The sequence below is a fragment of the Geotrypetes seraphini genome, chromosome 11 (assembly GCF_902459505.1).
Source record: "Geotrypetes seraphini chromosome 11, aGeoSer1.1, whole genome shotgun sequence".
In the NCBI taxonomy this organism is placed as follows: domain Eukaryota; kingdom Metazoa; phylum Chordata; class Amphibia; order Gymnophiona; family Dermophiidae; genus Geotrypetes; species Geotrypetes seraphini.
This window is the reverse complement of record NC_047094.1, coordinates 109,735,857-109,880,035: the sequence shown is the minus strand read 5'-3', so window position 1 is coordinate 109,880,035 and position 144,179 is coordinate 109,735,857. Positions and strand designations below refer to the sequence as shown.

Genomic DNA, 144,179 nt, shown 5'->3' with positions numbered 1-144,179 from the left:
GAATGTGTGAACCGAGGACCAGGTGGCAGCCTTACAAATTTCCTCGATTGGTGTTGATCTGAGGAATGCTACTGAGGCTGCCATTGCTCTGACCTTATGGGCTGTGACCTTACAAGGAAGTGATAATCCAGCCTGGGCATAGCAGAAAGAGATACAAGCCGCCATCCAATTAGAGATGGTGCGCTTTGATACGGGTCTTCCCAACTTATTAGGGTCGAAGGAGACAAAAATGTGTGGCTTGGTGCGATCCAGGTAGAAAGCCAAAGCACGTTTACAGTCTAGAGTGTGAAGGGCCGATTCTCCGTGGTGAGAATGGGGCTTAGGGAAGAATACTGGAAGTACAATGGATTGGTTGAGATGAAATTCGGAGACCACCTTAGGCAGGAATTTCGGGTGAGTGCGGAGGACCACCTTGTCATGATGGAATACTGTGAATGGTGGATCCGCCATCAATGCCTGGAGTTCGCTGACTCTGCGAGCGGACGTAAGGGCTACAAGGAAAAGCACTTTCCAGGTGAGATACTTAAGAGGGGCCCTGTTGAGTGGTTCAAACGGGGGCTTCATGAGACGGGAAAGGACTACATTGAGGTCCCAAACTACTGGGGGTGGTTTGAGAGGAGGGTTAACATGGAAGAGTCCTTTCATAAATCTGGCGACCACCGGATGGGCCGAGAGGGGTTTCCCTTGTAGGGGCTGGTGGAACGACGCAATAGCGCTCAGGTGGACTCGTATGGATGTAGACTTGAGCCCAGATTGAGATAGGTGTAGGAGATAGTCCAGCACGGAGGATAAGGAAGCTCGCTGAGGTTCCTTTGATTTAGAAACACACCATGAGGAGAATCTAGTCCATTTCTGGGAGTAGCATTGTCGAGTGGTGGGCTTCCTGGAAGCTTCCAAGACCTCCCTCACTTCTTGTGAGAATTGGTGAGGGGTTACGTTGAGAGGAACCAAGCTGTCAGGTGGAGAGACTGCAGGTTGGGATGAAGCAGTGATCCTTGATGTTGAGTAAGTAGTGAAGGAAACACTGGAAGTGGTACTGGTTCCCTGCTGCTGAGTTGAAGTAGGAGGGAGAACCAAGGTTGTCTGGGCCACCGAGGAGCTATTAGAATCATGGTGGCCTGTTCGAGTTTCAGCTTGACCAGAGTCTTCTGGATCAGCGGGAATGGTGGGAACGCATATAGAAATCGTTTCCCCCAGTTCAGTAGAAAAGCATCTGCCTCGAGGCGATGAGGAGTGTAGATCCTGGAGCAAAACTGAGGCAGTTTGGAGTTGTGGGGAGCCGCAAAGAGGTCTATCTGAGGCGTCCCCCACTGTGTGAAGATTTGGTGAAGGGGGCTGGAATGGAGAGTCCATTCGTGCGGTTGTAGTAGACGACTTAGTTTGTCTGCTAAGACGTTGTTCTCCCCCTGAATGTAGACAGCTCTGAGGAAGGCGTTGTGGCGCACCGCCCAGTCCCAGACTCGTAGAGCTTCCTGGAAAAGGAGGGCCGAGCCCGTGCCTCCCTGCTTGTTGATATAATACATGGCGGCCTGATTGTCTGTGCGAATGAGGATCACCATGTCGTGAAGTAGGTGTTGGAAAGCTTGGAGCGCATTGAAGATGGCTCTGAGCTCCAGTAGATTGATTTGGTGTAGTCTTTCCGCACTGGTCCAGAATCCTTGGGTGCGGAGACCATCCAGGTGGGCCCCCCCTGCATAATTCGACGAATCGGTTGTGAGAACTTTCTGATGGGGGGGAGAGTGCAACAGCAAACCTCTGGATAGATTCGAAGAGGTCATCCACCAAAGTAGAGACTGCCGAAGAGCAGGTGTGACTAAGATGTGTTTGGATAGTGGATCGGACGTCTGATTCCACTGTGATGCCAGGGTCCACTGGGGGATCCTGAGATGGAGTCTGGCAAAGGGTGTCACATGTACTGTGGAGGCCATATGGCCCAGGAGCACCATCAGTTGTCTCGCCGGTAGGGTTTGGCGAGTAGACACCGACTGGCAGAGATGAAGAAGAGACTCCATGCGTTGCAGAGGCAGGAATGCTCGGAGTCGAGTGGTGTCCAGGACCGCTCCGATGAAGGGGAGGGACTGGGTGGGTTGTAGATGAGACTTGGAAAAGTTGATCTCGAAGCCCAAACTCTGGAGGAAGTAGGCTGTAGCCAAGACCGCCGAAGTGACCTCTGGGGCTGACGGGGCCTTGATGAGCCAGTCGTCGAGGTATGGGAACACCTGTAGACCCCTGTCTCGGAGTGCCGCGGCCACTACCACCAGGCACTTTGTGAAGACTCTGGGGGACGAAGAGAGGCCGAATGGTAGCACTCGATACTGTAGGTGCAGATTTCCCACCCGAAATCTGAGGAACTTTCGGGAGGCCGGGTGAATGGGGATGTGAGTGTAGGCCTCCTTGAGATCCAGGGAGCATAACCAGTCGTTCTGCTCGAGGAGGGGGTATAGAGAAGCCAAAGTCAACATGCGAAACTTCTCTTTGATCAGAAACTTGTTGAGGGCCCGAAGGTCTAAAATGGGTCGCAGGTCGCCCGTTTTCTTCGGGACGAGGAAGTACCGGGAGTAGAACCCTCGGTTCAATTGGTCTGACGGGACCGGCTCGACAGCTCGAAGCTGAAGTAAGGTTTGGACTTCCTGAAGAAGAAGGGCGGTCTGTGTCGAGCTTGAAGGATACTCTCTTGGAGGATGGTCCGGGGGGACCCGATGGAATTGAAGAGAGTATCCTTCTCTTATGATGGTAAGGACCCATAGGTCCGTGGTTATGGCCTCCCATCGATGGTAAAAAAGATGGAGGCGGCCCCCTATGGGAGAGGCTGAGTGCAGAACGGTGTCGGTTATGCTCCCAGGAGGGGAGTCAAAAGGGCTGGGGAGCCTTAGGTGCAGCCGGTGGCTGAGGTTTTTGCTGAGACTTCTGGGGAGGTTGTCTCTTCGCAGGTTGTCTCGCAGCAGGCGTTTGTCTGGGCATGTAACGCCGCTGGTAAATCAGGGGTGGCCTGGAAGGTCGAGACTGTTGAGGTTTGGGTTTGGGCCGCAGGATGGATTGAAAAGATTTTTCGTGATCCGACAGCTTCTTGGTAACAGTTTCGATAGACTCATCGAACAGGTCAGCTCCCGCACATGGTATGTTGGCGAGTCTGTCCTGGAGGTTGGGATCCATATCGATTGTACGGAGCCATGCCAGGCGACGCATGGCTACCGCGCTTGCGGCAGCACGTGCCGAGAGTTCGAATGCATCGAAGGAGGATTGCATCAGCTGGAGGCGTAATTGGGAGAGGGAGGCTACCACTTCCTCGAACTCGAATCGAGCTTGGGTGTCTATGAATGGAGTGAACTTGCGGAGCACCGGCAAGAAGAACTCCAGATAGGAAGAGAAAAAGAAATTGTAGTTCAGCACCCGTGACGCCATCATGGAGTTTTGATAGAATTTTCTACCAAATTTGTCCATCGTTCTCCCCTCTCGGCCCGGCGGTACAGAGGCGTAGACCTGAGAGGGATGAGAGCGTTTAAGAGAGGACTCGACCAGTAGGGATTGGTGGGAGAGTTGAGGGCCCTCAAACCCTTTATGGTGCACGATGCGGTATCGAGCATCGAGTTTGCTGGGAATCGCCGGTATGGAGTACGGTGTTTCGAAACACTGCATGAAGGTCTGATCCAGCAATTTATGCAGGGGGAGCCGAAGCGACTCCGTTGGAGGGTTAGGTAAATGCATGGTGTCCAGATACTCTTTGGAGTATCGGGAGCCCGTGTCAAGGGTCACATCCAGGTCATCCGCCATTTGTCGGAGGAATGATGAGAAAGACAATTGATCCGCCAGCGTCGGTCTGTGGGACGGGCTGGAGGAGGAAGAGGCCTCCGGGTCCATGGACATCGGGGAGTGGCAAGGAGAATCGGGTACGGGTGTCTCCTCGTACTCCGGTCCCTCCGGAGGGGACACCTCTGATGAGGAGTATCCCATACGTTGCAGTTTTTTCTGCGGTGACACCTCCGAATGGCGTGAAGAGTGCCAGGATGAGTGTCTTGATCGGTGCCCGTCTCGGTGGCGGGACGGGGATCGGGATCGTCTGTGCATCGCATGGTCTCCCGAGGCCCCCAAGTGGTGGATAGGGCTGGAAGCGGTGGATCGCAACTGGGGTTGCGATGCGGATTCTTGCGATGCTACCCAAGTCTGGTAAGGAGTACGGAAGAACTCTTCCTGACTATGCCCAGGGCTTTGAGTATCGATCGGAGGTCTGGTCCCATGTTGGCGCGGAGGCGTAATGGGCTCTAATGGCGGCATATCGGTAAGCGAGGCTTGCCGCATGGGCATCGCCGCCCTCCCCCGTTCGTCCTCGTCGGTTTTCGAGGTCGAACGGCGTGGAGGAGGGGGAGGGGGCGGACCGCCCCTTTGGACCGGTACCGGGAGGTCACCCTGTATGGCAGCGATGAGCCCGGGTCCGATGGTCTGCATGAGCTCAACGAATTGAGCTTCCAGCATGGACCGTAGCGAAGCCGATAAGGAGGGATCCGCACCGAAAGGGGGTCCTCCTGCACGGTCATCGCGCTCCTTCGAGGTCGAGTGCTTCTGCTTAGTAGCTTTCGGCACTTTGATGACCACTGGTGGCACTGTGGAAGGAAGAGGTACCTGAACCGAGGAGACCGGGGCAGGCACCGACGTCGAGCTCGTGGATGGTGTCGGGATGAACGATGCCGGTTTCACCACACTCGATGCAGGAGGGGTCGATACCGGTTTCACCCGAACCGGGGAGGTATCAGATGAAGTGGAGGCTGAGGGATCCTTAGCTGCGTCCATCTTGAACATCGATTCCCACAATAGGCAACGCCGTTTGAATGAGCGTGCCGTAAGGGTAGAGCAAGGCCTGCACGATTTCGGAATGTGGTCAGGGCCCAAACACTGCAAACAGCGCCGGTGAGGGTCCGTGAGTGAAATCGCGCGTTGGCACTTGCTGCACTTTTTAAACCCGGTGATTGGCCGGGACATAGGCCGGAAAATCTCCGCCGCGAGGTCGAAGCCAGTGGGCCTGAGCCACGTGGCCGGCCCGTTCGACCCGCCGGAGGAAATAATCTTCTTTTTTTTTTTTTTTTTTTTTACTGAAAAAGAAAAGTACTGTTAACTGTAATTAAAATAAAGCGAAAACGCGGACAAGGAAGGCAAATTTAACTGAATTCAGCTAGCGCATGATGAAGTTGAATTTCTCAGCTCCGCGGAAAGAAAAGAACTGAGGAGACACACCCGGACCTCCGGGCGGGAAGGCACCGGCGCATGCGCGGTGCGGGCATCTAGAAACTTTTAAGTTTCTACAAGCAACACGTGCTTGTGAGACGTCCGTACCGGGGCTCTGTCTGATGACATCACCCACTAGTGAGAATACCTGCCTGCTTGTCCTGGGATAAATATTCATTGTGGATCTCCTGAAAACCTGACCTGTCTGTGGCTCTCGAGGACCGGCATTGCCTACCCCTGAGCTAGATGGATCGTTTATCTGACCCAGTATAGCTGCTCTTAGGCCTTCAGTCCTCATTGGTAAAAACATAGGGGCTGAGTGTTCAACTGGTAAAATCCTTTTTTGAGTGTAGATTAGCCTGTGTTGAAAAAACTGCACTGGTTACCTATACCAGTGGTTCCCAACCCTGTCCTGGAGGAACACCAGGCCAATTGGGTTTTCAGGCTAGCCCTAATGAATATGCATGAAGCAAATTTGCATGCCTATCACTTCCATCATATGCAAATCTCTCTCATGCATATTCATTAGGGCTAGCCTGAAAACCCGATTGGCCTGGTGTTCCTCCAGGACAGGGTTGGGAATCACTGACCTATACAACAAAGATGCAATTTAAGATTCTTGCAATTATCCATCAGACATTGTACCATTTTTCTCCAAAGGTATCACAGGAATTCTTTGAAATTTATAAACCGAGAAGAGACCTTAGATCTGAAAATGGGATGAAATTAAGGGCTGCTTATATAAAGGTGCGCTAGCGGTTTTAGCGTGCACTACATCAGAATGGCCACCCGGATGGTCTCGGGACTCAAGGATCTCCCGTACGAAGAACGGCTAGACAAATTACAGCTATACTCGCTCGAGGAGCGCAGAGAGAGGGGGGACATGATCGAGACGTTCAAGTATCTCACGGGCCGCATCGAGGCGGAGGAAGATATCTTTTTTTTCAAGGGTTCCGCGGCAACAAGGGGGCATCCGTGGAAAATCAGGGGCGGGAAACTACGAGGTGACACCAGGAAATTCTTTTTCACTGAAAGGGTGGTTGATCGCTGGAATAGTCTTCCACTTCAGGTGATTGAGGCCAGCAGCGTGCCTGATTTTAAGGCCAAATGGGATAGACATGTGGGATCTATTCACAGAGAAAGGTAGGGGAGGGTCATTGGGGTGGGCAGACTGGATGGGCCGTGGTCCTTATCTGTCGTCTATTTCTATGTTTCTACATTGCCCCATGTGCTACACGCTAACGCCTCCATAGAGCTGGCGTTAGTATTTTCCATGTAGCGCGGGGTTAGCGCGCGGGGCAATGTAGCATGCGCTAAAAATGCTAGCGCACTTTCGTAAAAGGAGCCCTAAGTTTGGAGGGCAGGATGTTTATTACGCTGGCTGGAATGCCCTGTCTGGTATCCTACAATTCTGTACTGGGAGGATTAATTCTAAGAAAATGCTGAAAACGCAATTATTTGTTAATGCTTTCCTATGCTAATGCTTATTACATTAAAAAATATCATCTTCAGAATATTCTGACAGGAATGTATGATTCAATGCCTTTTTGCACTTCTAAATTGTTTAACTTTGATTTGTTCTTGCCAGTATAGGATGATTGATTTTTAGTCATCTGCCATGGAATGGATCATTTGATCTAATGCCTTGTTCCTTCCTCAACTGTTGAAATCTGATCTGATATGTCTCTATTTTATGGGGGAGGGGGGTGTTAAGGGAACTGCCCAGTTACTCCTGAGTGGAGTAGAATGGGTACAAGTGGATTGATTTTTCACTGCGTCAAAAATTACAAAGACTAGGGGGCACTCGATGAAGTTACAGGAAAATACTCTTAAAACCAATAAGAGGAAATTTTTTTCACTGAGAGAATAGTTAAGCTCTGGATGTGGTAAGAGTTTAAGAAAGGTTTGGACAAGATCCTGGAGGAAAAGTCCTAGTCTGTTACAGTGGCGTACCAAGGGAGAGGGGGGGGGCAGTCCGCCCCGGGTGCACAGCCGGCCGGATCCGGAGCCTCCCGCGCTGCTTCAAACCGCACTTCAGCGCGGCTGCCCTACTTAGGCAGCCGCGCTGAAGTGAAAAAGGTCCCGCGATGACTGGGAAGAGGTAAGTGACGTCGGGGCGAGGGGGGGAGACCGGCAGCTGCAGTCAGCGTGGGATCTTGCTGCAACTAACTGCGTCTGCCGGCCCAGCCCCCTCCGATGTCACTTACCTCTTCCATCGGAGCAGAAGCAGTCATCGCGGGACCTTTGGGATGGAGAAAGAAAGGAGGTCAGGGTGGCATGAAAGGATGTAGAGGGTGACAAAGGGGGGTCAGGGTGCTATGGAAACATGGTGAAGGGTGACAAAGGGATGTCAGGGTTATATGGAATCACGCTGAAGGGTGACAAAGGGGGGTTAGGGTGCTATGGAAACATGGTGAAGGGTGACAAAAGGGGGTCAGGGTGCTATGGAAATGATGGTAAAGGATGACAAAGGGGGGTCTCAGGATGCTATGGAAACATGGTAAAGGGTGACAAAGGGGAGTCAGGGTGCTATGGAAACATTGTGAAGGGTGACAAAGGGGGGTCAGGGTGATATGAAATCATGCTGAAGGGTGACAAAGGGGGGTCAGGGTGATATGGAATCATGAAGGGTGACAAAGGGGGTCAGGGTGGTATGGATGCGTGGTGGAGGGAGAGAAAGGGGCAGATGCTGAAGGAATTGCAGGGAAAGAGACATAAAGGGGAACGATACTGCATGGAATTGGGTTGTAGGGAGCGAAAGGGGGCAGATGCTGATGGAAGTGGGAGAAAAGAGGGAGAAGGGGCAGATGATGGAACTGGGGAGAGAGAAGAGGGCAGATGATGGAAGGAGAGGGGAAGAGAGAGAAGGGGCAGATGATGGAAGTGGAGAGGAGAGAGAAGAGGGCAGATGATGGAAGTGGGGGGAGAGAGAAGGGGCAGATGATGGAAATGGAGAGGAGAGAGAAGAGGGCAGATGATGGAAGTGGGGGGAAAGAGAGAAGGGGCAGATGATGGAAGTGGGGAGAGAGAAGAGGGCAGATGATGGAAGGAGGGGATAAATAAAAGGAGGGCACATGATGGGGGAATAGGATTGAGTTAGGGAGAAACTGGAGGAGGTGAGGGAAAGAGGTGGCGAGCTGTAGGTAGACAGTAAAAAAGGAAATTGAGAGAGGGTAGTAAGAACGTAATCTAGATGGATGCAGAAAATAAATTGAAAAGTAAAATGAGGGAAGAAAGGGATTACAGAAGAGAGGTGTGGGAGAGGGAAGGAGAAGAAAGAGATGCCAGACCAATGGGGGCAAAAGGAGAGATGGAAGGGGGAGGCATACAGTTTCCGGAAGGAGCATTGAAGGAGAGAAGATGCCATATAGGGGCAGAGAGATGGCAGACAGTGGATGGAAGGAAGAGAGTAACAAGAAGATGAGGAAAGCAGAAACCAGAGAAGACAAAAGTAAAAAAAAAATTTCTATTTATTTATTGCTTTAGGAGACATGTGTCACTGTTTCTGTGGTGTTGCATTGTATGCAGAGTCCAGCTTCTTGTTGGTTCAATTTAACCTTTGTCTATGTATTTCTATTTTATCCCCCCTTTTACAAAACTGTGGAGCGTTTTTTAATGCCAGCCATGGTGGTAGCAGCTCTGATGCCCAGAATTCTATGAGCTAAAATCCACACTACAGTTTTGTAAAAGGGGGAGGGGTTAGTTTGTGATTACATATTCCATACTAGGCAAAGGTGTGTTCGAAAGACATGGTTTTCTGTTAGGATTGACGGTGTAGGATTGATCTGTACTAGTCTGGCTTGTTTAGTTTTACAATGGGTGTATTGATGTTGTACTGTTCACTGCATATGTAAGATGCTGCCTTTTCCTAGGTACTCATGTGTGATGTGTGGATTGTTACTAAAAATCATGTTTTTCATACAGATGGGGCGGGGGGTACCAAAAAATGATGGGTCCCGGGTGTCACATATGCTAGGTACGCCACTGGTCTGTTATTGAGAAAGATATGGGGGAAGCAACTGCTTGCCCTGGATCGGTAGCATGGAATGTTGCTAATCTTTGGGGTTCTAGAATTTTGCCATCCTTTGAGATTCGGGAATGTTGCTACTCTTTGGGTTTTGGCCAGCTAGTGACCTGGTTTGGCCACTTTGTGAACGGGCTACTGGGCTTGATGGACCATTGGTCTGACCCAGTAAGGCTATCCTTATGTTCTTATGTACATCTATGCTATATGTATAGAAATTGCAGGGAGTACAAGATATTATGTATGTGATATGTAAACCGCATAGTTGTATGTGGTATATAAATTTTTAAATAAATGAAATAATGGCAATTTTCATTAATTGTAGCCAGAGCTGTACTTGCTGTTCCTTGCAGCTTGCAACCCCTCTATGCTTTGCTCCATTTTGGAAGAACATTTAGTTTTGCTTTGATTTCAACCTTGTCCAAGTTGATGGTCTAACATCTGTGGACTTTAAAAGAAACTTGATATTTCAGTCAGTGAGAGATTAAAGGCACCTCCGCTCTTTTGAGGCAATTTTTCTGTCTTGTAACCTGGGAATAACAAGTTCTAGTTGGTTCTTAACCGAAACTTCATAACATGGACACCAGTATAAAATGTGTGCTTTCAATGATTGGTGAAACTACAGAGGCCTGTGCCATGTTGATGTCGGAAGACTTGATTCTATATTTGATATGAGATATGAAGGATTTTGTTTTGCTGATTCATAAGTTCCTCAAATGTATAATAATTTTGAAGTTTTTCAGACCAATGATTGAATTTCAATATTAGAAGCATTAAAGTTAATACTCAATGTTGCTTCTAATTATTTCTCAGAGGTCATTTCTTCCCGTACAAGAGATCTATATATATAAAATCGGAGGTATGTATGTGTGTATGTATGTATGTGTGTGTGTGTGTATGTGTATGTGCCGCGATCACGCAAAAACGGCTTGACCGATTTGAACGAAACTTGGTATGCAGATCCCTCACTACCTGGGGTGATATGTTCTGGGGGTCTCGCGGCCCACCTGCACACGTGGGCGGAGCTACAAACAGAACATCAGATTTCACCCATTCATGTCAATGGAAAAAATGTAAAAAGCTGCCATTCTCACAGTAATTCAAAAACGGCTTGACCGATTTGAACGAACCTTGCTATGCAGATCCCTCACTACCTGGTGTGATATGTTCTGGGGGTCTCACGGCCCACCTGCACATGTGGGCGGAGCTACAAACAGAACATCAGATTTCACCCATTCATGTCAATGGAAAAAATGTAAAAAGCTGCCATTCTCACATTAATTCAAAAACGGCTTGACCGATTTGAACGAACCTTGGTATGCAGATCCCTCACTACCTGGGGTGATATGTTCTGGGGGTCTCGCGGCCCATCTGCACACGTGGGCGGAGCTAAAAACAGAAAATCAGATTTCACCCATTCATGTCAATGGAAAAAATGTAAACAGCTGCCATTCTCACAGTAAATCAAAAACGGCTTGACCGATTTGAACGAAACTTGGTATGCAGATCCCTCACTACCTGGGGTGATATGTTCTGGGGGTCTCTTCACCCAAAAATTTATATGTTCTTGCTCCTGAAGGTGAAACTAAAATTGTTGTTTATGATCAAGTTTTGTGTTTGTTGTATTGTATTCATTTTGTCAAATATTTCACATTATATTTTGAATATTGTACTTTTTATAAAGCTGTAAAAAAATAATTTCATTCACCACTATAAAGTATCTTTATTTGAATCCATTTACAGTGTCATTGCTATAATTAAATACCCGTGCAACGCCGGGGCATCAGCTAGTTTGTTATAAAACGTATGGATTGTGGCTTGTATTTGGGTCGTAACTCTTATTACAGTGCCATTCTAGTTTCATTGCTACCAATTATCCCATAATGTTTTCAACTCCGAAAACCAGTTTTGGAGGAGCAATAAATGGTTGGAAGGAGGACAGTGATCTTTAATAGATTATAATTATAATGCTATAGTTTCAAGTTTAATAAAAATTTGATTTGATCGCAAAATCTTAGTTCAATGCGATTTACAAGAACTAGTAAAATTGGGGTAAAAAAAGAAAAAAACATATTGCTCAAAGCAGACAATTAAGACTACTGTGGACCGGACAAACACAAGAAGGAAAAAATAAAAAAAAAGGATTAAATACAATTTATAAAGCAAATCAAAAAGGGCAAGGTATGAAACAAAAGGATGAGGGAAAGGTTACCCGCTCAATTTTTGCTTAACCTTCTACTATTACTCAAACGAGCATCCTGAAAATATAAAGTATGCATAACTCAGTTAAAAGCATCTTTTAAAAGCCAGCTTTTCAGGAGACTTTTTAAACTTACCAAGTAATTTTTCTTCCCTTATATTAATTGGAAGCGAATTCCAGATTTGGGGGGCCGTGATGGAGAAGATCGTGTCTCTCCTAGAATAAATGACTCTTAATGAAGGGACTAGGAGGAGCAATTTCTCTTCGATCTTAAAGATTTTGTAGGAATATAACAGATGAATATTAAAAACAACCTTTGTTGTCTGGTAATTATTCTGTTAATGGAGTAAGAGTGACACCCTGTGGACATTTGGTGTATTTCCTATGGCACATTCTCAAGGAACTTACTGAAATACAACTTTTAACGTTATTTTTTGTTATGTTTTAATTAAAGTTATTATTTGTATAGCATTACCAGGTGTATGCAGCATGTTATAGATGCATATAATGGATACTCCCTCCCTGATATATTACAGAGTAAAAGACAGAATAAATGTAGCCTTTTCAAAATCTTTTTACTTTTATCTTTCCAGGAAAAAAAATGATAAGGAACCTCAGGCAGGCAAGTTTCAATCTGCTTGTCCTGGGACAAGCACTGTACTTGCTTCTGCTTTGTGTCAGTTTGAAAAGCAGTCTTGGGCTTGCCCCATTGCATGCCTGGAAATGCAGGCCTGTTCTTTTTTGGGTAATGAGAACTACAGCTCCATGCATGCAACATAGAACACTGGTTTCTACTAAAGCATAATAGCAAGTAAGATAGTGCTTTTAAAGTACTGTATTTGAAAAGTGTAATATATTTCCCAAAGAAATATATTACACTTACATGAATTAAAAATGTATTTAATGTCTCACACAAACCAATGATAATTGAGGATATTGTATGAGGTAATTAAATGAGAGAACTGATGTGCCAATAGTCCACTACTACTGTTTATCATTTCTATAGCGCTGAAAAGAATATGCAGCACTGTACATTTTAACATTCAAATAGATGGTTCCTGCTCAGAAGAGCTTACAATCTGATTTGGACGGACAGACAGGACATCTCAGGGTTGGGGAGTTTCTAGCAGAAGGAATGATACAATGGGTAAAGGTATCTGATGGTGAGTGAGAGTTAAGAGTTGATAGCAGCTTAAAGAAAAAGTGGGCTTTTAGCTTGGATTTGAATACTGCTAGAGATGGAGCATGATATATTGACTCTGGCAGCTTGTTCAGGCATATGGTGTGACAAGAAAGAGTCTGGAGTTGGCACTGGAGGAGAAGTCCAATTAATTCAAGGAACACCGCTGTGAAGGACAGCAGAGAACTAGTTACAAATAGTCCCTCGGGGACTAGGGCATACATTTGCAGCCGATGTGAGGAGCTGGACAGCCTGAAACTGCAAGTTCGGCTATTGGAGGGAACTGTGATGGAACTCGAAGAACTCCTTGCCAGGAAGGAAGAAAACTGCATGCAGGAGAAGTTGCTAGGGGAGCCCGAAACCAGCGAAGGGATCGTGGAATTAGAAAGATTCATCGAGGAAGCCCACCAGCAACACGTAGAGATCCCAGGACTGGAAAGCTGTACCCAGGATACCCAGAAAGATGGACTGGAAGAGAGGAGAGAAGACACACAAGCTAACACAGAAAAAACCAAAGATGAGGTAGGAGATATCCGCACACCAGAAGGAAGAGAGACATCACAGGAAGACGTCCCCCCATCTGAAGAGACGAAAACAATTTCAAGAGTAGCACTGGAAGAAGAAGACTGGCCCTATACCGAAGACGTGGACTTACGACCCCCAAGAAACCCCCGAATAAAGAAGATGGGGATCATCGTAGGAGACTCCATTATACGTCACGTGGACAGCCACACCGCAGGAGGAAGAGAGGACAGAATCGTCACCTGTCTGCCTGGAGCAAGAGTGAAGGATGTGGCCAACAGGATCTCCAGGATCATAGACAGTGCAGGGGGAGAGGATACTGCTGTGCTCATCCACGTGGGAACAAATGATGTAAGCGGACGGAAGTATGACAGGGAAGAGATGAAGGGCCAGCTCCGCTCACTTGGAAGACAGCTGAAGATCAGGGAGGTGAAGGTGGCCTTCTCCGAGATCCTCCCAGTACCAAGAGCGGATGGAAAGAGACAAGGGGAATTGCAAGCTATTAACGCCTGGATGAGACGATGGTGTGAAGAAGAAGGCTTCGACTTCGTGCGCAACTGGACGGCGTTCTGGGGGAAAAGCAAGTACTATAGAAAGGACGGACTACACCTCAACAAGGAAGGAGCGAGAGTATTGGCAGGCAACTTGAAGAGGGCCATCGAGAAGGCTTTAAACTAATAAATAGGGGAAAGCCGACAGTCGACCACCAGTCGATGGCACGGACGACAGGATGCCCCGATGTAGGAACAATGGGCTACTACTCATACACAGGAGAGGACGATCTCACAGCAAATAAGGAAGACAAGGCAGAAAGGGACAACTCAGACATAGGAGAGGAAGACCGCACAACAAACAAGGGAAACAACACTGCAGCGGTTAAGGATACCGTGAAAGTAACAGTAAGGACAGCAAAGAGTAGAAAGTCCATAAAAGTAACTCGAAGAGAACTCAAATGTATGTATACGAATGCTAGAAGTCTAGGAAACAAAATGGGGGAACTAGAGACAATAGCAAGAAATGATAAGTTGGAAATCATTGGCATAACAGAAACATGGTGGAATGAAGAAAACAAATGGGACACAGTACTTCAGGGATACAAACTATATAGAAGAGATCGAGTAGGGCAGAAAGGTGGAGGTATTGCCCTATATGTGCAGGAAGGAGTAGAATCTGTTGAAGTGGCTACGATGGAAACGAAAGAGAAGCTAGAGTCCCTCTGGGTCAAGATTCCTGGACAAAACAGTGCAGCCACGAAAATTGGCCTTTTTTATCGTCCCCCGGGACAGGCGGATGAAACTGACTTAGAAATGATAGAGGAAATCAAACGAGAATGCAAGACGGGCAATGTAATAATATTGGGAGACTTCAATTTCCCGAGGATAGACTGGAAACTAGGAACCTCCAACTGCGGCAAGGAGGCCAAGTTCCTGGAGGCGCTAGGGGATTGCTTCCTGGAACAAATGGTGAAAGAGCCGACAAGAGGCAACGTCACCCTGGACTTGGTGCTAAATGGCCTCACGGGACCGACAAAAGAAGTAGAAGTTACGGTACCGCTGGGGACGAGCGATCACAATGTGATCATCTTTAAGCTTGACATCGGGAATAGAAAAAGTGCCAAAACCTTAACCAAAACCTTTAACTTTAAAAAGGGCAAATACGATCGCATGAGAGCCATGGTGAAACAACGACTCAAGAAAAAGGTGGATAAAATTGAAACAGTAGACCAGGCATGGTCCCTACTGAAAAGTACTATCACAGAAGCACAAAACCTACACATTCCGAGGATCTCCAAGGAAGGGAGAACAAAAGGTAAGGGAGAACCGGCATGGCTTACCAGACAGGTGAAGGAAGCCATAAAAGAAAAGAAGGACTCTTTCAAAAAATGGAAACACATCAAAACGACCGAAGCATGGAAAAAACATAAAGACGAACAGAAGAAATGTCACAAGGCGGTGAGGGATGCCAAAAAGGACTATGAAGAAAAAATAGCGCAAGAGGCCAAGAACTTCAAGCCCTTCTTTAGATACGTGAAAGGGAAAAAACCCGCAAAAGAGGCGGTGGGACCCCTGGACGACCAGGGAAGAAAAGGGTACATTAAGGAAGATAAACAAATTGCGGACAAACTAAATTCCTTCTTTGCGTCTGTCTTTACGGAGGAGGATACTGCAAAAATACCAGAGGCAATGAAAGTGTTTAATGGAGTAATGGAAGACAGCCTCACCACAGTTGAAGTGGAGTTGGACCAGATATACTACCAGATCGACAAACTTAAAAGTGACAAATCCCCTGGACCGGATGGAATTCATCCGAGAGTCTTAAAAGAATTGAAGATTGAAATCGGAGAGTTATTGCAAAAACTCACCAATCTGACAATCAGAACTGGACAGATACCAGATGACTGGAAGATAGCGAATGTCACGCCAATTTTCAAAAAAGGATCGAGAGGAGAACCGGGCAACTACAGACCAGTGAGCCTTACGTCTGTCCCTGGAAAGATGGTTGAAGCACTGATCAAGGATAGCATAGTCCGGCACTTAGATACACACGACTTGCTGAAACCCAGTCAACATGGGTTCAGGAAAGGGAAATCATGTTTAACGAATTTGCTTCAATTTTTTGAGACCGTGAACAAGCAAATTGATAGTGGAATGCCGGTGGACATAATTTATTTGGACTTCCAGAAAGCATTCGACAAAGTTCCGCATGAAAGACTTCTCAGGAAACTACAAAGCCATGGAATAGAGGGAGATATACAAAGGTGGATAGGCAAATGGCTGGAAAACAGGAAGCAGAGAGTGGGCATAAATGGGAAGTTCTCAGACTGGGAGAAAGTGACTAGTGGTGTGCCCCAGGGCTCGGTACTTGGGCCGATTCTATTTAATATATATATCAATGACCTGGAAGGCGGAATATCCAGTGAGATCATTAAGTTTGCAGACGACACAAAGCTATGCCGGGAAATCAGATCGCAGGAAGATAGCGAGGAACTCCAGAGCGACTTGTATCAGCTAGAGAAATGGGCAGAGCAATGGCAGATGAAGTTCAACGTGGAGAAATGCAAAGTAATGCATTTAGGTAGTAAGAATAAGGAACACGAGTATAGAATGTCAGGAGCAACTCTGGGTAAGAGCGAACAAGAAAAGGACCTGGGTGTACTGATAGATAGGACCCTGAAGCCGTCGGCACAATGTGCGGCAGCGGCAAAGAAAGCAAACAGAATGTTGGGCATGATAAAGAAAGGAATCACGAGTAGATCGGAGAAAGTCATAATGCCGCTTTATAGAGCAATGGTCAGACCACACTTGGAATACTGTGTACAACATTGGTCTCCCAACCTAAAGAAGGATATAAAACTGCTGGAGAGGGTGCAGAGACGAGCAACGAAACTAATAAGAGGTATGGAGAAATTGGAATACGAGGAACGACTCAAGAAACTAGGATTGTTCTCCCTTGAGAAGAGGAGGCTGCGAGGGGATATGATAGAGACGTTCAAAATACTGAAAGACATCGATAAAATAGAGCAGAAAAACAAATTATTTACATTGTCCAATGTGACACGGACAAGAGGACATGGTTTGAAACTAAGGGGTGACAAGTCCAGGACAAATGTCAGGAAGTTCTGCTTTACGCAGCGAGTGGTGGACGCATGGAATGCTCTTCCACAGGAGGTTATTAAGGAATCCACTGTGCTAGGATTCAAAGGCAAATTAGATGCACATCTCCTTATGAGAGGCATAGAGGGATATGGGTGATTAGAACAATCAGGTGTATACCTGACTGGGCCTCCGCGTGTGCGGATCGCCGGACTCGATGGACCATGGGTCTGATCCGGAGATGGCAATTCTTATGTTCTTATGTGTTAAGTGTTATATTGTGTATCAGCCTATCTGATATATTAATGTGTGATGTTCTGTACACCAGATAAGCGTAGTCTACAATCTCTGTTACATGTCCTTGGTGTAGGCCAACCCCTTCACTGCTGCCAATCTACTTCTCAGTCCAGCCATTGGTTGTGGGGCAAATTTTTTTATGTAGTTATTATTCTCAAGTGCACTCCACCTAACACCTCTTTCCTAAAGTTTCACCCACTTCACTGGTCATTTTAGAAAGGTTACTACTACTTAACATTTCTATAGTGCTAAAAGGCGTATGCAGTGCTGCACTTTGGGCTACTTTCACTAAGCAAATCGATCATGTACTGATAGGTTTGCAACCCCTTAACGAGCAAATTTCCCTCCGGCCTGATTCACTTACCTCTCCTGTGATCCGCTTCAAATCCGTGCATGCAAATGAGGAGAAACGCATGCAAATTGGACAGTGACCCGATTCACAACACAAAATTTCTCATCGGACAGGGCTTGCTGATCAACGGAAGAAGCGACTGCTGGGGAGCAGTCGAAAACGTCCTTCCGACTCTCCTGTTCCATTGAAGCCCTGCTCTCTGCCCTGTCGGCGCCGATCTCCTGCAGCCCTGATCTGCCTGCCCTGGCTCTCGGGGTCCTGCACCCCTGGGCTTGCCTGCCCTGAATGCCTGCCTGACATGTCTTCTCTGTTCCCCCTGGCTCTGCCGCCTTCCCTCCAGTGCGAGCCCGCAGGTTTAAAGCGGGGCTGCACGCCCCAGTGCAGCCCCACTTTAAACCCACGGGCTCGCACTGAAGGGAAAGAGGGAAGAGGCTGCCACAGCCGCATGTAACAGCACTGCCCCGAACACGTCTGCCCCGACAGTAACAGCACTGCCCCGACTGCCTGTTCAAGCCCATGGGTTTAACCCGAAGTAGAAACATAGAAACATAGAAAGATGACGGCAGAAAAGGGCCAAGGCCCATCAAGTCTGCCCACTATAGACCCTCCCCTTAAGATTAGCTAGTGTTTTGCCCTGACCCTCTTAGGGATCCCACATGGGCGTCCCATTTATTCTTAAAATCTGGCACACTGCTGGCCTCGATCACCTGCACTGGAAGCCCGTTCCACCGATCAATCACTCGCTCCGTGAAGAAATACTTCCTGGTGTCGCCGTGAAATTTTCCGCCCCTGAGTTTGAGCGGGTGCCCTCTTGTGGTTGAGGGGCCTCTAAGAAGGAAGATGTTATCTTCCACTTCTATACGTCCGGTGACGTATTTAAACGTCTCAATCATGTCTCCCCTCTCCCTGCGCTCCTCTAGAGTGTAGAGCTGCAAATTGTCTAGTCTTGCTTTGTACGGGAGACCTTTAAGCCCTGAGACCATTCTGGTGGCCATTCTTTGGACCGACTCGACCCAGGGGCTGAAAAAGTTTAAAGTTAAAAAAAAAAAAAAAAAGTCGTGGCTATGACAGGTCTGCACATGTGCACTGATCGCGCATGCGCAAGCCGTGCAGGCAGATGGGGGAGTTCCTCCGATCGCCCCCATCTGCATATTTTTGTTTTCTGAATTGGTCGGACCTGCCCGGATCTGGCAGGTTAGTGAATCCTGGCCATTGAGAGCATAGATAGATTGTGAGCCCACCGGGACAGATAGGGAAAATGCTTGAGTACCTGATTGTAAAACCGCTTAGATAACCTTGATAGGCGGTATATAAACACCTAAGAAACTTGAAACATAACATGATATGTAGTGGATAGTCCTGAGAGCCCTGGTTCCCTGCAGTTTCGCTGTATTTAAGTTCCACCTGCCTTAATTAATCCCAATGGGACAAGGTGGTGACTATAGCCAGAAGGATGCTAGACAGCATCGAGAGAGGCATAACCTGGAGAAGACGGAAGGTGTTAATGACGTATCCAAGGGCCTCCCCCTACTCCCCCAACAGACACAAACAGTTTTGGAGGCTGTATCTTACGAAGGACATATGAACATAAAGACTTGAAGTGGTTCAGAGGAAAGCAACAAAAACTGTATGGGGTTTGTTCAAAAAGATATATCGGAAGAGACTTGAATACCTGAATATGTATATCCTACAGGAAAGCAGGGATAGGGGAGATATGGTAAAGATGTTGAAATACTTGACTAGCATTAATATACAACAAATCTTTTATAGGGAAGAGGTAGAACTAGAAGACATGGATTGAGGTTTCAGGGAGGAAGATTTGGAAATAGCAACAAGAAATACTTTTCCACCGGCAGAACAGTGGATGCTGGTGGTGGAGACAGAAATGGTGACGGAATTCCAAATCGTCTGGGATAAACACAAGAGGATCCTTGTATAGAAAGAGAATGGAACTGGAAGAAAACTAAGCAATGCTCAAGATGGCACTCCAGTTTTGGGGAAGTAAGGCCTGTGCTGGGTAGACTTTTACAAGAGCAGAACCGGAGGGGCTGGCGTGGGCTTGAATGGCAACTCTAGGAGTTGGGAAGTAAGGACATACTGAATGGCCTTACATGAGCTATGTCTTGAAAATGGCAAAGATGAATCAGGAATCAAGTATGTGTATTTTATATCACATTCATATCAGATGATAAAGAGTATAGTATTGTATATCAGTGGGGGAGAGTGTGACATTTGAAGTTATGAAAACTTAGGGGCCCATGTACTATGCTGCATTAAGCAGCTAGTGTGGGGTTCAACCACACACCTCCGTCCCCTGTACTTGTAGAAAGGCAGCCTAACGCAGGACTTGGGTGATCTGGATATGACATTGGTAGGTGAAGCCGTGGTCACCTCCTATGCTGTCAAGCACTGCAGGTAACCTGATGGCTGTGCATTACCTGACTGCCCTGTGTGGTAAATGCAATGGGAATGGCTTTGGCAGTTCAAGATTTATTAAAAATGTGATTACTCGCCTATTAACATTCTAGGAGATTTACAATACAATTAAATTGAGGGGATCAAAACTAAAATAATTAACAAGAACCAGAACACGGAACAAGATCCACTGACAAACAGAAAACAAGAGAGTGGAGGGTGAGATACAATAATTTTAGAAAAGAAGACATCTAAGGATTATACAAAAGAGTAGGGGGAAGTTAGTTGAGAGCTGCCTTTTCATAGATTGTAAAAGAGTCCTGAATTATGGATTAAAAGCGTCTCTGTAAAGGAAGCTTTTTAATGCTCCTTTAAATTTGGCAATATTTGATTCTTCCCTTAGATAGGAGGGCAGAGAGTTCAACGCAGTGGGCATTGCAGGATTAAATGACTTGCCCAGGATCACAAGGAGCTTTACAGTAATCCTGCCACACTTAGTAAAAGGGTCTCATACTTTGTGTCTTTAGGCAAGTCACTTACACTCTCCACTGCTGCAGGCACCTTGTATAGTAGCTTGTACGAAGGGCCGCTGAAAAGCTTTCAGCCCAATTAACAAAGTTGGTGTAGTCTCTACCTATTTATTTATTCATTCAATTTTCTATACTGTTCTCCCAGACGAGCTCAGAACGGTTTACATGAATCAATTCAGGTATTCAAGCATTTTTCCCTGTCTGTTCCAGTAGGCTCACTATCTAATATACCTGGGTATTGGAAGGGGGGGGGGGACCAAGTGACCTGTCCAAGGTCACAAGAAGCAGCGCATGTCAGAACCCACAACCTCAGGGTGCCAAGGCTGCCGTTCCAACCCCTGTGCCATATATATGACAAGTATGATATGGTTAGCCTAGTATTACAAAGCATGGGTAACAGAATGACACGACTTGGTAAAAATGGTATGGCAAGCATGCATGATTAAACATAGCATAGAAGACATGGCATAGCAAACCCCATGAAGAGCTATACCCTTAGACCAACGATTTTCCACTTTATTTGTTCTGGGTGTTTCTGACTGAATGAAAAAAGTGGAAAATCGCTGGACTAAGGGTACAGCCCCAACTTTATTGGTTGGGCTGAGAACTTTTCAGTGGCCTCTCGTAAGCCCACGAGGGCAGGAAAGCAACTTGTACACCGGCCTGTAACTCTCTGTGAGCTTGATTTTTGAAAAGGCACATGTAAATTCGAAATCCATATATTTTTTATTTTTCGCAAACGGGGGCAGAGCTGTGGGTACTCCTCTGAAGATGCACCACTGGCTGCACCTCTCTTCTAGAGAGTTGTGAGGGGACAGAAATCCCACCCGTCCCCGCCCGGATCCTCTCCGTCCCCACCTGTCCCTGCCAGGATCCTCTCCGTTCCCATCTGTCCCCATCAGGATCCTGTCCATCCCCATAAAAAGCAGCAATTACTTCTGATAGGATCATCAATTCCACAGTTTCTTTTGTGTTTGCGCTGCTGTTTTCCTTGTGGAATCTCTTTGGTGGAACCCTTTTTTTGTTTTCTGTTCAGGTAATTAACTTATAAACCCCCTCTTTTACTAAGGCTGACGTGTCCATTATATTATATGGACAAATCCTTCCAAAGCCTTCCATCCCCGTGGGAGTCCCGTGGGCTAGAAGGGGGTCCCCGTGGGAGTCCCGTGGGCTAGAGGGGGGACCCCGTGGGAGTCCCGTGGGTTGGGGGGATTCCCACGGGATTCCCGCAATCCCCGTTCCCGTGCAGACCTCTACTCTCTTCCCTCAGACCTGGGAAATCTGAGATCCCTTCACTGGCTTCCTGTCTACTGGAGGATCCAATTAATTGTGCAACTGTAATTTTTCAAAATCCTATATAATATTTTTTCTCCTTAGGTTCCTGTTTCATTTAATTCACAAGAAATCCCTAATTCTAGGAGCTCTCAGAAATATAAACTTGGCTTTCCCACTGTTAAAGGAACAAAAACTATGGCCAATTTTTGTCGATCATTTTCTTTTTTTATTTGTAAAAGTTTGGAATGACCTTCCTTCTAAAATTAGAGTTCTCTCTCATCTACCCACTTTTCGTAAAGCATTGAACACACATTTATTTCAGAAATTTACTAATGAACTTTCTTTTTCAAGTAATCATAAAAGATAAAATTTTGGCCTAAAAGATTTAGGGCTCCTTTAATGAAGGTGCGTTAGGGCCTTAACGCGCAGAATAGCGCACACTAGCCGCTAGTGCCTCCTCTTGAGCAGGCGGTAGTTTTTCGGCTAGCACGCTCTAATCCAGTGTGTACCGCTAAAAACGCTAGCGCACCTTCGAAAAAGGAGCCCCTCGTTTCTGCTCTAATCTCCTGTATAATTTTATTAATATTTTATTAATCCGAGTCGAGCCCTCCTGTTGGGATAAATCGGTATATAAAATCAAATATTAGATTAGATTGATTACTAATGCAGTTTCCATTTCAATAACAGATTTAAGAAAGCAACTTCATTTTACCGTTGCAATTAAAAGATGTGAACAGCATTCACAGTGGCTCTGTGGGAACGACCGGGCCGTAGCCAACAGGGAATGACAGAGCTGAATGCAACGGGGGAAACAGAGGATGATGGAAGATGTTGCTTTGTGGATGCTGCCAGATGATGCAGTACGTTGGTTCATAGAGCTGCCATCCATAACTGCTCCAGTTTGGCAATGATGCTGTCACAAACAGAAAGACCTGTGCCTGGTTGCACAGATACAATACGTGAGCTTGTGCAAAAGAAAATGTTTCCTGACAGAAGAATGGATGGACCTTTTATTCACAATAAAATTGGGCATCTCTGCTCACTTTAGCTAATTAGTTGTTTTGGTTGTTGCCTGTAGAGTCCGCAGGCATGTTTTCAGTTTCCCTGGAAACAGATTTTAGAATATACTGACATACTATTTTCTGGTAATTTAGTCTTTTTTAAAAAAAAAAAATTGCAACGGTGTGCTTTGGGGGATCGTCACAATCTCACCCTGCAACTTGTACTTGGCTGTTTCTCAATAAATCCTTAAGCCCAGTGGTTCCCAACCCTGTCCTGGGGGGCCACCAGCCAGTCGGGTTTTCTTGATATCCCTAATGAATATGCATGAGAGAGATTTGCATACCCATCACTTCCATTATATGCAAATCTTTCATAGAATTCAGAAAGGTGATTGTGTTTTTCCCTGGGGATTCATGAACTTCACTTGGAAATAACAGAATGCAATCTGATTTTAAAAGAATCCATTTGCCTTCTGTGCAACAGAAGTGTTTAAACTTTAAAGTTCATCAAATTGCCTGATTATTTTTGACATTCTATACTGTAGTAATCAAAGCAGAAGCCAAGCCCTATAAAGAAGAATGATTTCTAATTAGATTGCACCCCGATATGTATATGTGGCCATCATGCTGTTATAAAACATTGTGGTGAGTTTATTAATTTATGGCACTGCTGTGTGGCTATTTCTGCAAACCGACTGAATTTTTCTCCCATTTGAAACAGCAATAAGTCTTTTAGAAGCACAGCGAAAGTGTGTGGCTGTAGGTGCCAGAACGCCATATGTTGTGTACAGCTGGTAGACTTTCAGCAGAGATGACTAAGAGACGTTTCTTAGTGATGGAGGGGCTGCAGTGCTGGTTGTACTGTAAGTTGCTACATGTTTTTGACTGGGTTACTGCAGCAGGTACTGTCTGGAAAAGCGGTTGATTAGGAAGCCAGATGCTTGGATGACAGTCATTCTGGTACTGATAACTAGTTAACATTTTAAAGTATGCAAGCAGCCTCCTTACTGAGGGTTTTAACCTTTTATTATATATATATATATGTATTTATATATATATATATATATATATATATACTTTCAGCCACTAGGATTTTATCAGCACCAACACCTCTGCCTAAAACCTTCTAACCTGGCCTCCAGGCTCTTACGAAATCAGGATACAACATCCAGACTTTTCTTGAATTCTTGAAGGGCTTCAAGAATTCTATGCCCTAAGTCGTGTGCATCAAATTCCGATGTCCCAGGGGACTTAAAATAAAGATATCAGTATCAAATGACATCTGCTGGGGTGCTATCTGTTACCCTATTAACATCTCCATAATCAGATAGGTGGAATTCCATCTTTTGCCAACATACTGAACAAGCTGGTGCACTAAACATAGAAACATGACGGCAGATAAAGACCAAATGGCCCATCTAGTCTGCCCATCCGCAGTAACCATTATCTCTTTCTCTCTCTCTGAGAGATTCCACATGCCTACCCCAGACCCTCTTGAATTCAGACACAGTCTCTGTCTCCACCACCTCTGCCGGGAAACTGTTCCAGGCATCTACCACCCTTTCTGTAAAAAAGTATTTCCTTAGATTACGCCGGAGCCTATCACCTCTTAACTTCATCCTATGCTCTCTCATTGCAGTTTCCTTTCAAATGAAAGAGACTCGACTCATGCACATTTACATTACGTAGGTATTTAAACATGTCTATCATATCTCCCCTCTCCGGCCTTTCCTCCAAAGTATACAGATTGAGATCTTTAAGTCTGTCCCCATACACTCTATGATGAAGACCACATACCATTTTAGTAGCCTTCCTCTGGATCGACTCCATCCTTTTTATATCTTTTTGACGGTGTGACCTCCAGAATTGTACACAATATTCTAAATGAGGTCTCACCAAAGTCTTATACACAGAGGCATCAGTACCTTCATCTAGTCCCTGCTGCTTTCTGCTTCTCAAGCAACTCATGTGCACCCTTCATAATCTGATGGAAATATCCCAATATTTTTCTGCACTTGCCATTCAGCAGTTTCAGGATCGAACTGTCACTTCCCATACTTCCAGACCTAGGGAGCCTCTTGAGGAGTGGCCTAGAGCAGTGTTTCTCAGCTTGGTCCTAAAGTAAACCCTTGCCAGTGAGGTTTTCAGGATGTGCCCAATGAATAGGCATGAAAGAAATTTGCATATAATGGAGTCAGTGTATGCAAATCAGGTTTATTGCATATTCATTGTGGATATCTTGAAAACCTGACTGGCAAGGGGGGGTGGGGGGGGTACTCCAGGACCGAGTTGAGAAACACTGCACTAGCGGTTACAGAAATTACCTTAGCACCCTTCCCACTGCAGCTCCTTGTTGTAATGGCCAAATCACTTGTTTTCTCTGGGTGGTTTCAGGTTTATTGTCACTTCCAACAAATATTTCTAGGGAGGAAAGCTGCTCTGTGTTCACAATGATTTCTTTGGCTCATGTGTTCCATTTTTTTTTTTCTTCTATATTTTAACAGTAATTTGGACTAGCTTGCTGCAGCTTTCTTGTGCTTCGTTGCTAACCAACTGCAACTTACACATCTAGCTGCGGGGGAGCATCAGAAACAGGATCCAAATTGACTGAATGTGGGTGGGTTATAGGGATTCTTAGCTTTTAACTCACCTTCATGAAGATTTGTCAGCAATAAACTCGGGATTTGCTCTGCAGGTCTCCCTGTAAGGCACTGAGTTTCAAACGTCTGGGCAGAAATGGCAACCAATACCCATTACTTCTTTTGCCCTTGTGAAAATGCCAGGGTATTTACATTAATAAAGTGATCTATGCTCTGGAATAAACCTTATACACATTAGAGAATGACACGGGGACCGTTTACCGCGGTAAACCACGGGTCACCGCAGTAAATCCGCAGGAATGGAGACATTTGCAACTGGTTTACCACAGGAATGGGGAAAAGACCTTTCACCGCCCCGCGGGAATGGGGACAAGACCTTTTACCACTCTGTGGGAGCAATGAAAAGTCTTACTCCTGTGGTAAAAAAATTGCACCCATGTCAGACTTGGCATCTTCTCCCCAGCTCCTCTTGCGCCTATTTTACCTTCAGGAGCCAGCCATGCCACGATGAAAACAGAAGGAACCTAAAACCAAAGCCTGAGACCAATAAAATTACCAGACAACAAAAAGAAAAAAAATAAATTTATTCTATATTTTGGGTTTCGAATATTTCCAATTTGAAATATGTATCCTGCTAGAGCTGGTATTAGACATAACTGGTGACTGCAAAGTCCAGGCTGTGCTTCTTTAGCTTCCAGCTGGCTTAGGGCTCTCTCTCTGACCAGGGGGCAGTTGCCCTAATTGCACTCCCCTAACATTATTCTTGCCATATGTGACTAAAGTATTTTGTTAGCTTGATTTTTCTATGTAACATTCTGTAGTAATTTGGTTTAGTTTTCACAATAGTGAAGGGGATATTTGTGAAAAGGAGGGGAGATGGGTTTTGTTGAACCTTGCTCTGTTTTATTTGTGTTTATAAAATGACAATTGTCAGAGGAGAAGCTTCTGCCCACACGCAACTGCAGGACGGCACAGGCAGGCTTTGCCAGCATCAGTTTCTTTTCTAAAGCGCCGTAAATGTAAGGGGGAGGGAGGGAGATAGATTTGGCTGGAGGTAGAGGGAAGGGGCTGCATGCGCGATCGGTGACCGCTACCTTCCCTCCCTTAAGTTTCTTTACACTGCGAAAGTAAGGGGGAGGGAGGGAAATTCTCAGGCTGCTGAAGGGCGGTGAGGTGGCGAGAGGGAAGGGTGGATGCTGCAGGGATGGGGCAGTGAAGGGACAGCGGGACGGTGAAGGGGATGGTGGTGCAGTGATGGGGACAGATTTTTCCCCATGTCATTCTCTAATACACATATCCCCCTTAATCTGCATTAGGGCAAGCAGGGAAACTTCCCCTAAGACTGTGAACTTTCCTACAAGGGAATGTTAGGGTTCGCATCTGCAGAGGCCCACCAGATGCGGCCCCGAAGAGACAAGGTTTTGAAAACCCGAACAAACTGCCAGGTTTTGAAAATCCATTCGGACACTTGGACAGACCTTTAAAAATAAGACATGTCCGGGTAAATCCGGACATCTGGTAACCCTAGATGGTGGGATATTTCTTGGGAGGACCTTAGTGACCCCGAAGGTGTGTGAAGGGAGGTCCTGGTCTTCAAGTACATTGGGCCATTTCTTTTAGGGCCTTGAAGATCAGACATAAGAGTTTAAAATTTAGACCTGTATTGTGCTGATAGTCAATGAAGTTTTTGCAAAACTGGTTTGCTTACAACCTATTAGTCTTGTTGCGGCATTTTGAATCAATTGGAACTGGTGCAGACCCTTTGTAGTCAGACTAGTTACCAGCAGTCCGGATTTCCCCGTATATGTCCTCCTTTTGAGGACATGTCCAGGGCACTTTGGCCGGGTTTTGTAAAGCCTTCCTTTGTGCAGTAGAGCATCTGCGCATGTGCAGATACGCCGCGATGATGTCAGTGCGACGCATCCGCACATGTCCTGCCTGGGGGCAGCGGGGGTCAGGGCTGGGATGGGACCGGGTTTAGGTGTCCGGATTTTCCAGATGGAAAATCTGGTAACCCTAAGTCAGCATTACAGTAATCCAGTTGGGATGTTATCATGGTATGCCCAACTGAGACAAGACTTGTCTTCCCAATGCAAGGCGAGGGGCAGCATGGTTGTCACAAATGACAGCAGCCGTTCGTGAAGGTTGTTTGGATTTGGGGGATCAGAGTAAATACTGACTCTAGCTGTATTGCAAGGTTTCCGACTTGTGATTTGAGGGGACGTTTGTATTTCCCAAAAGAGATTGTACCCACTTGTGTTAGGGACCCATAGAAGCTGTTTATTTGGGTTCAGGCAAAGTTTATTGTTTTTAGCCCGTTCTTGAACTGATGGACAGGTAGTCACTTTGGATTCAGGCCCACCCAGTAGCAGCACACCTCGAATGCAGCTTGTGTGGATCCCCTAAGCCCCATCATGTAAAAACTCCCCAAACCTCTCCCTCCCGCATACCCTTAAAGAGCTGATCTTCACTGGCAGCGAGCAGTGACTGATACACTCTGCTCATGTTGGCCCCACAGCCTTCCTCCTGATGCAACTGCCTGTTTCTGCACAGGTGGAGCACATCAAAAGAAAGGCTGTGGAATCGGCACGAGCAGTGTATATTAGTCACACTGCTTGCTGCCAGCGAATATCTGCTCCTTAAAGTTATGCAGCAGCAGCAGTAGTGTGTGTGTGTGTGTGGGGGGGGGGGGGGGGGAGAATGAGCTTGAGAGATAGGATTGCCTGTGGGGCAAAGTTCTGCTCACCCAACTTGGGTCCAGGCCCATCCAAAATTGGATGTCTGGATACCCTCCTGCTGTGCATGTAGGGCTGCTAAATATTTGGCCATGCCCCCTTTTGGGCTGCACACGAGACCCTTTGGGTGCTCAGTTCATAGACTAGTGCATGGGCAGATACACACAATAAGTCCAAATTAGCACCAATTAATTCCAATAACTGGTGTTAATTGGCTGTCGATTAATAGGCATCGCTTTGATCAGCAACGCTCAACTTTACACAGTATCTTGTTTTGCTCATTTTGCAATCTTTAACTTGTGGTTTAAAGCAGTACCGTAACCCACAAGAAGGTCTTTTACGACCGAAACACGGCCCGTCTCTGGTCTATACCACAAACATTTTTACTGTGTTTTGTATTGTGTTTCATTTTTGGTTTTTAGTCTGCACCTTGTTCAAATAAAGATTTCATCAAGATCATCAATTCCACAGCTCCTTTGTTTTAACTAATTAATGACAAATTTGTGTGATTTATACAGAAGCTGGAGAGGTAAGAGGAACCATGTTCCATCCATTTTAGGAGTTTTATCAAACTCACGACAACAGTATAATTTGTCAAAAATCCTTATTTTTCCCTCTTTTCCAACTCAGTGGCTCAGCTTCTTAGTATTACTTACTACCATGCAGGTCTCAAATCTACTTCCTGGGTTAGGACATTCATTCCTCAGACCAGCTGAGGCTAGTGAGGTTGTAAAGGCAGCGAGAGACTCTTGTCATTGCGCAGGGATGATGTCTACATGGGCAGAATGAAGACTCATGATTGTAAGATTCCACAGGGATGTCAAACCATGATCACCCAGTGGAACATGGATATTTTAGATGGGAGATGGTGAGGGAACCATAAAATAGTAGAGAAGAGACTCAGGTAGGTTGCATGGGACAGCTGTGAAAGTCACAGATCAAGGAAAGAATTTGGGATTCATCCTGGATTCTAAATTGACTTTTCAGTCATAGATTCAGTATTTGATTCAGAATTCATTTTTTAAATTTCATTAACTGAGCAAATAGAAATCATCGATCTCAATGTGTGATTTTCAAAATGTTCTGCAAACCCTAATTCTGGGTTGCCTGGATTACTGTAACATCATATATTTAGGTTTGTCCTCCTCTAGTCTTCAATCGTTGCAGGTTGTCCAAAATTCAGCTGTACGTTTGTTATGTGGTTTGATGAAAATGAAGTATGTATCATCTTATTATAGGAACAAAAATATATAATGGAAGGACCCTATATTAAACGCTCAAAGAGTGTTCACCAGCAAAAAACAATCAGAAATAGTCAATAGGTGATAATAAATAAATAAATAAATTCAGTATGGGCCTAAATATGCAATATTGATAACCTTTCCTGGCCCCGGACAAAAGTTCATAGGTGACCAGCACCAGGTTTTAGAAAAAAACCGAAATAAGCTTTGCCGCATACATCATTTGTCTCTTGTTTAATTTAAATGCATGGTGAAAAACCCTGAGATGAAAATATAGGGGCAAAAAGCAACTCAAAAAGCCCCACCCCTCAAAAGGATATCAGTTAATTAAAATAAAGTGCAAAGTGCAAAAAATATAAAAAATAAATGTTTGCTTTTTTTCTATTTTTCAAAAATCTATGTGAGTCCGTCTCAAATCACAGTTCAATCCATTCGTGTTCATGAATCATATATATACACACATCACAATTGATGTCCCCATTCATAAGATTGAAATGGAGAGGAAAAGTCACAGGTCACAATTGATATCTTAACTAAATCTAAACGAGTAGTTGTCTCGGCTCTCCTCGTAAAAAGGGTTTTCTTAGTTAGTAGAGAGCTCCAGATTCATTAGAAGGGCTTTCTTAGTTGATAGAAAGCTCCCGATTAAGGCAAAGTGATGTCAAACTTCGCCTTTATCTGGGACTCTGGTTCTCAGCCCAGTGCTCTAATCATTAAGCTACTCATCTACTATGCATGGATATTTATGACATAAATGTTGCTATACTGCCACAATGTCATCTGTGTCCCTTGTTTTGCCCCTTTCATAGTTTGGGCATTTCCAATTTCAAAAATGGACACTCGTATGAAGCAAGACATGGCGAGAATATTGTATAAATTTGGTTGTAGCTGCTTTAAGTCTCTGCCTGGTCTCGTACCTAGTTATCTTCTCGATCATTTTGAATTTGTTAATAGAATATGCCCTAAATGGGATGTGTTTATAAATGATTCTTTAATAGGCTTCTATCATATCAGGCCGGTGTATAGGATAAACATCTTGGTAGTTTTATGTTAACTCTAACATCCTATTTTTAATTTAGAAAATTGTTAAAAACACACTTGTTTGATAAATTTTTTAACTAGGGAGTGTAATTCACTGTGAATGTACAGTATCATTTCATATTGTCAACCTCAATAGTAGTTGTGGTATACATGTGTACAGTGGCGGTCCCAGTCATTCGTGGTATTTTCCAACCGCAAAGGGGAAGCAGCAGAGGGCAGCTGGAGCGCCGGTGAGTGAAGGAAACCACTCGCGGTTTGCTCCAACCGCCTCTTCCTGTACTAAAGTCGGGCCTCACCAATCAGGAGCTGCTTTGACACGGAGCTCCTGATTGGTGAGGCCTGACTTTAGTACAGGAAGAGGTGGTCAGAGCATACCGTGAGTGATTTCCTTCACTCGCCGGTGCTCCAGCTGCCGTCTCCTGCCTCCCCAGATGAAAAAAACGTATTCACGGTTTTTCAATATTTGCGGGGGTTCCATTTGTTATGACAACCATTTCTTGTGTATTTTACAACAAGCTGTATGGCAGCAAATCCTGTTCTAATACTAGCCCCAGCAGCACTGTATTGACCTTGATATATTCATTCTGAGTTGGATGTTCTACAATGCTGTTCAAAATGTCTTAAAAAAAAAAAGAGAAGATCAAGCAGGTGTTTTATCCTAAAAGCAGAACACACACACACTTCCATCTATAAAGAAAGAAGTTAGAAAGATGCAGTAAAAGGAAGATTTGATTTGCCACAGGAGTCACCAACCTGCAGTATCTCAGGTCAAATGAACACCACAGCTTGTGACTCACCTTGCTAGCGATGTTACTCCATGGGCCTCAAAACAGTATGTAACTATTCCAAACAATAGGAATCAAATTTCAATAAATCCTATACATTCAGAATCTCTTTATTTTTTATAGTATAGGATACACTTCAATAAACATTTTATTTTAGATTTCTATGCACAACCTTATGTTTGTAAACATATGAAGTGTTCAGTACCATTCCCACTACTTGCAAGCCACTGCTAGTTGTTACTGGGGACTAGTGCTGCCTGATTCAAGAAAAAAAAAAATTAAATTCAATGCAGCCTATTGAATCGATTTTTCGATTCGATTTTCCTGCCGAATTGGATGTTTTTTTTAAACATCTTGGTGGGTTTATTTTATAGCCTCTTCATCCCCTTTGCCCTTTCCTACCCACACTGGTGCTGTGGTGTAAACAAAATAAACAAACAAAAAAGACCTTTCCTCTCTCTTTTAAATCCTAGCTCATGTTCGTGGTCTAACACCACCTCTGGCAGGATACACAATTCAAATCTGACATAGAAGAAAAAATTATTTTTTCTACCTTTTGTTGTCTGGTCATTATTCAAATCATTTTGGTCTCAGGCTCTGGTTATCTTTGATAACTTGCTTGCCAGGGTCTCCTGCCCATTTGTCGTTTTCTTCTTTCTTGGAGCTAACCATCCATCTTCCATCTCTGTCCTCCCCTTCCTTTTCCCTTCCCCGGAGGTCTAGCATCTTAACCTTTTTTTCGTCTCCATCCCCAGATCCACCTTTTCTCAACTACCCTTTCATCCAGCATCTCTCCCTCCTTCCCCACCACCCCAGGGTCCACCATCTCTCCCTTTCTCTTCCCAACTACCCTCCTATCCAGTATCTCTATCCCCCCCTCCACACCATCCCGTGTCCAACTTCTCTCCCTTCCTGTTCCTTCCCTCCCTAAATCCCATTGTCCACCATCTCTCTCCCTCGCCTGTTTTTAGACCCATTATTTCTTCCCCCCCAGTCTGGCATATGCACGTCTCTTTAACCCCACCCCTTTCCCTCCTCCGAAGGCCTGCACCACCACTACCCCTGTGTTCCCCCCCTGGCCTCCCGTCTTATTTAATTCCAGCAGTGGAGCAACCTGCAGAGAGGATTGCCGGTGTGTTAGCGATCCTTGCAGGCTGCCATTGGCCTCTGGAGCCGTCTTCCCTCTGCCGCGGTCCCACCCCTCCTCTGACATCAGAGGCAGGATCGCGGCAGAGGAAACAACAGCTCTGGAGACCAATGGCAGCCTGCAAGGATCACTAAAGCACTGGTGATCCTCTCTGTAGACTGCTCTGCTGCTGGAATTAAGTAAATGGATGCGCAAGAGGCCAGGGGGGAAGCCGGACACTACAGCACTTCCCGACTGACCCTCCCACCTCCCCTTCTAAAGCAGGAGCGGCTGGCCAGAAAGAGGCAGTGCTGCCGCTCCTGCTTTAAGGGGTGAGGGGGAGGGTCAATCATTGAATCAGGAGGCAGATTCTTTTGTTTTTAAATCGATTCATCCCGAAGTGAATCAGTGAATCTGGCAGCACTACTGGGGATTATCATGACACTTCCAAGTTCCCTTACCACCACATAAACAGTGAGCATAACATTTGACCAGGGCAATGCACTTATCTGCTTAGTTGAAGGTACTATAGCACCCAGTCGAACTTCTAAGATCTTGCATTATTTTTCAGCGGCTCTGCAGGTGGACAAATTTGTGTGAAGCACTCTGTGTTACTTGTGTGATAAGCTTGCTGCTTTAAACCCCAAGATCTAAGAAGTTCGGCTGGGGTACTGTAGTACCTGCAACTAAGAAAATAAGTGAATTGCCCTGGTCAAATGTTATGCTCACTGTTTATGTGGGGGCAAGGGGAGTTGGAAGTGTCATGACGGTCCTCAGTAATAACTAGCAGTGGCTCGCATGCAGTGGGAATGGTACTGAACACTTCATATGTTTAAAAACATAAGGCTGCGCATAGAAATCAAAAATAATGTTTATAGAAATATATCCTATATTCAAAACATTATGGCCATATGCTCCCTGCTGCATCAAAAGTGGTCATTACAGTTGCTTCTCCCCCCCCACCAACTAGCCCCCTGGAGCCTACCTATACATTTTAACCATGAAGATCTAAGCAGGTCCTTGGACAAGAGTGATTGCAGTTGCTTACCTCTGTCAGCACCTTCAAACAATATGATTCCTCTAACAGCAGGCCTGCGAGACTACTGCTAGGAGCACCATTAGAGAATGACACAGTGACAAAATTAATCACCGTTCCCATCCCCGCGGATAACCACGAGAAACCATCTTCATGTCATTCTTTAAGGAGAGAGGGAAGAATAAGAGTATGAATGGCCACAACCACTGACCCGCAAGCTTTGCTTTGAAGAATGCAGGTGTAGAAGGACTGAGGTTGAAACAGACACTACAGAATGACATTCTCTGGTATCCAGAGCAGATATTGTGATGTCATAATGCCTCATTCCACCAGTGCCTAAGAGCCAACCTCATCAGTGATGTCACAATGGCTTCATTATCCTATACTTGGCTCCCGTAAGAATCAGAGTATGAATGGCCACAACCACTGACCCACAAGCTTTGCTTTGAAGAATGCTGGTGTAGAAGGACTGAGGTTGAAATAGACACTAAAAAATGACATGGGATTATTTCCTGCGGTTATCTGCGGGGACAGGAACGGTGATGAATTTTGTCACCGTATCATTCTTGCACCATATTGGTTGAAGGAGCTGGCAAGGGCAGGAATGACTAGGGATCATTCCTGCCTAGGGACCTACTACTAGATAATCATGAACATGTGTAGCTAGGCCCAGAAGGGAGGTTTCTTTTGGGGGCTGGAGTGATGATTTGAGGGAGGGGGGAGACAACTCTAATGGCCATAAGATAGGGTCTGGGACAGGGATGGGCAACTCCGGTCCTCGAGGGCCAGAATCAAGTCAGGCTTTCCCCAATGAATATGCATTGAAAGCAGTGCAAATAGATCTCATGCATATTCACTGGGGAAATCCTGAAAACCCGACTGGATTCTAGCCCTCGAGTTGCTTACCTCTGGTCTGGGAGCATCAGGCCTCAACTTCAAGATCTGATGCTCCACAAGAGTAAAATAACCCCAGGTTTTTGCTGGCATTATTTATCCAACTGTAAAGCTGTATTATGGCATTTACATAGCAATGAGGTGTTTTCCATGCATTTGCATGTTTTGTATCTCATTACTATTTACTCCACAGTGACTTGCTCAGCAATGTATTATGGTAATTTAGTGCTCTTTAACATATGTTAAGGGGCACGACACGTAATGCAGGTTACCACCATAACTTCATAACTCCCCTCAAACTAAACTAAACTTTAAGTTTGTATATCGCATCATCTCCACAATCGTAGAGCTCGGCACGGTTTACATGAACTGGTATAAAGAAGGAACTCCAAAGTAAGGGTTACAGGAATTTAGTATAAAGATGAAATACCATAGAGGGAGGAAGTATTACATTTTTGAGAATAGCCAAGATGTTTTCGGAATAGTTGGAGGGAGCCCAGATTCCGAAGTGGGGTAGTAAGGTTATTCCAAAGCTCTATGATTCTGAAGGAGGGGGATGTCCCTAGTTTTCCTGCATGGGATACGCCTTTTAACGAGGGGAAGGATAGTTTGAATTTTTGGGTGGATCTGGTGGTATCAGGATTCGAGGAATTCCAAGATAGTGGAATTAGGGGAGGAAGGATGCCGTGTAAGATCTTAAAAGTTAGGTTGGCGCATTTAAAGTGAACCCCGGAGATTACTGGAAGCTAGTGAAGTTTGGACAAAAGCAGGGAGACATGGTCAAATTTACTTTTTGAGAAGATTAGCTTAGCTGTGGTGTTCTGAATTCGCTGAAGTCTTTGAAGGCTTTTCTTGGTTAGACTTACATATATGGAGTTACAATAGTCTAATCTGGAAAGGATGATGGATTGTACAAGGACAGCAAAATGTTGTCAATGACTGAATATAGCAGTGTATCGCAAACTGTGTACTGTGAGATGCTGGCACGTCCTGTAAGCAATGAGCTGGAGCCAGTGTCTCTTCTCCTCTCCTTCTCCAGCACCCCCCCCCTCCCCGGCGGTAATTGGAGGATCAGGGCCGCAGCTGGAGGGCATCCACATGTGTGGACATTGATGTGATGATATCACACATGTACGTGACATCATTGCATTGACATATGCGCATTTCTGGATGCCCTCCAGCTGTGACCCTATGTTTAATGTGCTGCAGCTTCAAAAAGTTCACGGCACACTGGAATATAGTGTAAGTACTGTGTATACTTTCTGCAAACAAAAAGCAAAACATGGAAAATGTTATCACAAATATTTGGTGTTTCTAGTTTGCCAGAGACACTCTTTAGAAAAATGAGGACTGCATTTAACATTTATTTTCTTGGAAAGCATTCTTTATTTTTAGAATATATATATATATATATATATATATGTATATATACATCTATGTATATATCTCGTAGGAATTGTAAATGCTCAAATATGATCAAGATCTCTTGATGGAAATCAGATACACAATGTCTGCATTTTAAAAGTGTGTATTATATATATTTATATATGCATATATAATTTTACTGTCTCAGTCACAGCACTCATACAACAAGGTACACACACTAAAAATAAAAATAAAAAAAGAGAAGGTGTGGTGTCACTCGCAAGTTATCACATTTTGTACTACAGTGTTCCATGGCAAATATGTACATAGGACCTCTTCGTAAAACAAAACATTAGGCCCTTTAACGTTCACTGTACAAATTACGTGGCATCACATTTTACATGTTATTAGTTAAGTTAGTGTACTGCTGCAAGTGGCAACATGGAAAGGACATGGTCACCAGCATATGTAGAAAACGGACACACAATTTCAGAAAAACTAAATGAAATAAAAATAAACACCAACCTAGAACCACCATACAGACTTTTAATAAAATGTTCCTTTTGGCTTTATATACAGATCATGTATCTACATGTGTTCCAGTATAATAAGCAGCCCCATTTATCACTCTTGATCACTCCAAAAAGGCAAGTCTACCCAAAATCTGTGCAGTTGTCAAAGTTTTATATTTCCTTAAGATACTGGACATTTTGTTCAATGGACATAATAGAGCAGTGTTGTTAAAATAAACCCAGATGCTTAATTTTATTATGAAGCCTATGATCTTTTGTGGTTGTTCTGATATTATATAAAAAAAACTGGGGCTATTCTTTCTTTGTACAAATGTAGATCATAACACACACTTAACTGATAAGCTTGGTTTCTTTTTCATATTTCACAATTACAAATATAAAGGCCAGCTCTAGTGGTGAACTATTGGCCTCCAAAAGTTTCAATTAAAACATGCTCAGCATGTGACAAAGTGCAAAGCTAAATCACCCACTTCTGTACATTTTAGAGAAAAGCATGGCTCAGTTTCTAAATGTTATTTAACATATTGATTTCCAAAAGGGCATGCTATTACGTAGGCCTCACTTCTTTTAAAGGAAATGAAACAGTTACAGTGCCAGTTCCACCATACTAAAACTCAAAAATTGCCAAACAGCATTCCAAATTGCCCTATCTGAAAATAACAATGTGTTCACACACACGTAGGAATTTAAAAATATTTTTAAAAATATACTTATATTTTAGGAGTAAAGTGAAATAGGTCCTCGAAGAGTTCCCTCTCCAGCAGCTTGTGAAGTCCATGATGGCGTTAACACCACAGTGCCTTGGAGGGACACAAAGATATAGCTGTCTTGAAGTGCATCATTAATCAAAAAAATAAAATACTTTTAATAAAAGAGATTTACTTTTAAGGCTAGGTTTAAAGCATTTGATCACCTGGCATCTTGAAAGTATAAGGTTGCTTCTAGATCAATATACGAGGGTCATTTCATAAATAATGCACACTTTTTTAAATTTACATGTTTTATTTATTTATTTTTTTAAGTATTTCTTTACAATCCTTCAATATAGTCTCCCTGCATTGCAATGACTGAGTCCCAATGTCTGGGAAGCTTCATTATTCCATCCAAGACACCATTTTAATTCAGTTGCCAAATGGCTCGGGTACCAGCGGAAGAAAGCTCTTCCAAAGATGCAAAACGATGTCCATGCATAGGTTGTTTCAACTTTGGAAAAAGGTCAAAGTCTGGTGGTCTCATGTCTGGACTGTAGGGAGCATGAGGTAACACCTCCCAGCTATATTCGTGTAGGTTTTTCAATGACATTCCTTATGTATGGGCGAGCATTGTCATGAAGAATGAGTGGCCCAGCCAAGAACAACTGAGGTTGAGTTTTATGCATTTTTCTGCGCATTTTTTGCAAAAATCACGATAATACACTGCTGTGACACTTCTTCCACATGGAACTTTGTCTGTGATTATGATGCCTTCATATAAGCAAAATCATCATTTGACTTTTGATTGAGCTCGTCTAAATTTTTTTGGCTGTGGGGAAGATGGAGCTCTCCACTCGTCATTGAAAAACTACACGAATATGGCTAGGAGGCGTTATCTCATGCTCCCTACAGTCCAGACATGAGTCCGTCAAACTTTGACCTTTTTCCAAAGTTGAAACAACCTATGCATGGACATCGTTTTGCATCTTTGGAAGAGCTTTCTTTCTCCAGTACCCAAGCCATTTGGCAACTGAACTAAAATGGTGTCTTGGATGGAATAATGAAGCTTCCCAGACATTGGGACTCAGTCATTGCAATGCAAGGAGACTATATTGAAGGATTGTGAAGAAATACTTAAAAAAAACAAACAAACATGTAAATTAAAAAAAGTGTGCATTATTTATGAAATGACCCTCGTATGATTTCCAGTAACTTACTAATAATCACTGTACTTAAGAACCAGCTAGGACATAGTTAACTAAATTTTCCTACCATACTGGCTGTGATAAAGCTAGGTGGGTGCAACCGAGAACGGAGCCCAATTCAAATCAGAATATTAAGCTATATATCGTGCAACAGTAGCATCCGAACATCCAGGGATGACCAAGTCAAATCAACTGATTCACGGATTTAGTTTGCAAAAAGAATTCTAGCTAAGAGAATATTCTGGTATTCTATCTCCACAGCAAACAACAAAAATACATAGCCTAACTCAAAATGCTTTAAGGGACTGCATGCACTGGAAAAGTTCAATTTGGCCAATCAAACCAGGGTCTTAAATTAAAAGATTAGATAAAGAAAATGTTTGACAAGCTGCATAAAAATTTGTTTTACAGATTTTATGCACAGACTATATTGATCAAATGTACGGAAAAAGTAATCTCTGAATTATTCTCATCTATTTACAGTACATAAAATGATACAAGTTATTTAAGCATTATTTTGAACAACAACAACCATGTGCACTATAACTGAGACTTCTCCATAAAATCCTATGACCAAGGATGCTGTGTCAATAATAAATAAAAAAAACAACAACAAAAAACAAGTTATGCTGCTCAGTTCAAACCATACAGACTTGAAATTGACATACAGGAGAGAAAAGGGGGAGAGGGAGGCAGAGATGTGCTGGTCCTTAAGGATCAATCATCATTTATTGAAATTCATACTACTAAACACTAGAGAATGACATGGTGGCAGTTACCCGTGGGTAACCCACCAAAACGGTGGGGGGGGGGGGAGTGCTCACTGCGGGCATGGGGACAAGGCCATCCACCGCCCCGTGGAGTGGTGAATGTCCCCGCAGTTAAGGGAGGGAACGCGCGCGGTCACCGATCGTGCGCGCCCCCTCCTTCCTTCCTACCAGCCAAATCTATCTCCCTCCCTCCCCCTTACCTTCGCGGCACATTAGTTTCCAAAGTAACTTGCTCAAGCCGGCCAAGCCTGCCTGCAGTCATGTGTGTCTGTGGGCTTCTTCTCTGACGTAACTTCCAGTTGTGTCAGAGGAGAAGCTTCTGCCCACAGATGTACACGACCGCAGGTAGGCTCAGCCGACTTGAGAAAGTTACTCTGGAATGTAACTTAAAACGCGCCGCGAAGGTAAGGGGGAGGGAGGGAGATTCATGAGCTGTGCAAGGAGTGTTGAAGGGCAGTGAGGTGGCAAGAAGGAAGGGTGGTGGTGGAAAAGAAAGGAGCAGATGTGGAAAGGAATGGAGAGGAGCAGACGCTGAAGGGGAAAAATGGGGAAGACAGAGAGGGGGGAGAAGACGCTGAAGGGGAAAAATGGGGAAGACAGAGAGTGGGGAGAAGACGCTGAAGGGAAAAATGGGGACGACAGAGAGTGGGGAGAAGACGCTGAAGGGAAATGGGGAAGACAAGAGTGGGGAGAAGATGCTGAAGGGAAATGGGGAACAGAGTGGGGAGAAGATGCTGGAAGGGAAGAAGACAGAGATGCCAGACTATGGGGGGAGTGGAGGGAAGAAGATGGGTGCCAGACCAATTTGGGGGGGGGGTGAAGGGAGAGGCATAGTAAAAGAGCAAATGGAAGACGCAGAGAGAAGACAGACAGTGGATGGAAGGAATTGAATGAGGCGATGAGGAAAGCAGAAACCAGACAAAACAAAAAGGTAGAAAAAAAATATCTATTTATTTATTATTATTATTATTTGCTTTAGGATAAAGTAGTATATTAGTTGTGTTGATAAAAATTTATAAACAAAGCCCTGCCAGCTGAACATCTCTTTCTCTAGTTCAGCAGCCAGAACTTTGATTTAAAAGGAAGGAATAAGCTAAATATTGTAGTACTGAGGCTTGTATGGATGCTGCGGGGACAGGGAGAGTGGTCGCGGAGACAAATTTTTTTTCCCATGTCATTCTCTATTAAACATACCTTTTGTATACATTGAACTATTCACCTGCTAAGTAAAGTGACAGAAATTTTATAAACCTCCTACCTCGGTGTTAAAGTTATAAAGAAAGACAACCAAAACAAAAGTTAAGCAGTTATGTAGGTCTACCTGAATGAAAACAAAATCGCTGACAGACCAGAAAAGAAAACACATATTTCTCTTCCTTCTAATAATAATTGGCACAAAATTCAAGCCCCAAATGGAAATGAGGCAGTCTTAACCCTTTCAGGACCATAAGGATCGTAGGCCAATTTTTGTGGTTTTGACGACATTTTTATGGTAAAAAGGGCTTGCAAATGCCAAAAAATTGATTTTTTTTGGTGAAATATCATTATTTTTATTTAAAAAATCACACTTCTGGCTTATGGACAGTGTGGCAAGTGAATCTTCTCGTCAATCTGGCAACGACGCTAATGAACCAGTTTGTTTACATAAAGGCAGTATCATATGGAATCCGTACATATCAAATTTAGAACTGTAGACTATCCCAATCAAAATTTATAGGATTTTAAAGTTATGGGACAAATATGTCCCTTGGTCCTGAAAGGGCTACAAGAAATGGGAGCAGCTAGTTCAAACGCTAGGGATCAAAATATTCATTATTAATGAAATGACAAACAGTTGGAAAATAGATTACGAAACAAAACCGTCATTAACATTTCTTTTAGAAAAGGGGATCCAAAATACTGGTAGTTCTGAAGTTCAACTGGTCGTACAGCCTTGCCTATTCTTCGCTGGACTTTTAGTGTTAAGCGAATAAAGTACATTAAGCATAAGTCTAAATCATGGGTTCCATTCCTTTAAAGAGCACAACTGCTTCCATACTAGGTTAGATACCTGGGTATTTTCAGTCAAGAATATGAATGAAATACAAACAACTTGTCATGTGCACATGTAGTAGGGATGATAATATCGTGTATTTAAATAGCAAATTTCCTTTCAAGGATTATTGTATCAAACTGCAGCAGCATGAACTGTTCAGCATCTTTGCATACCAAAGGACCAATGACACCAAATTAGTAAGAAATATATCCCAATGATTTGGCACATCTCTGCAGCAGAGGTCAGTATTTAATATTTCCAGTCATGGCGGAGTTCTCTACTTTAGCCCTTTATTTTTCAATATGAAACTGAAAATCTACCTATATACAATGTGGGACAATGGGTTCGATTTATAATTTAGTTGATTGTTGGGTGTGAATTTATGATAGTCATTTTTTCGGCCACAATGGTCACGACAGTATGCAGAGACACAAGCATCACATGAGACTTTTGAACAAACCGTGCATGTGTTTGATGCCCCAGGTCTGTTACAAAAGCCACAACGCAATGGTGCTGGTTTCATTTTTGTATTTAGATAAACCCTATCTTGACTTGCTGCTTGGGAGCTATGCAGTTTCTCTCGTAACACACTCCCAGAGGGCATACTGTCATTAACAGGTGTTCTGCCAGACAAACTGCTTTGCTTGACTGCCTGATAATCCGATCCTAAAAACAAAATTTCACACTTCTGGCAAACAGAAGTGCCACAAGAAACACCGCAGCTTTGGCACTTAATGGATGTGGTCTCTTTGGCTGGATGCGTACGCTTATAATAAGCAGGACCAATATCATTCCTTAACAGCCACACATCGGCTTTGACTGGTTCTTGTCTTTTAACATGTAGCATGCTTCTAGAATCAGGATCAGTATATAAATCTAGATCTTCTTGAGCAGAAAAATAAATGTGATTGGGGTTTGTTCGCAGTACTCCATTGGGATTGCATGAAATGTGCACAAATTCATCTGAACACCCATGAGGAGAGCTTGACATAGTGAGAAGAGAAGGTGATGGACGAATGATTTCGTCTTTGATATCATCTTCTGAATCAACCAAAACTGGTTCTTTCCGAAGACTCAAAGATGTCATCAAAGGAGGTTTGTTCTTGTTTTCCCAGTAGCTCTCGTAAGTGTCAACAGACTTAGAAGGCTTGGTTACTTTTGGTTTAAAATAGTCTTTAGAGGCCCTTTCACTAGCTGATTTTTGAAGTACCATACGGGTCATAGACACATTCAAATTTTCTTTGCATTCAGCACGCCTTTTCAGCTCATTACTGCATCCACGAACATCCTCATTGCTATTCTTTCGCTCATGTACAACATCAAGTTCCAAATATCCTTTATCTTTTACCTGTGAATGGATTTCAAGTAGCAGTTCACATTCAACTCTAGCCAAGAAAAGTTCAAATGAAATCCATTTCACTTGGGCAGCATCAACCATGTCTTTGAGTTTATACACAGCTCCCAGTTCGTGAACATATCCCATGTAGTTCAAGATTTGACTTATATCTTCTTCAATTAATGCAGACTTTATATAATAAACAAATGGTCCTGTGTAAGTCTGGAAAAAAAGAAAGAAAAATTGCAGTAAAATCCTAAATATCTAGTCAACAATTTAAAAATAGCTCTTTACACTATTTCTGGCATACCTGATCTAGTAAAGTTAAGTAAATTTATGTTAACAAGCATTCTCTGTATTGCTTGCAAATCAAAGTAATTTCAAACAAAAACCGTAAACAAATGTAAAAGCTGCTTAAGTATTTCTAGTTAAGGTGTGTAAACAGAATCATCCTTAAAGCATTAAATCATGCCATCTTTATTCGTAAAACTAGGCTCCAGGTAATTATATGTGGAACACTACTGTATATTAAGCCCTCCCCATGGATCGTTATAAATGCCGGCTTTTTCTGATTATGACTGGGATAGCCATAGAGATAACCCGAAATTGGAAAAACTGTGATCGTCTTAATTTTTCTTTCTGGTGGGCGAGCTTATGTTTAAGCTATAGGTATGAGAAGATGAATGCTGACATACTAGGGCATTCTAAGATATTTAACTTAGTTTGGGGTTCATTAACGTCTTTTGTACAATTGTTATAGTTTTTTTTTTCCAATCCTTTTTTTTTTGGTTGGTATAATTCAGACACATCCAGGGGGTAGGGAGGGGAGAGATATATCTTTAGTGTGAATCACTGATGTAATTGTGGGGTGGGGGGGCTTATATTGTATACTGCTACTGACTGGATTTAAGTGCTTATTAATGGAAAATCAATAAAGATTTACAAAAACCCCCAAAAAAACTAGGCTCCAAGTTCAATGAAAAGAATTTCCAAAATGAGAACTTCAGGCAGCAAATCAATAAGTAGATCTCACTCTTTCTGGTTCCGAATCTCTTCGTCCTCGTTATGCTCCCTACAGTAGATCTAACTCAGTAGAATATTCATTCTGAGTACATTATGCAAACATCTGTACTTGTGGGAAGAAGACCTTCTGTATTAGTTTTACAAATGTGTGAACTTCTTGAAGCTATGCATCATGTGATCATTTTTAGAACTCTTATTTCCCCCTTTAGATTCTTTATAAGTATAAGCATGATCAATTCAAATAAACGGAACTTAGAATTTCACAACTATTATTTTTGGTCAAAATGGATTAACCAAATTGAGCTACTAGCCCTGCCCCAGCAAAGGGCATGAATACCAATCATACTATGGAAAAACCCTGGTTAGATCTCACACAGCCAGGACTCCCAACTGGAAATTCCCAGTTCTGGGCTTATGTCTTAAAAAGAAGGGGGAGCAGGATAACTTGGGAAAGAAAAAAGTTAAATAAAACAAAGATAAACTGATACACTGACACTAATCTAAAATACTTACCCCGGATCCTATATATGGAGTGAAAGATTGCATGCACAATTTGAGTAATGGCTGCCAACAATTATTGGCTTAACTGGGCAACAATGTGAGTTTGCAAGTGCAACTTGTTATGCACTATTCTATAAAAAAATATGTGAATGTTGCTATTGTATAAAGATGCAGGCACATATTTTTAGCATATAACAGAAAAAAGGGCATGGCTGGTTATAGAAATTGGGGGATCTGCACCTAATTTATACACAAGGATTTATATGCGTGTGTGTGTAACTGATTTTAGTTTAGTTTAATTAGTTTTTATAGATTATCATTCTGTTTGAAAGTTGTGTCAGGTCACTATTTTTGTGAGTGACCACAGCATTGCGTACGTCTGGTAGTGCTACAGGAATAATTACCATATATACTCAAATATAAGATGAGATTTTGAGGCCAAAAAAATGGCCCAAAAATGGGGGTCTTGTCTTATAATTGGGTCAGTACCCCCATTCCTCCCCCCCCCCGGGACTTGTTGCAGGCCTCCATCGTCCTGCCTTATGACCTGGTGGACTGGGACAGGAGGGAACCCTCCCATCTCCGTCCCGGCCGACTCTGACAATTTTTTTTACCCCTCCCCCACTTTTTGAATCCCTGGTGGTCTAGTGGTGTACCAGGCAGGAGTGAGCTTTCTGTGCTCCTGCCCCATGCTGAGCCTTTCCCTGAATGGCTACCTCGAGTTCTCAAGGCTCAGTGGTGTACCAGGCATGAGCAAGCTTTTTGAGCTCCTGCCCAGCCCTGAGCCACTCCCTGAATAGAAACATAGAAACATAGAAGATGACGGCAGAAAAGGGCTACAGCCCATCAAGTCTGCCCACTCTGCTTACCCACCCCCTGTCTATGCCCTAATGACCCAATTTCTTATCTTGACCCTCGTAGGGATTCGTGAGTCGGGACTCGTGAGAACTGGCGGTAGCCATTCAGGGAGCAGCCCAGGGCTAGACAGAAGCGCAAAAAGCTCACTCATGCCCCATACACCACTGTACCGCAAAAACTCAAGGCAGCCATTCAAGGAGGGGCTCAGCATGGGCAGGAGCGTAGTAAGCTTGCTTCTGCCTGGTACATCGCTGGAGCACCAGGGATTCAAAAGGTATGCGGGGAGTTGGGAGGGTAAAAAAATTGTCAGAGTCAGCCAGGACAGGGGAGATCCCTCCTGTCCTGGCCTACCATTTGATCACCAGGTCATACGGCAGGCTTGGTGGAGGCCTGCAGGACATTGGGAGAGAGATGGCAAAGGGTGCAGAATCTGGCAGGGAGGGAAGTGGAACAGGGTGGAGAGCCTGGCAGGGCACGGATTGAGGAGGGCTAGGTGCAGAGCCTGGCAGGGAGTGAGGGAGGGCTGGGTGCAGATCCGGGCAGGGCACATGAAAGCACAGTTACTTACCGTAACAGGTGTTATCCAGGGACAGCAGGCAGATATTCTTAACGCATGGGTGACGTCACCGACGGAGCCCCGGTACGGACAATTTTAACTAGAAAGTTCTAGATGGCTGCACCGCGCATGCGCGAGTGCCTTCCCGCCCGACGGAGGAGAGCGTGGTCCCCAGTTAACATAAGCCAGCTAAGAAGCCAACCCGGGGAGGTGGGTGGGTCGTAAGAATATCTGCCTGCTGTCCCTGGATAACACCTGTTACGGTAAGTAACTGTGCTTTATCCCAGGACAAGCAGGCAGCATATTCTTAACGCATGGGTGACCTCCAAGCTAACAGAGAGGGAGGAGGGATGGTTGGCCATTAGGAAAATAAATTTTGTAACACAGATTGGCCGAAGTGTCCATCCCGTCTGGAGAAGTCATCCAGACAATAGTGAGTAGTGAACGTGTGAACCGAGGACCAAGTGGCAGCCTTGCAATTTCCTCGATGGGCGTGGAATGGAGGAAAGCCACAGAAGCAGCCATAGCTCTGACCCTGTGGGCCGTGACAGCACCTTCCAGTGAGAGACCGGCCCGAGCATAACAGAACGCAATGCAGGCAGCAAGCCAGTTAGAAAGCGTCCGTTTAGAAACAGAGTGCCCCAGACGGTTGGGGTCAAAGGACAAAAAGAGTTGAGGTGAAGAGCGGTGAGCCCTGGTACGGTCCAGGTAGTATGCCAGGGCCCGCTTACAGTCTAGCGTGTGTAACGCCTGTTCCCCAGGATGAGCATGGGGTTTAGGGAAAAAGACAGGCAATACAATGGACTGGTTGAGGTGGAAGTCCGAGACCACCTTGGGAAGGAATTTAGGGTGGGTACGCAGAACCACCTTGTCATGGTGAAAAATAGTAAAAGGTGGGTCGGCCACCAGTGCATGCAGCTCACTAACCCTCCTGGCAGAGGTGATGGCAATGAGGAAAAGCACCTTCCACGTCAGAAATTTGAGTGAAATAGTGGCAAGAGGCTCAAATGGAGGTTTCATGAGGGCTGATAAAACCACATTCAGGTCCCAGACGACTGGAGGAGGCTTCAGAGGTGGTTTGACATTGAAGAGGCCTCTCATGAACCGGGAAACCAGTGGATGAGCCGTGAGAGGTTTTCCGAGGATAGGCTCATGAAACGCAGTGATGGCACTGAGGTGGACTCTAATTGAGGTAGACTTGAGGCCAGCGTCGGACAGAGAGAGCAAATAGTCCAGTACAGTTTCCACCGCCAACGAGGTGGGGTCGTGGTGATGCAGGAGACACCAAGAGGAGAACCTGGTCCACTTCTGATGGTAACATTGGAGGGTGGCCGGTTTCCTGGAGGCATCCAAAATGCGACGGACAGGCTGAGACAGATTCTCTGTAGAGGTCAGCCCGAGAGGAACCAAGCTGTCAGGTGGAGCGATGACAGGTTGGGATGAAGTAGAGACTGATGCTGCTGCGTAAGTAGAGTAGGAAACACAGGAAGAGGAATGGGCTCCCTGGAGCTGAGCTGGAGCAGGAGGGAGAACCAGTGTTGGCGAGGCCACCGAGGAGCGATGAGAATCATGGTGGCTCTGTCCCTGCGGAGTTTGAATAGCGTCCGCAACATTAGAGGCAGTGGAGGAAAGGCATAGAGGAACCGATCCGTCTAGTCGAGCAGGAATGCATCCGGGGTCAGACGATGAGGAGAGTAGAGTCTGGAGCAGAACTGGAGCAGCTGATGGTTGTGAGGAGCTGCAAAGAGGTCCACCTGAGGAGTGCCCCAGAGAGCAAAGATGGAGTGGAGTGTGGGAGGATCCAAGGTCCACTCGTGAGGTTGAAGGATGCGGCTGAGGTTGTCGGCCAGGGAGTTCTGTTCGCCCTGGATATAGACGGCCTTGAGGAAGAGACTGCGGGCCGTGGCCCAGGTCCAGATGCGGATGGCCTCCTGACAGAGGAGGGGAGATCCGGTGCCGCCTTGCTTGTTTATGTAGTACATGGCGACTTGGTTGTCTGTGCACAGGAGAAGAACCTGAGGATAGAGAAGGTGCTGGAAGGCCTTGAGAGCATAGAACATGGCCCTGAGTTCCAGGAAGTTGATGTGATGTTGACGCTCCTGAGGGGTCCAGAGTCCCTGGGTGCGAAGATCTCCCATGTGAGCTCCCCATGCATAGGGGGAGGCATCTGTGGTTATGATCATGGAATGAGGGGGTAGATGAAAGAGTAGACCCCTGGAAAGATTTGAGGAGTTCAACCACCATTGAAGAGATTGCTGAAGAGACGATGTCACAGAGATGGGATGAGAAAGAGGATCCGTGGTCTGTGACCATTGGTTGGCTAGAGTCCATTGAGGTGTCCTGAGGTGGAGTCGTGCCAGAGGAAGCACATGGACTGTCGAGGCCATGTGGCCCAGGAGAACCATCATTTGCCGAGCAGGAATAGAGCGACAAAGGAGCACCTGACGGCAGAGATGGAGCAGGGTTCGTTGGCGGTCTGAGGGGAGAAACGCCCTCATCAGAGTGGTGTCGAGGACGGCACCAATGAACTGAAGTCGCTGTGTGGGAAGGAGATGTGACTTGGGGTAGTTGATCTCGAACCCCAGGAGATGGAGGAAAGAGATGGTGTGTTGAGTGGCTTGTAGCACAAACGGAGACGTAGGAGCTTTCACCAACCAATCGTCCAAGTATGGGAACACCTGGAGGTTGTGAGACCTGAGGAAGGCCGCCACCATAATAAGGCACTTGGTGAACACCCTGGGCGATGATGCGAGGCCAAAGGGTAGCACTTTGTACTGATAGTGGTGGTACTGTACCTGAAATCGGAGGTAGCGACGTGAAGTCAGATGGATCGGAATGTGAGTGTAGGCCTCTTTGAGGTCTAGGGAACATAGCCAGTCGTGATGAGAGAGAAGAGGGTAAAGCGTGGCAAGGGAGAGCATCCTGAATTTTTCCTTGACCAGACACTTGTTGAGGTTCCGAAGATCGAGGATGGGACGGAGGTCTCCTGTCTTCTTGGGAACCAGGAAGTAGCGGGAGTAGAATCCCTGACCCCTTTGGTCTGGGGGTACCTCTTCGATGGCATTGAGAAGAAGAAGGGATTGGACCTCCCTCAGGAGGAGGGGGGGTTGAGAGGAGTGAGAAACAGACTCTATGGGAGGATTGTCTGGTGGAAGAGTCTGGAAGTTGAGAGAGTAGCCGTGGCGAATGATGTTGAGGACCCACAGGTCTGATGTAATGACCTCCCAACGGTTGAGGAAGAGTTGAAGGCGGCCTCCTATCGGCTGAGGAAGAGGCAATGATGGCGGGAGACTGGCTATGCCCTGGAGAAAAGAGTCAAAAGGGCTGAGATGGTTTTGACTGTGGGGGAGGCTTGGCAGGTTGGTGAGACTGTAAACGTGCCTGAGTTTGGTGCTGCTGACGAGGCCGGCAAGGCTGTTGCTGCTGAGGCGGGTTGAGAGGTCTGGCCGAGAACCTGCGTTGGTAGGAAGACTGCTGTTTGTAGGGGCGAGCAGGTGGAGTCTTCCTTTTAGGTTTGATTAGGGTATCCCACCTGGTCTCATGTGCTGAAAGTTTCTGGGTAGTTGAGTCCAGGGACTCCCCGAATAGTTAATCACCAAGACAAGGTGCGTTAGCCAGGTGGTCTTGGTGATTAATGTCGAGGTCAGAAACTCTCAGCCAGGCCAAGCGCCTCATGGCAACAGCCATGGCAGATGCTCGAGAAGTCAGCTCAAAAGAATCATAAATGGATCGCACCATAAATTTCCGGAGTTGGCGCAAACTGGAGATTTGTTGTTGAAAAACCGGGATCTTACGCTCAGGGAGGTACTTTTGTAAGGAGGAGAGTTGTTGCACCAAATGCTTCATATAGAAGGAGAAGTGGAAGGTGTAATTATTAGCCCTGTTGGCAAGCATGGAATTCTGATAAAGGCGCTTGCCAAATTTATCCATTGTTCTGCCCTCTCTGCCAGGAGGGGTGGAGGCATAAACACTGGAGCCCTGGGTTTTCTTCAAGGTGGACTCCACTAGAAGGGATTCATGAAGTAGTTGAGGTTTGTCGAACCCCGGGATAGGAATGACCCTCTATAAACTATCCAGTTTTCGAGGGGCACCCGGTACCGTGAGAGGATTTTCCCAGTTTTTGTAAAAAGTTTCCCGTAAGATGTCATGGACGGGTAACTTTAAAAATTCTTAGGGAGGTTGTTCGAAGTCCAGGGTGTCCAGGAAAGCCTGGGACTTCTTAGAGTCGGATTCCAAAGGGATCGACAGAGCCGCCGACATTTCCCTGAGAAATTTTGTGAATAAGGACTGTTCAGGTTTGGAACTGGTATCGACCATCGATGGTTCCTCGTCCGTTGAGGAAGCCTCACCATCGGTACCGGGTGGGGATTCTTCCCATAAGTCCGGGTCCCTGACGTCGGTGTGCGCAGGACGGGACGGTGGTGCGGACGGCTCAGTGTGGCGAGTCTTAGAGAGAGATTTGCCAGAGCGCATCGAGACGGTACTGGGGGAGGAAGATCGATGCCGGTCCTGGTCTCGGGGGGACTGGTGTCGGTCTCGATGTCGGGGAGGGTCGGCATCAGAGCGTGTTTGTACTGGAGGATTAAGTGGTTCAGCCGCGAGTACCGGCATGGAGGTGTTCAACGGTGCCGATGGTGTCGACACCGGCGGTATGGTGCGATGCTCGGGCCGATCTGGTACCGGAAGGAGTGGGGCCAAAATTGCAGGCAACAAGTGCTGGAGTTGTTGTTGCAGTTGCTCTTGCAATTGGCTGTGGAGTATGGCCGCAATGCGGTCGTCCAGAGGGGGCACCAGTACCGCTTTTTTCTTTGTCGGTACCATAGGTGCCGCTCCATGCCCCGGCGATGAGGATGCCGATGACGAGGCACTCACCGAAATCGGGGCGGAGCGTTTGCGGGGTCGGCGTGATGCCGGGAGGACCGGCGTCGCCGGTGTGGCAGGAGGGCGCTCAAGGGAAGTGGAAGGCTTCTTAGCCGGCTTACCTGGTGCCAGCGACCCCGAGGAAGGATCAGGCGTCGTCGAAGTAGTCGGTGCCGACTTTTGTGGCGCCGTTGACGGCGCGGCCGATTCCATGGCAGATCCGGTACCGAAAAGGATATTCTGTTGGATCTGTCTATTTTTCAAAGTACGTTTTTTAAGAGTAGCACAGCGGGTGCAGGTGTCAGCCCGATGCTCTGGACCCAGGCACTGTAGGCACCAATTGTGCGGGTCAGTGAGAGATATCGGGCGTGCACACCGCTGGCACTTCTTAAAGCCCGGCTGAGGGGGCATGAAGGGGAACATGGCCTCCGCAAAATCAAAACCGGAGGCCTGTATGGTGGCAACAGGCCCCGCCGGGGGGCCGGCCCGAAAAATAAAGAAAAAACAAAGTTTTGTTGTTTTTGCAAGTTAGAACGAAAAACGAAATCCGAAGGAAAAGGAACAAAAAAAGGAATAAAATAGCGCGAGCGGGAAGGCAAAAACCGAGATTTCAACAGCCGTTGAAAGCACATGCGTCTTCTTCGCTCCGCGGAAACGAAGAAACTGGGGTCCACGCTCTCCTCCGTCGGGCGGGAAGGCACTCGCGCATGCGCGGTGCGGCCATCTAGAACTTTCTAGTTAAAAGTGTCCGTACCGGGGCTCTGTCGGTGACGTCACCCATGCGTTAAGAATATGCTGCCTGCTTGTCCTGGGATAATATTAGACTCCCCAGTTTATATTTGAGTCAACCTTTTTTTCTCCTTTTTTTGAGGGAAAAGGGGTACTTCGACTTATATTCGGATTGTCTTATATTTGAGTACAGCCATGTGAAAAAATTAGGACACCAATGAAATATTCAGTTCTTTCTTAAGAAATGTTCACATATCGATGTCAAATCTTTTTTTAAAAATTTATCTCTGGAAAAGAAAGTGTTGTAATTGCAGGTAAACAACAAAACTTTTTCTTGATTTACTCATAAAACAGAAAATATCCACAAAAATGTGTATTAGAGGGAACATAGCAGCCAACTCGGAGCACCATTTATAGAACAGTGGTCAGCGTGCATTTACATCGATTTCTGGAACTACACTACAATAAAATGTTTTTTTAACCATACCTTGTTTTGCATTTTGTAAACAAAATGTGAACATTATCTGTGTTTTTATTCATAGCTCTGGATTTTCAAGTTGATTAAAAACTAGAAAATTGTTGCAAAAGAAAAAAAAAAAAAAATCAAATCAGTAAACTAAGAAAGTGGTGTCCATATGGAAGCGGTGACTTAGATTTTGGTTACCAAAAGCCATTAATGATTGTGCCATGCTGTTTTCAAAACTACTCTGCAGTATAAAAATATAAGACACGGTTTAAAAAATACTTCCAAATATTCAGGCACCGTCATTAAAGCATTTTACAGTAATTTGACTGCTTGTGCATGCTAATCCATGAATTACCAATTTTTTTGAAATATTTGAGGGGAGTGTTATGGACGGAATGGACAGTCCCACGTTATCCAGCTAGTGTGTTAGGATTAGCATATGCTAATCAGAAAATGCGGAGTTAACACAGGAGCACATAGCTCCTCCTAAACAGGAGGAGGTTAAGTGCTTCTGCATTAACTCTTTGCAGGTACCACACTAATGGTAACATTATCGCACAACTTGCAATTAACAGAAAAAGCCCTAAAAATGCAGCAATCTGGACTTAGCACATGGGAAAGTCCCATAATAAGCACAGAATTTACCACAGCTTAGCAAAACTACCCCTAAAGTGTTTTAAGTGTCTCCTTCACACACTGTACAAATAAGTGGCCACAACAGTATACAGTAATACAAAAACCTGTGTAAATCTAAACTGTAGTTAATATAAAGCAGCAACAAAGTAAGGAAAAACAAACCTTACCTTAATGCGTTTGAACTCTTTCTTCCAAGGATAAAGGAAGAGATTAATTCCAACTGTCTCCAGCACTTCAAATGCAATATGAAGGGCACGTAAATTTGAAGATTTTGGAGATCTTAAGGAGTTTTCAGCCACCTCATAAAGGTTTACTATCCTGAATCTATAAAAGGGATCAATTTTGTACAGGCTGAGTAAGGCTGAAGCTGCAGTTCTAAGATATTCATCACTAATGGAGCGCTGCCTGCCATCTGAAGAATCCACTTTGAACTCATGAAACTGTACATACTTTTTGAATAAGTCGTCCCGGTATTTTGTATCCATTGAAACTGGCTTCTAAATGTCAGTAAGCGGCTACCTCATTGCATCCATGGCTTCTTTAGGAAAGGTGAGTTGGTTTGTGACACGTTACTAACTTTGGCAACAGCAATTCCTGGAAAAGAAATCAAACAAAAACACAATGGCCCTCAATTTACAAGCTCTATTTTCATTTGATACATACATAAACTGTCACTTAAACATTTTATCTTGCAAAAATGCCTAAATCCCCATTTCACAAAGCTAGAAAATACATGTATCAAACCCAAGTGCATGCAAATGCAAGGGGGATAGAATGGACATGATTTGAGAGAACAATGATGTGACAAGTTCATAAATGTTTATTCCCCACTTCAGAAGAGGACTAGGGCCCAGATTCACTAAAGATAGTGATTCAATTGCTGTTGGCTGATTCTCTGGCCGATTTTGAAACAGCGATTGATTCACTATCTTGTTTGCATGCAAATAGTTTGCACGGAGGTGCAAATCGTTTGCATGCAAACTCCCCGACTCAATCGCTCAGTGAGAGATTGAGTCGGTGCAAGCCCTGACAGTAGTCACTGCTGTCAAGGCTTCTGTTGCCCGCTTGATGAATTTATGGCAAGAGGGATGCCCGGTCCCTCCTGCCATCGCCCCCTCATCCCTCGCAGCCAGCCGAATACCCCCCCGCCCAACACCCGTGCTTAAAAATATGGCAGGGGGAATGCCCACTCCATCTTGCCATTGGCCTCTCCCCTTCTCCCCCCCCAAAACAAACGTCAGGAGGGATGTCCACACCATCCTGCCACCGGACACCCCATCTCTTTACGTTGGGAGCAGGAGGAGTGCTCAGTCCCTCCGACGCAATGCGGGCCTTAGGCCCCACTCCAGTGCATCATGTGATGCATGGGGAGGGGCCTAAGGCCTTGACTGGCTCAGCCTAAGCCTAAGCCAATCATGGACTTCCTTAGGGAGGAGTCTATCTGTCATCATTTACAATGTTATGGGCTGGTATGTGCAACATAAACATTCATTTCTCCTGTGCTTTAGAACAGGCTCTATATCAGCAGATTCTGTCCTAAAATACTGGTGAAACTTGAGATGTACAGATCTGCACATCTCAATTCCTACTTCTATGACCTGTCTAAAATGGAGCTGTATATGAAGTACTGTATATACTCGAATATAAATGTAGACTTTTTTGCCAAATGGTCCAAAAGTAGGAGGAGTCTTTCCCTTCTCAGATCCATCGCAGGCTGCTTCCCCGGCCTACCTTAAACCATGTTGGTCTAGTGGTGAGCCAGGGCAAAAGCAATCCTCCTATGAGTTCCCACAGTGGTTGCTATCTTTATTTACCACCTTTTCATGAAGAGATTCACCTAAAGCGGTTACAATGCATTGAACAGTAATCAGGTACTCAAGTATTTTCCCTATTCGTCCATGCAGGCTCACAATCTAACTGTAGTACCTAGGGCAATAGAGGGATTAAAGTGACTTGGCCAGAGTCACAAAGAGCAGGCTGGGATCAAACTCACAACCCACGCACTCAGCAGGCAACATCTTAGACTTGCTCTTCACCCTCAGAGACCCAACTGCAGAGCCCCGACAAACTTATACCACCACACCTGTCCCATGGTCAGACCACCACCTCATTGAATTCGAACTCCCACTCGAAAATACCATAACCCCGCGTAAAGATCCTACCCCCCCCCCACCCTACGTCAACTCCCTAATTCGGTCAGCCCTCAAACCATGGCCGCGGGTATTCGCACCCTAAATGAAACCTGCACCCAACATCCCCACTCCATTGACCTGGCTGCCTCCACATGGCACTCCAACATTCAATCCCTCTATAATAGCCTTGTCCAGACAAAAACAACCCAAAAAATCACCAACAAAGCACCTGCCCCCTGGTACACTAATGACCTCCGATCCATAAAACGATCACTGAGAAAAGCAGAAAGGATCTGGATCAAACACCCGTGCACAGAAACCAAAGCCCACTGGAATAACATATCCATCACCTACAAAGCAGCCATTCTAGAAGCAAAAAAGACCTACTACTCTCGCCTCCTACAACTAGCCCCTTCTAGATCTAAACAACTGTTCACCCTCACAAACCAACTCTTCACTAACGCCCAAAGAAAAAATCACAGCAACCAAACAGAACTCGATAGCGAGACTCTCTCGAACTTCTTCCAATCCAAAATACAAACCATTCGAGATAACCTTGACGCCAACACCAAACCCGCTCCTACTCAGCCCCAGCCGACTCCAAATACCACCTCTTCCGCCGCTCTCTCCCAATTTCATATAGCCACTCATACTGAAGTTCTTGAAACACTGAGAGAACTCAAACCCTCCAACACCATCCTCGACCCCTGCCCGTCCAGCCTCCTGCTATCCACAGAAGATGCCATGGCAGAATCCATCCTCCCCATCATTAACACCTCTCTAACCACTGGGACTGTTCCCCTCAGCTGGAAGTCAGCTATTATCAAACTCACTCTCAAAAAACCCACCCTTGATCCTAACGAACCTGGCAACTATCGCCCAATCTCCAACCTCCCATTTGTCTCCAAACTCCTTGAACGAATTGTACTCCACCGACTACACCCGTTCATTGAAGAACAAGCTGCTCTATCTCCAGCCCAATCCGGCTTCCGAAAAGGCCACAGCACAGAATCAGTACTCCTCGATATCATGGATGACAGCTGGTCTATACTCGACAAAGGCAGTGATGCCCTACTAGTCCTACTAGACCTCAGCGCTGCCTTTGACACAGTCGACCACAATCTCCTCACATCCAGACTTTACGACATCGGAATCAAGGACACAGCCCTCCAATGGATCACCTCCTTCCTCCATCAAAGGACCCAGACTGTCCTACTAGGAACACATAAATCTAACCCCAAGCCTATCAAATATGGTGTTCCTCAAGGCGCCCTTCTATCCCCCCTCCTATTCAACCTCTACGTCAGGCCTGTCATCGATATAGCGAAGAAATATAACATTAAAATCCACTCTTATGCAGATGACATCCAGCTACTCCTCCCTCTAGGCGAGAACCGGTCGTCCCAAATTGCTAACCTCCAACACTGCCTCTCTGACATGAAAACTTGGATGTCAAACAACAAACTTCAACTTAACGCCTCTAAAACCGAACTCTTATGGATCAGGAAAAAAAACACCAAATACCCATGTCCTACACTAGCATGGGACTCCACTCTACTAACGGCAACAGATCAGGTTCGCAGCCTAGGAGTAACCCTAGACGGACACCTATCCCTATCTGCCCACATATCCCAAGTAATCTCCACCTCTTTCTACTACCTTCGCCAACTGAAAAGGATCAAACCCTACATCTCCACACCGGACCTCGCCCAACTCCTCTACGCATATGTCCTCTCCAGAATGGATTATTGTAACTCCCTATTTAATGGACTAACCAAAAATAATCTCAAACGCCTTCAACGGGTCCAAAATGCAGCTATCCGCCTCCTACACAACCTCAACTACCACGATCCCATCTCCCCAGCACTCCGTGCTGAACACTGGCTCCCAATTAGCCAGCGCTGTGCCTTCAAGGCCCTGACAATTGCCCACAAGACAATTTATTCCTCCACCCCCTCCTACATAAAATCCAAGCTTCCCATCTACACCCCCACTCGCACCCTCCGCTCAAAATCGGAGATACGCCTATGCACCCCCCCCCGGAAGGTCCCTCCTCACAGAAACTGCCCGCAAACGGTCCTACAGCCACTTCATTCCACACCTCTGGAACCAACTCCCCCCTCAACTCAGACAACAGAACTCATTATTAACATTCCGCAAATTGATAAAGACCCTCCTCTTCAACTAAAGATCACCCTCTGTCTTCTCCCCCCCTTAAACCCCCTCTCTCCTCTCTCCCCTGCCTATCTTCTCCCTAAATTTCAATATAGTCCTCTCCTAGTCCTTACACTGACAAACTGTATCTAAACTCATAGAACTGTTTTTAAACTAAACTACTTATATGTAAAGTCTACTCTTAATTTGCTTATTCTCCTTTTATTTAAATTACATCACATTCTTATAGTCCAAACATTTAAACCTGTTGTACTTCTTATATGTCAAATTACTCTCCATTGTGTATGTTCACTTGTAGACCGTTCTGAGCTACTGGGAGGACGGGATAAAAATCTAAATAAATAAATAAATAAGGGTGCTGAGGCACCACCTCTAATGACCATTCCACTCACTCCTACAGTAACCTTGCAAGACTGACGTGAGCTTGTTTTATATTTGAGTCAACCTTTTTTTCTCCCTTTTTTGGTGAAAAAGGTTATCTCAGTTTATATTTGGATGGGTTTACATTCGAGTATATATGCAATCACTTATGTTTAAGTACTAATGGGGAAGTAAGATAAAAACTAGAGCTCATTTGTGTAACTTTTATACACAAGTCCCACTAAACTTCTGCCACATTATTAAAACAAATAGGCAATTTAACTCTAACAAATACGTGATGGGGCAAATTGCTTAAACACTAATTCAGATTTAAACTTGTTTTATATTTTGACCATCCATGGATTTGATATGGGTTTATTTTCATTCATCTCAGCTATTAGCCGAGGTTCTTGCTACCTTTGTGCAGTCATTCATTGTCTTAAAACGTCATTACCATTTGACTTGACAATTTCTTTGCTTGCCTTTTTCACCTAGCAGTTTCCTCACACTTGTTTGTACTCTCTCTCTCCTCTGAAATTAGGGTCATGAGCCATTATTCATAACCAGCTAGGAATTGTTCTCCTTTTATATGAAATTCTCTCTTAAAATACCTACTCCAGTCATTGCACTGATGGGCCTGAGCTAGGGATCATGCATCATGTCTTGTTTTAGATAACCAAATATAAACGACTGGGTAATAGTCAAAAAGACAAAAATTGTTCCTCAAGAACAGTGGCAACTAAACTGAACTGATAAAGAAACACCGTCAAAGGTTAAAAGTGTTTTGAAGTAGCTTTATTGTTTCTTTATCAGTTCAGTTTAGTTGTTTTAGATAACGCCAGTTATGGTCCCAGGCCTGTCTATTCAGCATCACTCTTTCCTCTCCAGGAGAGAGGGAGGAGCCTGAGAACACTGCTTTCCCTGCCTCTACAATACAATATGGGAAGGATTTGGTGGAATATAAAAAATGGTAATATAACAGCTTATATGTGGCCAGATAGTACTATAATCCACACTAATCCTAAGAGAAGGAACATACTGTAGTATCCTGAAGTCGCAAAAAAAGCAACTATAATAATAAAAATACAGAAAATACTAAAAACATATTCATTCAGAAAAGCAGGCACTTCCTCATTCCATATTTAAGATTAACTCTAAAAAAGAATCATTTTAGGCAGTTTTCTAAATTTAATACGAGCCAACTTGGTTCTTAGAATGAGAAGAAGAGTTGCTGTGTTTCGTAGCTTGGTACAAGAAGGATGCTGTCAAAAAATGTATTTTGTGGACAGATGAAAATAAAAGTAAATAGGCATTTCGAACATCACCTATTCTTCAAGGTAAATAGGATTTCTCCTACCATATGTAAGCTTCAGTGGCTTCCGGTTCATGCTCAGTGTACATTTAAAATGTGTATAATGATTTTTAGAATAATTCATGCTATGATTCCTTCCCATCACAGCATTTAAGGCCAAAAATAAATCTGGCCGCCGCATTTTGCAGTAGTTGTAGGCAATCCAGGGAAATTGCACCCAATGTACAACAAGTTAAAGTAATCAAAGAAGATATAGCTTGAGCCAAGATTGTCAAATGCTCAATTAAAAAATACCTAATACATCTTAATTTCTTTAATCTATAAAATACTGTACAGCTCAAGTTATTTATCTGGGCCTTCACTAATAATTGTAAATCAAGTGTAACACCCAAAGGTAGGACTCAAATTTAATGTGCTCCCCCATAGATATAAGGAAAAGAAGTAGAACACAAGATGGTTCAAACCAGGGATCTCAAAGTCCCTACTTGAGGGCCACAATCCGGTCGGGTTTTCAGGATTTACCTAATGAATATGCATGAGATCTATGTGCATGCATTGCTTTCAATGCATTATTCATTGGGAAAATCCTGAAAACCAGACTGGATTGTGGCCCTCAAGGAGGGACTTTGAGATCCCTGGTTCAAACCATATTATCTTAGGGCTTCTTTTACAAAGCCATGGTAGAAGTTTCTACTGCAGGCCGTCAAGGTAAATGCTCTGAGGCTTATAGGAATTCTATGAGCATCAGAGCATTTACCTCATCAGCCGGTGGTAGAAACCTCTACTACGGCTTTGTAAAGCCAGTGATAGTTTTAGATGTATTAAGTTTAGTCTAACCATGCTGGCCCATTCCCTCACTGGAGAGACACAATCCTGAATTAAAGCAGCAGCAGCAGATGAAAAAGAATCAAATGGCACCAAAATAGTGATATCATCTGTATATGTAATATGATATATATCTAATTGTTTAGTAAATCTCCAAGTGTCGCTATCACCACATTGAAGAGAACTGGCAAACAAGACTCATTTACCAACTCCCTAAAACTGTTATTCCATTTCACTGACTATGATCTAGCTTGAAGAAAGCCCTTAAACCAGTCTAGTACTTTCCCTGATATATCAATAGAATCCAAAAGAAAAATTAACATCTTATGATCAATCAAATCAAATGTCACACTGTTCAAATTGTAATACAAAAAGCTGTGTTCCCAAGGCTAACTGCTGATGGATAGTAGTGGTCACTTTTGGTCCAACAGAGGAGAGCTGACATATGTTCTCATACAGGATCACAACACCGAACAATGTAAACATAGAAACAGAAATAGACGGCAGATAAGGGCCACGGCCCATCTAGTCTGCCCATCCCAATGACCCTCTCCTACCTTTCTCTGTGAATAGATCCCACGTGTCTATCCCATTTGGCCTTAACATCAGGCACGCTGCTGGCCTCAATAACATGAAGTGGAAGACTATTCCAGCGATCAACCACCCTTTCAGTGAAAAAGAATTTCCTGATGTCCCTGTGCAGTTTCCCGCCCCTGATTTTCCATGGATGCCCTTTTGTTGCCGCGGGACCCTTGAAAAAGAAGATATCTTCTTCCACCTCGATGCGGCCCGTGAGATACTTGAATGTCTCGATCATGTCACCCCTCTCTCTGCGTTCCTCGAGTGAGTACAGCTGCAACTTATCAAGCCGTTCCTCGTACGGGAGATCCTTGAGTCCCGAGACCATCCGGGTGGCCATTCTCTGGACCGACTCCAGTCTCAGCACATCCTTACGGTAATGCAGCCTCCAGAATTGCACACAGTATTCCAGGTGGGGCCTCACCATGGATCTATACAATGGCATAATGACTTCAGGCTTACGGCTGAACAAACTCCTGCGTATGCAACCTATGATTTGCCTTGCCTTGGATGAAGCTTGATTGGCAGTCTTCATGTTCTCACTGACGATCATCCCTAAGTCTCGTTCTGCTTCAGTTCTTGTTAGGATCTTGCCATTAAGGGTGTAAGTCTTGCATGGATTTTGTCTGCCCAGGTGCATGACTTTGCATTTTTTGGCATTGAAGCTGAGTTGCCAGGACCTAGACCAGCGCTCCAGTAGGAGTAGGTCGTGCATCATGTTGTCGGACATTGAATTTATGTCTGTTGTGCTTTTGCCCACTACATTGCTTAGTTTGGCGTCATCGGCGAATAATGTTATTTTACCTCGCAGCCCTTCTGCCAAGTCCCTTATAAAGATGTTGAATAGGATCGGGCCCAAGACCAAGCCCTGCGGCACTCCACTGATTACCTCCATCATTTCGGAGGGGGTGCCGTTCACCACTACCCTCTGAAGCCTACCTCCAAGCCAGTTCCCAACCCATTTCGTCAATGTGTCGCCCAATCCTATAGAACTCATCTTGCTCAGCAACCTGCAGTGTGGTACGCTATTGAATGCTTTACTGAAGTCCAGGTATACGATGTCCAGGGACTCCCCAACATCCAGCTTCCTCGTCACCCAGTCAAAGAAGCTGATCAGGTTGGATTGGCAGGATCTCCCCTTAGTAAATCCATGTTGACGGGGATCCCGTAGATTCTCCTCGTTCAGGATTGTATCCAATTGGCGTTTGATTAGAGTTTCCATTAGTTTGCACACTATTGATGTGAGACTCACCGGTCTGTAGTTTGCTGTCTCCATCTTGGAGCCTTTCTTGTGGAGTGGAATGACGTTAGCCGTCTTCCAGTCCAACGGGACGTTACCCGAACTAAGGGAGAGATTGAAGAGCGCGGATAGCGGTTCCGCCAAGACATCACACAACTCCCTGAGTACCCTGGGGTGTAGGTTGTCAGGCCCCATTGCCTTGTTAACCTTAAGCTTTGACAGCTCGCAGTAGACACCGCTGGGTGTAAACTCGAATTTACTAAACGGGTCATCTGCGTCAACCCTTGTCTGTAGCTGAGGGCCGAGACCTGGTGCCTTGCGGGTGAAGACTGAGCAGAAGTATTCATTTAACAGTTGGGCTTTTTCCGAGTCCGCTTCTACATAGTCTCCGTCTGGTTTCCTAAGACGTACTATCCCGCCTGCGTTCTTATTTCTGTCACTGATATACCTGAAGAAGGATTTATCTCCTTTCTGAATGTTCTTCGCTAGAGACTCCTCTATGCGGAATTTGGCCTCCCTAACTGCTGTTTTGACGGCTTTTGACTTGGCCAGATAGACTTCCCTAGAGTCTTGTTTCTCTGAGTTTGTAAGAGATGAATGCTTTTTTCTTCTCCTTGATGAGGTCCAAAATCTCCGCAGAGAACCACTGTGGCTTATTGTTCCTTCGCTGTTTACTTACTGATTTAACATAGCGGTTTGTTGCTTCTTGTATGGTGGCTTTCAAAGTCGACCACATTTCTTCCACGTTATCGGTTTCTGCTTGGCTTTGTAGCACCTGGTGAACGAAGTAGCACCTGATGAACGAAGTCTCCCTTTTCTTTGAAGTTTGTGTCCTTGAATTTGAGGACCTTGGTCAGTGTGGTAGATTTAGTGAAACCTTTCCTGAGATTGAACCATACCATGTTGTGGTCACTGGAGGCCAATGTGTCGCCCACCGAGACCTCTGTGACACTTTCTCCACTGGTAAGTATCAGGTCCAGTATTGCCTGATCCCTTGTTGGTTCCAACACCAGTTGCCTGAGTCTTGCTCCCTTCATAGAGTTTAATAGCCTTCTGCTGCTGCCGGAAGCAGAGGAAAGCGCGTCCCTATCCACATCAGGCATGTTGAAGTCACCTAACAATACTGTGTCCCCATGCAAGGTGATATTCTCTATATCTCTGATTAATTCCATATCTAGGTCATCCCGTTGTCTTGGGGGTCTGTATATTACGCCAAGATACAGGCATTTGTCCTTCCCTCTGGCCAAATTTACCCAAAGGGATTCCCCAGTGTAGTGGACATCTGTGATTCTGGTGACCTTAATGTCATCTTTAGTATATAATGCTACACCTCCTCCCATTTTGCTCTCCTTGTCCCGGTGAAGCAAGTTGTAACCCGGTATGACCATGTCCCACCCATGGGAGTCTGTGAGCCAGGTCTCAGATATCACCACCACATCCAGGTCGGCATTCCTCATTTCTGTTTCTAATTCCAGGATCTTGTTTCCCAGACTGTGGGCGTTTACGTACATAGCCCTCCATGTTGTATGTTTGTTACATCTCAGTGGGGATGTTCCCGCTTGAGCTACTTGGACACCTTTAGCATTATGTATGCCAATGATTTCTAGACCTATCAATCCATGTCTCTCTCGAATGCCCCCCTTACCTACACTTAAGCCACAGAATCCAGCATCTCTCATGTCTCCCACTTCACCAGGTCCAGCATATCTTCTTCTCCCTCACCAACTCCTCTACCCAGATCCACCTTTGAAAGCAGGAGTAATACTCTGTCATGCCTATCTTTGATGCTACAGTCTTTAAAAATGGTGGTGCTTGATCTCTAGTGGTGCATTCTGATGCATTAAAAAAGTTTAGGAGATGGATATATTGGAAGATGGTGGTACCGGAGGCAGGAGCTTTCAGAAGCAGTTGGGGAAGGGGGTGGTGGTGTTTAGGATAGAATGAGGATGTCCAAAGCAGCCAGAAGAATGTAGATGTCTGGGGTGACCAGAGAAGTGTCCATCAGGATTTGGGGGATAGGGGAGGCCAGGAGCCTTGCTTTGGAGAATACTGCTCTAAAGCATTCCTAGCCTACCTAGGGAGAAGAATAATGAAATTGGATCAAATCAGGGACCTTGCATGTGGTAGTACACAGCATTTGCCACTGGTGTTTTATAATATTCCTAAACGTAATCTCTTCTGGCTCTCTTTGGTTTCATTTTACACCTCCATGTTTTTGTCTGGCATATTTTTAGTAATAGGCTTTGGATGCTAGTTCTTAAAAACATTTTACTAGTTTCCTATTGCTTTGATGAATCATGGTGGTAAACCTAAGGGCTGCACATCCTGCGAGCACAGAATGAGGAAAATAATCTCACCTGGTTTTGGTTGTGTTAAGGCTTTCTTTTGCGGTACTATTTGGCTGTAATTTGCCATGTTAACACTCTTAACAGCATGGAAAACATACTGGTGTGCTTCTAGATTCTCTCTTAAACAGTTAATCTTTTCTTTATATTGTGTGATCCGCACTAAGCCTATCTGGCAATATAATGGAATATAAGTTGTTATGTTACCATCTTACATCCCACCAAATCCTTCCCATATTGTATTGTAGAGGCAGGAGAAGCAGTGTTCACAATCTCCTCCCTTTCTCCCAGGGAGGAAAGAGTGATGCTGAATAGACAGACCTTGGACCATAACTGGCATTATCTAAAACAAGACATGATGCATAAATCCCTAGCTTGGGACCATCGGTGCAATGACTGGAGTAGGTATTTTAAGAACATAAGAACATAAGCAGTGCCTCCGCCGGATCAGACCATAGGTCCATCCTGCCCAGCAGTCCGCTCCCGCGGCGGCCCAAACAGTTCACGACCTGTCTAAATCACCAGAAGGGGCCCTCATGCCTCCTTGGTTTCCTAATTGAGTCCTATCTTCCTATCAAAGTCCTAGCCCTCCGGTCTTGCACCTGCACGACCTGGTTGGGTTTCTACATTTATTTTCTGGTTAGCTTTCTCAGTATCCCACGATCCCTTTATCCCTCAGGAATCCATCCAGTCTCTGTTTGAATCCCTGTACCGTACTCTGCCTGATCACTTCCTCCGGTAGCGCATTCCAAGTGTCCACGACCCTCTGGGTGAAAAAAACTTCCTTGCATTCGTTTTGAACCTATCTCCCTTCAGTTTCTCCGAATGCCCCCTCGTACCTGTTGTCCCCTTCAGCCTGAAGAATCTGTCCCTATCCACCCTCTCTATGCCCCTCATGATTTTGAAGGTCTCTATCATATCACCCCTGAGCCTCCTTTTTTCCAGAGAGAAGAGCCCCAGCCTATCCAACCTCTCAGCATATGGGTAGTGTTCCAGCCCTCTTACCAGTTTCGTTGCTCTCCTTTGGACTCTCTCAAGTACCTCCATGTCTTTCTTGAGGTACGGCGACCAATATTGAACGCAGTATTCCAGATGCGGACGCACCATCGCTCGATACAGTGGTATGATGACTTCCCGCGTCCTTGTAGTTATGCCCCTCTTTATGATGCCCAGCATCCTGTTGGCTTTTTTTGAGGCCGCTGCGCACTGTGCAGATGGCTTCAGTGATGCATCCACCAGTACACCCAAGTCTCTCTCAAGATTGCTTTCTCCCAACAATGCCCCCCCCCCAATTTGTAGTTGAACAACGGGTTCTTTTTCCCTATATGCATAACCTTGCATTTTTCCACATTAAAGCGCATTTGCCATTTGTTTGCCCAGTCTTCCAGCTTGTCTATGTCCCTTTGCAGGTCCTCACACTCCTCCCTGGACCTAACTCTACCGCACAGTTTGGTATCGTCTGCAAATTTTATAACCTCGCACTTTGCCTCCTTTTCCAGGTCATTGATAAATATGTTGAAGAGTAACGGCCCCAGCACCGATCCCTGTGGCACACCGCTCGTGACTCCCCGCCAGTCAGAATATTGGCCCTTTACTCCGACCCTCTGCAGTCTACCCGACAACCAGTGCTCGATCCATCTGTGCACATCCCCTCCCACCCCGTGGTTCCACAGTTTCCTAAGCAGCCTTTCATGTGGTACCTTATCAAAAGCCTTTTGAAAATCGAGGTAAATGATGTCGATGGGTTCTCCATTGTCCACCCGACTGCTTATTCCCTCAAAGAAGTACAGAAGGGTGAGTTAGAGTTGGTCGGGCGGGGGGTGCCGGTTCACGGGGGGGGGGGGGGGGTCTGACCCAGCAGAGGCACTTCTTATGTTCTACTTTGTATTTAATTGTATAAAACGGTTTTGTTCCCTATTTTTAAATGTTTTACGCATTGAAATATTTGACATTGCGTGTACAACAAACCTAATAAAACTTGAAACTTGATTTCAAATGAGAGAGAGTACAAACAAGTGTGAGGAAATAAATCAGCAAGTCAAATGGTAATGAAGTTTTAAAACAGTGCTACCTCTATGCAGTCCATCAATAACCTCAGCTAGTGGGTGAGAAGAATGAAAGAAGCCAGACCCATGGATGGCCAAAATATAAAACAAGCTTAAATCTAAATCAGTGTTTAAACAATTTGCCCCAACACACATTTGTTAGGGTTAAATTATATATTTGTTTTAATAATTTAGAAGAAGTTTAGTGTGTAAAAGTTACACAAATATGTTCTAGTTTTTATCTTACTTCACCATTAATATTTAAAGCTTTTAGTTTTATTCTGACATATTTGAGTGTCATAAACATCAATTGGCTGGGCCTTTGGCTCAGCCATGCAATCAGCTCAACTCTTCTGTCTCCTGGGGATCAGTTAGGACTAGAGAGTTGCGCGGGGACAAAAATCCCACCCATCCCCGCCAGGATCCTCTCCGTCCCCGCCAGGATCCTCTCCTTCCCCACCCATCCCTGCAAGGAATTACACCTCCATCACCACCCGTCCCCATAAAAAGCAGCAATTACTTCTGACAGGATCATCAATTCCACAGTTTCTTTTGTGTTTGCGCTGCTGTTTTCCTTGTGGAATCTCTTTGGTGAAACCCTTTTTTTGTTTTCTGTTCAGGTAATTAACTTATAAACCCCCTCTTTTACTAAGGCTGACGTGTCCATTATATTATATGGACGAACCCTGTTTCCAAAGCCTTCCATCCCCGTGGGAGTCCCGTTGTCTAAAGGGGGGTCCCCGTGGGAGTCCCGTGGGCCAGAGGGGGGTCTCCATGGGAGTCCCGTGGGTTAGGGGGGACCCCCGCGGGATTCCCACGATCCCCGTTCAGACCTCTAGTTAGGACACTGCAGAGAGTAGGCCCCACTATGGCTCAGGCCTGCAAAAAAATTCTGGTGTTTAGCCCCTGGCAGAGAAATGTCACTGATCAAAATCAGAACACACTCAAAATCAAATTACATTTAAGATAGATAAATCAAATTATATTTAATTTACACACAGTCAAAGCATGTTTTATTCCGAACATTAAACATCCTATGAACTATGATTTTGTAGGCATATTAAAAAGATAAAGTCTCCCAAAAACTGTGTTCATTAAGGGGGGGGGGAAATATTAACTTAGCTAATGCCTTTCTCAGTAGACTGAGACAAGCTACTTTCAGCTATAGGAGGCGCTTTCCTCTGTTTGGAGGAGTTAGAGTCTAAGTTTGTCTGGCTTTTAATTTGTACATAAGGTATATAGTTTAAGTTATTTGATAATTTGAATCGAAATGTATTGTTTGATTCAAAAATGTTGTCATTGCTATGGATGGGTTGCATGAGCATGGGTTGCATGAGGTAGAAAACAGCTGCTACCTTTCCAAAGAGTTGAAAATTCTGGTTCCTGCTCAGGTGGAACAAAATGTTATGTTTTTAATCCAAAAATTACTGTTATGCCTGTAGCCCCATAAAGTGAGAATATTCAACAAAAATGTAATGCACTACAGTGTATCACTTTAGCATCAAGCTCTAGTACCCATGCCGAATCTAGTGAAACCAAGAGTTTTTGCTGGTTCCAATATCTTTAGCCTATCCCTACCCCCCCCCCACCACCCAGTGAACTGCCCAGCCATACTTTGTGTGTGTCCTTGCCACCCTACTTTCTATTATTAAGATGGACTTGGGAAAATCCACTGCTTATCCCTAGGATAAGAAGTAGAAAATCTATTTTACTCTTTGGGATCTTGCCAGGTACTTGTTATCTGGGTTGGCCACTGCTGGAAACAGGATACTGTCCAAGTATAGCAACGCTTATTTTCTTATGTAATTTGGTAACAAGACAGTTCAGTTGACATTTCAGAGAGTATAGAAACATTATGATATCAACCATTTTTAAGGATGCCCTGCCACCGGTTGACATCAAAACCAGAGAAGTAATTAATTCAAGCCGACTACGGTACAAGACAAAACTCCAAACTGCTCGGGGACTGGGTTGGTCTGGATTCTCAGGCAGTACTTTTAAAATTCAAATTTAAGGAGTAATAAAGAAAAGATGAACAGGCAAATGTTGATTTATTCATTAACAAATAGAAAATGTTTCATTTATTAAAATGGGCATATTTATAGGAAAAACATACAAAGAAACAAATATTATTATGTCTCATTCCATTAGACGAAACCAAAAAATTAGACCACATTAAGAGAAGGGGGACTAAGAAAGAATCATAAACTAAAAGAAGTTTCCAAGCATTCCTCGCCTCAATAACAGATTCAGCATTCTCTCTACAGTATTTCCTCTCGCTCCCACTTACCCTCTTGCTGCTATCCTCTATCAGTTTTATAAACACGGCTGTAAAGATGCAGGCGAGGGACCAATTTCACTGTGTACATCGCAGCTAGGTTTGCTAGTCCCACCCTCTACAACAAACTTTCTGCACTGGAGGGAGTGGGACTGGTAGCTAGATCTAGGAGTGATGCACGCAGGAAAAGGGTTTGTGTAAGCTTCTTCAAATCTACTCAAAACATATTTTAAAAGAAGGGAAAACCATTAGTATACAAGTGTTATAATATATAATGTACAAACCCCACACAAGGGCCAATCTTATATTGACATCAGACATAACTGATTGGTCGTCACTGTATCAAATATACATCATTAGTCACTCCCTTGGTTATATTTAGAATGGGTCTAATATTGTGATTATACTATAATTATCATTCTTTTGACATCCACACACCTATTTCATATGTGAAAATTATATCTTCAAAAACCAGAACACTGCAACTATAACAATAACAGTCAACAAACTTATCTGTTGTGTATTGTCACCCAATGTTCAACATATCATCTGGTTTATTGACCTCTGTTTGGAATGTATTTTAAAAGTCTGGGAAACTTACTTAATGGAAAGGTGAAGGAAGCTATTAGAGCTAAGAGAGAATCCTTCAGAAAATGGAAGAATGATCTGACTGAAAATAATTGTAAACAGCACAAAGAATGGCAAGTCAAATGCAAGGCGTTAATAAAGAAGGCAAAAAGAGACCTTAAAAACATGATTGTGCTGGAAGCAAAAGAATACAGTAAAAACCTTTTTAGGTATATTAAAAGAAGTCAGGAAGAGAATCAGTTGGACTGCTAGACCAGTGTTCTTCAACCTTTTAACACCTATGAACCAGCGGAAATAATTATTTTGTGGACTGGCACCAGTCCGTGGACCGGCAGTTGAAGAGCACTGGGCTAAGTCGTGCCCATCTCCACCCAATCTCCGCCCAGACCCTGCCCCCATAATTGTACTAATTATAACACCATTTTTTCCATCCATTTTTCATATATACACACATACAATATAATCGTATTAACAACACATAATGGTTAACCACAAAATTAAAATACACAATGCTTTTCATCATTCATTCCTACCAGAAAACAGATAACCCCATGCAAATGCAGGACCAAAGACTAAAAGTACTAATATTCACAAACAAACCCTAAGATGCAAGACTCTACAAGCAGTACAACCCCCAGAGAAAAACAAACAAATGCATTTCTTCCTGAACAGACAGTTAGGACAATTAGGGCTGATGTAAAATCACTAAATAAAAAAAAATAAAAGTATTTCCCCTACTGTTGTTGTCTCTCTCCCTCCATGTGCCTTGCCTTCTGGCCTGCCCGCCCCCTCCCCCCCCCCGGTGTTAGCTTCAGGCCGGTCCACGGTGCGATCAACGCAGGGTCTTTGGGCCAGCTCCCTGAGTGCTGCATTGCACAAAGCTGTGGGAAGCGGCTCCTCACGCGCATCCCGCGCCTCATCTGGAAGCCTTCCTTCTGATGTTGCAACGTCAGAGAGAAGGCTTCCGGGTCAGGCGCAGGCCACGGGTAGGAACCTTTTCCCATGGCTCTGTGCACTGCAGCACTCAGGGAGCCGGCCCGAAGACGCCGCATTGACCATACTGAGGACCAGCGGCTACAGAACAATCTCTTGGGTCCGATGGAGGTGCTAGCCCTGTGGACAGGCAGAAAATTTCTGCAGACCAGCAGTTAAAGAACACTGTGCTCGACAACCAAGGGATAAAAGGGGCTCTCAGGGAAGACAAGCCCAAAGCAGAGAGAATAAATGATTTATTTGCTTTGGTCTTCACCAAGGAAGATGTGGGGAGTTACCAGTGCCAGAAATGATATTCAATTCTGATGAATCAGAGAAACAAACAAATCCCTAACACTGGAAGAGGTAATGGATCAATATGACAAACTGAACAGTAGCAAATCGCCTGGACCAGATGGTATACATCCCAGAGTGCTGATAGAAATTAAAAATGAACTTGCAGATGATCTATAGATGGGAATAACTAATCAGAATGAAATCTGCTGATGACACTAAATTGTTAAATCGCAAGAGGATTGTGAAAAATTGCAAGAGGACCTTGTGAGATTGGGAATCAAAATGGCATATGACACTTAATGTGAGCAAGTGCAAAGTGATGCATATGGGAAAAAGGAGTCAACGCACAGGAAAAAGATCTAGGTGTCATTGTTGAGGATATGTTGAAACCCTCAGCTCAATGTGCGACGCAGCTAAGAAAGCAAATAGAATGTTAGGAATTATCAGGAAAAGGAATGGAAAACAAAGATGGAAGTGTATCGCTCTATGGTACGGCTGCACCTTGAATACTATGTACAATTCTGGTCGCCATATCTCAAAAGATATAGTGGAATTAGAAAAGGTACAGAGAAGAGCAACAAAATGATAAAAGGGATGGAATGACTTCCCTATGTGGAAATGCTAAAGCAGCTAGGGCTCTTCTGTATTAGGTCTGAGCCTACCATGTGCAACACCACATCATCATCATGTAAGGCATCCCTAAGATAGCAGGCTACATTTATTTTAAAATTTATAGCCCGCAGATTCCCACAATTCTGCATGGGTTACATAAGCACACACATAATAAAATTATAACAAGCAAACAATTATCACAATGAAATATCTGATAAGATAAAACTTCTATAAAATTCTCACTCAACTAAACTAAACTAAACCTTAAGTTTATATACCGCATCATCTCCACGGAAGTAGAGCTCGGCACGGTTTACAAGAACTTAAAAATGAGAAAGGGTAGGAAAAGGTTTACATAAGTTTATAAGTTGAGTGGAAAAGTAAGTGAAAAAAGAAATTACATGTTAGAGAAGAGCCAGGTTTTAATAGAAATACAAGAAATTTAAAGTAACCTAATTGAAATTAATTAAAAAAGCAGCTTCTCTCTCAAACAGCACTGTTTATACACTTTTCCTACATGCTGTGAAATCAGCAATGCTAGGAAGAAGTACTAAGGAGCCTTAAATATAATAGCCTTAATTGTGGGGAAACTCATAGCATGCACTGACAAAGATATAGTAAAAACTATTCTAGGGGCTCACAGTAGGCTGCCTTGCCCCTATCCTAAATGTGTTAATAATCCTTGTTGAGGCTGCCAGTTCTCTTTACTTCCCATAAAGCCCAGTGCACGGAAGAGGGGATTCCACAAACAACATGATACCTACCTGGGACGGAAAGAAAATAAGCTTAAAACAAATCAGTCCACAGTCCTCGAGTACCATAGGTACACATTCATTAGCAATATTACAGAATGTACATTAATGATTTTATTGTCATTGAACAAATGTTCATATCAAGTTTACATTTAAAATACTTGTACAGAAATCTGTGACATTATCAACACTGAATGCAAGAGCATCCATTAAGAATGATATCTCTATTGATGCAGACACAAGGAAAATAAATGTTTACAACAAGGAATGCCTTCAATATTCAATTTTATATTTATCAAGTCTATAGCAATACCCTGCTTAGACATTTTGTTTATAACATAAAAGTTTAAAAGTGGGTTATAAATAATAAATCAAATCAATTCCACTCTACTGTAAGCCAAAGGTCTTATAAACTAAGGCCAGAAACCAAACTTTCCAGTAAAAATTTGGCAGCTGCATTTTAACTCATAATTTTCTAGAACTGAAATTGTAATGCTTAAAAACCCTAGTGACGTACAGGACTATCAAATGCATTATTTTAATATATATTCCTTAAAGTTATATATATTAAATCAAGATGTACCGTTCATACGAGCTTCTTACTTACATGGAGTAAGTGCGGAACCTGTTCATTAGGACTGATCAATAATCCACGAGTTTCTATCTTAGGACAAACAGGGACCCCTGAAGAAGACACTATTGTTGAAACACAGACAGTGTTGGGTCCAAAGTTCCCAGTGGATTGGGTCCTAGATGTTTTTATGTGGATTATCAAGTTGCATTAACAATAAAGTCTACATCTGGAACATCAACTCTCCACAGAGTGTCTTGTTGCCATAAAAAATTTACACATATCAACTTAGCTACGTCATTGTTAAAGTAACTTGGCACCTGGCTGAGGACCTAATCAGAACACAGACTACAAGAAAAGAGCAGTTATTTGTCAGGCTCAAGTTTCATTACAACCCGCTTCAGGAATCCGACACGTTTTCCCTCTTTCACGCTTGGGCAATCAAAAGGTGGATCTTGTGAACTGATGACAGCACAACAGCGCCTACTGCTACTTTTGCAAAAACTTGTCATGCGTTTCAGAATCACAACCCATCGCAAACAATAAATATGTCGTCAACCGCTCTAGAAGTTTAAGAGCCGCATTTTGCTGTTTGCAAATACCCCGACCTTGGCGCATCCAGTCATTCCTCCAGAAATCATCTCCGAGCAGCAGCATCCGCTGCCGTCATTTTCCCAGGACCTTGCGCGCTCGCCGAAATCCCCGCAGCCCTATATAACATAACTTTATTTTTCTATACCGCCGTAATCAGACAATTTCTAGGTGGTTTACAACAGAAGAAGGCTGGACAATCAGCGAAATACAATTAATTACAATACAAGTTTCTTTAAAATATTCAATGTAAGATTTTGGTTAACAGTAATGCCGTCATTTAGGAAATACATTTGTCAAACAACGTTGACTTGATTGCTTTTCGAAATGCACCATAAGACAACATAATACCACCAGGGCTGCTGCTTACTTGCTTGAAATGCAAGAGCCCTGTCCAAATAAGTCTTATTATCTACAGCCAGTCATTTTGGGGATAGGCCACCGAAAGCGCAGGTTCCCAAACGCAGAGATGCCGAAACTTCACTAGTAGCGGGGATTCAACTATGTGCCCGGCTAGAGCGCTCCATCCACTCGCGGGCGCTAAATTAATCCTGGTCCACGGGTCTCGCGCAGGACGAGTCGCAGTTGGGACAAGTTTATAAGATAAATGGCAAAGGGGGGGGGGGGGAGGCTCGCCTTCGCCCGCGTATCGCTTCAAGGAAGGGACAAGCTCAAGGTTCAGCCTGACCACATCTCCCCAACGCTCCGGCAGTTCCCCCCCCCTAAACGCTTCGCCAAAAATGGGTAAAATGGCGAGAAGGTACGCTGTAAAAGGTGAGGGGAAAATTACTTCCTCGCACCTTTCAACGCCTCCTTCCCCCGGTCACCGGGAGAGGAGGGAGGGGGGGGGGAGAAGAGACACACAAACACCACATCACAAAGCACCGAAAATACCCACCAGCTGCCACCGCGGCCCGCAAATCCCGGCTGGGCTGTGTTGCTGGCTCCCCCCGCCCTCCCCCACCCCCCCTGCGGCCTCTCCCTCGTCGCCAGCTCGCTCAACGACCCTCCGCCGCCATTGCGATAAGAAAAAAAAAAAAAATATTCCCCACACGGCTCACTTCCTCCTCCCGAGCGTCACGACGTACGAAAGCGTACGCATGCGCTCGAGCCAGAGCCGGGCAGCGCGTGATGGCGAGGAGGGGGGGGGGCGGGGCCAGAAATGACAGTTGAAGGAACGCGGTGACGTTTGGCAAAAGCCACAAAAACACGCGTTGTCCGTTGTCAGGCTTTCAGTTCCGCCGCATGCCTTATGGCTGGCTGGGTGTTAACGGTGAAGCCGACGGAGGATTTCAGTTGGGCTTTTAGGTTCCTGATAACCTAGATTATTAGGCGCCAAATATACATCAAACACGATCCCTTGCAATGTGATAATAGTGATTAAAAATGTATATGGAAAAATTATGTTCTTACTTGATCATTTTCTTTCCTTTAGCTGTAGCACATGAATCCAGAGACTAATGATATTGCGCCTATCCACCAGCAGGGTTCACCATATTTTCTTCTACGAAACGCCAAACACATGACCCTACTCTGTTCCACCCCAACTAGGGTTACTTTATTTGTGAAGCAAAAAAGAGGACACATAGCCCCGTCCCTTGCCTAGGTGGTTGCCTGCTGTGTGCAGTCAGGGTTGTGACAAGCTATAATTGCATTACATGTGACTTGCCCTCCATGGCACCCCCATCCTTCCTTGTGCTGCGCCCATGATATATCAGACTTTCAGTTGTGAGTAGGGTTACCCTATGACTCCAGAAAAAGGAGAACGGATTGAGTTATCCGGGTTTTACTTCCATTGCTTTCGCTTGAAGTAAAACCCGGATGTCAATCCGTCCTTTTTCTGGAGCCATATGGTAACCCTAGTTGTGAGTCTATAAAATACTGAGTGGCGTGGCGTGAGTGAGTTGATAACCATATGGAAACAACATTAAACAGTTCTCCGGCTGTAACAGATCTGAAGCATCAGGGGCAATTGAAAACACCAACCAAACACCAAAATAGCAGGCTCTGTGGACTTAATTTCAAAGTCTAGCCAGGGAAACTAACTCTCTTTCCTGACCATAGTTAGGTTCAGTATCTTTCCCTCCCAACTTTTTATAAACATTCAGCAAATGATCATATATAGCAAACAGCCCCAGAGGTCTCAGTAACACATGTAGAGCACAAGTTATAGATTGTCTCCCCTTGTCTTAAATCCATAGCATCCATTCCATTGGAGTTTATTTCTTGAGGACCTGGCAGATAATCCATAGCCTTTTTTTTTCTCTCTCCCAGGGAATAGGCAATTGGGAGGAACTTCCTGATACATCATTACATTACATTAGTGACTTCTATTACGCCCGTACCTTGTAGTTCAAGGCGAATTACAAAAGAAGCTAACTGGACATTTCCAGGAAAATTACAATTTAGGAATTAGGATTGCAAAAAAGATAACTGGACATTTCCAGGAAATTTACAATTTGGGAGCTGTATACATGGTTGATACTTTGGAGAGAAAAAATTGCAAGAGAGGGTAAGACAATGAAGGGGAATTTACAAGGGAGGGGAAGGACAAGGGGAAGAGTTAAGATATCTGGATAAATGTTTTGAATAGAAGGGTTTTGATTTCTTTTTGAAATGATTTGAAGTCGCTTGTTGTTGTCAGCAAGTTGGAGATGGAGTGGTCAAGTTTCGCTGCATCCTCCTTTTGGTTGCCTCAAATCTTAGGACAGAGAGCATTATTTTATTTTGTCCCAACTTCAGGCTAACTTAGACTTTGAAGGTATGATAAGGCGGTATAAGAAATTTTAAATAAACTTGAAACTTGGTGTCCGTGCAGTAAGTCCCTCCCGTATCCCGGCTGGCCTCTTGAATCTTTCCTTCTCTCCTTGGCAGGGTTACCATATGGCTCCAAAAAAAGGAGGATGGATTAAGACATCCAGGTTTTACTTCAATTGTTTTCAATGGAAGTAAAACCCAGATATCTCAATCCATCTTCTTCCGCGTATGCTCAGAAGCCCTCCAGATGTGGCCAGAGCTTGTCGGGTTTTGGAAAGTCCATCCAGGAATCTGGACAGTCCTCTAAAAAGAAGATATGTCTGGATTTTTCCGGATATCTGGTAACCCTAAGCAGGTGGAGATTGAGAGAACTGATTTGTAGATCTTCTTATTGGCTGGAAAGCCTCCTGGCCAATTAGTATCACTCTTGCCAAAGCATCAGGACCCAGAAACATTAGGAAAAAACTCCTTTCCCATAAACTGATGAAAAATACAAAACTAATGAATAGAAACCGTAACTATGAACTGTAATAGGGAACATGTAACTCCTTCAAAATCCCCCCCCCCCGAGGGATAATGTAATACAGAATCAGAGAATGGGTTTATCTGCTGCGACTAAAGGAAAGAAAATTATCAGGTAAGAACATAATTTTCCTTCCTTAGCACCAGCAGCAAATGAATCCAGAGAGTAGTGGGATGTAGCAAAGCAGTCCTTACATAGGGTGGGAATTGCTCACTGCCTCCACAATGACTGATGCTCCAAAGGACTCCTCTACCCGCACTGCCACATCTAGTCTATAACGTTTGGAAAACCAATTCATGGAGAACCAAGTTGCCGCTCTGCAAACCTCCTCCAATGAAAATCCCCTGGAGTCTGCCAAGAGGCAGCCACAGCTTTGGTAGAATGAGCATGCAATGCAGATGGCAACTGTTTGCCTTTTAGTAAACAGGCTGAAACAATGACTTCCTTCGCCCAGTGGGCCACTGAAATGTTGGAAGCTGCCATTCTCTTGTTGTGCCCCGAGAACAAGACAAACAAATGATCGGTATGTCTGAAATCATTAGTAGCCTGAAGATAATGTATAAGTATCCTGTGGATGTCCAGCAATCGTAACAAACGGAAATGAGAACCATAGTCTTCTCGAAAGGACAGAAGAAAAAGTGATTCACATAAAAAGCAGATACTACTTCTGTGAGATCAAGCGCAGACAGGAATTCTCCTGGTTGCACCTCCACAATAACCGATCTCACTGTTTCATAAGAACATAAGAAGTTGCCACCACTGGGTCAGACCACTGGTCCATCGCGCCCAGCGGTCCGCTCCCACGGCGGCCCGTCAGGTCTATGACCTGTAATGTGGTTCCTGTCCGTTTCTGTAACCTACCTCTTCTTTTTTATATGTAACCCTCAATCCCCTTTTCTTTTAGGAACTTGTCTAAACCTTCCTTGAAACCCTGCAATGTGCTCTGGGCTATCACAACCTCCGGAAGCGCGTTCCATGTGTCCACCACCCTCTGGGTAAAAAAGAACCTCCTAGCATTTGTTCTAAACCTGTCCCCTCTCAATTTCTCCGAGTGACCCCTTGTGTTAGTGGTTCCCCACAGTCTGAAAAATCCCTGTCCACTTTCTCTATGCCCCTCAGGATTTTGAAGGTTTCTATCATGTCTCCTCTAAGTCTCCGCTTTTCCAGGGAGAAGAGCTCCAGCATCTTCAACCTGTCAGCATATGAATAGTTTTCCATACCTTTTATCAATTTAGTTGCTCTCCTCTGGACCCCCTCGAGTACTGCCATGTCCTTCTTGAGGTATGGCGACCAGTATTGGACACAGTACTCCAGATGTGGGCGCACCATTGCACGATACAGCGGCATGATGACTTCCTTCGTCCTGGTCGTGATACCTTTTTTAATGATACCCAACATTCTGTTCGCTTTTTTTGAGGCCGTTGCGCACTGAGTTGATGCTTTCAATGTTGTGTCCACCATCACCCCCAGGTCTCTTTCAAGGTTGCTTACCCCTAGCAGTGATCCCCCCATTTTGTAGCTGAACATCGGGTTCTTCTTCCCTACATGCATGACCTTACATTTCTCTATATTAAAACTCATTTGCCATTTTTTTGCCCACTCTTCCAGTCTTGTTAGGTCTCTTTGCAGGACCTCACAGTCTTCCGCGTTTCTAACCCTGCTGCAAAGCTTGGTGTCATCAGCAAATTTGATAACCTCACATGTCGTCCCCGTCTCCAGGTCGTTGATGAATATATTGAACAGGATTGGTCCCAGCACTGACCCCTGTGGAACTCCACTCGTGACCCATTGCCAGTCTGAGTAATGGCCCTTTACTCCAACCCTCTGCTTCCTGCCTGCCAGCCAGTGTTTGATCCATCGGTGGATATCCCCCTGCACCCGTGGCTCCACAGCTTCTTAAGTAGTCTTTCGTGAGGTACCTTATCGAAGACTTTTTGGAAATCAAGGTAAATGATGTCTATGGATTCCCCTTTATCCACCTCGTTGTTTATTCCCTCAAAGAAATACAGTAAGTTCGTGAGGCACGACCTTCCCTTGCAGAAGCCGTGCTGGCTCGCCTTCAGTTGTCCATTGCCTTCTATGTATTTGCAGATTGCGTCCTTGACTAGTGCTTCCATCATCTTTCCCGGAACCAAGGTCAAGCTCACCGGCCTGTAGTTTCCCGGGTCACCCCTTGATCCCTTCTTAAAGATGGGCGTGACATTGGCTATTTTCCAGTCTTCTGGGATCTCCCCAGTTTTTAAGGATAGGTTACATATTTGGCTTAGTGTATCTGCTATTTCGTTTCTCAGTTCTTTTAATACCCTTGGGTGGATGCCATCCGGACCTGGTGATTTGTCGCTCTTCAGTCTGTCTATCTTTCTGAGAACATCCTCTTTGTTTACCTCTAGTTGGACTAGCTTCTCATCAGGGTCTCCATTTATGTGCTCCTCGGGTTCTGGGATGTTGGATGTGTCCTCTCTCGTGAAGACTGACGAGAAGAACTTGTTTAACCTGTCAGCTATCTTTTTTTCCTCCTTTACTACTCCCTTCCTGTCTTCATCGTCTAACGGTCCCACTTACTCCCTGGCTGGTTGTTTCCCCTTCACATACCTGAAGAATGGTTTGAAGTTTCTTGCTTCCCCCACCAGCCTCTCCTCATATTCTCTTTTTGCTTTCCTAACCTCTCAGTGACAGTCCTTTTGGTGCCTTTTGTGTTCCTTCTGGTTGTCCTTTGTTTGGTCCTTTTTGACCCTCAGAAACCGAATGACATTCTTGAGATCTAGAACTGGTCTGATGGAGCCCCCTTTCTTCAGGACCATGAAGTAAATGGAATATCTTTCCTGATCCCTCCCTCACGTTTAATCATGTGATTAATCATGATAAAAATGTTAATCAAAATGTAGCCCTAATAAATATATTAGGAAGGGCAGTAGCTCACTGGTTGAGGTGCTGCCTCTGCACTCAGCGGTTGTGAGATCAAATCCCAGTGCTGCTCCTTGTGTCCCTGGGCAAGTCACTTTATCCTCTAATGCCCACCACTTTGCCAAAGCAACAAAAAGGCAGTATACAATCCCCTTTCCCTATATAAGGTATATCTGTTAAAGAGAGAAGGTTGTGATTGTGGATGATACATTGGAATCTTCTGCTCAGCATGTGGCAGAGGCCAAAAAATGCCATGTTGGGAATTTTTAGGAAAGAAATAGAGAATAAAACAAAGAATGTCGTAATGCCTCTATCATTGCATGGTGACATGCACCTTTATTTTGTGTAATTCTGGTCACTGCATCTCAAAAAAGTTTTAGGAGGGAATTCATCAAGCAGTGTTAGGGTTTAATGCTCCTCAACATGTATTAAGGGAATTAGCACATGCTAAACAATTCTACAAATAATGCCTAAAACAAGCACCAAGGAACGTGACACATAGCTCATGTCAATCATGAGTTAAGGCGTCACTTTTAGAATCACATCTAGGGGTGCCTAAATTAGACTTAGGTGCCCCCTAGTTATGCCAGGTTTTTCTTGGCCTAAGTCCAATTTTGGTGCCTAAATGCAAAATGCCCAAGATCCACCCATGATCTACCCTTAACCATGTTCAAGTTTTGATAGGCACCTTGGACTAGGTGCCTAGATGAAAGCGGTAATAATTTAAGCCAATTATTGAGCCAATTAAGCTTGTTTTTGATGCTGAATAAGCTTTTAAAATTATTAAGTTAGGTGCCTAGATTGGCTAGGCCGGCTGATCTAGGCACCTAGGGTACAGAGGATGGGAAGGGGGACCAAGGAAATGGGTGGGGTTATAGGTGGAGTGTAGGTGAGGTTGTAGGTGGAGAATGAGTGGAATCATATGTCTTCACAAATATGGTAACTCTACTCATGACTTCTGCAGTTGTTCCAGTTTCACCGTGTCTGGGTAGAGCGGAACCAGCAGAGGGAAGGCCCCATGGTTTGGCCAGAGGCAGCCTTTTTCAGCACTGCTGCCAGTGTTCTAGGGTAAGAAGTTTAAAGCACCCTGGGATGGGGGAAGTGAGAGATGTGAACTAAGGGGAAGGGTTATTGAGTGAGAGATGCTAAATTATGGGGGAAGGGGGACAAAGGAAGGGAGAGAAATGCCATATCACAAGGGGATGGAGAGCTAAATAACGCTGGGACCTGAAAGACACTGGACCAGTGGGATGGGGACAGTGAGGGAGTGATGCTGAACCAATGTGGAAAGAGGAGAACAAGAGAGGGGGCAGAGGGAGAGAGATGCCAAAAAGACAGGCCAAAAAGTCTCCCTCTTGGAATGGGTAACTTGGCAGCTCTGATCGTAGCAGTGGTGTAAAAATCACCAGTTTTGGAATAGGCCACCTTTGGTATCTTGAATAGGGCAACTCCAAACTGAAACTGCAGCATTCTCTAGTCTAGATCTTTTCCCGTTATCCTACCCACTGAGCAGCAGTCCTCCACCTATACTCCTGTCAGTAGGGGGTGCTGTTTCACTATGATAGCGAGGGGCAGGCAAGCTCTGCAGGGAACCTCATGTCTTTTGGAAAACATACTATTTCGATTCGCCACCTCCACTAGTCGCAATGCAGTTGGAAGACTCCCGCCTCGGCTTAGAGGGAACAGAACACGCGGCAACCTTATCATCGATTATTCCCTCTATATAAATAGTAGTAGTAGTTATTCACATGAACAGAGCGCCACCGAAGAGCCTGTATCCTCTCCCGCCAAACCACGGCAGTAATTGGCCGCTGCAGAACGTACTCCGCCTCCCGGGCTACCCTCCCGCCAATCACTGCGAAGCCGGAAACGCCTCTTGCTTGTGACGTCGGCTTCGGTTTGCGAAAGTGGAAAGAGAAAGCGGGGAAGGAGCAGCCCGAAGACGGCGGCGAATATGGCGGCCGAGTTGAGCTCGCCGGGCGGCAGGGCTGCCGCGGATGTGCCGGCGTGGTTCACTTGCCCCGTCTGCCTCGAGGTGTTCGAGAAGCCCGTGAAAGTGAAGTGTGGACACGTGTAAGTAAAGGACCCCCAGCTCTGGCTGAAAACGGAAATGAAAGCGGAAGGAGCCGGGCAGCTTTTCTGGAGTTTGAGCGGCGCTTGGCAGACGGTACAGTGTTAAAAAAGAGGGGGTAACCCCCCCCCCAAACCCTCGGCAGCGCAGGGATAAAAGAAGGGTGGGGGGGAAGCGGTGTTTGTTTCCGTGCCTGGACTCTCACTAGAAATACCATTAACCCAGTGCAGGAGAAAGTGAAAGTAAGGGAAGGGGTAAAACCCGGACGTGGCGGATCTAAACCCGCACGTCCTTAAAAATCTGAGGTCCGTGCCACTTGTAGTTAGTTTCTGGCTCTGACAGACCTCGGTGACAATTGAGCTCTGACGGATCCGTCTCAGCATAGGGAGGGAAAAGTATTAGGATCCGTCAGAGCTCAGTTGTCACCGAGGTCTGTCAGAGCCACAGGCTACCGTTGTGGAGATGGGACAGTGGCAGGAATGAATCAGCCCAAACCCTTCTGTGGCTTTTTTAATAGAAATTAGAGAATGACACGGTGACAAAATTCATCACCGTTCCCGCGGATAACCGCGGGAAATAACCCCATGTCATTTTCTAGTGTCTATTTCAACCTCAGGCATTCTACACCAGCATTCTTCAAAGCAAAGCTTGCGGGTCAGTGGTTGTGGCCAATTATACTCTGATTCTTCCCTCTCTCCTTAAAGAATGACATGAAGATGGTTTCCCGCAGGGACGGGAACGGTGATGAATTTTGTCACCTTGTCATTCTCTAATAGAAATATCCTCAGACATTTTAGCAGGCACACCTATTTCTGGCGATCTGCCTTCCCATCTCTGAATAACTTACACTGACTGATTACTTATTCTGGCAAACCTCTGGTTCCTCGGGTGCGAGAAAGACATTTTAGCTCTGACGGATCCTAATACTTTTCCCTCCCTATGCTGAGACGGATCCGTCAGAGCTAAATTGTCACCGAGGTCTTTCAGAGCCAGAAACTAACTACAAGTGGCACAGACCTCAGATTTTTAAGGACATGCGGGTTTAGATCCGTGAGGTTGGTCAGGTCCGCGTTTTACCCCTTCCCTGAAAGTAAGATTAACTTAGAGAGTTTTGATATGCTCAATGCTTCCCCCCCTACAAAAAAAAGGTTGGAATCAAAACTCAATAGAAAGCATGTAAGAACATAAGAGACTCTAAAGCTTTCAACTATGCAAAAGCTACCAATGTCCGAAATAATTTGTGTATATGTTTATAAATTTAGTTAAAATAGCGCTCTTGTCTGATGTAGTCATTGCAGGAAACCAAACTCTAGCATACAGTTAAAAAAACCCCAGTCAAGAAACAAACAAACAAACCCCAAACAAATGACTTACGCCTATGCCCCAAAGATGCATACTGCAACCTCATCTCTTATGGAGCTAAAAAAATGTTTTGAAATAGGGGAAAATTCTACTGCCAGGCCAAGTTCTAGACAAAGTGATAGGTTGTTTTGTTTTGGGGTGGTGGTGGTGTTTTTTTATCTGCTAGTGTGTATGACATAATTTAGGATAAGTGAATGGATGTTTATTTTCATTTTTATTACAATGAAGTAATACAACTGGAAATCTGTCATTATAGATGCTTATTATAAACAGTCTTAGCAAAGGACAGCCTATAATTGAGTACAATCTGGAAGAAAATGAGAATTTTAGTCACTTGTGATATGGATTGGCTACTGTGGTTGACAGTTTGCCTTGAGCAGACCTGTTGGTCTGATCCACTGTCATTACTTATGTTGTTATACTATAAAGCTGATGGAAAATCTTTCTGAAAAATTTCCTTGACTTCTTTAGGGGTGGGATTCAAGTAAGCTAGTAAAATACATGTGGGGATTTAATTTCTATTTATTATGCACACAGAAAGTCCTCAGTGCAAAGGCTGCCAGGGGATTTTGAAGGGAAACTCCAAGTGTTTCTCTTTGATAGTTGGTTAGTAGGCCTTTCAAAGTTCTGGCTGGTTTGAAAATTACTCTCAGAATAAAGAAGGGAATGAAAGATATGAAAATTTCTTTAAGAAGGTGGGGGGGAGGGAGTTCATTATTAGTAATGAAGCTATGGGAGAGTTCATTATTATGCTATGCAAAAGACATTAAGGGGATAGTTAACGTATTTTCACGTAGATAACACGCACCCATGTAAAACGCGCACACGGGTATAGCACGCGAAAAACACAAATTTATGTACAGAAATTTTTATATACCGCGCACACCCATATACCGCGCATGCTGCCCGACTCTCCTTTCGCCCGCCCTGACTCTCCTCTGGCCACCCCGACTCTCCTTTCACCCGCCAAGACTCTCCTCTCCCCCTTGAAGTCCTGTCCCCACCCTGAAAGCCTGATGCCCCCCGACGTCCGATTCACCCCCCCCGCAGGACCGCTCACACCCCCACCCCAAAGGACCGCTCGCACGCACCCGCACCCCCACCCTGAAGGACCGCTCGCACCTCCACAGCCTCCCGACCCCCCCATCATGTAGAAGCTCCTACCAGTGTCCTGCTGCTTCCTCTTGGCGGTCCCGACTCCCCGACACGATCGGAGCAAGAGGGAGCTCAAGCCCTCTTGCCCCAGCCAACCGCGGCACCCCCGACACGATCGGGGCAAGAGGGAGCTTAAGCCCTCTTGCCCCAGCCAACCGCGGCACCCCCGACATGACCGGGGCAAGAAGGAGCTCAAGCCCTCTTGCCCCCGCCCACCGCGGCACCCCCGACACGATCGGGGCAAGAGGGAGCTCAAGCCCTCTTGCCCCCCACGACTCCCCGACACGATCGGGGCAAAAGGGAGCCCAAGCCCTCTTGCCCCGCCGACTCCCCAACTCTCCGACAATATCGGGCCAGGAGGGAGCCCAAGTCCTCCGGGCCCTGGCGACCCCCCCCCCCCCGCTAGTTGTTCGGGCCAGGAGGGAGCCCAAACCCTCCTGGCCACGGCGACCCCCTACCCCCACCCTGCACTACATTACGGGCAGGAGGGATCCCAGGCCCTCCTGCCCTCGACGCAAACCCCCCTCCCCCCAACGACCGCCCCCCCCAAGAACCTCCGACCGCCCCCCCAGCCGACCCGTGACCCCCCTGGCCGACCCCCACGACACCCCCAACCCCCTTCCCCGTACCTTTCTGTAGTTGGCCGGACAGACGGGAACCAAACCCGCCTGTTCGGCAGGCAGCCAACGACGGAATGAGGCCGGATTGGCCCATCCGTCCCAAAGCTCCGCCTACTGGTGGGACCTAAGACACCTGGGCCAATCAGAATAGGCCCGGGAGCCTTATGTCCCACCTGGGGGCGGGGCCTTGGGCACATGGTCGGGTTGGGCCGATGTGCCTCAGGCCCCGCCCCCAGGTGGGACATAAGGCTCCCGGGCCTATTCTGATTGGCCCAGGTGCCTTAGGCCCCACCAGTAGGCGGAGCTTTGGGACGGATGGGCCAATCCGGCCTCATTCCGTCGTTGGCTGCCTGCTGGACAGGCGAGTTTGACTCCCGTCTGTCCGGCCAACTACACAAAAGTACGGGGAAGGGGGGTGGGGGTGTCGTGGGGTTGGCCAGGGGGGTCGCGGGTCGGCTGGGGGGGCGATCGGAGGTTCTTGGGGGGGGGCGGTCGTTGGGGGGCGGGGGGTTTGCGTCGAGGGCAGGAGGGCCTGGGATCCCTCCTGCCCGTAATGTAGTGCGGGGTGGGGGTGGGGTGTCGCCGTTGCCAGGAGGGTTTGGGCTCCCTCCTGGCCCGAACAACTAGCGAGGGGGGGGGGTGTCGCCAGGGCCAGGAGGACTTGGGCTCCCTCCTGGCCCGATATTGTCAGGGAGTTGGGGGGTTGGCGGGGCAAGAGGGCTTGGGCTCCCTTTTGCCCCGATCGTGTCGGGGAGTCGGGGGGGGGGGGCAAGAGGGCTTGAGTTCCCTCTTGCACTGATCGTGTCGGGGGTGCCGCGGTTGGCTGGGGCAAGAGGGCTTGAGCTCCCTCTTGCCCCGATCGTGTCGGGTGTCGGGACCGCCAAGAGGAAGCAGCAGGACACCGGTAGGAGCTTCTACATGATGGGGGGGGGGGTCGGGAGGCTTTGGGGGTGCGAGCGGTCCTTCAGGGTGGGGGTGCGGGTGGGAGTGCGTGCGAGCGGTCCTTCGGGATGGGGGTGCGGGTGCATGCGAGCGGTCCTTCGGGGTGGGGGTGCGAGCGGTCCTGCGGGGGGGGGTGAATCGGACGTCGGGGGGGGGGGAACTATGTAAAAAAAAATTTGTATAACGCGCTCACGCGTATAACGTGCAAGGGTATGTGTGGTACGTAAAAACCACGTATAATGCACGCGTTATATGCGAGAAAATACGGTATAAGAGCACATAGTAGGAGCCTAGTCTATAACTGCACCCTGGACACCCATGTTCCATTACAAAATATTGATGTAACCTGGTATTGGTCATCTAACATTAATGTGCCCACAGTTAAACCAGCCATAAGACCTGGATTAACTGGGGATATGCAACTTACAGAATTACATGCATAACAGAGCTCTACCCGTTCACTTGCCACCTTACATTTATGCATAGCTTCTAACTAACTCCCTTTAATGTTGAAGTAAAAAAGAGCTATGGGTCTTGCTAATGACTGTTCAGCATTAATGAAACTTTTTAAAATGATAACTCACAATTTAAAAAAATCTGTATTTTATACACTGAAAACTCTTCTATTTTCCAAAAACAAAACTGAGTATACAGCAGAATTTTCATATTTTTTCATTAGCTTTTGTACTGTGTGCCTGCAAGAATGCTTGAAGCCCAAAAAACCTGTATGTGGTGTGTGCCGCTCCTCGCTGACCTCCGGTATTAGGGCTCTGGATCTTGAAAAGCAAATTGAAACAACTGAAACCACTTGCAGAGGATGCAGTCAAAAAGTATGTGGAAAGCACTGGCTTCTTTCTTTATTGATTTCAGCATTTACCAAACTAAGAGGCCTGTTTATTAAAGTGCAATAAGTTTTTTTTTATACTTATCACGCTTTAACAGCAAATATTGGGGCCCTTCTGCTAAAGCTTTGCATGTGCTAATATATATTAGTATGCATTGTGCCATATGCTCCAAAGGTATAAAATGAGCCATGCAGCATTTAGGAGGAATTCTATAACCAGTTCCTAAATTTAGGTGTCAGTAGACGCCCTGCCGATGCCTAAGTAATTGAAAAATGCAGTCGGAAACAGCAGGGTTGAAGCACCTACTGACGCCTAAATGAAAGGCAGCTGAAATGACCGCAGGAATCGCGACGAGGTAGCTGCTTTAGGCCGCAGAAAGCCAAAGTAGGTGCGGCCAACGCCGGAAGTGGCCTTAGTCGGGCTAAAGCGGTTACCTAGCCGTGAATCACTCCAAGATAGGTGGCTGAAATGTAGGCCCAGAAAACCCGGGCCTACATTTTATCCACTTATCTTTGCCGCTAGAGCACAGCAGCCGATCACAGCAGGAGAATTCTACCCCTCCTCCATTAGCCGAGTGGCAGGGACTCCCCAAAGCTGCGATTCTGTAACCGGCGCTCAAATCAGATTGCCTGTCAATCATTCTAGGGCGCCAGTTACAGAATCAAGGCTTTGGGGAGACACTGCCACTCAGCTAATCAGGGAGGGGGGAATTCCCCTGCTGCAATCAACTGAGCTGGTGTGACAGGGAACCCCCGAACCCCCCACACACTGTTTACCACAGGAAGGATGCCAAATCCCTCCTGCTAGGCCACACCCCTTCCCCGGCTAACATCCCTGGCAGGAGGGATGCTCAATCCTTCCTGCCATGGACAGTGTGTGTATGAGAGGTTCCCTGCTGTGTCTGCTTCAGCTGATTGCAGGGACTCCCCAAAAACGCGATTCTGTAACTGGTGCCCTAAAATGCTTGATAGGTGATCTGCGGCTGTTTTTAAGGCAGCCACCGACTTGGGCGCCAGTTTCAGAATCCAGTCCTTAGTATGCACTAAGCTTTAGTAAAAGGGTCCCATTAATGTGTAGTAACTTCAGAAGATATGCAGTAATTGTTGGGGACACACCCAGCAAGTTTCCTGCAATTATGAAACAAAAAAGTTCCATTCTGCATGTTAGGTTGATTTGTATTGTGCCCGTACTAACAAATGAATGGCAAATACTAATTGCCTTGTGCCAGTGAATTATGTAGGCTATATCCTACACTCATTCTCTGGCCGTAACCTACCCCATCCTGGTATTTTATGTTTGTTTTTTTAGCATGTGCAAGAAACCATGCTAATTGCTTAGTGTACTTAAGAATCATTTACTAAGCAACAACTTAAAAGGGTTAGGGTTAGGGTGGGATGGCCTTGGCTTGTGGGAAAGACCTACTTAAGGGCACCCTAAGGCCATTTTTTAGCACTGCATTGTAAAAGGCCCCTTTACTTAACATACCCTTAAGTCAGGTTTTTATGGGGATTTGGAAAAATAAATATTTATTCAGCTGCTAGAATGCTGCCAGTTAAGAAAACTTTTTTTTTTTCTAACAGAATTCAGATCAGATGATTGCAAAAATGTTGGCTGTATTATTTAGTAATGCCTCTGCTCATTAAAGGTCTTGAGCCACACAGATAGTCAAGTATTTGAAAATATTCAGATTTTATGTTCATGTGCTTCATGCAGAATATTTAGGGGACGTTCTGCCTTCTTCGTCTTATAAATTGCACTGTAATTCAATTTAGTGTTTATGTAATGGAAGAGGTGGTGGTCTGTTTTTCTAGTTGATTATAATGGCGATTGATTTGTACAGGTATACCTTTCCAAAATGCGTGTCCATGTTGCTTCCTGCTCTAAATACCAAACTTATGAGATGGAAGGCATTAAAGCAGCAACAAGAGATCAGCCTCCTCATACCAGGTGAGTGTGCACCCCTTTTTAAAAGGAGCGAAAGCACAAGTTGTCTAGTCTAGTTGACGCCTTTATTTTTAATCACACTCAGTTGTATATTCTCAGTAAAGCTTTTACATTGTTAATGTGGGAATTCAGTGAACTGCATCAACTCCTCTATATAAAGGACTTGAAGCTTTATATTACTCTGTAGGCACTAACTTTGGCTAATGGTATTGGGCCAGGCCCTTCACATTTTCAGTCACGTAGTGGCCTCTGAAGCGACTGGAGACGGGTCTAGGATGTTTTCAATAATGGCACTTACCTGGTGGAATACTCTTCCGGAAGATCTCAGGTTGGAAACTAATTTATAGCAATCCAAAAAAATGTTAAAAACATGACTTTTTCACACAGAATAGTTCAATGATGGGGAAATGGATTATTTAAATAATTTGTTGATATGACAGAGGTTTGTTATGGTCATTGATGATTGATAGAACTCCTGTCATATAAGGAAAGACTAAAAAGTTTGGGGCTCTTCAGCTTGGAAAAGAGATGGCTGAGGGGAGATATGATTGAAGTCTCCAAAATCCTGAGTGGAGTAGAATCAAGTAGAAGTGGATCGATTTATCACTCTGTCAAAAATTACAAAGACTAGGGGACGCTCAATGAAATTGCAATTTGATGCAATCTTGTGATTTAGTTGATATATGGCGTATTCTTCATTTTAATGATCAGGAATTTTCTTTTTGTTCTCAGGTCCACAAATCTTTTTCACGAATTGATTATATATTTGTATCTAATAATATTGCGCAGCGGGTGATGAAAGCAGTTATTGATCCCATTGTAATTTCAGACCATGCTGGTGTGTGGATTGACTTTCAGAATGATGATTTAGTACATTTTAATTCAATTTGGAGATTTGATAATGCTTTACTTGCGGATTCGACCTTTCTGGAAGATCTTAAATTAAAGATGAATGAATTTTTTCAAATTAATAATTCGGATAACATAAATGCTGAGATTTTGTGGGACGCTTTTAAAGCAACAATGAGAGGGAATATTATTTCATATTCAGCATTTTTTAAAAAGCAACTTAAAAAACAATTTGTTGATCTGGAAAAACAAATTAAAGTATTAGAAAATAAATTAATTGAGAAATGGGAACATAATACATTACAAAAGTTATTACAAGTAAAAGCTAAATATAATGAGATTTCTTCTCAATTTGTGAGGAAAGATATGTTCTATAGGCAAGTTCAGAATTATGGTAATTCAAACAAAGCTGGAAGATTATTAGCAAATTTTCTCAAAGCAAAAAAAAGGAAATCTAAGATTATTGCAATTAAAGATACACAAGGCAATACACACACTAACACTAAGGATATTTTAATACAGTTTCTTGATTTTTATAAAGATTTATATTCTTCTGAATCTTATGAAAATAAAGAACAAGATGGATTAAATTTTTAAAATTCATTCATTGGACCAAATGTTCCGGATCATATATAAAGAAATTTAGAAGATTCTATATCTTAAAAATAAATAGAATCAGCATTGAAGTCTCTTAGAGTTAGATCCGCTCCAGGTGGAGATGGCTTTACTGTTGAATTTTATAAATCATTTCAAAATATTATTTTTCCATATCTATTAAATTTATATCAGTACCAAATGAACAATGGGAATATATCAGGTACTATGGCTGATTCTGTAATTATTGTCTTGCCAAAACCAAACAGGGATCCTACTTTGGTTTCAAATTACAGGCCTATCTCTTTATTAAATGTAGATGGTAAATTGATTGCTAAAGTATTAGCATTAAGATTGGCAAAAGCTCTTCCTTTTATTATTGATGTTCACCAAACAGGATTTATTGCTAAAAGGCATTCTTCAAATAATACTAGATTAGCATTTCACTCTTTAAATTTAGCAAAAAATATTAATGATCCAGCTTTTATAGTGTCGTTAGATGCAGAAAAAGCATTTGATAGAGTGGAATGGAGTTTTATGTATCAAGCTTTGGAATGGTTTGGTATAGGCCCCGGTTTAATTAAAATGGTTCAGACATTGTATAACTCTCCTGGTGCAAGATTATATATTAATAATAATTTATCAGATAGTAATTTGCGAAGGGGATGTCCTTTGTCCCCCTTACTTTTTGATGTTGTTCTTGAACCCTTATTAATTGCAATTAATCAAACTAAGGAGATAAAGGGAATCCCATACTCTAACTGGGAATTTAAATTTTCTGCATATGCAGACGATATTTTACTATATTTAAAAGAACCGGGGAATACTGTTCCATGTTTACTTAATCTTTTAGAGAAATTCGGAAAATTTTCTGGATATAAAATTAATTGGAGTAAATCGGAAGTTCTTCCAATAAATGTTCATTGTACCAAAGGATTATTTGATTCATATTCATTTATCTGGAAAGATGAAGGTTTAAAATACTTAGGAATTATTATCAAAAATACAATTGAAGACACAGTGAAAGAGAATGAAAAACTTTTATTAAGAAAGATAACAGAAATGTGCGAGCAATGGAATCCTTTACATCTCTCTTGGTGGGGAAGAGTTCAAACAATTAAAATGATGATATTGCCTGTGGTTTGTTATCAAATGAGTATGATACCAATATTTTTTCAGGGGTCATTTTATAAAAACTTAACGTTATTACAAAATTTGTTTGGTTTGGGAAAAGACCCAGAATTGCTTTAGCATCATTACAAAGACCAATTGTGGAGGGAGGGGTAAATTTTCCAAATTTTTATAGGTACCATCAAGCCTATATTCTAAGACAGGGTATGTATTGGATCCTCCCAGATCTCATGGAGAATGTACCGGATTGGTTATATTTAGAATGGCGGCTCCTGTTCCCATTACATTTAGAACATGTAGTTAGTATAAAATTGCCTAGAAAATACAAAGATAATAGAATTTTACTGGATACTTGGAAGACCTTAAGATATATTAGTAATCTATCACCAGATCCAATTGCTAAATCACTAAATCAATATATTTGAGTAAACTCCAGGATCAAGATTGGCGGATTTAAGATCATCTGGAGACAATGGATAATTGCAGGTATACGGACATTGAATGATGTTATTTCAGAAGGATCACTGCTTAGTTTTACACAATTGCAACATAAATTTGGCTTAAATAAAACACAATATTTTAAATGGATGCAATTGAAGCAGGCTATTCAGGCAGGGTTCCCTGAATGGAAAGATCTTAATTCTCAATATAACCTGCAGGTTCTTTGTTTCCAGGCGGATTTTTTGGGTCACCAAGCCGCAAAATGGTATAAATTGTTAAATGGATTTTTAAATAAAAAAAAGAAAACTGGACTTAGGGATATTTGGAGTATTGAGATTGGACAGACAATTTCTGCCTCTCAATGGCCACGATTTTGGTCCTGGAGATTAAGGTCTACTAGGTCAGCATCTATGAGTCAAACCTGGATGTTTTTGTTACATCGAGTTTTATGGACCCCTATGCGTTTACAAAAGATAGATAGCACTAGATCCAATAGATGCTGGCATTATAGAACAGAAGTTGGGACATTAGATCACTTAATTTTTTTTTGTCCCTGCGTAAATGCTTTTTGGAAATTAATTTGGCCCCAAATTAATAAATTATTAGAAAATCATGTAGGACTATCATATGACACTATATTATTTGGTACAGCAATGAGAACTCAGAGTCCGATTTCTGCAAATAATAATAAATTATTATTAATATTGACAGGGGTCGCCATGCAACAAATCACTCAAAATTGGAAGGATTATACGAAATTAAATTATACATTTTGGTGGAACTCAGTCTGTCATATATATAAAATGGAAAAGGTATTAGCGTTGCAACAGGGGAATCTTCTTAATTTCAAAAAAATTTGGGAACCATTGACTAGATATTCTAATGATCAGATTTCATAGCACATTGGTAGTAGATATATAGGGGTGGGAGGGGGAATGTATATTATTTGAAAATAGGAATTTGGATAAAGGGGGAATTTATTATATATGACAAGATGATTTGTTTGTAATTATAAATGTTATGTAATAATTGATTATAATATCTTTAAATTATTTGTTGTAAGAATGCAAAAATGAATAAATAAAAATTTAAAAAAGAAAAGAAATTGCAGGGAAATACTTTTTAAAACCAATAGGAGGAAATATTTTTTCACTCAGAGAATAGTTAAGCTCTGGAACGTGTTGCCAGAGGTTGTGGTAAAAGTGGATAGCGTAGCTGGTTTTAAGAAAGGTTTGGACAAATTCCTGGAGGAAAAGTCTATAGTCTGTTATTAAGACATGGGGGAAGTCATGCCCTGGATCAGTAGCATGAAACGTTGCTACTCCTTTGTGTTTTGGCCAGGTACTAGTGACCTGGATTGGCCACCGTGAGAACAGGCTACTGGGCTTGATGGGCCATTGGTCTGACCCAGTAAGGTTTCAAGTTTATTTATTTTTGATATACTGTCTATCAAAATACATGTCTAGATGATGTGCATTATAAAAAAAATTATAGGAAACAGTTAAAATAAGTAAATAAAAACAATAATTTATCAGATATTAAAAATACTGGACAAATTCAGATTAACATAACATGAAACGGAAGGAAAATAGGGGAGGGAGAGGTTGTTTAAAATACATCGAAGTAAAATTAATAAAAAAGAGCGGTAAAGACATTAGGGGGGAATCATCTCAAGAGAAGTACAGTGGTGCCTCGCATAACGGACGCCTCGCACAGCGAACGCTGCGCACAACGAACTTTATGTCTTGATCCGTACAACGAACTTCGTTTCACACAACGAAGTCGCCCGAGCTGCATCCTTCCGCGCAGGCACTGCGCTTAACTGCCCTCTCTCCGCCTGGTTCCCTCTTGCCCCCCCCGACTCCCCGACACGATCGGGGCAAAAAGGAGCCCAAGCCCTCTTGCCCCGCCGATTCCCCAACTCCCCACACAATATCGGGCCAGGAGGGAGCCCAAGTCCTCCTGGCCACGGCGACCCCCTAACCCCACCCTGCACTACATTACGGGCAGGAGGGATCCCAGGCCCTCCTGCCCTCGACGCAAACCCCCCCTCCCCCCAACGACCGCCCCCCCCAAGAACCTCCGACCGCCCCCCCCAGCCGACCCGCGACCCCCCTGGCCGACCCCCACGACACCCCCAACCCCCTTCCCCTTACCTTTCTGTAGTTGGCCGGACAGACGGGAGCCAAACCCGCCTGTCCGGCAGGCAGCCAACGACGGAATGAGGCCGGATTGGCCCATCCGTCCCAAAGCTCCGCCTACTGGTGGGGCCTAAGGCGCCTGGGCCAATCAGAATAGGCCCGGGAGCCTTAGGTCCCTCCTGGGGGCGGGGCCTGAGGCACATGGGCCCAACCCGACCATGTGCCTCAGGCCCTGCCCCCAGGAGGGACCTAAGGCTCCCGGGCCTATTCTGATTGGCCCAGGCGCCTTAGGCCCCACCAGTAGGCGGAGCTTTGGGACGGATGGGCCAATCCGGCCTCATTCCGTCGATGGCTGCCTGCCGGACAGGCGGGTTTGGCTCCCGTCTGTCCGGCCAACTACAGAAAGGTACGGGGAAGGGGGTTGGGGGTGTCGTGGGGGTCGGCCAGGGGGGTCGCGGGTCGGCTGGGGGGGCGGTCGGAGGTTCTTGGGGGGGGGCGGTCGTTGGGGGGAGGGGGGGTTTGCGTCGAGGGCAGGAGGGCCTGGGATCCCTCCTGCCCGTAATGTAGTGCAGGGTGGGGTTAGGGGGTCGCCGTGGCCAGGAGGACTTGGGCTCCCTCCTGGCCCGATATTGTCGGGGAGTTGGGGAATCGGCGGGGCAAGAGGGCTTGGGCTCCCTTTTGCCCCGATCGTGTCGGGGAGTCGGGGGGGCAAGAGGGCTTGAGCTCCCTCTTGCCCCGATCGTGTCGGGGAGTCGGGGGGGCAAGAGGGCTTGAGCTCCCTCTTGCCCCGATCGTGTCGGGGAGTCGGGGGGGGCAAGAGGGCTTGAGCTCCCTCTTGCCCCGATCGTGTCGGGGAGTCGGGGGGGGCAAGAGGGCTTGAGCTCCCTCTTGCCCCGATCGTGTCGGGGAGTCGGGGGGGCAAGAGGGCTTGAGCTCCCTCTTGCCCCGATCGTGTCGGGGGTGCCAGGGACCACACGGAGTCACCCACCGTACCACCCGATTCGGGTAAGCGCAGGTATCGGTGGGTGGCTTATTTGCGGGGGGGTGACTTATTTTCCTTTTTTTTTATAAAAAGGGGGGGCTGTCTTATTTGATGGCCCTGCCTTATCATCGGGGAAACACGGTAGAAAAAAAAAAAAAATGAACAGTTAAGTCCCAGTTTTTGCCGCTGAGACTCTGCCCTCTCACTGTAAAATTAGACTCTACTTAGTCTGTCTTTAAATTTAAAAAATGTGTGTTTTAAAAAACAATTATGTTTTTAGATGTATCTAAATAAAAATAATAACCAAAAATTTATCTTTTTTTATGTCATCTTAGCATATTTTATGCTACAGAACGAATTATTTTTTTTAACATGTATTGTTATGGGAAAACGCGTTTCACACAACGAACGTTTCACATAACAAACTTGCTCCTGGAACGGATTAAGTTCGTTGTGTGAGGCACCACTGTATTAGATGTTTCAAAGCTACACATAAGTCGGGGAATTAAAAGACAGAGGCTGATTTTAGAGAGTAAAAGCATCTTTAAAGAGGACAGTTTTAAGTTTGGTTTTAAATTTTCTGAGTGAGTTCTCTAATCGAATGTCTAGTGCAGTGATTCCCAACCCTGTCCTGGAGGAACACCAGGCCAATCGGGTTTTCAGGCTAGCCCTAATGAATATGCATGAGAGAGATTTGCATATGATGGAAGTGATAGGCATGCAAATTTGCTTCATGCATATTCATTAGGGCTAGCCTGAAAACCCAATTGGCCTGGTGTTCCTCCAGGACAGGGTTGGGAACCACTGCTCTAGTGGAAGAGCATTCCACAGAGATGGAGCGGTAACTGAAAAGATGGATTTGCAAGTAGTGTCGTAAAACAATTCCCATATCGACGGTATAGAGAGTAAATTTTGATTATTTGATTGGAGGGCCCTTGATGATGAGTAAGGGATAAAAAGTTTATTTATGAATGCCGGTTGGTTAGAGTTTTTTGTTTTAAAAGTGAGGAGGAGCATTTTATAGGAAAGACGATGAGTAACAGGTAGCCAATGAGCTTTACGGAGGAGAGGGGTGACATGGTCAAATTTTTTTGCATGATAGATTAATTTAACATTCTTATGTGTTTATGTAATTGTGGTCCCTGTTTATCAAACTGCGTTAGAATGCCTATGAGCATTGGAGTTTTTACCGCAGCAATCCGCGATAAAAACACACTAACTCTGCTTGATAAAAGGGGGCCTGTATGTGGTTATTGCTTTGAATGTCTTTATGTAAACTGCCTTGAACAAAGTAATTGGTTACTAGTTAAGCTGTATAGAAATTTTTTAATAAAGGTAAGATTAATCCTGAATTTTAACAGTTGTGTCAATAAAAAGGCAAACCTCACTGGTCCCACTGACGATAGCCTTAAGGTACAACTGAACTGCAAAATACAGTGTCCTTTTACTAAGTTGCATTTGAAAGTGGCCTTAGGGGGCACCCTTATGTGGAGTTTTCCTGCACTCTAAGGCCATTTTTATTTCAGCAGTAAAATGGCCAATTTTCTCTCTCTTTACAATGATGGCCATTCACTAATGTCACTATTAGCACATGCCTGCTACCTCTGGAGTACTTACCGGCACCTATTTTGTAGGCTGTAAGGGCTCGCATAATCAATGGCAGGGGTCTCGAAAGTCCCTCTTTGAAGGCTGCAATCTAGTCGGGTTTTCAGGATTTCCCCCATGAATTTGCATGAGATCTATGTGCATGAACTGCTTTCAAGGCATATTCATGGGGGAAATCTTGAAAACCCGATTGGTTTGCGGCCCTCAAAGAGGGACTTTGAGATCCCTTATCTACGGTAATCAGTGCATGGTTATTTAGACATGGCCAGATTCTATAAACGGTGCCCTAATTGAGGAAACCTAACTAAGATCTGCACCTAACCTAAATTTAGTCAAATAGCTTAAATGGCAAGGTAATTGACTGCGCCATTGAAGTTAATTGGTAAAAAATAAAATTTAAAAGTTAAGAGTGGAATTTCATGCAGTGCCTAAGTCAAGGTACCTTCAGGCGTCTACCTGAAAAGTAGACATGGTTAGGTGTGGACAATAGGTGTGGTAGACTTAGGTGTCCAAATTAGGCCGCCTAAAATACTGGCACCTAGATGCTACTTGGCAGGATTCTATAAGCGGCACCTAGCAGTTGATTGACGACCGTGCCAAGTGACACCTACAATGTACACACCACTAGGTACCTTTTATAGAATCTGGCCCCAGCTGAGTAGCACTGGCATGCTCATTCTCAGCCCCCCCCCTTTCAATACACCCCCACTGTGCAAAAAAATTTTTTTTTTTCGTGTGCAGGTATTTGAGAACTTATTGCATGAGACTTGAGTGCACGCCGCAGGTTAATAAAAGGACTCCTATGTAAATTTATTTTTTTAAAAGTTAAGACATTCGGCATAAAAATGTTTAAATTTTTGGTCTATATATGTGAATAGGAAAACCAGAAATCTCAGTACTATAATCTCTATTTTGTTGGTTTTTTGATAAGGTGCCACAACCTAATAAGGCTCTGGTTTTCACTAGGCCAGCTCACATAGTGAGGGAAAAACAGTTGGCTCAGGGTCATTCCATGCCAAGTGGTCTAATGGTCCATTATGTTTCAGGCCAGCCCTTATGTCAGTGGTGCAAAATTTGAAGGAGTGTTCTGATGCGCTCATGATACTAAATTGCTGCAAATTTCAAAGTGTCCAACGCAAGGATAATCTATGATAAAAACCTGAAGTCTGTATTTGGGTTTGCTCTGGAGCTATAGCAGCTGATAACTGGTCAAAATCTGTCAGAACAAACTGCAACAAGTTTTAAGGCACACTTTGAGCAAAAGTTTTAAGTGGGCTTTTGCATCCATGATGCTCATTCTAACATCTCTGAAACTAGCATAAAAAGTTGTTCTGGGTTGCCAAAAATTAGTATTTTTCATCATTATTGTCAGCTTTATGAGCAGCTAAAAATGACATTTTATTCGCTGCTGTGCACGATGCTGCCAGCACCCAGTAAACAGGAAGGGGGGGGGGTGTCTAGCTTAGTGACTATTGCAACTAAGGATCTGTTATTTTGGGAAACTTTTTTTTTTTTTAATGCTGTGCTAGTTCTGCATACAGATTTTGAACAAAATCTGAGACATAATGGTGGGGAGCTTTTTTTTTTTTTTAATTTTAGACCACTTGGTATGGAATGACCCCTCAGTGAAACCAAATATTGCCTAAATCCCACATCTATTGACAGTAATAATTCTTGCTCAGGGTATGAGTTTCTGAAAGAGGATTCTTAGCAGCAGTATTTTCCATTATTTTTTCTTCTAGGGATGTTCCAAATCGTTACACATTTCCCTGTCCTTACTGCAGCGAAAAGAACTTTGATCAGGAAGGATTAGTTGAGCACTGCAGAAAATGTCACAGTATGGATACCAGACAAGTGGTAATATCAGTCTGTCCTCTCCAGATCACTTCTTTTCTGTTTTTGTTAAGAGGCTGTTCATATTAAAGAGTTTAGGATTGTTCCCTAACCAGATATAACCTTTATCCAGGGCAGCCATTTATATTTTAAACAAACTAAGCTATAAAGTTAATTTTTAAAAAGTAAACCTATGATTAGGCCTCTGATCATAGGTGTACCGTGTTTGCTCATGTATAGGCTGCAGGAAATGCCAATGTAAGTATTAAAACTTTTAGATAAGCCGCCCCCATGTTACTAACTGCGGTTTATCTAAGAGTTTTAAAACCTACAATGGCCTATACAATGAGGCGGCCTATACATCATCCCCCCCCTTAAATGCTTCCCTTGCTGATAATACTCCTGGATGGCCGCACCTGCCTCCTCCAATCACGATTGCGGCTGGAAGGAGGAGGGAGTCAGCCAGAAAGTAAACACCCGGAGGTAGGCATGTACTTGAGATACAGAGTGGAGGGAGGGAGAGAGAGGGGCGCGTTGGGACTCGAGAGGGAAGGAAAGGGGCATGTTGAGACACTGAAGATAAAACAGGACTTCCATTTGTAAATACGAGTCCGATGTAAGTTGGATGTTCGTAAAACGAGGACTGCCTATACAAGTATTACAATAATTGCCTCAAAACAGATTTTCCATGATTTTAGCACTCCCAGTCTCTTGTGATTCTTAGTTGCAGGAAAGGCAGCAGAATCATTGTGGGTAGACTAATTGAATTAGACAAGAGACTGGTGGTATGCTTAAAAAAAAAAAAAAATCCTGCTCTATCCAGCAATACTAGGCAGGTTACAATAGTGATATTACTATTTTATCACTATTATTTATCATTTCTATAGCGCTGAAAATCATACACAGCGCCGTACAATCAACACGCAGTAGATGGTCCATGTTCAGAAGAACTTACAATATAATTGAACAGACAGGACATATAGGGGTTGGGAGAGAGAACCTGCTTTTCCTGGTGAATGAATACACAATACTGAAGCACCACCCCCTACATATAGCAATACAGTTGGAGTACACCCCTCAGCTTAAAGGGAACATTGCTGTCATGGTAAGGTTCAATATACAGTGAGGTTTAGCTTCAACAGGGCTGGCTACATTTAGTCAATTGAATTTAAAATACAGTGGTGCCTCGCATAACGGACGCCTCGCACAGCGAACGCTGCGCACAACGAACTTTATGTCTTGATCCGTACAACGAACTTCGTTTCACACAACGAAGTCGCCCGAGCTGCATCCTTCCGCGCAGGCACTGCGCTTAACTGCCCTCTCTCCGCCTGGTTCCCTCTTGCCCCCCCGACTCCCCGACACGATCGGGGCAAAAAGGAGCCCAAGCCCTCTTGCCCCGCCGATTCCCCAACTCCCCACACAATATCGGGCCAGGAGGGAGCCCAAGTCCTCCTGGCCACGGCAACCCCCTAACCCCACCCTGCACTACATTACGGGCAGGAGGGATCCCAGGCCCTCCTGCCCTCGACGCAAACCCCCCCTCCCCCCCAACGACCGCCCCCCCCAAGACCCTCCGACCGCCCCCCCAGCCGACCCGCGACCCCCCTGGCCGACCCCCACGACACCCCCAACCCCCTTCCCCGTACCTTTCTGTAGTTGGCCGGACAGACGGGAGCCAAACCCGCCTGTCCGGCAGGCAGCCAACGACGGAATGAGGCCGGATTGGCCCATCCGTCCCAAAGCTCCGCCTACTGGTGGGGCCTAAGGCGCCTGGGCCAATCAGAATAGGCCCGGGAGCCTTAGGTCCCTCCTGGGGGCGGGGCCTGAGGCACATGGGCCCAACCCGACCATGTGCCTCAGGCCCTGCCCCCAGGAGGGACCTAAGGCTCCCGGGCCTATTCTGATTGGCCCAGGCGCCTTAGGCCCCACCAGTAGGCGGAGCTTTGGGACGGATGGGCCAATCCGGCCTCATTCCGTCGATGGCTGCCTGCCGGACAGGCGGGTTTGGCTCCCGTCTGTCCGGCCAACTACAGAAAGGAAGGGGGTTGGGGGTGTCGTGGGGGTCGGCCAGGGGGGTCGCGGGTCGGCTGGGGGGGCGGTCGGAGGTTCTTGGGGGGGGCGGTCGTTGGGGGGAGGGGGGTTTTGCGTCGAGGGCAGGAGGGCCTGGGATCCCTCCTGCCCGTAATGTAGTGCAGGGTGGGGTTAGGGGGTCGCCGTGGCCAGGAGGACTTGGGCTCCCTCCTGGCCCGATATTGTCGGGGAGTTGGGGAATCGGCGGGGCAAGAGGGCTTGGGCTCCCTTTTGCCCCAATCGTGTCGGGGAGTCGGGGGGGCAAGAGGGCTTGAGCTCCCTCTTGCCCCGATCGTGTCGGGGAGTCGGGGGGGCAAGAGGGCTTGAGCTCCCTCTTGCCCCGATCGTGTCGGGGGTGCCAGGGACCACACGGAGTCACCCACCGTACCACCCGATTCGGGTAAGCGCAGGTATCGGTGGGTGGCTTATTTGCGGGGGGGTGCCTTATTTTACATTTTTTTCTAAAAAGGGGGGGCTGTCTTATTTGATGGCCCTGCCTTATCATCGGGGAAACACGGTAGAAAAAAAAAAAAAATGAACAGTTAAGTCCCAGTTTTTGCCGCTGAGACTCTGCCCTCTCACTGTAAAATTAGACTCTACTTAGTCTGTCTTTAAATTTAAAAAATGTGTGTTGTTTTAAAAAACAATTATGTTTTTAGATGTATCTAAATAAAAATAATAACCAAAAATTTATCTTTTTTTATGTCATCTTAGCATATTTTATGCTACAGAACGAATTATTTTTTTTAACATGTATTGTTATGGGAAAACGCGTTTCACATAACGAACTTTTCGCATAACAAACTTGCTCCTGGAACGAATTAAGTTCGTTGTGTGAGGCACCACTGTATCAATTAAATAGGGGAAATAAGGAAAGGATGAAGCATGTATATCCAACTCCCTGCTAATTTTCTTTCCTTGAGTCCTATCAGCAGATGGCGTCTTAAGAGCCACTGGTTTGATAATATCATTGTACGTCAGGACCTGTGTAGTCCACAGCCAGCCAATATTTCTATAATAAATCAAATATTGACACTTCCCTTCCAAAAAACAAGAGTGCAATAGAAAAATTGCAACTCCCAAGTCAGCTGAGATAACCCTGTAAAACAAACAAATAAAAAAAGTTTAAATACCAAGCAGAGCAAAGACTCAACAAGCACCATAAGCATGTGTAAAATGGTAAGCTTTATAATCCTCCCTTTCTGTGGTTAGTGGACCTCAACTGTTTTGAACCATATAACTAACTGCCCACTGTTCAAAGAAGCCCTCCTTTAAGCAGTACAAAAGTTATAGAACAAATGAGAGGTCATATTTTAATGGATGCCAAAAGGTCAGGCATGAAGCACAAACCTCCAATTTCTGTATATGGCACCTTCATTTGTGTGTGCTAATCAGTGCACTCAGCCAATTTGCTTACACAACTTAATTAATTGGTGCCAATAATTGACATTATCTCGGAAACAATGCTAATTGGCACTAATTAAGTTTTATGCACAACTTGGAAAGCATGATTCTATAAGAGTAAGCACCAATTCTAGTGCGTGAATTTGAAAAGGTGATATAGTTGGGGAAGGGGCAAGGGTGGATAGTGGGTGTTGTAGAAGTTACAGAATACGTTTGATCCACCCACAGCTTAAGTGCAGGCATTTAGGCTGGTTATAACGGGCCTAAATGGGTGCACCTAAAAGTTTTGTACGATGCACTGGCACTTAGTGCAATTCTATAAAAGGTATGTGCACCTGGTAGAATTATACTAATTGCCTTTCTAGTTGGTGCTGATTTTTTTCGATGCTATGTATAGAATCAGGCCCTAATTCTATAATAACTACAGTGCTAATTGCCATTATAGAATACTTACTAGAGAATGTCAGTGGGGACAAATTTTTCCTTGTCCCCGCGGGAGTTCATTGTCCCATCCAGTGAGTTCTTTTCCTGTCCCTGCCCTATCCCTGCAAGCTCCGTCCTCATCTGTCCAAGCCTCAAACACTTTAAAATCATAAGTAGCAACATTCTAGAGCTCAGCTTGTGATGTCATAATGCCTCATTCCACAAATGCCTAAGCTCCGTCCTCATTTGCACAAGCTTCAAACACTTTTAAAATGATAAGTAGCACCATTCTAGAGCTCAGATTGTGATGTCATAATGCCTCATTCCACCAATGCCTAAGCTCCGTCCTCATATGCACAACGCTTTAAAATCATAAGTGTTTGAGGCTTTTGCAGTTAAGGTAGAGCTTACAGGAATGGGACAAGGACAGCAACAAAACTTGCGGGGATGAGGAAAAATTTGTCCCAGTGCCATTCTCTAATACTTACATAAGTCCACATTTACGTGCATAATTTTAGGCATAACCACTGTACAGGCCATTGACACGGTGTAAAATGCTCACATATAACTGGCGGTTGCATGTAATTGCTAGACATACCTATCCTTCCCCTACATTTACACGTAAAAGCTTTATTCTGGAACTTTACACTTAAGCGCTCAAGTGCACTTTCAAATGACACTGCTGTTTTTCCCCTATGCTATGTAACTGCCTTTTTAGAATGGAAAATTGCACACCTAATCAGCTGCTAACTTCAGGTGCTCTCTATTAAATTAGGGGGATAATATATATGTACATATTTATAAATACAATTAAGGGGAGTCACGTGATGTGTTGAGCTGAGCAAGACGTTCTTGCTCGAGCTCTGGGGCCCTGGGGCCCTCCACGCCTTGCCTACCTTCGAATCTCCCATGTGAACCTGTGTTTCTGGATCGTAAGCTGCATGGATCGGTACCTCCAGTCTGATAGCCCTGCCATGAGTGGAAAAGGAAGCTGTGCTGCTAAAGTTCGGGAGGTGAGAGCCTCGCGGGCTGAATCAAAGATGGCGGCAGCAGCAGAGGCGGGTTCCGTGCTCCCCTTATCGGCGGCATACATCAAGGCGTTGTCCGCCTCAGTGGTGAGGGCTTTGGACGCCCGTTTCGATCAGCTCTCCACCCAGCTTACCTCGTTGGAATCCCTCCTAACCGACACCACCCGACGAATCGGGGAGCTAGAGACCCGCGTCGCTCACATGGAGGAAGCCCACTCAGCCTCTACAGCAGACCTCACCTCTTTAAAAGCGCTGCTTCGGCGCCAGGAGGACAAACTCGAGGACTTGGAGAACCGCTCGAGACGCGATAATCTGTGTCTGATCGGTCTGCCGGAGGCGGTTCCAGATTCGCGACTGCTCACCACCTTGGAGTCCTGGCTTCAGGCAGAGTTGCCGCTCCCATTTGGGATGGGGCCCCTACGGCTGGAGCGAGCTCACCGCCTAGGCAGGCGGGCTGAGGATCATACCCGTGCTCGGGTCACTATTTTCAAAGTCCTCAACTCATCACATAAAACTGAACTTATGCGACACTATCGGAAGAAACGCAACACACTTACCTACGAGGGGGCTCCAGTCCGTTTGTTCCAGGACTATTCCCCTGCCTTATAGGAGTGGTGGAGTCGGTTTTCCAGGGTTTGCTCTGCATTGTTTGAGCGCAAACAGCGTTTCCAACTTTCTTATCCTGCACTATTGAGGATTTGGACGGCTACCTGGTGGAAGAGCTACACCTCGGTGGAGGACTTGCAGGCATACTTGGATGCCCTTCCGGGGGAGTCTGGCCCTTCATCGGCCCCGTGAGGTTCAGGGCATCATTGTTGCTGTTCCCCTCTTGTAGTTGTTTTTTCACTATGGACTGTTGTTGGCCCCTTTATTGAGCGGGGTCCTCTTTTGGATCCTGACTGCGCGTGGGTCTTCGACACTCCTGCAGGAGTTTTTCCTCTCCCCTGGTGTCTGGGGTGGAGCCGGGTGGCAGTGGTGTGCTACATAGAAATAGACGGCAGATAAGGGCCACGGCCCAACTAGTCTGCCCACCCCAATGACCCTCCCCTACTTAACTCTGTGAAGAGATCCCACGTGAAGATCCCATTTCTTCTTAAAATCAGGCACGCTGCTTGCCTCGATCACCTGAAGTTGAAGATTATTCCAGTGATCAACTACTCTCTCGGTGAAAAAGTATTTCCTGGTGTTGCCGTGCAATTTCTCACCCCTGATTTTCCATGGATGTCCTCTTGTTGCCGTTGGACCTTTGAGAAAGAAGATATCTTCTTCTACCTCGATATTTGAGATATTTGAACATCTCGATCATGTCTCCCCTCTCTCTGCGTTCCTCGAGTGAGTATAGCCAGTGGTCATGGACATCTCTTGCCGCCTTGCTGGGAGTGCCAGACCCTTGGAGGACTGGGGCTACCTGTGGACTCCATGAGCCCTCATTGCACTGCTTGTTTCCAGAAGTTCTGCTAGGGGTGTTTGTGGTATATTTGGGGGGTTTGATTGTGGCGGGGGGGGGTTGCCTGTTTGGGTTTGTTTGACTGGGAGGGGGTTTCTTGAGGGGGCCCTGTCTGTTGGGGTGAGTGGGGTTTTGTGTCTCAACTTAGGCTGGTGCTGTTGGTCTTAGGATAGCCTGGTTGGCCATTGTGTGTGTGGGACATTGTAGGGAGAGAGAGTGAGTATTCTCGTGTTCAATTCTGGCTGGGGTCTTTTGGTTAGAACTCCATGGGGTCCTATTAGAGCCGTTGAGCCTTGGTCTCCACCTTTGTGTTGGGAGGTTAGGTGGGAGAGGGGGAGGGGTGGCTGGTGAGTGGCTGAATTGGTGTGTGTGCGGGGTTATTGATTTGCTAAGCTCTTTGGGGTGGGCGGGGTGGGGGGGACTGGGGGCCCTATTCACATCCTTGCGTGACTTCCTCTGCACTCCAAGTCTGTAGGCTGGAGTGTGCGTTTGTGGTTGGGTTTCTGGGGTTTTTGGGGGGCTTGGGGTGGGTGGGTGGGGGTGGTATTTGGGTTGGGGTGGGTTGGGTTTGTGGGGGTGGAGGGTCCTCCATTCTGTATACTCTGTTTTTTCCATATTTGCATTACTCTTGTTTTCTCTTTCAGGTTTTCCTGCTGGTTTGGCATTACTGCTCTGGGGGGTGGCTGGGCCCCCGGGGTAGTCTACATATTTTTATTCTATCTTTTCTGAGTTGTTTCTATCTTACTTTTCTGACCTGAGTACCTCTTGGAATGTTGGGGGCATTATGTCACCAATAAAGCGGTCCAAAATATTAGCTGCTTTGCAGCGTTATCACTTGGATATTGCTGACTGTCGCGGAACATCTTAAATTGGCCCGCTCCTGGGTGGGTGAGGTTTATTTTGCTTCCTCTCCAGGCCGCCATGGCCGCATTGATGTATTAGTCTGCAAATCTTAGCCACTTGGAGTGCAAGTTCTTGATAAGGCTGTTGATGGTAGATTTTTGCTTTTGCGCTTCACCTTGGGTGCTCGTTCTTATCTTTTATTTGTGGTCTACGGCCCTAACTCGGGGGAATCGGCTTTTTTGCAAAGGTTGCTTCAGCTTTGCTCTCGTTTTTCTGGGGATCCACTTCTCATTTTGGGGGACTTTACCGGTAATTTGGTACTGCATTCTGACTTAGATAAGTCTGGAACCTCTCTTGCCTCTTTGGGGGCTAAGGGTCGCCTTCTCTCTGATTTTTGTGATACTCTTTCTGTGGTGGACCCTTGGCGACTTCTCCATCCTGAGGTTCGTGATTATACGCATCTTTCTCGGGCCCATGGTACCTGGTCCCGGATAGACCATATTTTTCTGTCTTCGATGTTGTTCCCTTCAGTCCAGTCGGTCGAGATCAGCCCCCTGAATATTTTGGACCATACTCCAATTTGGGTGGATATTTCACTGGATGCCACGTATCTTCGGACCCCATTTTGGCGGTTCCCATTCTGTCTTGCTCATGACAAGGAGTTTCAAACCTTTTTGCAGGCCCAATGGGAGGATTACTCTGCTAATAATGCTCCACACATGGATGATCCTATTTTGTTTTGGGAGGCAGGTAAGACAGTGATTCGGGGACATATTATTTCTTTTCTGAGTGCTCGGAACAAGCGTATTCACGGAGGAATCATTAATTTGGAACGGGCTTTACGAGTGGCTAAGCGGTCATTTCAATTGAATCCATCGAGGGAAGCTCGAGAATGTTATTTGTCTACCCAAGAGGCTTTAAAATCGCTACTTCATTCTCATTCCCAACGATGGATGGCGCTTCATAAACACCGTTTTCAACAAGCCTGGGCGCCTCATGGCCCGCATGGTTAAAGTTGAGACTAGTAGGAAACCGATCTTATCTCTTCGGACCCAGAGTGGTGGGGTGGTGACCAATACATCTGATATCTCCGGGGTTCTTTTTGACTTTTTTAGCTGGTTATATGATACTCCCGATGATGTCTCTCCAGAATTATTGACAGATTATCTTCAGTCTTCTGGACTTCCTCGCCTGCCAGAGGAAGTAGTGTCTTCTCTTAATAGCCCATTTTGGGTGGCTGAATTGGAATCTGCAATCAAAGCTCTCCACTCTGATAGGGCCCCGGGTCCAGATGGCTTTTCGGGTGACTTTTATCGACTTCTTTCTTCTAATCGTGTGGTCCTTTGTTGACTTACTTTAATGCTGCTATTGCTCAAGGCTCTTTTCCGCGTTATGCTAACGAGGCCCTTATTGTTGAAGCCTGGTAAGGTGGCTGACTCCCCGGAATCCTATCGTCCCATCTCCTTGATCAACGTGGATCTAAAGCTTTTTGACCGTATGTTGGCTGATCGGCTTGCTCCGCATCTCCCTGCGCTTATTCATGAGGATGAGGTCGGATTTGTCCGGGGACGTCAATCAGTTTGTAATGTCCGTAAGGTTCTTTTTGCACTCGCCCATTGTCATTCTCACCAGATTCCAGCTCTGTTTGTCAGTCTAGATGCTTCTAAGGCCTTTGATAGTGTCCATTGGTCTTTCTTGTTTCGTACCCTAGAACATGTTGGGTTGGGCGATTTCTACCTTGATGCTATACACTCTCTTTACTCTAACCCAGTGGTCTCAAACTTGCGGCCCGGGGGCCACATGCGGCCCCCCCAGGTACTATTTTGAGGCCCTCGGTATGTTTATCGTAATCACAAAAATAAAATAAAACAGTTTCTTGATCATATGTCTCTTTAACTATAAATTACAATATTATTATTAAGACTTAGCCAAAAGGAAAGATTTATAAACTATAAAGAGTTTTACCTCATGCAAAATTGTTATTTCTTTAATAAGACATTAACTGTTTTTTCTGCAGCCCTCCATGTATCTACAAATTTGAAAATGTGGCCCTGCAAAGGGTTTGAGTTTGAGACCACTGCTCTAACCCTAGGGCTTCGCTTCTAGTCAACGGGACCCACACGGATTCTTTCTCCATCCTTCGCGGAACCCGGCAGGGCTGCCCCCTTTCCCCCTTGCTGTTTCTTCTTACTTTGGAATCTTTGCTGTGTACTCTTCGGGGATTCGCGGCAGTGCGGGGCATTCACGTTGATGGGATTGAGTTAAAGATTTTGGCATTTGCAGATGATATGTTTTTGATTCTCACTAGGCCTGAAGATTCTTTACCGACGGCATTGGACCTCATTTCTGAATTTGGCTTTTATTCTGGTCTGTCTCTTAATCTGGATAAGTCCTTGGCCTTACCTTTTCCACCTGAGTTACGTGCCAGGTGGAGGGGTGCCTTTCCTCTTCATTGGGCTGACTCTACTTTGAAATATTTGGGGGGTCATTATTCCTCAAGACTTGTCTAGTCTGTATCGCTTGAACATGGAACCGTTGTTCCAGGCCCTTCAGAATAAATTACAGTTATGGGGAACTCTGCCCTTTTCGCTCTTAGGTCGGGTGCATCTTTATAACATGCTTATTGTCCCCTGTTGACTATACATTTTTCAGGTCCTTCCTCTTTATTTGATCTCTCGGGATGAGAGACGACTGGAATGCTTGGTTCAGAGATTTCATTGGACTGGGAAGCGGCCTCGTCTGTCTTATAAAAGGGCCGCAGCTCCGTGGTACAGGGGTGGATTGGGTTTATTGAACCTTCGTTATTTGACTGTTGGTTGTGGCATGCGCCACATTAATGATCTTTTCAGGGGTACTTCAGCATTCACTAACACTTCCTTGGAACTCTTCTGTTTTCGCTCTACTCACTTTAGTGCATATCTTCATGCTCTTCCTTCTCTTGTGCCTGAATCTCTCTCTGTGAAGGTGCTCCACCATCCCTTGCGGAAGGTTTGGCGCTGGGTCTGTAAATACCATGCTCTTTCTGCATCTGTAACTCCCTTTCTGCCTATCCGCTTTAATAGCTCCTTCCTACCTGGGATAGATGGACCGAGCTTTGCTCGGTGGGAAACAAGGGGAATTCACTATGTATTTCACTTGGTTGATGATGATGGCAAAATTAAGCCTTTTGCACAGTTGCAAGAGGAATTTGGTCTCCCTCCCACTGATTATTTTGCTTATATGCAAATTCACCATTACATTTCTTCTTTACCCTCTAGCTCTTTGCAAGCCTCTTGCCAAGAGCTGCTGTCCACGGCTTTCACCATTGGTTCCCAACTTCCAGTCCCCCTTAAATTCCATCATCGCCATTTGAAGGATGAGTCCCCCTTGTTTGACCATTCCAAATTACGGGATGCTTGGGCTCGTGACCTTGCTGTAGAATTGCCGGATGATGTGCTTTTGCAGGCTGTCCGTAGGTTGCCTTCCTTTCGAAAATATACCACCTTTTGGGAACAACACTATAAGTTGGTTTTCCGTTTGTATATCTCTCCAAAGAGGGCTTATTTATCCCGCCTTCGTGAAACTTCTGCCTGTCTCCGATGCCAAGTTCCAGAAGCGGGCTTGGGACACATGTTTTGTACTTGTCCTAATGTTCAAGCTTTTTGGAATGCTGTTTTTGTCTTTGTGGAGCGCATTTGGAAAATTACCATTCGCCGCTCCCCTTTGTTATTGTTTGGAACTGTTCCTCATTATTTCCCTCGTGTACAGGGAGCTGCTGCTTTCCTTAAATGGACTGTCCTAGTGGCCCTGAAATGTATTTTGCTGCAATGGCTTGAGGATGCTGCTCCAGATTACTCTCTTTGGTGATGTCGGATGATAACTCTCTTGATGTGGGAACGGAGGGATGTGCTGGACCTTTCTTCTCTCCCAGGCCGTACCTTTCAACGCACTTGGGAACCATTTTGGACCACTATGACCCCGCTGGCTCGAAGCCGCTTGTTGAACTGTTGAATCCCTGTATTCTGTTTCATTTTGTTGCACCTGGTTTGCCTGCTCCTTTTCTGTTCTTCTATGGGTGTATTGTACTTGGAAGGAGGACTCTGGGGGGGGGATATTTATAGGAAGGATTGTGTTGGGGTGGGGGGGGTTTATTGGGGGTGTCGTGATCTGTGGGGGATGGGTTTTGTCATCTAAAATGCTGAGCTTGTTTGTACTTGGTTTGTTTCCTGTTTGATGTTTTTGCTGAGCTCAATAAAATGTATTTGAAAATAAATACAATTAATAGGCCTTTTATTTCTGTTATGGTGGTACAGAGATATTTGCTTTCAGTGGAGCACTTGGTACAGTTATTCCAAAATCATTTTCTTTTTATAGGTTTGTCCAATCTGTGCTGCAATGCCATGGGGGGATCCTAATTACATGAGTGCAAACTTCATGGAGCATGTTCACAGACGGCACCGCTTTTCCTACGACACTTTCGTGGTATGTGAGAATCAACGTTTTGTTTTATTTTCTGCAGAGATTGTTTCATCTCTTGTATTGCTTTAGAACAGAGGTGTCAAACATAAAGCCTTGATTCCTGTGCTGTCTCCTCTTCCCGCCCCCAATAAAAAAATTGTTTTTCCCCTTGCTGAGATGCAGGAGGATCCTCTGGACAAAGCAATGCAGCTGGATCCTCCAGCCCCGCTAGCTGTAGTACTCTGGGGGCAATATTGAGAAGAGCAGCAGAAGCCTTCCCTTCTCATCTCACCATTCTGCCTCATAAATTCATATAGCATTTTTGTTGCCGATCTCGCCAGTGTAGAACATACTTGCGATATCGGCACATGACGGAGGAGGTAAGTATTAAGAACATAAGAAATGGCTTCGCCGCACTTGCGGAGGCCAAGCCAGGTGTTCCCTGCTGAGAAACCTTGTTTACTCGTATCCCCCAATGTGATTTGTGGAAGGGGGATAGATTCCTGCAACCTAGTTAATATGAGTATTTTTCAGTAGCCCTGGTGTTTCATGATTTACAGCTGAGTATTATCCATCACTAGTAAGCAGAAGAGTGGCAGAAAGAGACTTGAAGGGGGAAATAGAAGAGCCCAGGGCTTCTTTCTGTAGCACAGGCCTTTCCCACGGCCTCAGTGCCTGTGGAATCTCCCCACCTACCCAGTAGCACAGGCTTAGATCGGTTTTATTTAAATAAAAAAGTATTCTAATATATTCTAATATATTCAAGTTTTATGGCTACAGTTTAATGCAGTTTAAAAGAAAGAAAATTAGCAGGTAAGATCTAATTTCTCCTTTTGTTAGTTAAGGTTAAGATTCTTAACACTTGGCAAGGCAACTTGCAGTTTGATATGGAGCATGGTGTGCTCTATGCAAACAAATGAAGCCATAGATGCAGAATAAAGGAATGTTGTGATTTTGAGCAGTTTGAAAGGTGTTTGGTAATTGTGGCTAACCTTTCTCTGTCTGGTTGAACTCATTTCTTGTTGTGTTAGTGTCTTTGTTAATGTGTACCTGAATGGTAACATTCTCTCACCTGGAGCTTTAAGTACTGCAGTTGTTATTGTGGCTTGTTTTTCTTCAGTATCCTTAAAGAATACACATTGAAACTAGAGGGGCTATTGAGAAGATTATTTATTCTAAATCTCCTCTTTTCTTCTCCCTCACCTATCCTAATTCCATTTTCTGTTTCCTTTGTTCCCCATTATCCCAGGACAAGCAGGCAGGTATTCTCACTAGTGGGTGACGTGATCCAACGGAGCCCCGATGTGGACGCCTCACAAGCAGACTTGCTTGAAGGAAAACTCGAAGTTTCGAGTCGCCCGCACTGCGTATGCGCGAGTGCCTTCCCGCCCAGCGTAGGGTGCGTTTCCTCAGTTTTTACTTTTCCGCGGAGCCGAGAAGTCCGTCTTCGACTCTTTGCGCGAAGTTCCTTCACTTGTGCCTTCTAAGTCCGCAGTTTTAGGTTAATTTTCTCACAATCGCTGATTTTCGTCGTGTTTTATTGTTTTTCAAAAAAATAAAATTTCTTCCGTCCGTTCGACCGGGCAGGCCATGTGGCCGCAGCCCCGCAGCTTTGATCTTGTGGTGGAGCTTTTATCCCAGGACAAGCAGGCATGATATTCTCACATGTGGGTGACGTCATCTACGGAGCCCCGATGCGGAAGCATTTTCAAGCAAACTTGATTGAAGATTTAAGTTTGCTCTGCTGCTCCACGCATGCGTGCCTTCCTGCTCCACTAGGGGGTGCATCCCCTCGTGGTCTCCAGTTCAAAATTTTCCGCTGAGCCTAGAAGTCGTGTTTTTTCAGGCTCTGCCCCAACTGCCTTCTAGCACCGCAATTTTTCTTGTTTTTTCATCGTTTAAGTCGCTGTGCGCGAAAGTTTTTTCTTCTTCAACTTGATTCCTGCTTCATTTGACCGACCCGGAGGCTTCCGGGTCCCCGTGGCCGCGTGGCTACTCGAGCCGCGACCACTTTCGATTCTATGTCCCGGCCTTTGACCGGCTTTAAAAAGTGCACCCGGTGTGAGCGGCTTCTTTCCATCACAGACCCGCATCGCCGGTGCATCCTCTGCCTGGGGGCCGCTCATCCAACCGACTCCTGCCCCCAGTGCGCTACTTTCCAGAACCGGGCCCTCCGTCGAAGGAAAGCCCGCATGGCGGATCTTTTCGCCCCAGACCAACCCTCTACCTCGGCCTCGAGGTCGGCCCCGGCCTTGACCTCGGCCCCAAATACCTCGGCATCGCCTCGAGACTCGACTCCGAAGTCCTCGGGACAACAGAAAGCCTCGGCTCCGGGTAAGTCCCCTCTTCCCTCTTCAGGTTCTGTACCAGCAAAGAAACCAACCTCGGGGACACCGGCGACACATGGCGGAAGTCCCATGCTTACAGCCCCGACGAAGCCCTCCAAGCCTTCGGGCCGTGCCTCCACCACACGGGAATACTCTGATACGAGGTCGCCCCCGATGGAGTGCACCGAGGCAGGGGACATGCCTTCGATGCTGTCCGTGCCCGTCTTCCAGGACCTACTCCGAGCAATGATCTCGTCGGAGCTGTCCGCTGCAATGGCCCATCTACAACCGGCCTCTGCCTCGACCTCGACCCCGCATGTGCCAGACCAGCCTGAGCCTCGCGTCGAGCCACCTCGGGGAAAAGTGCGCAAACTTCGCCGCATCTCATCCTCCTCGGACTCCTCGCCGAGTCACCCGAGGCGCTCTCCCTCCACAGACCGCCACAGGGCAAAACGTTGGGCTAAACCGACAGAAACCTCGAACCGCCGTACCTCTAAGAAGGCCCGGGGTTCCCCCACTCTACAAGGCCGTTCACCTACACCTCGTACGGGACCGCTGAGGGTGACAGAGTTATCACTCTCCAACCCACACATCCTCCCACTACTGCCTGGATACATTGTCCAGGAGCGATGGCCGTTTTGGCCAATCGGTATTGCGTAATCTATTTTCTTAAATTGCCAACTTCCCTCCGCCCTTTTTGGTTAGCTTGGAAGTCACCCACATGTGAGAATATCATGCCTGCTTGTCCTGGGATAAAGCACAGTTACTTACCGTAACAGGTGTTATCCAGGGACAGCAGGCATATATTCTCACAACCCGCCCACCTCCCCGAGGTTGGCTTCTTTGCTAGTTAAGTGAACTGGAGACCACGAGGGGATGCACCCCCTAGTGGAGCAGGAAGGCACGCATGTGTGGAGCAGCAGAGCAAACTTAAATCTTCAATCAAGTTTGCTTGAAAATGCTTCCGCATCGGGGCTCCGTAGATGACGTCACCCACATGTGAGAATATATGCCTGCTGTCCCTGGATAACACCTGTTACGGTAAGTAACTGTGCTTTCCGGCCTATGCTACCGGTTTTAAAAAGTGTTCCAAGTTCCAGCGCGCGATTTCACTGATGTACCCTCATCGACGCTGTCTTCGGTGTCTCGGGCCTCAACACCTCCCGAAATTGTGCTGGCCTTGCTCAACACTTACAGCCCGTGCTTTCAGGCGTCGTTGCATCTTGTGAGAGCAGCTATACAGCATGGAGTCTTCAATGGAGCTTTCGGCATCGAAGGGTGCTTCACCATCGGCCTCTCCCGAGGCCCTCCAGGCTTCCACATCTTCTACTCCGAGCCTCATCAAACCTGCCTCGTTTGTACCGGCTCCGTCTTCGACGCAGGCTACGGTGTCTTCCTCTGTCTCTTCAGGTCAGATAGCGCAGCAGCCCCTTCCTCCGGTGGTGCTCAAAGTGCCCAAGGCTTCTAAGTCCAAGCACTCTCACACTGCCTCAAGGGAGCACGAAGCCCGTGCAGGTGGGCCCGTTGGAGATGCGGATCCATCCTTGCCGGCTTCGTTCCAGACCTTACTTGAGAAGCAATTCATTCAGTTCTTTACCACAATGGGGCCGAAGCTTCTCTCTCAAATCCAGCCTGGGCACGCGGAGGTCTCCCGCGAGGTCGAGCCGCCTCTCTACAGGGAGCAGAGTCTCTGCGAGTGTCTGGTCTGGCATCGATGCATGCATCGCAAGGAGCAGAGTCTTTGCCCATGCCTCCATTGGAACCGATTCACTTGAGGCAAGGAGTAGATTCTTTGCGAGTGCCTCCATTGGAACCTATCCACTCGGTGCAAGGGCTTGAGTCTTTGCGAGTGCCTTGTGGTTCTTCCAGTCAACCACCTTTGCTTCGATCCACCGCTTCCAGCCCTATCCACTCTCTGGGGGCTTCATTGAAGACACATTCACCTCGTTTGTCGAGGCCTGCTTCAAGGCACAGCTCAAATCATCGATCGAGGCATTCTTCGAAGCACTCATCCAGGCATGCCTCACCTCATTGGAAGCAGCCGTTTCTTCAGTATTCCCCACCGGCTACTTTGCCTCCTCCACTGCCAGATCTCGAGGACACAATGGGGTCTCTTTCTCCGTCTAGATCCCCGTCCTCATTGGATCAAGAAGCCTCGACGTCCTCGAGCCCCTCTCGAGGCCCTGCTTTGGCTGACCAGCTGTCTTTCTCTTCCTTTCTCCATCAGAAGGCAGCTGATTTGGACATCCAACTGGACACTGGGTCCAAATTTTCAAAGGAATATCTCGAGACCATGCTTCTCCCTCAACCTCCTGCTGAATCCCTCAAGTTTCCTCTTCATAAGCTTCTGGATCAAACCTTTGTCTGCTGTCTGGAGACCCCATATTCCATCCCCGCTGCTCCGGGAAAGTTGGATGCCAGGTACCACATGGTTCTTCATAAGGGGTTTGACGGGGCCCAGCTATCCCATCAATCCCTTTTGGTGGAATCTTCATTGAAGCGGTCTCACCCCTCCCAGGTACATGCCACTGTTCCACCTGGCAAGGAGGGCAAGACGATGGACAGGTTTGACAGGCGTATTTACCAGAACTCTATGATGACATCCAGAGTTCTCAATTATAATTTTCATTTTATTACTTCCCAAGTTCATGCCCTACTTGGATTCTCGAGCACATTTCGAATACCAGGAGGTCCTGGCTTCTTTGTCACAACTCCGGTTGCAACTGATGCAGTCCTCATACGATGCCTTTGAGTTGTCTGCTCGGGCTACGGCTTGCTTGGTGGCCATGCGAAGCCTGGTGTGGCTTCGGACCATCGACATGGACCCCAATCTGCAGGACAGGCTGGCTAATGTCCCATGCGCTGGTACTGACCTCTTTAATGAGTCCATTGAGGCAGCAACCAAGAAGCTTTCGGACCATGAGAAGTCTTTCCAATCTACCCTCCGTCCGAAACCCAAGCCAGCTCCTCCTCGTCCTTCACGCCCGCCCTTGATTTACCAGCGGCGTTTCCCACCTAAACAGGCTCCTGCCACCCATCAGCCTGTTAAGAGGCAGCATCCACAGAAGCAGCAAAAGAAGCCTCAGCCGTCTGCTGTCCTCAAGGCTCCTCAGCCTTTTTGACTGTCTCTCTCGAAGCATAACGTCAGTCGTTCTGCCTTTCCCCGTTTTCCCCCCTATCGGAGGTCGTATCCATCATTTTTACCACCGATGGACGACTATCACCTCCGACCTCTGGGTCCTTTCCATGATAAGGGAGGGATACTCTCTTCATTTCCATCAAGTTCCTCCGGAACATCCTCCAAGAGAGTATCCTTCCTCCTCTGCCAAGACCGCCCTTCTTCTTCAGGAAGCTCAAGCTTTACTGCAGCTCCGGGCTGTCGAGCTGGTTCCTTTGGCTCAACAGAACAAGGGTTTTTACTCCCGGTATTTCCTTGTTCCGAAGAAGACAGGCGATCTGCGCCCTATTTTGGATCTCAGAGTGCGCAACAAATTTCTGGTCAAAGAAAAGTTTTGCATGCTGACCCTGGCATCTCTATATCCCCTCATCGAGCAGAATGACTGGTTATGCTCTCTGGATCTCAAGGAGGCCTACACACACATTCCCATTCATCCGGCCTCCCGTCAATACCTCAGATTTCGGGTGGGACATCTTCATCTTCAATATCGAGTGCTCCCTTTCGGCCTGGCATCATCACCCAGAGTCTTCACCAAGTGTCTGGTTGTGGTGGCCGCAGCGCTCAGGAATCATGGTCTTCAGGTGTTCCCCTACCTGGACGACTGGCTCATCAAGGATTCCACGTCTCAGGGAGTCGTCCTGGCGACTCAGCGCACTATCTGGTTCCTGCAGAGTCTGGGGGTTCGAGATCAACTTTCCAAAATCCCATCTGCAACCCTCCTAGACTCTTCCTTTCATCAGAGCTGTTCTGGATACTGTACAACTCGGAGCATTCCTCCCTCCATAACGTCTGGAAGCTCTTCTCTGTCTCTATCATTCAGTGTCCTCTCGCCCATCCATCTCGGCGAGACATATGATGGTTCTTCTGGGCCACATGGCCTCTACAGTACACGTGACTCCTTTTGCCAGACTTCACCTCAGAATTCCTCAGTGGACCCTGGCCTCTCAATGGACGCAGGTTTCCGACCCTCTGACTCGACATCCAGGTCACTCCTGCTCTGACACAGTCTCTTTGCTGGTGGATGCTCTCTTCCAATCTATCCAGAGGCTTACTTTTTCACACACACACCCCCATCAGAAGGTGCTCACGACCGACTCTTCGACTTACGCTTGGGGGGCTCATCTGGATGGTCTCCGTACTTCAAGGCTATTGGACCAGTACGGATCGCCAGTGCCACATCAATCTCCTGGGGTTATTAGTGATGAAAATCTTTCTTATCAAGAACATATAGGTAACACAGTTAAATCTTGCCTCTATCGTTTGCGTATGATTCGTTCAATCTCCAAATTTTTGGAGCCCAAATCTTTAAATATTCTAATTCACTCGCTGGTTATAACAAAGCTCGACTACTGCAACTCGTTACTAATCAACACAACGCAAAAAGAAAAGAAACGTTTACAGATAATTCAAAATATCGCCGTCAAACTTTTACATAAAGGTAAAATATATGACCATGTAACTCCTTTTTTGATTGAATCACATTGGCTCCCCATTAGCCATTGAATTACTTATAAAATTTTGCTTTTAGTATTCAAAACTCTTTCAACGAGTGAACCATTATTTATAAATCGGATGCTCATCCCGCATAACTCAACATGCACTCTTCGATCTTTAGCGCAAGGATTATTGGAAGTTCCTTCTTTAAAAGTTGTAGGTACTAGACGTCATGACATGTTTTCTATAGTGGCCCCTCAAACTTGGAACTCCCTATCACAATACATAAGAGATGAAAAAGAACTCAGTCATTTTAAAAATAAACTAAAAACCTATCTTTTTAAGGATGCCTTTAGTCTCTAAAATAAACATAATTTAGGCAGTGTAGTTAAGTCATCCCTCCTTATGTTTTCTCCCTGAATGTTCTCTCCTTTTTTAAAAACATTAACGATGTAACTTTTCCCTTTTATCCTTTTTGTATTTCTGTTAAATTTGTTTATGAATCTGTTTTTTACCCTGTTTTACTTAATATTATATGTATGTTTTTTAACATGTTTATATAATTCGTAATTCGTTTAGTAAACTATGCATAAGCGATTCATCAAATTAATAAATAAACTTGAAACTTGGAACTCAGGGCGATTTTCAGTGCTCTCAATGCTTTTCAGCATCTGCTTCACGACCGTGTAGTCCTCATTCGCACGGACAACCAAGTCGCTATGTATTATGTCAACAAGCAGGGAGGCACGGGATCGGCCTCCCTCTGTCAGGAAACTCTGAAAGTTTAGGATTGGGCAATTTGCCACAATACCTTACTCAAAGCTGTCTACATTCAGGGGGTGGACAATGCCTTAGCGGACAACTTGAGTCGTCTTCTGCAGCCTCACGAGTGGACTCTCCATTCCACGCTCCTTCATCACATTTTCTGTCTGTGGGGAACGCCTCAGATAGACCTCTTTGCAGCCCCCCACAACTTCAAACTGCCTCAGTCCTGCTCCAGGATCTACTCTCCTCATCGCCTCGAGGCGGAGCTTTTCTGCTGGACTGGACGAATCGCTTTCTGTATGCGTTTCCTCCATTTCCTCTCATTCAAAAGATTCTGGTCAAGCTGAAGTCCGACCATGCCACCATGATTCTGATTGCTCCTCGGTGGCCCAGGCAACCTTGGTACTCCCTTCCTACTTCAACTCAGCAGCAGGGAGCCCTTCCTTCTACCAGTGTTTCCATCGCTGCTTACACAGCATCAGGGATCTCTGCTTCATCCCAACCTTCAGTCTCTCCACCTGACAGCTTGGTTCCTCTCAACATAACTCCTCTCCAGTTTTCGCAAGCTGTGAGGGATGTTTTGGAAGCTTCACGGAAGCCTGCTACTAGACAATGCTATACCCAGAAATGGACTAGATTTTCTACTTGGTGTTTTTCTCATCATCAGGAGCCTCAACATTCCTCCTTGTCTTCAGTTTTGGACTATCTTTTGCACCTTTCTCATTCTGGCCTCAAGTCTACATCGATACGAGTCCATCTGAGTGCAATTGCTGCTTTCCATCAGCCGCTTCAAGGGAAACCTCTCCTCTTGTGGTTTCCAGATTTATGAAAGGACTTTTCCATGTTATTCCTCCTCTCAAACCGCCTCCAGTGGTTTGGGACCTCAATCTTGTTCTTTCTTAGCTTATGAAACTTCCATTTGAACCTATTGACAAGGCTCATCTGAAGTATCTCACTTGGAAAGTTGTGTTTCTCATTGGCCTCACTTCTTGAGTTAGTGAGCTTCAAGCTTTGGTTGTGGATCCACCTTTTACAGTGTTCCATCATGACAAGGTGGTTCTTTGCACTCATCCAAAATTCCTTCCTAAAGTTGTCTCGGAATTTCATATCAATCAATCCATTGTTCTTCCAGTGTTTTTTCCAAAACCTCATTCTCATTCTGGAGAATCAGCTCTTCATACTCTGGACTGTAAGCGTGCTTTGGCTTTCTATCTGGAACGCACCAAACAGCACAGAACTGCTCCTCAACTTTTCATCTCCTTTGATCCGAACAAATTGGGACGTCCTATCTCTAAGCATACCATCTCCAACTGGATGGCGGCTTGTATCTCTTTCTGCTATGCCTAGGCTGGATTACCCCTTCACAGTAAAGTCACAGCCCATAAGGTCATAGCAATGGCAGCTTCTGTGACTTTCCTCAGATCTACACCTATTGAGGAAATTTGTAAAGCTGCCACTTGGTCCTCGGTTCATACCTTTACTTCTCATTATTGTCAGGATACTTTCTCCAGATGGGATGGATAGTTTGGCCAAACAGTATTGCAAAATTTATTCTCCTAAGTTGCCAACACTCCCACCATCCCACTGTGGTTAGCTTGGAGGTCACCCACTAGTGAGAATACCTGCCTGCTTGTCCTGGCATAAAGCAATGTTACTTACCGTAACAGTTGTTATCCAGGGACAGCAGGCAGCTATTCTCACATCCCTCCCACCTCCCCTGGGTTGGCTTCTCTGCTAGCTATCTGAACTGAGGAGACGCACCCTACGCTGGGTGGGAAGGCACTAGAAACTTTGAGTTTTCCTTCAAGCAAGTCTGCTTGTGAGGCGTCCGCATCGGGGCTCCATTGGATCACGTCACCCTCTAGTGAGAATAGCTGCCTGCTGTCCCTGGATAACAACTGTTACGGTAAGTAACTGTGCTTTCTTTCCCTATACTTGGTCCCTCTCCCTTCCTCCCCAGCGCCCATCATTGCTCCCCCTCCAAAAAGAAAAGGACCACATAAAGTAATTGAACATACATGAACTTTTTAGAAAATGTTCTATACATTTTAAAGTAAAATAAAAAAAGATTTTATGTAGCTTACCTACTTAAAATATGTGGTTTATTGTTTTGTGGATTGGTTTGTTTTTTCCAGTTCAGCCTGACATAGACATGAGTCTGACACCCCTTACCTAAAATGTTCCCTTCTCCAAAATGAGTGAGCGAGCATCAGTTTTATGGCTTTGAATGTTGTTGCTGATAGGCTGCAGGCAGGAGTTGTGGTCTTTTAGTGTCAACAATTTTTATTGATGAATACACAGCCATACAACAATGAAAACATATCATGAAACAGCTCAGGTCATCCAGTTTTACAATGAAATTACAACTCTCCCCCCCACCCTGTAGGAATCTTACAATGTCCATTTATCAAACAACTGAATACCCACCATAAGTAGGAGGCCAACTCCCCTCCCCAAACTCCATACCAACTGGAAAACTACCCCCTGGATTAATGTACCAAACCCCCCCAAAGCTTACCCTTCTCCCCTTCACAACGTATTACACAATAAACCACCCTTTTGGGGATACGATTCATAAGTATGGTTCCCACACTTTTATGAAAATACATTTTCTCTTGCAAGATCCATTGGCTTCTTTGGCCTCCTAGCTCGCCAAAGTATAGGGGGGCCGCCCTCCAATTACCGTATATATTTGAATATAAGCCGAGATATTTGGGCCCAAAAAAATGGCACAGAGTTTAAATGCAGGTGGAACATATGGACAGAAGATGGAATAATAGGAGTTAGATAGAAATTAGGGTGACTAAGGAAAGATTGCAGATGAAGTTAGAAAAAGGGTAGGAAAATGATCCCAGCATAGGGTAGGAGTGGATAAGCAAGTCAATATGTGGTGTTGGTCCTTGTGAGTATGACTAGATAGTTGCTTCTTCCTGGAGTAGAAATAGTCTCTTGCATTACATAAAGCCTTTCTGGGAGTGTATTCCAGAGTGGGGGGACTATTTTGAAGGCTGATAAACAGGTACCACATCACATGAGATTTCCTTTGGCGAGGGTGAGGTTTAGCAAATAAGCTCTGAATATGCAAATACATTTAATGACTGCATTGCAGGTAGAAAACTTCCCCTCTATAGCTATAGTTGCCAACAACTGGATTTGATTTTTTTTTTTAAACTAGTTTTTAATTAACAAACTAAAAACCTTTTACATTGAAACTTGAAGCGATTTACACTCTGATCTTTCTGTCCTCGGTTGCCTCAAATGATAGCAGTTACCCTATCACAATACACAATATTTGGCTCCCCCCCAGCCTGATTTATTTTTTTTAACTTTAGTTTTTAATGAATAAACTAAAACCTTTTTCATTGAAACCTGAAGCGATTTACACTCGAATCTCTGTCCTCAGTTGCTTCAAATGACAGCAGTTGCTCCATCACAATAATTCCCCCCCTCCCCGGTGTTCTTGACTAGGATACTAACAAGAAGCTGCAACAAGAAGCTGCAAATGCTTTTTAACTGATGATGGATTTTGGAAGATAATCTTTAATGAACATTCAAACCTCAGTTTTCGAGTGTTTTGCAAGACGAGGAAAACATTCTCGCAAAACTTGTCTCGCAAACCGAGTTTTGACTTGATTTGCGAGCACCCACCCCGAGAACCAGCATCACTCTCCCCCCGCTTGCAAAGCCCCCCCCCCGCTCGAATCGGCACCCGGAGAATCTCGGCAAGAGGGAGAATTAGAAGGGTTTGAGCATGCGCAGATGCATGCTCAAAGCCGGCAGAGGCAGGAAGATCTTCAAGCGGCACCGGCACGTCCTGTGGGCTGCGTGCCGGTGCCGGACGGGGGGGGGGGGGGTAGTTAAAGTTGGGCGGGCGGGGGGTCCCTGTTCTAGCGGGGGGGGGGGAGTAATGCCGGTTCTCGTGCCGGTGCCAGACGGGGGGTGAGTTAAAGTTGGTCGGGTGGGGGGGGGGAGCTTTGCGAACGGGGGTGGGGGTGGGAACGTATCAAAACGAGTTTCCATTATTTCCTATGGGGAAACTCGCTTTGATATAGGAGTATTTTGGTTTACGAGCATGCTTCTGGAACGAATTATGCTTGTAAACCAAGGTTCCACTGTATACTGTACACTACTACACTGGCTTTTGTACCTGAGCACAAACAAAAATTGTAGCTCTCCGTATGTGTTTCAAGCTGTGGTCTTCTTTTCAGGACTATGATGCTGATGAGGAAGCCATGATGAATGAAGCCGTGCTGCGGTCTTTGGTGGATAACTGAGCCTAGAGACGAGAGACTGAAGTCACCTGTGTCTTCAGTTAGCTTTGTGCTATTCCTCTGCACTTCATTGCATTCTGTCTCCAAGTTTCTCAGTTGGAGCCCATGCATTTTATTTATTTTGTTTTAACAAAACGAAAAACACTTTTCCCAGCAAGCCTGGGCATCTGACTAGCACATAGTGTCTCCCATGTCCTCCATGGCACTGCCTCAAATTTAGTATAACTTTTTTTTCTTTTTTTGGTTCCTAGATTAGGAAAGCAATAATAGTGCAAATTTTTTAAAAGTGGATTTTTTTTTTTTCCGCTAGTTTAATCAGATCAAGAGCAATATTTAGGTATTTATTGGAATAGGTTTGAATAAATATCTTAGGGCCTGTTTTACAAAGCCATGCTAGCGGCCCCGAAGCCCATAGAGATTTAAAGGGCTTCGGGGCTATTGCTGTGCGGCTTTGTAAAACAGGCCCTTAATGTTACGGTGAATGTTATTTCCTGGAGTGTATGGCAGCCTGAAGCACGTTCTTCAGGGTCTATGCTGCCTGTGTTTTATTTTTCAGAGAAAACCAAAAAAAACTCTGGAGTGACGATGTTCCTAAATGGACTTTATTAGAAAGTGTCAAAGTTCCAAAGGTACACTGAAATCATCCACATAAAATAATTCCATCCACATAAAAGTAAATCATCCACATAAGAGCCTTAAAGGACCTAGTCCGCTAGGGATACAGGACCCAACACGGTCCGCATTTCGACCAAAAGTCTTCTTCAGGGGTCCCTGGGAGTCCTATAAAGGGACCCCTGAAGAAGACTTTTTGTAGAAACGCAGACCGTGTTGGGTTCTGTATCCCTAGCGGACTAGGTCCTTTAAGGCTCTTATGTGGATGATTTAATTTTTATGTGGATGGAATTATTTTATGTGGATGATTTTAGTGTACCTTTGGAACTTTGATACTTTCAAATAAAGTCCATTTGGGAACATCGTCACTCCACAGAGTTTTTTTGGTTTTCTCTGGATTTTCTTCTTTGTGGATATTTTGGGGTCAATTCCTTTTGTTTTGTGTTTTGTTTTTTTTTGTGTTTTATTTTTCAACAGGAAGAAGACTTGATCTTTTAATTTACAGAATAAAAAAACTTCATAACCAGTGGGAAGGGATCAAGATTTTTGGAATATTCTTTATCGATTTTTTTTTTTTTAATTTAAAAAAATAAAATTATATTGGCAAAAATCCCAGTTCAAACACTTCTTGAACACCACCCCCTCTAGCCACAAAAGCAGTATTCAGTTCTTGATCTATGTGCCCTCTGTTAGATTTAGGTGATTAGTAATTTGGTTTTGGACATCTTCTGTTTCTTACCACCAGAAAGCTTTAGATATCTCAGCTGGTAGGCTAAACACTTTTTAATTTTATTCAGAATATACTAGTGTTTCGGTTTTGGAGCATCTTTTCATTAGTTTCTGCTATTAGGAACCTAGGAGAAGTGCCAGAATCACACAGCCGCAGCTGCAGAATGTTTTAAAAATTGTTGTGCCAATAACTAACACCCCCCCCCCCCCACCCTTTGTGGCAAATGCTCTGACACCTAACCAGTTCCTATGGTCATCAGAGTATTTTCTGTGCCAGCCCATCCTGTTGGCTTTAGTAAAAGAGACCCGTATGTGAAATATTAGAAATGTAATAAGTAAGGGCAGAAGAAGCAGGAGCCACAAAGATAAGCCTCCAGATGAAACACTAATCAGCAAGTTATTTTGAAGCATCTTGTTGAGAATTATGACAAATAGGTTTAATAGGTACACTGCTCCATGGGAGATTAACTATCTATTAGCATGGCTTTTTAGTTGATAGAGTATCATAACACACAGACTTTTTTAACGAGGACATATAGTCACATTTGAAAGGACTGGAATAAAGTAAAACTGATTAAACAAGTTGGTTCTTTCTGACTTTGACCTGGCAGTTTCCTATTGCTGCTTTGGGCCTCTGACTCAGTCAGAACCAGAGCTGGGATCCTAGTGCCATAAGCTTCATTTCTCTCCTTTGTTTTATATCCCACCCGTATGTTCTAGTTCAGTCACTGTAAAAATTGTTCAGGGCCATGGTTCCTTCCAGAATGCTGTAGTCCTGGGCCCTAAATCCAGACACTAGATATTATTCTGAAGCCCCCCCCCCCCCACACACACACACACACACCTTGCACGGCTGAGAATGCTTCTTGGATAGTATTCCCAACTAATCTGGGAAGCAAAAAATAAAAAATGCAGATGAAACTAGATATCTTCCATTTCACAGTCCTTTGCCACCTAAGCCTCTGACAGTTCTTTTATCCCCTGCTTGGGAGAAATTCCCAGTATAAAAGCACTTATGCATTGGCACTTTCATTCTCTGAATTGACAGATCCACAGTTGCAAGAGTTAATCAGTTTGGTTCTCTTATAAACTCCAGATTAAGGGGTCCTTTTACTAAACTGCTGTAAAAAAGTGGCCATGACGTGCCCTTATGCAGTCCTTTTCCTATGCATTAAGGTCATTTTCACCACAGCAGTTTAAATGGCTGATTTTTATTTTTCTGTTTTCAGAAAGAATGTGCATTAATGTTGCCGTTAGTGTGCCGCCATTAATAGACAGTAGCACGTGAGCACTTTCCGTCATCCATTTTATAGGTAGTGAGGGCTCAAGTGATAATCCTGAGTAATCGGGCAGTAATCGAGATTAGTGTAGAAATGCGTGCTCGCCATCCCTCCTCCCACACCCCCTCTGCCAGTCCAAAATGATTTTTTAGTGTGCGGGTAGGGTGCACAGATTATGAACTTTACCACACGAGACTTCAGCTTATCCTGCAGTAAACCCTTTTAAGCCGCAGTAAACGCACACTTAGTAAAAGGGCTCATAAGAGAGGAATAATCTAGAACTGCTTCAGGCTGTACAAATAGTAATGTAGTAAAAGTTGTCCAGTCCATCCAGTCTGCCCAACAAGGTGGCTAGAGTTGAATGTGGCACCTTGTACAGTTTCCAATTCTTCACTAATCATGGTCTCTTCCTCTCACTTTGAGGCACAGACCAAAGAAGTCTGTCCGACATTGGTTCTACTTTACAGTTCCTGGAGTTGTTAAAGCCCACTCCAGCCTTGAACCTGATTTGGGGTTTGTTTGGGGTTTTTTTTGCCATTTAGGGGACCCAGACCATAGAAGTCTGTGTGGCATTGGTCTTACTATTAAAATTCAAGTCAACTGACTGCTTGAGTACTCTGGGTAAATGGAGGTTGTAGTTTCTGTGTTGTGCAACCCTAAGCTGCCTTGAAAAATGGATGTTTTAAAAAAGAACTTTGTGCTAATTATCAAAGCAGAGATATGCATACATCTCCAGTAGGCTCTCAAAGCACATAATGTGATCACAAACATTTTTAAAATACTTTACAGCTAAATGGTTTTGTTCACAATATACTGGGTATATGGTTAACATTGTGTTTTAAGCAGGTCATATTATAATAACACGCCTAAGTTTGAAAGCGAAAGTGGTGGTTATTTTTAGCTTGTGTCTTTTCAAAATACCAGTGCAAATCTGGAAGAAATCATACTTATGTAAATCACAACTCCACCCAACCTCTGCCCCTGCATTCCTGTTATAGAAGAATGCACCAGCTTTCACCAAGTGTGCCATTAGGAGTAACCTAATTTTGTACGAGCTCAGTTTCTAAAATTACTCTCTAAGGCCTGCATTCTATATTGTGTGACCCAAGTTGCACATGCAAATTACCAAGCTAATTAGTTGCTGATAACTAACACCTAATAATTTATGTTAATCTGCACTAATTTGATGTTATGGGCACAACTTTCTAAGCACATTTTCTGGTGCAATGTGTTTAGGAGTCCTGATGATAGGTTATATACCTCTGGTCGCCAATTGATTGCAGAAGGATGTACTGATTTCAGCACTGCAGACTCACGCTCTGCATCCTGATTTGAGAATTGGATTTTCAAGACTTCACATTTGTCAAAGTTTGGCTTATTACATCTTGGATCCCTGAGGAAGGTGTGTTTAGCCGAAACACGGCCCTTGTTGGGTCCTCATGATATATGTGGATTGAGTGTATCGTTACTGCTTTTATCAAGAAATTTTGCATAAATTACAACCAAAGGTCCGAGAACATTGTGTTTCCACAGTCTCATTTGTTTGGATCTACATCTTTTGACCCTGCCTCCTTCCCCAATGGGCTGTACTGCTACCTTCAGTTTTTCCTTTTGCAAGCAAATTGAGAAGATGTCTTTCTAATCTGCTCTTTTTACTATTTTCAGGATTTTAAAATGCATTTTTGAGGCTTTGGTGCTGAGAGAAGTGTGTGGCGCAGTGGTTAAAGCTACAGCCTCAGCATCCTGAGGTTGTGGGTTCAAACCCATGCTGCTGCTTGTGACCCTGGGCAAGTCACCTAATCTCCCCCATTGTTCTGGGTACATTAGTTATATTTTTGACTTTGCCGGGACAGACAGGGAAAAATGCTTTGAATACCTGAATAAATTCATGTATATTGCTCTGAGCTCCTTGGGAGAACGTTATAGAAAATTGAGAGAATGAATAAATATTTGGGGCAGCTCTGCCTGGGAGAGGATACAGACTGAAACAAGTCTGCTGCTACAGGGCAACCCTGGATGGCAGAAGCACAGAACAGTCTGCTCTGATGGCCCCAGAGGAACTCATTTTCCAAGGGCATGCCATTTTGCATACCCTCCTAGATGATATTGATGACTGATGCCAGCCTGTACGGCAGGGCCACTGGATTCTCTTGCAGAGAAAATGGTCCATAAATCAATTGGAGCTACGAGCCATTAGACCAGTGTATCGCAAACTTGTGTGCTACGAGATGCCAGAAAGGAGAGGCGCCGGCTGACTACCTATAGGACATGCTGCGAGAGGCGAGTACTGGAAGCAGTCCACCAGCACCTCTCCTCTTTGGTGCCTCTCCTCTAGTACCCCCTTCCCCCCCCCCACCAGTGGTAATTGGAGGCTCAGGGCTGTAGATGGAGGGCATCTGTGCATGTGCCGACTTAAGTGTGATGTCACACGTGTGATGTCATCACATCACATCAACGTCTGCACATTTCCAGATGCCCTCTAGCCGCAGCCCTGCGTTTAATGTGCTCAGCTTCAAAATGTTTGTGCATACTGTGTTAGATGATGGAGAAGTCCCTGGAAGGCAAGGCAGTCAGGGTTTTCTTAAGCAGTGCCACCACAGTGGCTCATGTCAACCGACAAGGGGGAACCAGAAGTGCTCAGCTGCGACTAGAGGCCCAGTTGGTCTTGTGGGCAGAAGCTCATCTGCAGACTATCCACAGCCCATGGGGTGGGAGTAGAGGATGTACAAGCCGATTACTTCAGCCAGCAGACATTAGACCCAGGAGAATGAAAGGCGTTTGATCTCATTGTGCAACAGGATCATCCAGTGAAGGACTTGGTGGCCTTAACCTGGAACAAAAAGGTAGATTGCTTCTACAGCCAAAGGTTTGAATCTAGAAGTGCTGGGTTGGACGTGTTGGTTCAACCATGGCCGGAAAAAGAACTGCTGTATGTGTTACATCATATAATCATTGTTTTACATACCTCTACAAGTTCACTGCGGTTTACAATCAGCAAGAGTGGAGACTATATCCAGCATAACAAAACATAAAAACCTAAAATGCACACCATTTTGCTTTAAGCACAAATTTACTAAAAAAAAATGTTAAAAATTTTCTAAAACTCTTATTAGTCTGAGAAGTAACTTGAACAAGTTTTTCCAAGATTTAGCAGCTTGATAGGCAAATATTCTAACATTTTTTCTTCTCAACTCCGGAAATTGAAATGGGGTAAGCCGGGACATTTGCAGAGTTGTGAACCATCCAGCGCTGGTGCTACTAATGTCTCCGAATTGGCAATGTCAGCCATGGTATGTGGATCTAGTTCGTCTCCAAAGAGACAGAAACGTCAAAATGCCAGTACATGTGGATCTTCTCAGTCGGACCAGTTCTCATGAAGAATCCGGAACACTTTGAACTTATGGCATGAACGTGCAGCCTTAGTGCACAAAGGATGCTCAGAAGTAGTTATCTCTACTCGGAGCTAAGAAGCCTACAATGGTCGAGCTTACACAAAGGCCTGGAAGATTTTTCAGCGCTGATTAATGTGCCAAAGATAATGTGAAGCCCTTTAAAACTCCAATTTCAGTAGTTCTGGCATTCCTGCAAGATGGATTAAAAAAAGGTCTGGTGGTGAGATCACATAAAAGTACAAGTGGCAGGTCTCTTGTGTTTTTGAGCCTGAGTAGAGAAGGATTCTATAACTTCGTACCCAGACATATCCCAATTTTTGAAAGGAGCACTTGGGTTGCGCCAGCTTGTATGGCGACCTTTCCTGTTGTGGAACCTTAACATCATTTTGAAGGGACTTACTAAGGCTCCATACCAGCCTCTCCAACAGGCTTCACTGATGGATCTCACAGTAAAGACTCTGAGCTAGTTGCACTGAAATCAGCGAACGTCTAATGATTGTCTCTCTAAACTGGTTTTGACTGGTTTAGCGATTATCAGATTTGCTGACCCAATGCACAAAACAGCTCACCGTATGTTTTTTTCCACGATCGCTCATTCTCCGATCCGGCCATATAAATAAGGTCATTAATATTGAAATGCCATGTAAACTAGCAGAGCAATTGATGCTCTAACATGGCTTCCCGATGCACCAAAAAAGTGAAGGCTTTTAGTGATCTGAAAAAAGCCACTGGTCAAGACCAGTCGCTTACCTGTCCTACCAATACAAATTAATATATTTATAACATGCCATATCTTTAAAAAAAAAAGGGCATAGATGCTGTGTGTGCAGTGTGCATAGATGCCCACCCTCCTGCCACCATGAAAACCCTCCAGTACTAGCCAAAATTATCAGGAGGAATGCCTGCTCCCCCTGCACCAGGTGCCCCCGAACCATCCCCTACCCTTCTCTCCCCTCCCTCCAAAAAGGCAGTAGGGATGCTCACTCCCTTTTGCCACCCAATGCTCTACTGAACCTCCCCCTGTCTCTTTGAGCAAAGTTGAGAGCAGGAGGGAGGCTTTGTCCCTCCAGCTCCAAGGCCTGCCAGTCCAAAATGGTGGGTGTTCTCCCCGGGGATGCATGGGGCGGAGCCTTAGATGTCTGAACCAATCAGGGCCTTAGGCCCATCCCTGTGGGGATCCCTCCTGTCTCTTGGAGTGGCCGTCATCGTTCCGGGGGGGGGGGGGTACGGACCCACGGTTGTTGTTGAGGGTTGCGACTGCTGTGGTCAGGAAGTGGGGCCGGCGCAACTTTTTTTTAAAAATGGAGACAGATATTGTGCGTGGATAACACGTACATCTGTGTTCTTTAAAAAAGAAAAAAAAGTTCCCTGCCCCGAACAGCTGAGTGGCAGGAGGCTGCTTTGGGGCTTCCCCTGCTGGCTCTGCACATGTGTGAGAGTCGCTCTCACAGCGATCCATTGGACGGGAGAGACAAAGATTACAGCGAACCTCCATGCAAATCATTTGCATGCAAACTTGTTGTGCATCAATTGCTCTTTTGGAATTGATCAAAAATCAGATCGCAGTAGATCCACGTGTTATTACCGACCCTGTTTAGTGCATCTAGCTTTCTGTTTCTAGTGGCGATCGTTTCTGTGAGAAGGGTCTGAGTTGCAAGCACTCTAATGCAGAGAACCATTTCTCTGAGGATCTCCCTGTGCACAGGTTGTTTCAGCCTTCCATGTCAACCAGGAGGTTCATTTACCAGTATTTCAGTCTACGAGTTTGACAAAGCAAGATAAGCTATTGCAGCTATTACATCAGAAGAGCTGGGAAAAAACAATGACTTTCGTCTCTGACCATCTTTTTGTTCAAACTAGTCAGGGTAGATGAGGCAGACAAGCTTCTAAGGCATCTGTTTCTAGATAGATCCAAATGGCGATTTCGTTGATGTACACTGGCTTTGGCAAACAGCTACCTGTCTTGCTGAGAGTACACTATCAGAGGTGTGGTTTCTTCTTGGGCAGAGTCTTGGGCAGTTCCACCTGAGGAGACATGTGAGGCAACTAAATGGTCTACTCTCCATATATTTACAAAGTTCTACACAGTGGACATAGGGGCAAATGAAGATGCTGGTTTTGCGTCCTCTGTTTTACAGGCAGGTTCATTTGCCCCACCCTAGATGTAGATTCTGCTTTGGTACGTCATCTATTGTGAAGACTCCTAGACACATTGCACCAGAATAGATTAGGTTCTTACCTTGATAATCTTTTTTCTGGTAGATGTGTCTAGAAGTCCTGATGCCCCACCGTGTCGATTAGTATTTGCCTGCTTGCTGCTTTGGACGGATGTATGGGTCCGGAGATGCTGATCATCTCCTGGCAGTAGGATGAGAAATTACCAGAGCTTTAAGGAAAAAAAAATAGCAATTGAAGAGACTTTAAGAACTCTAAATGTGGGGTAGCTTGTTAGTTCCACCTAGGTTTATAATGTTGTGTTAACATGGTTCACGTTATTTGTTACAGAGCAGAAATATATCGTCGGGGAGGTTTCCCCATTCCCCTCCTTCCAATTTCTTATATTATAGTGGTGATCGACTGTTTTGATACAACTGATGATGACAGCACAGCCCACTGGGGAAGGAAGCGGAGTCAAAAGATGTAGATCACATCCTTCTGCAAACAGTTTGCGACCAGAGGTATATAACCTATTGTCGGGACTCCTAGACACATCTACCAGAAAGAAGATTATCGAAGTAAGAACCTAATCTTCCATTATAAAGTGGTATATGTAAATCTGTGTGTGAATCTCAAAAGGGGGTGTAGCCAGGGGAGGAGCATGGGTATTTCTAAGAGTTAGGCATACTGTTATAGAATATGCCCAATTCATGCACAACTTAGACATGGGTATTTAGTCCTGGTTTTTTTTTGCCTAAATAGGTGTGCCGAAATGTTAGTCATGCATATGGGTGCTAAGCATGATTCTAGATATGGTGAGCACCTTTTATAGAATCGCACTTAAGTGCTGTTCTGGTTGGCACTAATATTTTAGGTACCATATATAGAATTTTTTTGGGGGGAGGGCTTAGTGTAGTAGAGAAGTATACAGATCTTTGAAGGTTAGCACATGGGGCCCTTTTTTGGCCGGGGGGTGGGGGGGGGGGAGCATGGGCATTCCTAAGAGGCATGTCATATTTTACATCTGCGGACCGTGTGACACTTGGTGTATGCTAATGTCCGTTAGCATGTGCTAAGCTTTAGTTAAAGGTCCCCATAGGTTTTAAGATGTCCACTTTCAAGGCAGTTTAGTGTTGCACACTGTCTTTTGCACAATATTGAGTAGTCTGTCTTTGTAGCTCTAGGAATCTTTTTTTTTTTTCTTATTCCATTCAAAAGTGTTTAGATATTCGTGCATCACAAAATAATTAAATTTACTTTTGGAGTGGGTCAGTGGCGCAGCGAGGGTAGGAGACGCCCAGGATGGTGGTGGCACCCCCTCCTCCCCCGTGCTTTCCTCTCCGCTATCCTGCTCCTTCCCTGCCTCCCATGCCACTCTTGTGCCCTCCTTTTCCCCGTATCTCTTTAAATCTTCATCAATGCGAGCAGCTTCTTTGGCCTGTTGCTCGCGCCAGTGTTGGCTTTATACCTCTGACATCACTTCCTGGCCCCGTGACCTGGAAGTAATTTCAGAGGTGAGCCAGGCCAGCATGAGCAGCAGACCAGAGAAGTTACTCATGCTGGCAAAAATTTAAAGTCTTATGGGGGTGGGGGAAGGGAGGGCGCAAATGTGGCGTGGGGGGTGCAGAGATGCTGGTGCCCCCACCAAGATGGTGCCCGGGGCAGTCTGCTTCCCTTGCCCCCCCCCCAACCTTACTATGCCATTGGAGTGGGTAAATGGAGGGGTTGGCAGGCTGATATTTCACTTGTGGGGAAAAAACTCCCCCAAATCCATTAAGGCAGTGATTTCAGACTACATCTGACCACATCCAGAGTACTGCGAGCAGTTGGTCTCTACTCACAGGAGGCTTGTATTTGTAATGGTAAAGACAATTAGGGAAACCCTCAGAGGTCCCATTTGGGTAAGTACTTAACCTTTAGTTTTCATTATAATTCTGTTTGTACATACTGTAACCTCTGAAATTTGCAAGCACATTGAGGTTGGGACGTAACAATATACTCAGTTAGCCTGGCACTTTGAAATGACCTATATACTTTGTGCTTCTGTTATTAGCCATCTAATCTACTTCAGTTACAGCCTTATGTATAGAGAATATACATTTTTCTATTCATAAATTTAACTAGTTTTTATTATTATTTGCTAAATAAAGATGTAAAATGCCATTTTGATTAATTTCACCAATTGAAATAAATCTTTAAAAGTAAAAACTTATTTTTGTTTTCCATTGTAAATCTAATTTTGGTTTTTATAATATAAATAGCATTTAATTCCAGGTTCTTGTTTTTTTTTTTTTTTTTTTACTTATTTAGTCAGTCCCCCTAAATATTGGGATGCCACTTCATGTGCTGTTTTTAATTTCCTTTAGTCTGCCAGTTTATGCTGGTGTTGCAGAGCAGACTGAGGAGAACAGGCCATTCTAACCTTTTATCAAAAGCTTTTCGATTAATTCATGCTCCTAAACAAAATGCACCCATGTATTAAAATTAATATTGGAACTCTAGCCAAGATTACCACAGTACCTTGTCTTCTGTTGGTGGCCTAGTGGTAGAGCTGTAGGCTCAGCACCCTGAGGTGGTGGGATCAACCCCAGCGCTGTTCTTTGTGACCCTGCGCAAGCCACTTAGGGCTGGATTCTCAAATCTCGTTGGTAAAACCCGGCAAGTCGATGTAGTGGCCGTAGTGGTAGCGATTTTTATTTTACGGGCGATTCTCAGCATATCATTCAAATTATATGCACGCTATTTGTGCCGGTAATGAGCAGGAGGAACTGTGCCTGGTGTTTTCTCAGAAGAGCAATCGCTATGCACAGCTCCTCTCTTCTGTCAAAGTTGCTCTCCCTGCCCCAATCGACTGAGCCACAGGTCTCCCTAAATCTTGCCGACTCAGCTGATTTATTGGCAGGAAGAGCAGCAGAAGATAAGAACATAAGAATAGCCTTACTGGGTCAAACCAATGGTCCATCAAGCCTCACAGTGGCCAATCCAGGTCACTAATACCTGGCCAAACCCCAAAGAGTAGCAACATTCCAAGCTACCGATTCCAGGCAAGCAGAACCCTGCCCCCCCCCTTCCCACTGACACCCCCTTTCGCCCACTGCTGCCTGACACCCTGTACAAGATCGGTAGGAAGGATACCCACTCCTTCCTGCCCCCCTCTCCCCTGACAACCTGTACCTTTAAATTGAAAGATGGAAGGAATGATGCCCACTCCCTCCTGCTGCCAGCACCGACCAGAAAGTAAGGCTATGACATCTCAGGCCCTGCTGGAAAATTTTGCCTGCAAATGTAGTTCAACGAGGTTTGAGAATCACCTGGTGATGATTGATAGAGAATCGCCTGGAGTGGTTGTTTAAATATTAAATGAGCAAACCCAAAAAACTGTGGAGACCGATGTTCCTGATTAGGACGTTTTATTATTTTCCTTAGCGGCAGCGCAAGAGAACAATTTACTCTGATGAAATCACTTAGGCTGAAACACGGACAGTGCTGGGTCCCCTATTCCAAATTGTGGACATAGTTTACTACTGTTTTACTTGAATAAAAAGTCCCAATCAGGAACATCTCCAGAGTTTTTTTGGGTTTGCTTTGGATCTTCCGCTTCAACAGTGGTATTTACGGGTCAACTCTTGGATGACCTAAATATTAAATGAGCCCATTTTACTAGTGACCTCATACTGCATTTGCACGGCAGAGTCAATCTGGGCTAGTAGAAGGATTTAGGGTTCCCTCCCAAATTTCTGCCAACACCATCACCGGCAGGATAAACATTTCAGTTCTTATATATTCTAATCACAAAATAGAAAATAAAATTTTTTTCTCCCTTTTGTTGTCTGGTCATTATTCAAATTATGTTAGTCCTAGGCTCTGATTTCTGTTTGTCTTTTGTTAACTCTCCTGTCCATTTGACATTTTCTTCTTTCTCCATGCTCACCATTCATCTTCCATCTCCCCTTCCCTTTTCCTTCCTTCCCCCAGAGGTCTGGAATCTTTCCTTTTTTTAGTCTCCATTCCCGCAGTTCAGCATTTCTCTAATGACCACTCTGATAAGGAAGTTGTGTCATAAAGAGGAGCCTGGCAGAGGGAAGGCCATGAGAACAGTCCAGCAACCCTGGGTAGAGATCGGCTCACGCTGCAAGTTGTTTGTCAGCAGTAGAGAGGGAGGGAAGCCAGCTGGAGCTGCCAGACCCATGAGCGAGGGGGTGAGCTGGAGCTGGCAGACTCACAAGCAAAGGGAGGGGGGAGCCTGGAGCCGCGAGGGTGGATATCGAGGAGTTGTTGTGGGTGGGGTTCCCAGCAGGAACAAAGCTTTTTACCACTCGGCAGAGCAGTGAAAAGGTTTGTTCCCATACCGGCAGTGAACAGATATGTTTTACCTATCTCTGCAGTTTTACTGTGGTCACCTGCAGTTAGCCACAGGAACAAGTCACTGTGTCATTCTCTAAAATGAACTTATTCAGCTGACCAACAGAGGGAGCTCTTTCACTAAACTTGGGCCCACAGACGTACTGACATCTCTAGGAGTAAATTATATTCTTGGGTTTTTTTGTAGTTTTTGATTTTTTGTTATTGTAAGAACATAAGAATAGCCTTACTGGGTCAGACCAAAAGGTCCATCAAGCTTAGTAGCCCATCAAGCTTAGTAGCCCCATCTCACAGTGGCCAATTCAGGTCCCTAGTACCTGGCCATAACCCAAGGAGTAGCAACATTTCATGCTACCAATCTAGGGCAAGCAGTGGCTTCCCCCATGTCTTTCTCAATAACAGACTATGGACTTTTCCTCCAGGAACTTGTCCAAACCTTTCTTAAAACCAGCTACGCTATCTGCTCTTACCACAACATCTGCCAATATGTGCCAGAGTTTAACTATTCTCTATTCACTTTAAAACCTTTTTGCATTTAGCAGTAAATCGAGTAAATAAATCAAACTTTGTACTCTTTGTTTTGTAGGCTGAATGTATTTTGAGGCACTTTGAAGGAAATGGCTAAATCCTTTTGCAGGCTTGTGCTGCTGTGTTTTCCTGTCTGTCAGGAATCCGGCATTTCCTCCGACTTGCCTTCTTCCCACTAATTACATTATTCAATCATCCTTAATCTATTTTGGACATCTTTTCACATTGCAGTTTACCTGTAACATATTCCTGCTTGTTGATGTTATCACATCTCTAGCAGATGCTTTTGGCTAGAAACTGATTTTCAAGTGGTTAAAATCCCTAATCTAAAATCTATTGTTTTATAAAGACCATTGCACCACCTCGCCCTGTTACCACTCCAGGGTTATCTGACCTGAAAATAAGTTACTGAAGGTGGCTCCTGATTTGATTTCTTTAATTGTTTGGTCGCTTTAAGGAGCATTTATACTATTGTAATGTGCTATAAAATTTTGTCCTGGATTATGAGAGATATTTGTTTGAAAAAGGGTGTCCCCCCCCTGCTCACAAAACCACTGTAGAACTGCATCTATCTTTAGTTTTCTTGCTGGGTTAATATGAAGCCCGAGAGCCTGTCTCAACGGGCAATCGTAACGTGGAGCTGGAAGGCCCGCGTGGTCGCCCGTTGAAAGTACGTGGTCAATCAGAGAGGAAGTGGGGGAACTACAGGATAGGTTGGTGGGTCCTTCCCGCCACAAGGAAAGCCGTCGATTGGAGGGCTGTGGCTGAAAGGAGGAGGGGTGCTTAAAAGCCAGGACCTCGGAGGACTCGTGGCTTTTCATGCCCTTCCACCCTTGGGTTCAGGCCACCAATGGGCTGGTGCTGTGGGGGCTCGAGGTGCGGTATCCCGAGCTACTGGCTGCTGGGCTCATCAGGGGATGAGCGGCGGGCTGGCTGGGAGCTGTGCCTGGTGGGTCAGGTGACCCTAGAGATTGCGGCGTGTGAGGGGACATGCCACCCTTCAGATCCTTGCTGGCAAGACAGGATCGGGGGCCATAAGATTTTGTTTAAGGTAGCTAGGGAATATTGCATTATGGTTAATATGTTTAATGTTTGAACCTTTAATATTCAATAAACAGGGCTGTGGCTAATTTTCACCAAAGGTAGAGTCTTGGGGACTGTGTAGGAGAATATGGAGGAATAGATCTATAGGGGATGGGGGTTGGTATCGGTGAGCGTGCCTATCCAGATTCCGCTGTTATAAATTATGACCTTCAAGTCATGGATCTGCTGCGTATTCCGGTGCTAGTATAAGAACCTTGGAACATCTATGTTTTTATAAGTTTTCGACTACTATTTATTGCTTTCTATAGTGCTGAAAGACGTACACTGCTATACATTTTGACATTTAGAAACATGTATGTTTGCTGTTAAGTCTGTTTCTAGTGAATGCTTTTATAGAAACATTTAACAAACAGTTTGTTCTACTCTTATTCTGGACTCAGTGGTTTTTTTGTGTTTTTTTTGGTGGAGGGAAGATTATATGAAAATAAGTGGGATATAAAAAAAGGTGGTTTGGGAATTGGGTCAGGTCAGTACACAGACTTCCTTGAAATGTGGAATAACTTCTCGATGATGGTTAGAACAGTAAATGGCATTCTGAGAGAAATACATAGAGGATCTTTACAAGTGAGATTAAATGATAGGGTTTATCTTGTGGTATCGGGACGCAGTCCAGGTTATGTTTTTTTTTTCTCCTTGCCTGATTTATTTTGCCTTTTGCATGAAGGGGATTCTCTGCTTCTAACTTCAGGCCTGCAGACCATTGATTGAGCATCCTACAAACCTGCCCCACTGGAACATGTGATTATAAATACAGTAGCATCCGATTAAATGCAATGGATGAAGGTTTCATTTAACTACTAATAAATAAACCCCAAATCACTTTGCTCTTTTATATATTTGTAAGTGATGGTTTATTTTCTGTTATTATACAATGGGGCATGTTTTATTGCTTGGCAGAATTCAAAATTTGCGTATTTTAGCTTTCAATAATCGTCTTGAGATAGAAAACCACTTGTACATTTAAGTGTATCCTTTATCGTCTTAGTCTAGACTAGAAATCTATGTCAAACTTGCCTGAAGCATAAGGAAAATATATGTCTGTCCCTGCTGCCACTTGCAACTCTCTATCAACCAAGGGCACAGCGTGGATTTCTAATACAATCTTTAAACTCAGGAGAACAATGAACACGTCTTAAAAGGAAGCAGAAGGCATTGTCAGCCTAAGGTGACAATCTTGGTGCAGCCTTCAAAGGAAGGGCTTGTTGATTAAAAGTGCTGAAGTCATGGGCTATTTTGCTAAGGGATTGCACACTTGTTGAAGGAAGGCAAAATGGGGTGGGTGTGGAAGTGTGGCTGAACTGTTATCGCCGGCTTAAATCGAGGTAAACGAGCTGGTGTATAAAAAATTTTTTTTCCTCCCTATTATATTGCTCTTTTCATGGGTGGTTCTTCTGTTGCTTTTCTCTGCATTACCTGTATGCTAGTTTAGGTAAAGCAGAAGATTGCATTTCAAAGCTCTAGGCCAGGGGTAGGGAACTCCGGTCCTCGAGAGCCGTATTCTAGTAGGGGTTTCAGGATTTCCCCCAATGAATATGCATTGAAAGCAGTGCATGCGAATAGATCTCATGCATATTTATTGGGGATATCCTGAAAACCCGACTGGATTCCAGCCCTTAAGGACCGGAGTTGCCTACCCCTGCTCTAGACCACAGTTCTTCAACCGCCGGTCCGCAAAAAAATCTTGCCGGTCCGCAAAGGATTCAGGACACCGCCGCAGCAAAAGGTGCCGGCGTCAACTGACGTGCAACTTCCTGTTGCCATCGTTATGCCGGCACTCCTGCCTGCCACCACGGACTCCTGCCGCGTTTGTCTCCGCACCCCCAGAAAAGCAGCGGCAGGTCTGTGTGCTTTTAACTTCGGCACACAGCTGCCCCTAGGCAGTATTTTAGCGCGGTTTCATGAGGCAGCCTCGGGGCCTTTGGTAGGCCGGCCCACATCGCATCATCAAAGTGGGCCGACCTACCAAAGGCCCCGAGGCTGCCTCATGAAACCGTGCTAAAATACTGCCTAGGGGCAGCTGTGTGCCGAAGTTAAAAGCACACAGAGCTGCTGCTAGCCTACATAGAGGGAACATTTTCTGGAGAGGGAAGGGAGAAGGGGTACTCCTGGACAAGGTAGGGGAAGAGGATACTGCTGACAGGGGAAAGGGAAGGGATGAGAATTACTGTTGGATAAGGGGAGGAGGAAAGGGAGAAGGGGTACTCCTGGACAAGGGAGGGGAAGGGGCTACTTCTGACAGGGGAGAAAGGGAAGGGATGAGAATTACTGTTGGATAAGGGGAGGAAGAAAGGGAAAAGGTACTGCTGGACAGGGGAGGAGGAACATTGGAAGGAAACAGCTGGCAGGGAGATTAGAGGAGGAGAAGGAGTCAGGATGGAATGGAGAGCTCAGATGAGGGAAAGGGAAGAGACAGAGGAATGACAAGGTAGAGAGAGATTAATGCTGGGAAGGGGGGTCAGATGAAAAATAAGGAAAGAGGGACAAAGATGCTAGATCTGGTGTAGGAGAGAGGGGCATAGAAAGAACGCAGATACCATATGGGAGGGGGAGGGGTAGGGGTAGAGGGCAGACAGTGGATGGAAGAGGCAGATGCTGGATTGAAGAGACAGAGGGCAGACGCTGGATGGAAGAGAGTGAAAAGACGATGAAAGCAGAAACCAGAGACGACAAAAGGTAGAAAAAATAATTTTATTTCTATCTTGTGATTAGAATATATCAGATTTAAAATATGTATGCTGCTAGAGCTGATGTTAGACATAACTGGGGAGTGCAAAGCCCAGGCAGTGCGTCTTTAGCTTCCAGCTGGCTTAGGGCTTTCTCTGACCAGGAGCCAGTTGCCCTAGTTGCACTCCCCCTAACACCATTCCTGCCATGTGTGACTGCGGTATTCTGTTAGCATGATATTTGTGTAGCATTCTGAAATAATTTGGCTTATTCAGTTTTCTTGAGAGTAGAGGGGATATATGTGAATGGGAGGGGAGACAGGGGTTTTGTTGATCCTTGCTCTGAATTATTTGTATTTATAAAATGACAATTGTACAGAATATTGTTTCTTTTTATACTTTAATAAAATATGTTCAATATAAAATCATAACTATTTGAGGCTTGTGCGGATGGGATCAGATAGTTAATGGGACCGAGCTCGCAGGGACAGGGCAGCAATGGGGTTTTTTAAAATTTCAGTCTTATTAGTTTGCCGGTCCACAAAATAATTATTTTATTTCCGCCGGTCCATAGGTGTAAAAAGGTTGAAGAACACTGCTCTAGACTATATTAATCCTACCTAGCTATAATCACTTCTGCATGGCGTTTTGCACTTAAAAGCTTGGAAAAAGGATCTTTTCTTTTTCCTTGTGAATACTTTAAATCAGGGATCTCAAAGTCCCTCCTTGAGGGCCGCAATCCAGTCGGGTTTTCAGGATTTCCCCAATGAATATGCATTGAAAGCAGTGCAGGCACATAGATCTCCTGCATATTCATTGGGGAAATCCTGAAAACCCGACTGGATTGCGGCCCTCGAAGAGGAACTTTGAGACCCCTGCTTTAAATCTAATCTCTGCCCCGCTGTCTCCCCAACTCCATTAGTCCTTTCTTCTCTGAAACGCAACAGCGGAACGTGCAACACTATTGTCGAGTTTCATGCAGTGTCTCTGTAGTCCGATGTGCCAGCAAGTTCTCAGCACCCACGGCTACTTATTCTCATATCGGCTCAATCGGTGCACCGGGGTAGAGAGACTCTCGTCAGTACACGAGAGCGGCCAGCAGGTGGCAGAGCTGCTCTCCGCCTCCCTCCGCTCGCACCTGCCCTCCTGGAATGCTGGAGGGCAGGTGCCACCTGGCAGACACGTGCAGACCTGCTCGGATCAATCAAAGTTCAGGAAAATAGGAGAATCGAAATCGGTGCAAAAAACACTGAAGTACTTTCAGCCAGAGGAGTCAATGTTTCCAAAATTATTGGGGTTACTAAACTAGCTCTCCCTGGATTTTGTCAAGTACGTTCAATCTTTGGGGGGGGGGGGGGGTGCTCAAGCACCCACAGCACCCCTAGAGTTGGCTCCTATGTTTTCATAGTGAGCCCATACAGTGATACCAAAGCCCAAACGCAGTCGGAGCTGGTAAGGGGATTTTTTTTTCCAAAGGACCTTTTAGGGCTACGAGACTAAGCGAAACCCTAATGAATTTTGGGAAACCAGATTTAAAAACTGGCGAAACTATAAAAGATGGGGGAGGGGGGTGTCTAGGCTGAAGCATAGTAAATATGCAGTCAGCATTTTCTATGCTTAGTTTCTTCTGTTGCAATTCTCCTCCCCCTAGGTAAGATATTTTAATACTTTGATCTCACAATCGAAGATCTCTAAGTCAAAAAGAAAGTAATTTAAAAAAAAACCCAACTCCGTCCCATTACTTTGTAAGAGATCGGAATACAATGCTTTAGGACATTTTGCTTCCAACAGGGACTCGGAAAGGCGAACTTTTGCATTACTTTCTTTTCTGGAAGCATTTGCAGCCTGATGCAGAAAGTGCAGGCAAGCTCACGGGACTGACCGGGAGGGGGGGGGGGCTCCTAACCTGACCATCCTCCCTTTCTAGCCCCAATTAATAATTACCACTGACCAGGCTGAACAGGGGCGAAGCGCCGGCGCCCCTTTTGCCCCGGGTCTCCAGCCCTCTCTGTTTGCTCAGCTCCATGTCCCCTCCCCCCCCCCCCCCCCCCGGACAGTGCGCTCGCCCCCACCTGCCGCCGACTTGTAGGGCGGATCGCCCCGCCTCCCCTCGCTCCCGATTGGGCCGCGAGCGACAAGCGTTCATTAGCATAGCCCGTCCTCCCTCTCGCCGCGGCCTCCTTATTAGGAGCGGGAGCACGCGCTCGTCTGGGGTTCGCGGCGCACGCGAGGGTCCTTTTATTTTTTTCCGCCAGGTTGGAGGCTGCAGGAAGCCCGGCGCCGTCCGGTGGGAGCTCCAAGATGCCGCGGTCGTTTCTCGTGAAGCAACATTTCTCGGCCAGCAAGAAGCCCAACTACAGCGAGCTCGAAAGCCAGACAGGTAAATAGCGCAGCGTTTAGTGCGCGATCGCCTTTGCGCGGGGGCTGCTGCATCTGCGATCCCGGCGCTGCGCGTGAAAAGCGCGGCTAAACGCCGGGTTTCAGATGCGGATCATTGTGTAGTTGTCTCGCAGTGGTTTGGGTCCTACCTTACTTTAGACTCTGCAGAGGTGGCGGAGAGATCAAAAGGAGCCGAGGCTTGATCTGACCGTTACTTTCCAACCTCCCCCCCCCCTCCCAATTATGAATATGGCTAATCGTCGACTTGTTTTGTCTTTCAGTGATCGTTTCCCCCTATCTGTATGAGACGTATCCTTTCCCGATCATCCCCCAGCCGGAGATCCTCAGTGCAGGGACTTATTGCCCATCTCTCGTCTGGGACACTGGACTGCTGTCCAATTTCTTCACCTCCGAGCCCGAGTATCCCCCGTCCGTCGCCTCTTCCAAGGAAGACTCGAAACCGCTCGATCTGACCTCCTTATCCAGCGAGGACGACGACGGGAAAACCTCCGAGCCCCCCAGCCCGGCCTCGTCGGCCACCGAAGCGGAGAAGTTCCAGTGCAACCAGTGCAACAAGTCCTACTCGACCTTCGCGGGGCTGAGCAAGCACAAGCAGCTGCACTGCGACTCCCAGACCAGGAAGGCTTTCAGCTGCAAGTACTGCGAGAAGGAGTACGTGAGCCTGGGCGCCCTGAAGATGCACATCCGAAGCCACACGCTGCCCTGCGTTTGCAAGATCTGTGGCAAGGCGTTCTCCAGGCCGTGGCTCCTCCAGGGCCACGTCAGAACCCACACAGGTAAATCGCGTCTCTAAATGATTATCTGTTGGCTGCGAATGATCGGAGCCCTTGTTTGCAGTGGCATCAAAGTCCCGCCTGGAGGGCCGCAATCCAGTCGGGTTTTCAGGATTTCCTCAATGAAAATGCAGGAGATCTATTAGCATCCAATGAAAGCAGATCTCCTGCATATTCATTGGGGAAATCCTGAAACCCCGACTGGATTGCGGAGGGACTTTGACGCCTCTAATCTACTGGGAGGAGAAGGGGGCTTTACCAGGACATGTATAGTTGAGCAAATACCTGCTAATTGTGTTCAAACAAAAAAATAGGATTCAAGCTGCCAGACTTCTATTTTAATAGGATGCAAGGCAGTAACTTTAATAAAGGAGTTTGCGTCCAACCTTATCAGATGAATGTGGTATCCTTTAGATCAGTGGTTCCCAACCCTGTCCTGGCGGACCACCAGGCCAATTGGGTTTCCAGGATAACCCTAATGAATATGCATGGAGCAGATTTGCATGCCTCTCACGTTCATTATATGCAAATCTCTCTCATGCATATTCATTAGGCCTAGCCTGAAAACCCGATTGGCCTGGTGGTCTTCCTGGACAGGGTTGGGAACCACTGCTTTAGATCAGTGTTTCTCAACTCGGTCCTGGGGTACCCCCTTGCCAGTCAGGTTTTCAGGATGTCCACATTGAATTTGCATAAACTTGATTTGCACACACCGCCTCCATTATATGCAAATTCCTTTCATGCATATTCATTATGGAGATCTTGAAAACCTGACTGGCAAGGGGGGTACTAAGTTGAGAAATGCTGCGTTAGATCATGCATCTTTCTATCCCCCCCATTCTGTGTGTTAATTTTCTTTCCTTAGTTATGCGTGATGCAATGTGTTTCAAAGCTTCATTTTGGCAATCGTTTAGTGGATCGAAGAGAATGTTTGGAGACTGGCATGCTAACGTAAAAATAATGGGGTGAAATTTGCAGTATGAACTGGCTGCTTCTGAGGCCCAACCTGCCTAAAAAGGGATAAGCCAGAGCCTTGAGCACAAAGGCTAGTGCTGAAGTTCGGCATTTCGACATCCCTTAATGTTTATTGTTTAGCTAATGGTGCAATTGAGGGATGAGCTGGGGCCAGGACCAGTGCAGGATGGGCAGGTGCTATAATGTAACAAAAGGCTGTTAGTTAGGGGGTACACCTGTTACTTAGGCATGGCAGCCACAGACTCCCAGCTGCCAGCCTCTTGAAGCTTTTTAGCTTCTAATCCAAGCAGTATCACATTTACAATACATTCAGGCAGGGGCTTTATTCTTGCCACAGGGATAGTTTAATTGTCATTTGGAGCTGATTTCACACCCTCTTAAAGTGTTAAAGATGCCTGTCCAAAGGAAACCCGAAAAGACTTAATTGTGCTTTCTGAATGAAGCCTGCACACTTGTCCCCTCAAAAGGGCTATTTAGACAGGACTTCTTGCTGCTTAGTCTTTTGAATTTAAGTGACGCAACCAGAACAAGGGAAGTAAATAGCTATGGTCCCCTTTTTCTGGCATCAAGTTAGTTGAATCTCTTGCTAGGCTATCAACACTGAAAGCAAGAGCATTGAATCCGCGATTTAAAAAGTTTGCTATTTCTTGAATTTTGTGGTGCGCTGTTAAGAGTAAACCACTCTTCTGACAGCCACGTTTTCTGTGTATTGATCCTTACATTGGTAATGTCGTCTGTTTATAGCTTGGCTAATGATTGGCATTGAGTGAACCCTTTTTTGTGTTTCTTCTTTTGCAGGGGAGAAGCCGTTTTCCTGTACACATTGTAATAGGGCTTTTGCCGATAGGTCTAACCTCCGAGCGCACCTGCAGACACATTCCGATGTGAAGAAATATCAGTGCAGAACCTGCTCTAGGACTTTCTCTAGAATGTCGCTGCTTCATAAACATGAGGAAACAGGATGCTCTGGAACCCGCTAGAAATCCTCTGCCTCCCTGACATTCAGCATTAGGAGACTGCCTTGGTGTCGCAGGTCCATGTTTTGACAGTTTTTCTTTGAGATCACCTTCCATGCCACCAGTCCAGCCTGAGTATTGAAACATAAGAGAACTCGCTCCTTCAAGTCTTAAACCATTCATTCTCTTAATTTCATGGGGGGTTTTTTTGAGTGTTTTTTTTATTTGATAGTTATGGCTTGATTTTGTAACTTATGATCTTGGTTCAGGCACATGGCAGATTTTTTTTATGGTTAACAGTTTGAAGAAAAACATCAATTCTGATCTGAAAACTTAGTTTTATGAAGGACTAGAACAAATTATTTTGTTCTTTTTTTGGGGTGTGGGTGTGTGTGTGTGTGTTTTTGGGTGTATGCAGCAGAACACTGCTCCAAAAAGCTGCAGCTATGCAATATTGTCACCTCTTAGTGTAAGGCAGCTGCCTTCCCCATAGCACAATACCAATTTGCAATGCCTTATAAGATTAACAATGCCTATAAAAGGCACTGGTAGCCATTTCAAACAAGAATCCCTGTTTACAGAACAGCTATGCACTCCAGCACCTGTTAATGTGACTCTTAACAACTGCTTTTCAAGAGAACTGACCAAGTGTGCAGTTATCAAACAATTCAATGACTGTAGAAAGACCCTAGCATTGACAGGTGTGTGTCAAAAAGGACCTATTTTATGGTTTATTGGCAGGTGCCCATTGAATGGATCCGATTTATACATTGTTTTCATGTTTTCAAATAATCAAAAAAAAATAATGTTTACATTTTTTTAAAGGTACACTGGTATTTATATTTTTACATGCCATATTTTGTACTGCATTTTTTTTTAATTCTATATGCAATTTATTGATATTCAATAAAAGGCTTATTTATAACTGTGTGTATAGCTGTAACTACTTACACCAAAAGAATTTTATGTATCTCGGACAGAGAAGTCGTTCATTACAAAAAGACAGGTGGCAGGCTGAATAACAGTGCCCTGAGGAATGTTTTCAGCAAATCAATTGATATTTTGAAAAATGCTTGAAAGTGAATTTAAATTTATTTAATTACCCCCCCCCCCCTTTCTTTACTAAACTGTGATAGCAGTTATTTGCGCAGGGAGCTGCGCTGAATGCTCTGTGCTGCTCCCGACGCTCATAGGAACTCTGCCCTAATAACCACTATTGTGGTATAGTGTAAAAAAAAAAGGAGGTGGTTAAGAATTTTTAGGGCTCCTTTTATCAAGCTGCGCTAGCGGGGTTAACACATGTGACTTTTCATCAATGCTTCAATGCTAAAAAATGCAAGGTAATGCACCTGGGCAAAAGAAACCCGCGTAGAACTTATGTACTAAATGGCGAGACCTTGATCAGGACCACGGCGGAATGCGATCTAGGGGTGATCATTAGCGAGGCCATGAAGGTTGCCAATCAAGTGGAGAAGGCTTCCTCCAGGGCAAGACAAATGATGGGGTGTATCCGCAGAAGTTTCGTCAGCAGGAGACCTGAAGTTATGATGCCGTTGTACAGAGCCATGGTGAGGCCCCACTTGGAGTACTGTGTTCAGTTTTGGAGACCACACTACCGAAAGGACGTACTGAGGATCGAGTCGGTTCAGTGAACGGCCACCAGGATGGTCATGGGGCTCAAGGATCTCACGTATGAAGAAAGACTAAAGAAATTGCGGCTGTACTCACTTGAGGAAAGAAGAGAACGGGGAGATATGATTGAAACGTATAAGTACATCACGGGACGCATTGAGTCAGAAGATGATATCTTCTGGCTCATAGGACCCTCAACCACCAGAGGGCACCCGCTGAAAATCAGGGGAGGGAAGTTTCATGGCAACTCCAGGAAGTACTTCTTCACCGAAAGAGTGGTGGATCATTGGAACAGACTCCCACTCCAGGTGATAACGGCCAGCAGCGTGACAGATTTTAAGAAAAAATGGGATACTCACGTGGGATCTTTAAGGGAGTAAATTCAGGGGGGGGATACTTGAAATGGGCATACTTGGTGGGCTATAGCCCTTTTCTACCGCTTTTTTCTATGTTTCTATGTAACCCCCGCGCTGGCCTAAAAACTACTGCCTGCTCAAGAGGCGGTTAAACCGCTAGCGCAGCTTGCTAAAAGGAGCCCTTAATCTGGGATAAAATTAGACATGGACACTAGAAACCATATCTCAAGGGTAAATATATTCTGTGGAAAGTTGGCAAGCTCAGAATTTTTTTTTTTATACATTATATACAGTAAATGAACCTTAGAGTAATTTTATCAGAAAATACTGACTCTAGGTATTCTGATTAGAAGTGGAATTGGCATGTATTCAGGTTCTTCAGAAAGGAACTTGCAGTGCTGAACCTGGAAAATATTCAGGTCTTGTAAGATGTGATGCTTCTTTATATTGGACCAATAAAATATGATGCAGGGAGGAGCTTATAAAACCACTGCCATCCTTTGAGATGTGAAGGAATTTTAAAAATAGTAAACCTCCTTAACCCTTTCAGGACCAAGGGACATATTTGTCCCATAACTTTAAAATCCTATAAATTTTGATTGGGATAGTCTACAGTTCTAAATTTGAT

The 144,179-nt window shown here is 45.1% G+C and overlaps 3 protein-coding genes across 4 annotated transcripts; 2 read left to right on the top strand and 1 right to left on the bottom strand.

The window, feature by feature from the left end:
• Nucleotides 1-40,270: 40,270 nt before the first annotated feature.
• On the bottom strand, nt 40,271-72,315 carry SPATA2 (spermatogenesis associated 2). Of its 2 annotated transcripts, none has more exons than XM_033914375.1 (3): nt 72,202-72,315; nt 51,797-52,223; nt 40,271-42,222 (listed from the first exon to the last, which is right to left on the bottom strand). In XM_033914375.1, the coding sequence occupies exons 2-3, from the start codon at nt 52,112-52,114 to the stop codon at nt 40,981-40,983; spliced, it is 1,560 nt and encodes a 519-aa protein (XP_033770266.1). In that variant the 5' UTR covers nt 52,115-52,223; nt 72,202-72,315; the 3' UTR covers nt 40,271-40,980. The 2 variants fall into 2 exon arrangements, with proteins under 2 accessions (XP_033770266.1, XP_033770267.1); XM_033914376.1 differs by lacking the exon at nt 72,202-72,315 and adding an exon at nt 70,749-72,181.
• A 6,852-nt stretch (nt 72,316-79,167) lies between these two features.
• Nucleotides 79,168-120,243, top strand: RNF114 (ring finger protein 114). The gene is made up of 6 exons (XM_033914224.1): nt 79,168-79,560; nt 84,317-84,467; nt 86,323-86,429; nt 95,912-96,026; nt 107,574-107,681; nt 119,570-120,243. The coding sequence occupies exons 1-6, from the start codon at nt 79,442-79,444 to the stop codon at nt 119,633-119,635; spliced, it is 666 nt and encodes a 221-aa protein (XP_033770115.1). The 5' UTR covers nt 79,168-79,441; the 3' UTR covers nt 119,636-120,243.
• An 18,404-nt stretch (nt 120,244-138,647) lies between these two features.
• On the top strand, nt 138,648-142,488 carry SNAI1 (snail family transcriptional repressor 1). The gene is made up of 3 exons (XM_033915162.1): nt 138,648-138,839; nt 139,120-139,635; nt 141,406-142,488. Exons 1-3 carry the CDS (start codon nt 138,761-138,763, stop codon nt 141,585-141,587), a joined length of 777 nt encoding a protein of 258 aa, XP_033771053.1. The 5' UTR covers nt 138,648-138,760; the 3' UTR covers nt 141,588-142,488.
• The last annotated feature ends 1,691 nt before the right edge of the window (nt 142,489-144,179 follow it).

Excerpts from the sequence above, each read along its gene's own strand:
- SNAI1 (XM_033915162.1), top strand. The coding sequence starts at position 138,761 with ATGCCGCGGTCGTTTCTCGTGAAGCAACATTTCTCGGCCAGCAAGAAG. Across the intron at positions 138,840-139,119 it reads CGAGCTCGAAAGCCAGACAG|TGATCGTTTCCCCCTATCTG; the intron begins GTAAATAGCGCA and ends TTTGTCTTTCAG. Across the intron at positions 139,636-141,405 it reads CCACGTCAGAACCCACACAG|GGGAGAAGCCGTTTTCCTGT; the intron begins GTAAATCGCGTC and ends CTTCTTTTGCAG.
- SPATA2 (XM_033914375.1), bottom strand. The coding sequence starts at position 52,114 with ATGGATACAAAATACCGGGACGACTTATTCAAAAAGTATGTACAGTTT. Across the intron at positions 42,223-51,796 it reads AAGAGTTCAAACGCATTAAG|ACTTACACAGGACCATTTGT; the intron begins GTAAGGTTTGTT and ends CTTTTTTTCCAG.
- RNF114 (XM_033914224.1), top strand. The coding sequence starts at position 79,442 with ATGGCGGCCGAGTTGAGCTCGCCGGGCGGCAGGGCTGCCGCGGATGTG. Across the intron at positions 84,468-86,322 it reads GCAGAGGATGCAGTCAAAAA|GTATACCTTTCCAAAATGCG; the intron begins GTATGTGGAAAG and ends TGATTTGTACAG. Across the intron at positions 107,682-119,569 it reads TTTCCTACGACACTTTCGTG|GACTATGATGCTGATGAGGA; the intron begins GTATGTGAGAAT and ends TCTTCTTTTCAG.